General features: G+C 45.2%; 7 protein-coding genes, 1 non-coding gene and 1 pseudogene across 19 annotated transcripts; 6 read left to right on the top strand and 3 right to left on the bottom strand.

The window, feature by feature from the left end:
- The first annotated feature begins 6,601 nt into the window (after positions 1-6,601).
- Positions 6,602-8,949, top strand: LOC125540884 (uncharacterized). Its single transcript, XM_048704417.2, has 4 exons — positions 6,602-7,230; positions 7,346-7,456; positions 7,603-7,909; positions 8,691-8,949. The coding sequence occupies exons 1-4, from the start codon at positions 6,691-6,693 to the stop codon at positions 8,729-8,731; spliced, it is 999 nt and encodes a 332-aa protein (XP_048560374.2). The 5' UTR covers positions 6,602-6,690; the 3' UTR covers positions 8,732-8,949.
- A 41,933-nt stretch (positions 8,950-50,882) lies between these two features.
- On the top strand, positions 50,883-53,567 carry LOC125534881 (uncharacterized). 7 transcript variants are annotated; one of them, XM_087539548.1, is made up of 5 exons: positions 50,883-51,123; positions 51,202-51,615; positions 51,712-51,807; positions 51,892-52,192; positions 53,527-53,567. In XM_087539548.1, the coding sequence occupies exons 1-5, from the start codon at positions 50,950-50,952 to the stop codon at positions 53,565-53,567; spliced, it is 1,026 nt and encodes a 341-aa protein (XP_087395674.1). In that variant the 5' UTR covers positions 50,883-50,949. The 7 variants fall into 7 exon arrangements, with proteins under 7 accessions (XP_087395674.1, XP_087395678.1, XP_087395680.1 ...); XM_087539552.1 differs by lacking the exon at positions 51,712-51,807 and having other exon boundaries at positions 50,883-51,091; positions 51,209-51,588; XM_087539554.1 differs by lacking the exon at positions 51,712-51,807 and having other exon boundaries at positions 50,883-51,106; positions 51,245-51,588.
- Positions 53,568-61,683: 8,116 nt separating this feature from the next.
- Positions 61,684-63,565, top strand: LOC125534882 (uncharacterized). Of its 3 annotated transcripts, none has more exons than XM_087539547.1 (3): positions 61,684-62,273; positions 62,409-62,705; positions 63,525-63,565. In XM_087539547.1, the coding sequence occupies exons 1-3, from the start codon at positions 61,763-61,765 to the stop codon at positions 63,563-63,565; spliced, it is 849 nt and encodes a 282-aa protein (XP_087395673.1). In that variant the 5' UTR covers positions 61,684-61,762. The 3 variants fall into 3 exon arrangements, with proteins under 3 accessions (XP_087395673.1, XP_087395672.1, XP_048553894.2); XM_087539546.1 differs by having other exon boundaries at positions 61,763-62,277; positions 62,407-62,705; XM_048697937.2 differs by having other exon boundaries at positions 61,763-62,289; positions 62,410-62,705.
- A 3,889-nt stretch (positions 63,566-67,454) lies between these two features.
- LOC125541937 (small nucleolar RNA Z247) lies at positions 67,455-67,593 on the top strand (annotated as a pseudogene).
- Positions 67,594-75,856: 8,263 nt separating this feature from the next.
- Positions 75,857-78,963, top strand: GILP (GSH-induced LITAF domain protein). Its single transcript, XM_048698493.2, has 3 exons — positions 75,857-76,209; positions 78,389-78,515; positions 78,605-78,963. The coding sequence occupies exons 1-3, from the start codon at positions 75,974-75,976 to the stop codon at positions 78,686-78,688; spliced, it is 447 nt and encodes a 148-aa protein (XP_048554450.1). The 5' UTR covers positions 75,857-75,973; the 3' UTR covers positions 78,689-78,963.
- Positions 78,964-80,563: 1,600 nt separating this feature from the next.
- LOC125535448 (putative pectate lyase 4) lies at positions 80,564-82,549 on the top strand. Of its 2 annotated transcripts, none has more exons than XM_087543019.1 (5): positions 80,564-81,010; positions 81,084-81,435; positions 81,617-81,827; positions 81,929-81,981; positions 82,108-82,549. In XM_087543019.1, exons 1-5 carry the CDS (start codon positions 80,698-80,700, stop codon positions 82,421-82,423), a joined length of 1,245 nt encoding a protein of 414 aa, XP_087399145.1. In that variant the 5' UTR covers positions 80,564-80,697; the 3' UTR covers positions 82,424-82,549. The 2 variants fall into 2 exon arrangements, with proteins under 2 accessions (XP_087399145.1, XP_048554454.2); XM_048698497.2 differs by having other exon boundaries at positions 80,570-81,010; positions 81,929-81,997.
- Positions 82,550-83,515: 966 nt separating this feature from the next.
- TRNAR-UCG (transfer RNA arginine (anticodon UCG)) lies at positions 83,516-83,589 on the bottom strand. The gene has a single exon. It is a non-coding gene; the product is annotated as a tRNA-Arg (tRNA).
- A 148-nt stretch (positions 83,590-83,737) lies between these two features.
- LOC125535449 (uncharacterized) lies at positions 83,738-89,077 on the bottom strand. Of its 2 annotated transcripts, none has more exons than XM_048698498.2 (5): positions 88,831-89,077; positions 87,590-87,645; positions 85,140-87,170; positions 84,816-85,002; positions 83,738-84,730 (listed from the first exon to the last, which is right to left on the bottom strand). In XM_048698498.2, the coding sequence occupies exons 1-5, from the start codon at positions 88,931-88,933 to the stop codon at positions 84,069-84,071; spliced, it is 3,039 nt and encodes a 1,012-aa protein (XP_048554455.1). In that variant the 5' UTR covers positions 88,934-89,077; the 3' UTR covers positions 83,738-84,068. The 2 variants fall into 2 exon arrangements, with proteins under 2 accessions (XP_048554455.1, XP_087399144.1); XM_087543018.1 differs by lacking the exon at positions 88,831-89,077 and adding an exon at positions 87,770-87,855.
- A 3,184-nt stretch (positions 89,078-92,261) lies between these two features.
- Positions 92,262-95,118, bottom strand: LOC125540882 (uncharacterized). Of its 2 annotated transcripts, XM_087539545.1 has the most exons (5): positions 94,843-95,118; positions 93,889-93,979; positions 93,539-93,806; positions 92,925-93,084; positions 92,262-92,821 (listed from the first exon to the last, which is right to left on the bottom strand). In XM_087539545.1, the coding sequence occupies exons 2-5, from the start codon at positions 93,970-93,972 to the stop codon at positions 92,683-92,685; spliced, it is 651 nt and encodes a 216-aa protein (XP_087395671.1). In that variant the 5' UTR covers positions 93,973-93,979; positions 94,843-95,118; the 3' UTR covers positions 92,262-92,682. The 2 variants fall into 2 exon arrangements, with proteins under 2 accessions (XP_087395671.1, XP_048560373.1); XM_048704416.2 differs by lacking the exon at positions 92,925-93,084.
- Between the last annotated feature and the right edge of the window lie 47,975 nt (positions 95,119-143,093).

Here is a 143,093-nt window from a genome sequence, read left to right as displayed (position 1 = left end):
CTGATTACATCTTAGTCGCATTTGGAGTGCTTGATCTATATATTAACCACAAACCTCCTCATGTGTGAAATTTATGGTTTAAATTTTGAAGTTAATGTTAACCATTTAGAACGAATATTTGGACAAAAGACCACATTCATGAAGTCATGATCGTCACCAATGACCAATTACCCACACCCAGACCTTAAAATTTGAGCCCTAACAGGTCTATCAATCTTCAAATCAGTTAGGAATCTCATCTAATTATGAATGAAGGGGTAATTAAGTACTCGGATCTCAAACCGTTCATTTAATATCGGAAGTATTCGCTACGGCTCCACAGCCGCCAGGCATGCGCCCAGGCCAGCCTCCACTCGTCGTCAGTCTGTCTCCGTCCGTCGTCTAGAGCAGGAATAGCCGAATAGACAGGGTCATAGAGAGGTGTCCGAGCGACTATTCAGGCCCCCTGAACTAGTCTTTAAGCTTGGCTCCATCTTGGGCCATCTGATTTGCACGTCGTCTTCAATCGTCGGCTTGGAACTTGTTGATGGTGTCAATTTGTCATCAAGTCTGTACTCGATACATCATCATCAATACAAGCAAAGCAGGACGTATGGCTTTATCTCTTCGAAATGGCCTAAACCTGGGTAAATAATGTCCCATTCGTCTCCTGTTCCCGTCGATCTGAGATCCATAGCTCGGAGCCTCCTACCCGAGATATGCCGGTTTTAGTATGACATTGGTACTTTCATTAAGAGCCTCGTTGTGTGATCGAAAAAGATCAATGGAAGGATCGGTTAAAGAGAAAAACCTTCACGGCATGGCCTCCCCGCCTGAATCTCCCATCAACAGATCGCACATCCTCCATTAAGAGCGGAGGCGTGATAAGCTAGACTCGACTCCGAAGCCTTTCTCTTCTTCCCCCACTTCGACCAAAGACCCCTGTGTAGAAGAGGATCAAGTACCGAAGTACCAGTTAACGGACAACCGTAAAGTCAGCTTGTCAGAATGAGCTGAGAATTCGGATCTCAAAACCAATTTAGACGGCTCGTCATTGGCACAGGCCTCAAGGGGCCAACTAGTCGAGGCTTCAAGCCCACGAGCCGCTGTAATCGAATTTTTGATCCCACTCACCCCCCACATCGGATATTGCCCGAGTAATTCAGGCGCCCCCCATGTCTGGGATCTAATCTACATAAAACAGAAATCTAATGAAACAATGCGACAATTCTGGACCAGGTTTCTATTCGTCAAGAATAAGATACTAGATTGTAGCGATTCAGATATCTTAGCAACCTTTCAGCTTAATTGCAAAGACGAAGGTGTTTCAAATGCCCTCGCCCGACGTCGCGTTCAGACCTTCTCCGAGTTATCGGACCTGGTGTCAAAAGGACGTGGGTTTTTAGAACATCTGCACCCGGGCCCTGCTATATTAGCTGTCCAATATTGCTTTAAAATCTGTGCAACACAACTAACTTTTTATCTGAAATTTTCTCTTTTTTGTTTCTCTCGCATAAAACATATTTTAAAGTTCAAACCTTTGCAGCGTGGCAAAAATCATTTTTTGTATATTTATTTTTGACCAAAAAATCTGAAAGATTTATCCTAGAGATAGAAAGCTTTGCCACGCTGCAAAGGTTTGAACTTCAAAACATGTTTTATGCGTGAGAAACAAAAAAGAGAAATGTGTTTGCACGAATCGTGAGCGAAATGGATGGCTAGATAGGGAGGGCCTGGGTGCAGATGTTCTATTATATATTTTCGGGTGTCAAAATTTTGCGCCATTGAGGACGCGTGACGAGCTCAAAAAGAGCAAGCAGACTCGATCTGCACCAAAAGACTAAAGCGTGATAGGCAAACATGCCAGGGGAGAAACTTTGTCGCCCCGCGCTAGTTGAACCATCACGGAAAACAAAGAAGCCTGTCACGGGAACCAAAGCATCCATCAATGATCTGCTGGACAAGCCATGCCCAATCCTCGCTCTATCGTATTAAACACCAGCCCAAATCACAGCCTTAGAGACTGCTGGGTGCTGCAACAGGTGGCTAAGATAGTTGAATCCCTCCTTGGTCGGGAACATGTTGAGTCACAAGTATCCGACAACTTCTACGGATGAAGATGAGATCCTAATGATCTACGAAACTTACACGTCTACAGGCCATAGGAAGAGAGCCCTTCGGGAGCTAAGCCAAGTCTACTAAATCATGAGCTCGGATTCGTGGTTAGGCAAACCAATCACCTTCGAACAACGGGATAGGCCGAATTACGGCTTAAACCGATGTCTGGTCGCCCTGGTCCTCGACCCCATCGTAGGTGGGTGTCGACTCCGCAAGGTCCTAATAGACGGTGGCAGCAGTCTAAACCTCATTTATGAGGATACCTTGGACAAGATGCAAATCGATAAATCTCGCATCGAACAGAGTTATACTACATTTAAAGGAATAATCCCTGGAAAAGAGGCGCGATGCAACGGATAGATCACCCTCGATGTGGTTTTCGAAACTTTCGAGAACTAGCGATCCGAGGAGTTGACCTTCCACATTGTACCCTTCCAAAGTGGTTACCATGCCTTGCTGGGACGTGACGCCTTTTCAAAATTCCATGCTATCCCAAATTACGGGTACATGAAGCTTAAGGTGTCAGGCCCAAACGGGGTGATCACTATATCAAGTAATCCCGACACAGCACTACGAGCCAAAAATAAAACACCGTCGCTCACCCTCGAGTAGCTGGTCGAGACCTTCACGGCCGAGGAGTTGACAACACTTCAGGCCACGGTCGACAGGGACGAGGTCATGCTCGACAAAAGATCCAAATCAACTTCGTTCAAACCAGCCGATGAAATCATCAAATTTCACGTGCATCCAACGAACCCAAACAAGATGGCATCCATCGGTGCACAACTGGTACCTGAGGTTGACAAAGCCCTGCATAATTTCCTTAGGGAAAATTGGGTTTTTTCTCCTAGCTTGCCTTAGACATGGCAGGAATCCTGCGCAACCTAGACGAGCACAACCTGCATATAATTAAAGGCTCGAAACCTGTCAAACAAGCGCTCCGATGGTTCTCGGAGCCCAAGCGTCAAGCTATGGGCGAAGAGCTGGTCAAGCTACTTGAGGCCGAATTCATTAGAGAAATCAAACACCCCGACTGACTGGCCAACCTGGTTAAGGGTATCCAAAAAAGACAACTTCTGGCGCATGTGTGTTCATTTTAAAGACCTCAATAAAGCCTGCCCAAATGATCCTTTCCCTTTGCCACGTATCAAAATGAAGGATCGAGTCAGATCAAGTGGCCATGGCTTTCATCACACCCTACGAGCTTTCAACACAATGCCCTTCAGACTAAAACGCAGGGGCAATATACCCGCGCATGATTCAAACATGTCTGGAAAAGCAATTTGGGAGAACTATTGAGGCTTACGTAGATGATGTGGTTGTCAAAAGAAAAAACATCAACCAGCTAGTCGACGACCTCCGAGAAATGTTTTTGAATCTCAGAACTTACCATATAAAGCTCAATCCAGAGAATTGTGTTCATGGGATACCTGCCGACAAGCTTCTGGGATGGAATTGGATATATCTCTTCTAACCCAACTTAGAAAAGAATAATAATAAAAACTTAGAAAAGAATGTGGAGAATGGGTTGCGTAGTGAAGGTTAAAATTTTCTTCTGGTGTACTCTCCATGGCACCTTACCATCTTGGATCACTTTCGCTAATAGGCACTTAAAAGTTTTGGGACAATGCCCGATCTGTGAGCAAGAACCGGAGGACACCAAACATCCACTCCCCCGTTCCTAAATATAAGTCTTTGTAAAAATTACAATGCAGACTATATACAAAGCAAAATGAGTGGATCTATTCGTAGGGATTACAAAGGAAACATGATAGCTATGGGAAGTAGAACAGTCGAATATTGTCCGGACGTCCTCACTACTAAAGCTATTGCCCAAAAATTTGGTCTCTCGCTCGCAACAACAGCTGGTTGTAATCTCTCCCTAATAATAAAGCACGGATTGAGTCTCTGGATTCACCGTCACGAAGTTTTTATGAAAAAGTCCCTGAAATTTATAACGATCAACCCGCACTCCACCCCTGACGTTCGCTCGATTGTGCCACCCTCGTGTTCGATGATCGTGCCTTATGTCGCATGCTGATTGGGCCTATTGGCACCTGGGCCTTAGCCTATATTGTTTCTTCTTTAAGCTTTTGCCAATAGCTGGCGCAGGAACATTGTCTCAAAAAAAACTGGCACACGAATAGGAAACCCACTAGGGCACGAAAAGGAACTCCCACGAAACGATCTAGAATTCAAACCGTCGAGCCAAGCCGATCGCCATAGGAGTCTTCTTTCCCTACATACTATAATTTCCAAGTTGTTTTCCCTGTTTGTTCTCTCCCATCTCACGTGGACAGGATCTTGAATAGCGAGACCCCGACGGCCACGGCAGACAGATCTTGACGGAAACGAGGAGCACGCCGAATAATGCGGCGATGAACGCCAGCAAATCAGCTTGTCTACCTTCCACAGCTTGGCAGCACCACAGACGTCGATTAGCCTGGCCATGGCGGTGAAGTTGATGCCGGAGAGGATCACGTTGGGGCTGTTGTGTAAGAGTGGCTTAAGAAAAAGGAGCGTAACCAGCACCGTCGCCGCCACGTCGAGGAGAGACGCCAAGCTGCCATGGTGATGACGCGGCGACGCAGAGAAAGCTTTCGTCTCTTGATTGCTTTCGTCTCCTCAACTTGGCGAAGCCGAGTGCAATATTTTTCTTCTTATGCAGATACACGCGACAATCAGATGGGTTGGCGTACGTCCAATCTTCTCCATTCAATTCATCGTTCGTGAACTTTTGATGAGACTGTACGATTTGCCAACCGCAGGGACACCACCGGCTAGGAGTAGCGGCTGGCCCAATCCGGCTCATCCACTTTTCTCAGCTCGTCGAGCGAGACGCCAAGAAGGCTTAGAAGAACATGGCTGATGACATTGCACAACAGGCCTACCCTGGCGAGGCCTTCACAAGAGGCTGCAGGAGGCGCAAGATGAGGTGAGCCGTGCGAAGCACCAGCGAAGGATGCCGGCGGCAGCGGGTAGCCAGGTAGAGGTCGATGGGGTCGATGAGATAGCGGATGATGGGAACAGGAGCAGAAAGCCAAGACGTACATGCACACTTGGCTCAGATGGTTGATGCTTGAGGTGGTTCTTACATATGGTGTTGTTCTGATGAAGTGGACATGGAGGTAGGAAGGAACTAGCTAAAATTTTCAATGTGAGTACATATGGTGCAAACGTTGTTGTCCTTTAGCCATTGCGTTCAGGAAATCCAGAAGCCCTACCTCCCATTGCTCTACCACTTGCATTAGTCCACATGAAAACTGTGACGCGATATTCTTTCAAAATTTGGTGAAGCTGCATCTGAACATGGTATTCTTCTAGGAGTGTGTCCCATTTTTTTGTGTGTGAATGTACTATTGGTTGAGCAAAGCAAGACAGAAGATGATGGACTTCAAGATGTGCATAAAAGGAATTCCGGTATTTTTATTGCTATAGAAGTACAAAAAAGAGAGGGCTAGACTGTATATTTCTAGCATCAAGTAGGATGAGTATGATATTGTCGTGTAGTGCACGTCCGAGTAGCTAGGAGATGGCACACACGGCTATTGTCATGTAGTGCACGCCAATATACCTAAGGAGGCGACGCGATCCAGCAAAGTAGAGGTGTTCCAATGGCGTTCCGGCGTCGGCTCACCTTGATATGGGCTGGTAGATGGAGTGGCCGAGGAGCCCAGATGTCGGGACATCCAAGAACGACGATGCCAAGGACGACCATCTTGGTGTGCATTACTGTGCTATCATACCCATATCCAGTTGCATCACGTTGTCAACCAGGCGAAGCGATAGAAAACTCACGGAGTAATAACTATGACTAATCTCTATTTTTTTAATCCTTTGCAACACACGTATTATTTTGCTAATGGCTATTTTGCATGATTTGAGCATGGCACAAACACAAGCATTTCACATACACAACATGCATGCTCTTTCTATCTCAAATTTGTTCTTACGTCGCTGTCTCTCTTTGCCTCTCTCTGAGTAAACCCTGATGTCGACCGACATTCCCGACCGACGCCGTTTGTCCTTCACAAAGCTCTCCACTGGTGTAAATCCGTCATTTTATTATACGGAGAATCCTCTCGCCTTCGTTGTATGCGGCCTTGTGACTAACTCTATCCGCTCAGGTTTTCAGGAGTTGTGTTCCCCTAGATGCCGGCACGGTGTCTCCGGCTGGGCTACCTTGACGCCCTCTACGCGGTTTAGACCATGCTTATTGTGGTACGATGTATCTTTTTTTTTCTGTTACAACGCACGGGCATATTTGCTACTGGGCTACCTTGATGTATCTTTTTTTCCGTTGCAACGCACGGGCATATTTGCTAGTAGAATGACGATATCAACTATGATAAGGAAAGAGGCTGGTGCGGGCCTGTGCAGGAAGAGACGGTGTTCGGTAGTGTGGGCTGGGCAGAGAGGATACGGCCCGCAAGCCCGCACCTGCCGCGCCTTGAAATACATCGCCTTTGGCGCCCAACGCAACCGCCACAACCAACAGCTTTCCTCCCCGGAGTCCCAAGAAACCAAGAACCCCGGCCCTCCTCTCCCCACCGCGCAGCAGCCCACCGCATCCGCCCTCCGTCACCGGCGACGATGGACCACTTCCAGGACGGGCACCACGTGCGGCTGCGGAGCCGCGTGCAGCGCACCTACCTCCACGCCGCCGCCGACGGGGAGAGCGTCACCCTCAGCCAGCCCCGCGCCTCCATGAAAGCGGCGTGGGCGGTCCACATCTACGACGGCGGAGACGGCGATGGCGAAGGAGACGGCAATGGAGACCGCGACGGCGACGGCCCGTACCTGCTCCTCCACAGCGCCGCCTACGGCCGCTATCTTTCCGCCACGGCCACGCCGGCGAGGCGAGGTCACCACGGCCTGCGAGCGGAGCTGCGCGACTACGACCAGCCGGAGGTGGAGGCCATCAAGTGGCGGGCCGTCGGGTCGGGCTTCGCGGACGACGTCGTCATGCTCCGCCACGTCGGCGGCAGCTACCTCCGCGCCAACGGCAAGTACCTCCCCTGGAACTCCACCGGCGTCAGCGTGGACGACAAGGCCAGCTCCATGATGTACTGGATCGTCGAGCCCATCCCCTTGAGAGAGGCGGGCATACCTGCCATTCCTGGCCCGCTTCCGGTGAGCTCGCCGTGACCCGCTTCTTGAATTGCTTTCGGCGATTGCGAATTGTGTTACTTTCTTTCAGTTGCAGATCTCCCGAACATAACTATATATGGTTAATGGTTGACTGCAGACTCCCCTAATAGACCTCTCCGCCATATTCACGCGCCGGGGAGCGGAACGGGAGATCCGAGGCGTCGAGCCCATCCCGGGAGAGGCGGCCATGCCTGCCGATCATAGCCCGGTGAGTTCGCCATGACCCCCTTCTTGAATTGCTCCTATCGATTATTCGGCGTCGTTCATTTGAACTGCACTTCTGTTCTTGCCGAATTTTCGAGCAGTTCTTGATCTCCAGAACATAACCATGGTTCTCTTTCGATTCAACTGCAGAATCGCCCAATATTCTCCGCCATATTCAGTTCTCGCGGACGGCGCATCCGGTTCGTGCTGGCGCTCGAGGACGGGTACTACCCCGAGGAGGTCGACGCCGACGACTGGCGCCAGTTCTGGTTCAGGGGGAGGTCCGCGTTCAGCCTGAGAGGCAACCTGGAGGCCCACATCGACGAGGACGACCCGAACATCGCCATGTGCGTCCGAGCAGGCCACCACGGGAGGCTGACCCCGCTCGTCGTCAACCTGCCCGACGGTGGCTATGGCGGGACCCTCGAGATCGTCGTCTTCCTGGCCGGGACCCCTGGTGAGAGCCTCTCTCCATGCCCCAACTTCCTAAGCACATATCTCCTAGTGGTGAATCTTTGACTGAATTTGTTACACACGACATTCACACTTTGGTATATAGTTTACTGAAACTGTTGTGGTCTGAAGAACAGTTTACTGAATTTGTTCTAGTCTGAAAAACAGTTATCTGAATCTGTTCAAGTCTGAAACTGTTAGTGTGAGGCTGTGAGCTGTCTGCAACTGTTGTAATCTTGTACTCGGTTGATCACACTAACAGTTGATTCATCTCTTTTCAGCCTTAACAGAGAAGATGGTGATGATATCCGTTTGATTTAGCCCATTTTGCTTGTGTTTGAATAACCTCTGAACAAAATTCAGGTTTCAATAGTGGTAAATTATCTTAGTATTATGATACATTCTGTTATAACCTGGGAATTGTCTGAAACTGCTGTAGTCCTATAGAAAGTAAAAGTAGTTGGATGGAAATAGTGTATTTATCAAAGCTAGTTGGACATTTCTGTTCTTGATTAAGATAATTCAGTTCGTTCATTCCATATGTTTGCCGCTAGTAGAAATTATAGAAGCTAAAAGGCCAAATCAAGTTCAGTCATCTCATTTCACCTTTGCAGAGAAGATACTAATAATTTTCTAAACCGTGAATAAAATTCAGGTAGTAACTTACGATAGTGTATACAATCTTTAGTTCCTTGCACATTACATTGTTTCAGGTGTTTTCTTCTTGATCTTGTTATTGATTATCGGTCTGCTGCCTAACTCACTCATAATTTCTGCTAATTCAGGCTACGATGCGCTGCGATACCCAGATGTCGATGCACAGTAGAGGAAGATCAGAGCGGGAGTCCGACAGTTCACCTGTTCACAATTTTCACTGCCTCGGATATGATGTCGTCAACTTTTGCCTATAGATTGATAGATACAGATTCAGAAAACTCAGCAGCTCTAGAACTACAGAAAGCGTTGCGACCAATGGCTGAACAATTTTGTTGTGATGCTGGAATGTAGTAGCTCTTCTGACATGCATCTCTGTGATGTGATGGCCACGGCTTTGTAGACAATGAGTTGATGGTCCTGCAATTTTTTTGGACATGCATTTCACATACTGGAAAACACATTAGTTTTTGCAATGAGCTGATGTTCCTTCATTCCTTTTAGAAATGAAGAATGCAGAATGCAGAATGCAGTGGGTTGTTCCTTTGAGCTGTTGATTATGTTTTTCGTTCTGCTGTTTTAGAGTCCTTAACTTGGACTTAAAGAAACAAATGTTTTATGCTAGAATAGTCCGAAGCTTCAAAAAGAAATAGCACCTAGTGCCAGATTGGCCTGGCTCTTTCGCAAAGACAATTTTGGACCCGTAAACAAATGGGTAAACACTGTCGGATCATCTGAACCTAGATAATTAGGAGAAGGGAAATTCTTATCAAGTGCCACATCACCAAAGCACAGTTTGCTGGTTCACAACAGCTTACACCTTCTCTGCTAGGCAAAACCAAAATGGTCAAAAATATGCCATGAACTGCACATGGCCATAACTGACACATAATATATTTTTTCTCAACAGGTTTATCGTGCTCCGGTTTCCAAGTACTCCTTTTTATGCAAAACAATCATCACTCAAATCCCACTGCTACAAAAAATATCTTTTGTCCTAACACACGTGCAGGGTTCGTGAGTTCGTCGTCAACTGTTGTTGCTCATGCAGTTGAGATACCATTTTTTCTCCAAGTTCTCATGTTGTTGCTCATACACCTGCCCCACTAGCCTCTTCCTTCCCCTACCTCTTCTCCCACTTGATTGGGCAGTTTGTTGGCATATATTGTGTGTTTCAGTATTGAATCTAACCTGCATAATTGCCTAACCTCTGTTGTTGTTTCAGAATTGGTATCTTTAATGTCTTTGTTGCAGGATGTCATGCCCTCGGCCTCGGGTGACCAGGATGCTCACTTCTTCATTGGGGCCTAGACTTCTCCACAAAAATGCATACGAGGCCATCCTTCGTGAGCAAGACGAGGACATCAATGCCAAGATTATTTGGGAAACAAGGCTTCTTAACATGATCAAAGTCTTTGCCTGGCTAGCCTTTCGTGATCTACTCAACACCATGGCTAACCTAGCACACAAGCAACTACTTCGCCTTGCCCTAGATGCAACTTTACTGCCGACTGTGCCTCACACCTCTTCATCACATGTCCTTACTCTACTCGGGTGTGGCAGTATTTGGGGCTCATGCCAACCCCCACACCCACCAACGATCTTTGGGGAATGCTACTACAAGCTCAAATAGGTCACCGCATTTGGCCGTTTGTTCTAGTCTATATCCTGTGGCGAATCTCGGATGCAAGGAATGCCAGAGCTTTCAAAGATACTCACTCCATCACTACTATCAAGCTCATCATAGAAGACTTGGACTTATGGTCACATAGGATATCTAAGCCTAGTGACAAAGAAGATGTACTCTCATGGCGGCTGTTCCTCTCATGTGCTTATGTAATCTCCCTCCCCCTACCTTGTTTCCATTGAAAATAGCGTCAGTCCGGGTTAGTTTCATTGAAATCATGCAAATTAGAGTCCAAAACAAGAGCAAAAGTGTTTGGAAAAGTAGATACGTTTGAGACGTATCAGTTATATTGATTCAGCGAGAAAGATCCTCTCGAGGAGGTTACATGGGCGTTCGGTTCCAGGATTAACCGAGATAGAGATTACATGGGGTTGGGATAGAGATAGATGCAATCTTAAACAGAGAATAAAAACTATCCCTATCTCCTAGAAGTGGCGCCCAAGACAACCCTTGGCTGTCCCATGATATTGCAAGTTTAACAGAATAAACCGCATGGTTACAATTTAGGCTCCCCCGCAATAACATAAATGCAAGTATTTATTAAATGTGTACATGAGGACAATGACACGAAGACAAAGGTCTGACATCCAATGCAAAATATATCCATATGCAGTTCTCCTTACCATTCTCCATACACCAAAATAGTGTCATCCATGTGAGAGTCTGCAGATAGCAATAGTTGTTGTAACTGTTGGGCTCGTATGACAAGTGACATATGTAAAGAAATAATAGAAACTAATGAAGTTACCAATAGTTGCAATCGAACGGCGTCTTGGGCAACTTGATAGTTTGAACATCCTCCTCTCCATCCTAAATGGTTGAAAGTTAGCCATGATAATAACATAAGATGATAAAAAACAAGAAAAATATGAAAATCACACCACCACATTCAAGTTTTTGCGGGCACCCTTAATATAACTTCCAACACACACCAAGGCCTCCACCGTAGCTGGTTTTAGAGAACTCCTAAAGTCATCTAAAACACTTCCACCAGTGCTTAAACTTGATTCTTCGCCATCGACATCCCCGGTCACTCCTCCATCGTTAATTTCATGATCCACACGCATGTTTGAGTAATTTCTCTATAGGCTCATGGGTTGGATGGTAATTGGATGCGCTCTCTTATGTAATATTTGTCGGAATTGTTAAGGTTTAATGCCTAGTATCATATATATTATGAGATTGATTTTGCTATGACTTTGCTAAGGTTAATGCTTGACACTAGGCCTGAGTGTCATGATTTTAGGAACCATATGTATTATAAATATCTATGTGTTTGGATCATTCATGCCAGTTGTATGCACATGTTATTGTTCTGGATAGAAGACCCTGAAGTGACAATAATCAAGATATTAAAGGGGGTGAGGATTATGTGTATTCATTAAAAGTTAATGCTTTGATCCGGTACTTTATGAAAGGAGTATCTTAGATAGCCTTAATTTCCATTAGGATCCCTTACAAATGGGAGGGTGAGACAAAAGACGTTGTGTAAGTTCTTATTGCAAACACGTACTGAAGGAAATACGCCCTACAGGCAATAATAAAGTTGTTATTTATATTTCCTTATATCATAATAAATGTTTATTATTCATGCTAGAATTGTATTAACTGGAAACTTAGTACATATGTGAATACATAGACAAACAGAGTGTCACTAGTATGCCTCTACTTGACTAGCTCGTTATTCAAAGATGGTTAAGTTTCCTAGCCATGGACATGAGTTGTCATTTGATGAATGGGATCACAACATTAGAGAATGATGTGATTGACTTGACCCATCCGTTAGCTTAGCACTATGATCATTTAGGTTATTGCTATTGCTTTCTCCATAACTTATACATGGTCCTATGACTATGAGATTATGCAACTCCCGAATACCGGAGGAACACTTAAAGTGTGCTATCAAACGTCACAACGTAACTGGGTGATTATAAAGATGCTCTACAGGTGTCTCCGATGGTGTTTGTTGAATTGGCATAGATCGAGATTAGGATTTGTCACTCCGATTGTCGGAGAGGAATCTCTGGGCCCTCTCGGTACTGCACATCAATATAAGCCTTGAAAGCAATGTGACTAATGAGTTAGTTGCGGGATGATGCATTATGGAACGAGTAAAGAGACTTGCCGGTAACGAGATTGAACTAGGTATTGAGATATCGACGATCGAATCTTGGGAAAGTAACATACCGATGACAAAGGGAACAACGTATGTTGTTACGTGGTTTGACCGATAAAGATCTTCGTATAATATGTAGGAGCCAATATGAGCATCCAGGTTCTACTATAGGTTATTAACCGGAGAAGTGTCTCGGTCATGTCTACATAGTTCTCGAACCCGTAGGGTCCGCACACTTAACGTTCGATGACGATCGGTATTATGAGTTTATATGTTTTGATGTACCGAAGGTAGTTTGGAGTCTCAGATGTGATCACGGACATGACGAGGAGTCTCAAAATGGTCGAGACATAAAGATTGATATATTGGACGACTATATTCAGACACCGGAAATGTTTCAGAGAAGTTTCAGATAAAACCGGAGTGCCGGAGGGTTATCGGACCCCCCCCCCCCCGGGGGGGGACTAATGGGCCTCATGGGCCTTAGTGGAGAGAGAGAGGGCGGCTAGGGTAGGCCGCATATCTCCTCCCCCTTGGGTCCAAATTGGACTAGGGAAGGGGGGGTGGCGCCCCCCTTTCCTTCTCCCTCTCTCCCTCTCCTTCCTTCCCCCTCTCCTCCTTGTTGGAAACCTACTAGGAATAGGATTCCTATTCCTAGTAGGAATCCTACTTGGGGCGCGCCCCTATAGGGCCGGCCGGCCTCCCCCTTGCTCCTTTATATACGGGGGCAGGGGGCACCCTAGAACACACAAGTTGATAGTTGTCTTAGCCGTGTACGGTGCCCCCTCCACAAATTTCCACCTCAGTCATATCGTTGTAGTGCTTAGGCGAAGCCCTGCGTCGGTAACTTCATCATCACCGTCATCACGCCATCGTGTTGGTGAAACTCTCCCTCGGCCTCAGCTGGATCAAGAGTACGAGGGACGTCACCGAGCTGAACGTGTGTAGATCACGGAGGTGCCGTGCGTTCGGTATTTGGATCGGTTGGATCGCGAAGACGTTCGACTACATCAACCGCATTACTAAATGCTTCCGCTTTCGGTCTACGAGGGTACGTGTACACACTCTCCCCTCTCATTGCTATGCATCACATAGATGGATCTTGCATGTGCGTAGGCAATTTTTTTGAAATACTACGTTCCCCAACAGTGGCATCCAAGCCAGGTCTATGTGTATATGTTATATGCACGAGTAGAACACAAAGAAGTTGTGGGCGTGGGTATATACATATTGCTTTGCCATCACTAGTTGATTCTTGATTCAGCGGTATTGTTGGATGAAGCGGCTCAGACCGACATTACGCGTACGCTTACGCGAGACCGGTTCTACCGACGTGCTTCGCACACAAGTGGCTAGTGGGTGTCTGTTTCTCCAACTTTAGTTGAATCGGATTCAATGAACAGAGTTCTTTCTGAAGATCAAAAAGCAATCACTATACCGCGTTGTGGTTTTTGATGCGCAGGTAAGAACGGTTCTTGCTAAGCCCATAGTAGCCACGTAAAACTTGCAACAATAAAGTAGATGACGTCTAACTTGTTTTTGCAGGGCATGCTGTGATGTGATATGGTCAAGACGTGATTATATAAATTGTTGTATGAGATGATCATGTTTTGTAACACAGTTATCGGCAACTGGCAGGAGCCATATGGTTGTCGCTTTATTGTATGAAATGCAATCGCCATGTAATTGCTTTACTTTATCACTAAGCGGTAGCGATAGTCGTAGAAGCAATAGTTGGCGAGACGACAATGATGCTACGATGGAGATCAAGGTGTTAGGACGGTGACGATGGTGATCATGATGGTGCTTTGAAGATGGAGATCAAAGACACAAGATGATGATGGCCATATCATATCACTTATATTGATTGCATGTGATTTTTATCTTTTATGCATCTTATTTGGCTTAGTACGGCGGTTGCATTATAAGATGATCTCTCACTAAATTTCAAGGTATAAGTGTTCTCCCTGAGTATGCACTGTTGTTATAGTTCGTCGTGCCGAGACACCACATGATGATCGGGTGTGATAAGCTCTACGCTCACATACAACGGGTGCAAGCCAGTTTTGCACAAGCAAAATACTCGGGTTAAACTTGACGAGCCTAGCATATGCAGATATGGCCTCGAAACACTGAGACCGAAAGGTCGAGCGTGAATCATATAGTAGATATGATCAACATAGTGATGTTCACCATTGAAAACTACTCCATCTCACGTGATGATCGGACATGGTTTAGTTGATATGGATCACGTGATCACTTAGATGATTAGAGGGATGTCTATCTAAGTGGGAGTTCTTAAGTAATATGATTAATTGAACTTTAATTTATCATGAACTTAGTACCTGATAGTATTTTGCATGTCTATGTTGTTGTAGATAAATGGCCCGTGTTGTTGTTCTGTTGAATTTTAATGCGTTCCTAGAGAAAGCTAAGTTGAAAGATGATGGTAGCAACTACACGGACTGGGTCTGTAACTTGAGGATTATCCTCATTGCTGCACAGAAGAATTACGTCCTGGAAGCACCGCTAGGTGCCAAATCTGCTGCAGGAGCAACTCCAGATATTATGAACACGTGGCAGAGCAAAGCTGATGACTACTCAATAGTTCAGTGTGCCATGCTTTACGACTTAGAACCGGGACTTCAACGACGTTTTGAACGTCATGGAGCATATGAGATGTTCCAGAAGTTGAAGTTAATATTTCAAGCAAATGCCCGGATTAAGATATGAAGTCTCCAATAAGTTCTATAGCTGCAAAATGGAGGAGAACAGTTCTGTCAGTGAGCATATACTCAGAATGTCAGGGTACCACAATCACTTGACTCGGCTGGGAGTTAATCTTCTAGTTAATAGTGTCATTGACAGAGTTCTTAAATCACTGCCACCAAGCTACAAGAGCTTCATGATGAACTATAATATGCAAGGCATGGATAAGACTATTCCCAAGCTCTTCGCGGTGCTAAATGCTGCGGAGGTAGAAATCAAGAAGGAGCATAAGTGTTGATGGTCAACAAGACCACCAGTTTCAAGAAAAAGGGTAAAGAGAAGAAGGGGAACTTCAAGAAGAACAGGAAGCAAGTTGCTGCTCAAGTGAAGAAGCCCAAGTCTGGACCTAAGCCTGACACTGAGTGCTTCTACTGCAAAGGGACTGGTCACTGGAAGCGGAACTGCCCCAAGTATTTGGCGGAGAAGAAGGATGGCAAAGTGAAAGGTATATTTGATATACATGTTATTGATGTGTACCTTACTAATTCTCGTAGTAGCGCCTGGGTATTTGATACTGGTTCAGTTGCTAATATTTGCAACTCAAAACAGGGGCTACGGATTAAGCGAAGATTGGCTAAGGACGAGGTGACGATGCGCGTGGGAAATGGTTCCAAAGTTGATGTGATTGTCGTCGGCACACTACCTCTACATCTACCTTCGGGATTAGTTTTAGACATGAATAATTGTTATTTGGTGCTAGCGTTAAGCATGAACATTATATTTGGATCTTGTTTGATGTGAGACAGTTATTCATTTAAATCAGAGAATAATGGTTGTTCTATTTATATGAATAATATCATTTATGGTCATGCACCCTTGATGAGTGGTCTATTTTTATTAAATCTTGATAGTTGTGATACACATGTTCATAGTATTGAAGCCAAAAGATATAAGTTTAATAATGATAGTGCAACTTATTTTTCGCACTGCCGTTTAGATCATATTGGTGTAAAGCGCATGAAGAAACTCCATGCTGATGGTCTTTTGGAATCACTTGATTATGAATCACTTGATGCTTGCGAACCATGCTTCATGGGCAGGATTACTAAGACTCCGTTCTTCGGAACAATGGAGCGAGCAACAGACTTGTTGAAAATAATACATACTGATGTATGCGATCCGATGAGTGTTGATGCTCGTGGCGGGTATCGTTATTTTCTTACCTTCACGGATGATTTGACCAGATATGGTTATATCTACTAGATGAAACATAAGTCTGAAACATTTGAAAAGTTAAAAAAATCTGAGTGAAGTGGAAAATCATCGTAACAAGAAAAATAAGTTTCTACGATCTAATCGTGGAGGAGAATATTTGAGTTACGAGTTTGGTGAGTGGGAGGAAAGTAGAACTTGATGAGGTAACTGTACCTACTTCCTTATTGGAAAGTAGTTCATCACAGAAATCAGTTCCAGTCATTCCTACACCGGTAAGTGAGGAAGCTGATGATGATGATCATGAACTTCTGATCAAGTTACTACCGAATCTCGTAGGTCAACCAGAGTAAGATCCGCACCAGAGTGGTACGGTAATCCTGTTCTGGAAGTCATGTTACTTGACCATGACGAACCTACGAACTATGAAGAAGCGATGATGAGCCCAGATTCCACAAAATGGCTTGAGGCCATGAAATCTGAGATGGGATCCATGTATGAGAACAAAGTGTGGACTTTGGTTGACTTGCCCCATGATCGGCAAACCATAGAGAATAAATGGATCTTCAAGAAGAAGACTGACGCTGACGGTAATGTTACTGTCTACAAAGCTCGACTTGTTGCAAAAGGTTTTCGACAAGTTCAAGGAGTTGACTATGATGAGACCTTCTCACCCATAGCGATGCTTAAGTCCGTCGAATCATGTTAGCAATTGCCACATTTTATGATTATGGAATTTGGCAAATGGATGTCAAAACTACATTCCTTAATAGAAATCTTAAAGAAGAGTTGTATATGATGCAACCAGAAGGTTTTGTCGATCCAAAAGGTGCTAACAAAGTGTGCAAGCTCCAGCGATCCATTTATGGACTAGGGAAAGCCTCTCGGAATTGGAATATACGCTTTGATAGTGTAATCAAAGCATATGGTTTTATACAGACTTTTGGAGAAGCATGTATTTACAAGAAAGTGAGTGGGAGCTCTGTAGCATTTCTGATATTATATGTAGATGACATATTGTTGATTGGAAATGATACTGAATTTCTGAATAGCATAAAAGGATACTTGAATAAGAATTTTTCAATGAAAGACCTCGGTGAAGCTTCTTATATATTGGGCATCAAGATCTATAGAGATAGATCAAGACGCTTAATTGGACTTTCACCAAGCACATACCTTGGTAAAGTTTTGAAGAATTTCAAAATGGATCAAGCAAAGAAAGGGTTCTTGCCTGTGTTACAAGGTGTGAAGTTGAGTTAGACTCAATGCCCAACCACTGCAGAAGATAGAGAGAAAATGAAAGTCATTCCCTATGCTTCAGCCATAGGTTCTATCATGTATGTAATGATGTGTACAAGACCTGATGTGTGTCTTGCTATTAGGTTAGCGGGGAGGTACCAAAGTAATCCAAGAGTGGATCACTGGACAGTGGTCGAGAAATCTTGAAATAACTGAACAGGACTAAGGATATGTTTCTCGTTTATGGAGGTGACAAAGAGCTCATCGTAAATGGTTACGTCGATGCAAGCTTTGACACTGATCCGGATGACTCTAACTCACAAACCGGATACGTATTTTTATTGAATGGTGGAGCTGTCAGTTGGTGCAGTTCTAAGCAAAGCATGGTGGTGGGATCTATTTGTGAAGCGGAATACATAGCTGCTTCGGAAGCAGCAAATAAAGGAGTCTAGATGAAGGAGTTCATATCCGATCTAGGTGTCATACCTAGTGCATTGGGTCCAATGAAAAATCTTTTGTGACAATACTGGTGCAATTGCCTTGGCAAAGGAATCCAGATTTCACAAGAGAACCAAGCACATCAAGAGAAGCTTCAATTCCATCCGCGATCAAGTCAAGGAGGGAGACATAGAGATTTGCAAGATACATACGGATCTGAATGTTGCAGACCCATTGACTAAGCCTCTCTCACGAGCAAAACATGATCAGCACCAAGGCTCCATGGGTGTTAGAATCATTACAATGTAATCTAGATTATTGACTCTAGTGCAAGTGGGAGACTGAAGGAAATATGCCCTAGAGGCAATAATAAAGTTGTTATTTATATTTCCTTATATCATGATAAATGTTTATTATTCATGCTAGAATTGTATTAACGGGAAACTTACTACATGTGTGAATACATAGACAAACAGAGTATCACTAGTATGCCTCTACTTGACTAGCTCGTTAATCAAAGATGGTTAAGTTTCCTAGCCATAGACATGAGTTGTCATTTAATGAATGGGATCACATCATTAGAGAATGATGTGATTGACTTGACCCATTCGTTAGATTAGCACTATATGATCGTTTAGTTTATTGCTATTGCTTTCTCCATAACTTATATATGTTCCTATGACTATGAGATTATGCAACTCCCGAATACCGGAGGAACACTTAGTGTGCTATCAAACGTCACAACATAACTGGGTGATTATAAAGATGCTCTACAGGTGTCACTCCGATTAGGATTTGTCACTCCGATTGTCGGAGAGGTATCTTTGGGCCCTCTCGGTAATGCACATCACTATAAGCCTTGCAAGCAATGTGACTAATGAGTTTGTTGCGGGATGGTGCATTACGGAATGAGTAAAGAGACTTGCCGGTAACGAGATTGAACTAGGTACTGAGATGCCGACGATCGAATCTCGGGAAAGTAACATACCGATGACAAAGGGAACAACGTATGTTGTTACGTGGTTTGACCGATAAAGATCTTCGTAGAATATGTAGGAGCCAATATGAGCATCCAGGTTCCACTATAGGTTATTGACCGGAGAAGTGTCTCGGTCATGTCTACATAGTTCTTGAACCCGTAGGGTCCGCACGCTTAACGTTCGATGACGATCAGTATTATGAGTTTATGTGTTTTGATGTACCGAAGGTAGTTCGGAGTCCTGGGTGTGATCACGGACATGACGAGGAGTCTCGAATGGTCGAGACATAAAGATTGATCTATTAGACGACTATATTCGGACATCGGAAATGTTCCGAAGTGTATCAGGTATTTTTCGGAACCCTTCCGGTGTCCGAATATAACCTTCCAATATATCAATCTTTAAGTCTCGACCATTTCGAGACTCCTCGTCATGTTCGTGATCTCATCCGGGACTCTGAACTACCTTCGGTACTTCAAAACTTATAAACTCGTAATACCGATCATCATCGAACGTTAAGCGTGCGGACCCTACGGGTTCGAGAACTATGTAGACATGACTGAGACACTTCTCCAGTCAATAACCAATAGCGGAACCTAGAGGCTCATATTGGCTCCTACATATTCTACGAAGATCTTTATCGGTCAAACCGCATAACAACATACGTTGTTCCCTTTGTCATCGGTATGTTACTTGCCCGAGATTCGATCATCGGTATCTCAATACCTAGTTCAATCTCGTTACCGGCAAGTCTCTCTACTAGTTCCGTAATGCATCATCCCGTAACTAACTCATTAGTCACATTTCTTCCAAGGCTTATAGCGATGTGCATTACCGAGAGGGCCCAGAGATACCTCCCCGACAATCGGAGTGACAAATCCTAATCTCGATCTATGCCAACTCAACAAAAACCATTGGAGACACATGTAGAGCATCTTTATAATCACCCAGTTAGGTTGTGATGTTTGATAGCACACTAAGTGTTCCTCCGGTATTCGGGAGTTGCATAATCTCATAGTCACAGGAACATGTATAAGTTATGAAGAAAGCATTAGCAATAAACTAAACGATCATAGCGCTAAGCTAACAGATGGGTCAAGTCAATCACGTCATTCTCTAATGATGTGATCCCATTCATCAAATGACAACTCTTGTCCATGGCTACTTGGCTAGGAAACTTAACCATCTTTGATTAACAAGTTAGTCAAGTAGAGGCATACTAGTGACACTCTGTTTGTCTATGTATTCACACATGTACTAAGTTTCCGGTTAATACAATTCTAGCATGAATAATAAACATTTATCATGATATAAGGAAATATAAATAACAACTTTATTATTGCCTCTAGGGCGTATTTCCTTCAAGTGAAGGACCCATCATACTCTTCCCTGGACATGTCTTCTTTTTACTGAGTGTTGTGTAAATTCTGCACTAGTATATGAAAGTGATAACATGAGAGACTCCCTATTATGAAATCATGGTGCTACTTTGAAGCACAAGTGTGGTAAAAGGATAGTAGCATTGCCCCTTTTTATTTATTTTCTCTTTTTTGGGGCCTTCTTTTTTTTCTTTGGCCTTTCTCCCTTTTGGGGGGGGGGGCAATGCTCTATTAAATGATGATCATCACACTTTTATTTATTTACAACTCGATTCTAAAACAAAGTATGACTCTATATGGATGCCTCCGGCGGTGTACCGGGAAATGCAATGAATCAAGAGTGACAAGTATGAAGAAATTATGAACGGTGGCTTTGCCACAAATACTATGTCAACTACATGATCATGCTAAGCAATATGACAATGATGAATGTGTCATGATGAACTAGATGGTGGAAAGTTGCATGGCAATATATCTCAGAATGGCTATGGAAATGCCATAATAGGTAGGTATGGTGGCTGTTTTGAGGAAGGTGTATGGTAGGTGTATGATACCGGCGAAAGGTGCGCGGTATTAGAGAGGCTAGCAAAGGTGGAAGGGTGAGAGTGCGTATGATCCATGGACTCAACATTAGTCATAAAGAACTCGTATACTTATTGCAAAAATCTAGAAGGTATCAAAGCAAAGTATTGCGCACATGCTCCTAGGGGGATAGATTGGTAGGAAAAGACCATCGCTCGTCCCCGACCGCCACTCATAAGGAAGACAATCAATAAATAAATCATGCTCCGACTTCATCACATAATGGTTCACCATATGTGCATGCTACGGGAATCACAAACTTTAACACAAGTATTCTTTAAATTCACAACTACTCAACTAGCATGACTTTAATATTATCACCTCCATATCTCAAAACAATTATCATGCTTCAACCTTTTCTTAGTATTCAACACACTCAAAAGAAAGTTTCACAAATCTTGAATACCAAGCATATTATTATTAAGCAAATTACCATGCTATTAAGAGACTCTCAAAATAATTTAAGTGAAGCATGAGAGATCAATAGTTTCTTTAAAACAAATCCATCACCATGCTCTAAAAGATCTAAGTGAAGCACATAGAGCAAAATTATAACGCTCAAAAGATATAAGTGAAGCACATAGAGCAAAATTACGTAGCTCAAAAGGTATAAGTGAAGCACATAGAGTATTCTATCATATTTTAATTCATGTATGGCTCTCTCAAAAGGTGTGTACAGCAAGGATGATTGTGGCATACTAATACACAAATACATAAATAATACAAGACGCTCCAAGCAAAACACATATCATGTTGGTCAATAAAAATATAGCTCCAAGTAAATTACCGATGGAAGTGGACGAAAGAGGGGATGCCTTCCGGGGCATCCCCAAGCTTTGACTTTTTGGTGTCCTTGGATTATCTTGGGGGTGCCATGGGCATCCCCAAGCTTAGGCTCTTGCCACTCCTTGTTCCATGATCCATCAAAAGAATTCACCCAAAACTTGAAAACTTCACAACACAAAACTCAAAATAGAAAACTCGTGAGCTCCGTTAGCGAAAGAAAACAAAATACCACTTCAAGGTACTGCAATAAACTCATTCTTTATTTATATTGGTGTTAAACCTACTGTATTCCAACTTCTCTATGGATTATAAACTATTTTACTAGCCATAGATTCATCAAAATAAGCAAACAACACACGAAAAACAGAATCTGTCAAAAACAGAACAGTCTATAGTAATCTGTAGATAGCGCAAGATCTGGAACCCCAAAAATTCTAAAATAAATTGCTGGACGTGAGGAATTTATCTATTAATCATCTGCAAAACTAATTAACTAAATATCACTCTTCAAATAAAAATGACAGCAGTTCTCGTGAGCGCTAAAGTTTCTGTTTTTTACAGCAAGTTCAACAAGACTCTCCCCAAGTCTTCCCAACGGTTCTACTTGGCACAAACACTAATTAAACACAAAAAACACAACCAAAACAGAGGCTAAATAATTTATTTATTACTAAACAGGAGCAAAAGGCAAGGAATAAAAATAAAATTGGGTTGCCTCCCAACAAGTGCTATCGTTTAACGCCCCTAGCTAGGCATAAAAGAAAGGATAGATCTAGGTGTTGCCATCTTTGGTAGGCAATCCATAAGTGGCTCTCATGATTGTTTCATATGGTAATTTTATTTTCTTTCTTGGAAAGTGTTCCATGCCCTTTTTTTACTGGAAATTTAAATCTAATATTCCCTTCCTTCATATCAATAACCGCACCAACCGTTCTAAGGAAAGGTCTACCAAGAATAATAGGGCAAGAAGGATTGCAATCTATATCAAGAACAATGAAATCTACGGGCACATAATTCCTATTTGCAACAATAAGAACATCATTAATCCTTCCCATAGGTTTCTTAATGGTGGAATCCGCAAGATGCAAGTTTAGAGAGCAATCATCAAAATTACGGAAATCTAGCAAATCACACAAAGTCTTGGGAATAGTAGAGACACTAGCACCCAAATCACACAAAGCATAAAACTCATGATCTTTAATTTTAATTTTAATAGTTGGTTCCCACTCATCATAGAGTTTTCTAGGGATAGAAACTTTCAACTCAAGTTTTTCTTCATAAGATTGCATCAAGGCATCAACAATATGTTCGGTGAAGGCTTTATTTTGACTATAAGCATGTGGAGAATTTAGCACGGATTGCAACAAGGAAATATAATCAATTAAAGAGCAACTTTCATAATTAAATTCCTTGAAATCCAATATAGTGGGTTTAGCAACATCTAGATTTTTATTTCCTTCAATCCCACTTTCATCAATTTCATCATTAAGATCTAAATACTCCGAATTTTTAGAACGCCTTCTAGGTAAAGGAAGATCATATTCAGTTTCACCAAGATTCATATTGCAAATCAAAGATTTAATAGGGGACACATCAATAACTTTTAGATCTTCATCTTGATTTTCATAGGTATTGGAAGAACACGCTTTAATAAAGGCATCTTTGGAAGCACGCATCCTAGCGCTTCTTTCCTTGCACTCATCAATGGAAATTCTCATGGCTTTGAGAGACTCATTGATATAATGCTTAGGAGGAATAGATCTAAGCTTTAAAGAATCAATCTCAAGAGAAATTCTATCAACATTCCTAGCCAAATCATCAACTTTAAGCAATTTCTCTTCAAGCAAAGCATTAAAATTCTTTTGTGAATTCATAAACTCTTTAACACTATTCTCAAATTCAGAGGGCATCTTATTATAATTTCCATAAGAGTTGTTGTAGGAATTCCCATAATTATTAGAAGAATTACTATAATATTATCTAGGAGTTTAGTAGCATCTCCTAAAGTGATTTCCATAAAAGTGCCTCCCGCGGCCGAATCTAAAAGATTTCTAGAAGCAAAATTCAATCCGGCATAAAAAAATTGTATGATCATCCACAAATTCAAACCATGAGTAGGGCAATTACGTATCATTAATTTCATTCTCTCCCAAGCTTGTGCAACATGTTCATGATCAAGTTGCTTAAAATTCATAATATCGTTTCTAAGAGAGATGATCTTAGCGGGAGGGAAATACTTAGAGATAAAAGCATCTTTGCACTTGTTCCAAGAATCAATACTATTTTTAGGCAAAGACGAAAACCAAGCTTTAGCACGATCTCTAAGCGAAAAAGGAAATAGCTTAAATTTAACGACATCATTATCGACATCTTTTTTATTTTGCATATCACATAAATCAACGAAGCTATTCAGATGAGTAGCGGCATCTTCGCTAGGAAGGCCGGCGAATTGATCTTTCATAACAAGATTCAACAAAGCAGTACTAATTTCACAAGATTCAGTATCGGTAAGAGGAGCAATCGGAGTGCTAAGGAAATCATTATTATTGGTATTGGTGAAGTCACACAATTTAGTATTATCTTGAGCCATCGCGACAGCAAGCAAACTAGCACACAAACAAACAAAAGCAAACGGGCAAAAGAGGCAAATAGAGAGGGAGGATAGAGAGAGAGGGCGAATAAAACGGCAAGGGTGAAGTCGGGGAGAGGAAAACGAGAGGCAAATGGCAAATAACGTAATGCGAGAGATAGGGATTGTGATGGGTACTTGGTATGTTGACTTTTTTGCGTAGATTCCCCGGCAACGGCGCCAGAAATCCTTCTTGCTACGTCTTGAGCTTGCGTTGGTTTTCCCTGAAGAGGAAGGGATGATGCAGCAGAGTAGCGTAAGTATTTCCCTTAGTTTTTGAGAACCAAGGAATCAATCCAGTAGGAGGTCACGCTCAAGTCCCTCGTACCTGCAAAAAACGATAGCTACTCGTAACCAACGTGATTAGGGGTTGTCAATCCCTTCACGGTCACTTACGAGAGTGAGATCTGATAGATATAATATTTTTGGTATTTTTGGTATAAAGATGCAAAGTAAAAAGTAAAGGCAAAGTAAAAAAGCAAAACAAGATTAAAGTGATGGAGATTGATATGATGAGAATAGACCCGGGGGCCATAGGTTTCACTAGTGGCTTCTCTCAAGAGCATAAGTATTCTACGGTGGGTGAACAAATTACTGTTGAGCAATTGACAGAATTGAGCATAGTTATGAGAATATCTAGGCATGATCATGTATATATGCATCACGTCCGTGACAAGTAGACCGAAATGATTCTGCATCTACTACTATTACTCCACTCATCGACCGCTATCCAGCATGCATCTAGAGTATTTAAGTTAAAAACAGAGTAACACCTTAAGCAAGATGACATGATGTAGAGAGATAAATTCATGCAATATGAAATAAACCCCATCTTGTTATCCTCGATGGCAACGATGCAATACATGCCTTGCTGCCCCTTCTGTCACTGGGAAAGGACACCGCAAGATCGAACCCAAAGCTAAGCACTTCTCCCATGGCAAGAACTACCAATCTAGTTGGCCAAACCAAATGGATAATTCGAAGAGACTTGCAAAGATAACCAATCATACATAACAGAATTCAGAGAAGATTCAAATATTATTCATAGATAGACTTGATCATAAACCAACAATTCATCGGTCTCAACAAACACATCGCAAAAAGAAGATTACATCGAATAGATCTCCACAAGAGAGGGGGAGAACTTTGTATTGAGATCCAAAAAGAGAGAAGAAGCCATCTAGCTACTAACTATGGACCCGAAGGTCTGAGGTAAACTACTCACACTTCATCGGAGAGGCTATGATGATGTAGAAGCCCTCCGTGATGACGGCCCTCTTCCGGCGGAGCTCAGGAACAGGCCCCAAGATGGGATCTCGTGGATACAGAAAGTTGCGGCGGTGGAATTAGGTTTTTGGCTCTTGTTCTGATCGTTTGGGGGTACTCAGGTATATATAGGAGGAAGGAGTACGTCAGTGGAGCTCCAAGGGGCCCACGAGGCAGGGGGGCGCCCCCACCCTCGTGACCTCCTCTTTCACTCCTTGGAGTAGGGTCCAAGTCTCCTGGATCACGTTCGGTGAGAAAATCACGTTCCTGAAGGTTTTATTCTGTTTGGACTCCGTTTGATATTCTGTTTCTCCAAAACACTGAAATGGGCAAAAAAACAGCAATTCTGGGCTAGGCCTCTGGTTAATAGGTTAGTCCCAAAAATAATATAGAAGTGGAAAATAAAGCCCAATATAGTCCAAAACAGTAGATAATATAGCATGGAGCAATCAAAAAATTATAGATACGTTGGAGACGTATCAGGCATCCCCAAGCTTAATTCATGCTCGTCCTCGAGTAGGTAAATGATAAAAAGAGAATTTTTGATGCAGAGTGCTACTTGTCATAATTTCAATGCAAATCTTCTTAATTGTGATATGAATATTCAGATTCGAAAGATTCAAGACAAAAGTTTATATTGACATAAAAATAATAATACTTCAAGCATACTAACAAAGCAATTATGTCTTCTCAAAATAACATGGCCAAAGAAAGTTATCCCTACAAAATCATATAGTCTGGCTATGCTCTATCTTCACCACACAAAATATTTAAATCATGCACAACCCCAATGACAAGCCAAGCAATTGTTTCATACTCTAACTTTTTCAAAACTTCTTCAATCTTCACGCAATACATGAGCGTGAGCCATGGATATAGCACTATAGGTGGAATAGAATGGTGGTTGTGGAGAAGACAAAAAGGAGAAGATAGTCTCACATCAACTAGGCGTATCAACGGGCTATGGAGATGCCCATCAATAGATATCAATGTGAGTGAGTAGGGATTGCCATGCAACGGATGCACTAGAGCTATAAATGTATGAAAGCTCAACAAAAGAAACTAGTGGGTGTGCATCCAACTCGCTTGCTCATGAAGATCTAGGGCAATTTGAGGAAGCCCATCATTGGAATATATAAGCCAAGTTCTATAATGTAAAATTCCCACTAGTATATGAAAGTGATAACATGAGAGACTCTCTATTATGAAAATCATGGTGCTACTTTGAAGCACAAGTGTGGTAAAATGATAGTAGCATTGCCCCTTTTTATTTATTTTCTCTTTTTTGGGCCTTCTTTTTTTTTCTTTGGCCTTTCTCCCTTTTGGGGGGGGGGGGCAATGCTCTATTAAATGATGATCATGACACTTTTATTTATTTACAACTCGATTCTAAAACAAAGTATGACTCTATATGGATGCCTCCGGCGGTGTACCGGGATATGCAATGAATCAAGAGTGACAAGTATGAAGAAATTATGAACGGTGGCATTGCCACAAATACTATGTCAACTACATGATCATGCTAAGCAATATGACAATGATGAATGTGTCATGGTGAACTAGATGGTGGAAAGTTGCATGGCAATATATCTCGGAATGGCTATGGAAATGCCATAATAGGTAGGTATGGTGGCTGTTTTGAGGAAGGTGTATGGTACGTGTATGATACCGGCGAAAGGTGCGCGGTATTAGAGAGGCTAGCAAAGGTGGAAGGGTGAGAGTGCGTATGATCCATGGATTCAACATTAGTCATAAAGAACTCGTATACTTATTGCAAAAATCTAGAATGTATCAAAGCAAAGTATTGCGCGCATGCTCCTAGGGGGATAGATTGGTAGGAAAAGACCATCGCTCGTCCCCGACCGCCACTCATAAGGAAGACAATCAATAAATAAATCATGCTCCGACTTCATCACATAACAGTTCACCATACGTGCATGCTACGGGAATCACAAACTTTAACATAAGTATTCTTTAAATTCACAACTACTCAACTAGCATGACTTTAATATTATCACCTCCATATCTCAAAACAATTATCATGCTTCAATCTTTTCTTAGTATTCAACACACTCAAAAGAAAGTTTCACAAATCTTGAATACCAAGCATATTATTATTAAGCAAATTACCATGATATTAAGAGACTCTCAAAATGTTTTAAGTGAAGCATGAGAGATCAATAGTTTCTTAAAACAAATCCACCACCATGCTCTAAAAGATCTAAGTGAAGCACATAGAGGAAAATTATAACGCTCAAATGATATAAGTGAAGCACATAGAGCAAAATTACCATGTTATATGCACGAGTAGAACACAAAGAAGTTGTGGGCGTGGGTATATACATATTGCTTGCCGTCACTAGTTGATTCTTGATTCAGCGGTATTGTTGGATGAAGCGGCTCAGACCGACATTACGCGTACGCTTACGCGAGACTGGTTCTACCGACGTGCTTCGCACACAAGTGGCTAGTGGGTGTCTGTTTCTCCAACTTTAGTTGAAACGGATTCAATGAACAGAGTTCTTTCTGAAGATCAAAAAGCAATCACTATACCGCGTTGTGGTTTTTGATGCGCAGGTAAGAACGGTTCTTGCTAAGCCCATAGCAGCCACGTAAAACTTGCAACAATAAAGTAGATGACGTCTAACTTGTTTTTGCAGGGCATATTGTGATGTGATATGGTCAAGACGTGATTATATAAATTGTTGTATGAGATGATCATGTTTTGTAACACAGTTATCGGCAACTGGCAGGAGCCATATGGTTGTCACTTTATTGTATGAAATGCAATCGCCATGTAATTGCTTTACTTTATCACTAAGCGGTAGCGATAGTCGTAGAAGCAATAGTTGGCGAGACGACAATGATGCTACGATGGAGATCAAGGTGTTAGGACAGTAACGATGGTGATCATGACGGTGCTTTGAAGATGGAGATCAAAGACACAAGATGATGATGGCCATATCATATCACTTATATTGATTGCATGTGATTTTTATCTTTTATGCATCTTATTTGGCTTAGTACGGCGGTTGCATTATAAGATGATCTCCCACTAAATTTCAAGGTATAAGTGTTCTCCCTGAGTATGCACTGTTGTTACAGTTCGTCGTGCCGAGACACCACATGATGATCGGGTGTGATAAGCTCTACGCTCACATACAACGGGTGCAAGCCAGTTTTGCACAAGCAAAATACTCGGGTTAAACTTGACGAGCCTAGCATATGCAGATATGGCCTCGAAACACTGAGACCGAAAGGTCGAGCGTGAATCATATAGTAGATATGATCAACATAGTGATGTTCACCATTGAAAACTACTCCATCTCACGTGATGATCGAACATGGTTTAGTTGATATGGATCACGTGATCACTTAGATTATTAGAGGGATGTCTATCTAAGTGAGAGTTCTTAAGTAATATGATTAATTGAACTTTAATTTATCATGAACTTAGTACCTGATAGTATTTTGCATGTCTATGTTGTTGTAGATAAATGGCCCGTGCTGTTGTTCTGTTGAATTTTAATGCGTTCCTAGAGAAAGCTAAGTTGAAAGATTATGGTAGCAACTACACGGACTGGGTCCGTAACTTGAGGATTATCCTCATTGCTGCATAGAAGAATTACGTCCTGGAAGGACCGCTAGGTGCCAAATCTGCTGCAGGAGCAACTCCAGATATTATGAACACGTGGCAGAGCAAAGCTGATGACTACTCAATAGTTCAGTGTGCCATGCTTTACGACTTAGAACCGGGACTTCAATGACGTTTTGAACGTCATGGAGCATATGAGATGTTCCAGGAGTTGAAGTTAATATTTCAAGCAAATGCCCGAATTGAGATATGAAGTCTCCAATAAGTTCTATAGCTGCAAAATGGAGGAGAACAGTTCTGTCAGTGAGCATATACTCAGAATGTCAGGGTACCACAATCACTTGACTCGGCTGGGAGTTAATCTTCCAGTTAATAGTGTCATTGACAGAGTTCTTAAATCACTGCCACCAAGCTACAAGAGCTTCGTGATGAACTATAATATGCAAGGGATGGATAAGACTATTCCCGAGCTATTCGAAGCGCTAAATGCTGCGGAGGTAGAAATCAAGAAGGAGCATAAGTGTTGATGGTCAACAAGACCACCAGTTTCAAGAAAAAGGGTAAAGGGAAGAAGGGGAACTTCAAGAAGAACAGGAAGCAAGTTGCTGCTCAAGTGAAGAAGCCCAAGTCTGGACCTAAGCCTGACACTAAGTGGTTCTACTGCAAAGGGACTGGTCACTGGAAGCGGAACTGCCCCAAGTATTTGGCGGAGAAGAAGGATGGCAAAGTGAAAGGTATATTTGATATACATGTTATTGATGTGTACCTTACTAATTCTCGTAGTAGCGCCTGGGTATTTGATACTGGTTCAGTTGCTAATATTTGCAACTCAAAACAGGGGCTACGGATTAAGCGAAGATTGGCTAAGGACGAGGTGACGATGCGCGTGGGAAATGGTTCCAAAGTCGATGTGATCGTCGTCGGCACACTACCTCTACATCTACCTTCGGGATTAGTTTTAGACATGAATAATTGTTATTTGGTGCTAGCGTTAAGCATGAACATTATATTTGGATCTTGTTTGATGTGAGACGGTTATTCATTTAAATCAGAGAATAATGGTTGTTCTATTTATATGAATAATATCTTTTATGGTCATGCACCCTTGATGAGTGGTCGATTTTTGTTAAATCTTGATAGTAGTGATACACATGTTCATAGTATTGAAGCCAAAAGATATAAGTTTAATAATGATAGTGCAACTTATTTTTCGCACTGCCGTTTAGATCATATTGGTGTAAAGCGCATGAAGAAACTCCATGCTGATGGTCTTTTGGAATCACTTGATTATGAATCACTTGATGCTTGCGAACCATGCTTCATGGGCAAGATGACTAAGACTCCGTTCTTCGGAACAATGGAGCGAGCAACAGACTTGTTGAAAATAATACATACTGATGTATGCGATCCGATGAGTGTTGATGCTCGTGGCGGGTATCGTTATTTTCTTACCTTCATGGATGATTTGACCAGATATGGTTATATCTACTTGATGAAACATAAGTCTGAAACATTTGAAAAGTTAAAAAATCTGAGTGAAGTGGAAAATCATCGTAACAAGAAAAATAAGTTTCTACGATCTGATCGTGGAGGAGAATATTTGAGTTACGAGTTTGGTGAGTGGGAGGAAAGTAGAACTTGATGAGGTAACTGTACCTACTTCCTTATTGGAAAGTAGTTCATCACAGAAATCAGTTCCAGTGATTCCTACACCAGTAAGTGAGGAAGCTAATGATGATGATCATGAACTTTTGATTAAATTACTACCGAACCTCGTAGGTCAACCAGAGTAAGATCCGCACCAGAGTGGTACGGTAATCCTGTTCTGGAGGTCATGTTACTTGAGCATGACGAACCTACGAACTATGAAGAAGCGATGATGAGCCCAGATTCCACAAAATGGCTTGAGGCCATGAAATCTGAGATGGGATCCATGTATGAGAACAAAGTGTGGACTTTGGTTGACTTGCCCCATGAACGGCAAGCCATAGAGAATAAATGGATCTTCAAGAAGAAGACTGACGCTGACGGTAATGTTACTGTCTACGAAGCTCGACTTGTTGCAAAAGGTTTTCGACAAGTTCAAGGAGTTGACTATGATGAGACCTTCTCACCCGTAGCGATGCTTAAGTCCGTCGAATCATGTTAGCAATTGCCGCATTTTATGATTATGGAATTTGGCAAATGGATGTCAAAACTGCATTCCTTAATAGAAATCTTAAAGAAGAGTTGTATATGATGCAACCAGAAGGTTTTGTCGATCCAAAAGGTGCTAACAAAGTGTGCAAGCTCCAGCGATCCATTTATGGACTAGGAAAAGCCTCTTGGAGTTGGAATATACGCTTTGATAGTGTAATCAAAGCATATGGTTTTATACAGACTTTTGGAGAAGCATGTATTTACAAGAAAGTGAGTGGGAGCTCTCTAGCATTTCTGATATTATATGTAGATGACATATTGTTGATTGGAAATGATACTGAATTTTTGAATAGCATTAAAGGATACTTGAATAAGAATTTTTCAATGAAAGACCTCGGTGAAGCTTCTTATATATTGGGCATCAAGATCTATAGAGATAGATCAAGACTCTTAATTGGACTTTCACAAAGCACATACCTTGGTAAAGTTTTGAAGAATTTCAAAATGGATCAAGCAAAGAAAGGGTTCTTGCCTGTGTTACAAGGTGTGAAGTTGAGTTAGACTCAATGCCCGACCACTGCAGAAGATAGAGAGAAAATGAAATCTAGATTATTGACTCTAGTGCAAGTGGGAGACTGAAGGAAATATGCCCTAGAGGCAATAATAAAGTTGTTATTTATATTTCCTTATATCATGATAAATGTTTATTATTCATGCTAGAATTGTATTAACTGGAAACTTAGTACATGTGTGAATACATAGACAAACAGAGTATCACTAGTATGCCTCTACTTGACTAGCTCGTTAATCAAAGATGGTTAAGTTTCCTAGCCATAGACATGAGTTGTCATTTGATGAACGGGATCACATCATTAGAGAATGATATGCTTAACTTGACCCATCCGTTAGATTAGCACTATATGATCGTTTAGTTTATTGCTATTGCTTTCTCCATAACTTATACATGTTCCTATGACTATGAGATTATGCAACTCCCGAATACCAGAGGAACACTTAGTGTGCTATCAAACGTCACAACGTAACTGGGTGATTATAAAGATGCTCTACAGGTGTCTCCGATGGTGTTTGTTGAGTTGGCATAGATCGAGATTAGGATTTGTCACTCTGATTGTCGGAGAGGTATCTTTGGGCCCTCTCGGTAATGCACATCACTATAAGCCTTGCAAGCAATGTGACTAATGAGTTTGTTGCGGGATGATGCATTACGGAACGAGTAAAGAGACTTGCCGGTAACGAGATTGAACTAGGTATTGAGATGCCGACGATCGAATCTTGGGAAAGTAACATACCGATGACAAAGGGAATAACGTATGTTGTTACGTGGTTTGATCGATAAAGATCTTCGTAGAATATGTAGGAGCCAATATGAGCATCTAGGTTCCGCTATAGGTTATTGACCGGAGAAGTGTCTCGGTCATGTCTACATAGTTCTTGAATCCATAGGGTCCGCACGCTTAACGTTCGATGACGATCGGTATTATGAGTTTATGTGTTTTGATGTACCGAAGGTAGTTCGGAGTCCCGGATGTGATCACGGACATGACGAGGAGTCTCGAAATGGTCGAGACATAAAGATTGATCTATTGGATGACTATATTCGGACATCGGAAATGTTCCGAAGTGTATCAGGTATTTTTCGGAACCCTTCCGGTGTCCGAATATAACCTTCCAATATATCAATCTTTATGTCTCGACCATTTCGAGACTCCTCGTCATGTCCGTGATCTCATCTGGGACTCTGAACTACCTTCGGTACGTCAAAACACATAAACTCGTAATACCGATCGTCATCGAACGTTAAGCGTGCGGACCCTACGGGTTCGAGAACTATGTAGACATGACTGAGAAACTTCTCCGGTCAATAACCAATAGTGGAACCTAGAGGCTCATATTGGCTCCTACATATTCTACGAAGATCTTTATCGGTCAAACCGCATAACAACATACGTTGTTCCCTTTGTCATCGGTATGTTACTTGCCCGAGATTCGATCGTCGGTATCTCAATACCTAGTTCAATCTCTTTACCGGAAAGTCTCTCTACTAGTTCTGTAATGCATCATCCCATAACTAACTCATTAGTCACATTGCTTGCAAGGCTTATAGTGATGTGCATTACCGAGAGGGCCCAGAGATACCTCTCCGACAATCGGAGTGACAAATCCTAATCTCGATCTATGCCAACTCAACAAACACCATTGGAGACACCTGTAGAGCATCTTTATAATCACCCAGTTAGGGTGTGATGTTTGATAGCACACTAAGTGTTCCTCCGGTATTCAGGAGTTGCATAATCTCATAGTCACAGGAACATGTATAAGTTATGAAGAAAGCATTAGCAATAAACTAAACGATCATAGCGCTAAGCTAACAGATGGGTCAAGTCAATCACGTCATTCTCTAATGATGTGATCCCATTCATCAAATGACAACTCTTGTCCATGGCTACTTGGCTAGGAAACTTAACCATCTTTGATTAACAAGCTAGTCAAGTAGAGGCATACTAGTGACACTCTGTTTGTCTATGTATTCACACATGTACTAAGTTTCCGGTTAATACAATTCTAGCATGAATAATAAACATTTATCATGATATAAGGAAATATAAATAACAACTTTATTATTGCCTCTAGGGCGTATTTCCTTCAAGTGAAGGACCCATCGTACTCTTCCCTGGACATGTCTTCTTTTTACTGAGTGTTGTGTAAATTCTGCAACAAGGAAAAATGAAGTGCACCACTAGGGTGAAGGTAGCGCTGCTCAAAGTACTTCCATATCTCTTTAGATGAAGTGTGATGCTCAAGACTCATTGCTACGTCTTGAGCTTGCGTTGGTTTTCCCCGAAGAGGAAGGGATGATGCAGCAGAGAAGCGTAAGTATTTCCCTCAGTTTTTGAGAACCAAGGTATCAATCCAGTAGGAGGTCACGCTCAAGTCCCTCGTACCTGCACAAAACGATAGCTACTCGCAACCAACGCGATTAGGGGTTGTCAATCCCTTCACGGTCACTTACGAGAGTGAGATCTGATAGATATAATATTTTTGGTATTTTTTGGTATAAAGATGCAAAGTAAAAAGTAAAGGCAAAGTAAAAAAGCAAAACAAGATTAAAGTGATGGAGATTGATATGATGAGAATAGACCCGGGGGGCATAGGTTTCACTAGTGGCTTCTCTCAAGAGCATAAGTATTCTACGGTGGGTGAACAAATTACTGTTGAGCAATTGACAGAATTGAGCATAGTTATGAGAATATCTAGGCATGATCATGTATATAGGCATCACGTCCGTGACAAGTAGACCGAAACGATTCTGCATCTACTACTATTACTCCACTCATCGACCGCTATCCAGCATGCATCTAGAGTATTTAAGTTAAAAACAGAGTAACGACTTAAGCAAGATGACGTGATGTAGAGAGATAAATAATGCAATATGAAATAAACCCCATCTTGTTATCCTTGATGGCAATGATGCAATACGTGCCTTGCTGCCCCTTCTGTCGCTGGGAAAGGACACCGCAAGATCGAACCCAAAGCTAAGCACTTCTCCCATGGCAAGAACTACCAATCTAGTTGGCCAAACCAAACGGATAATTCGAAGAGACTTGCAAAGATAACCAATCATACATAACAGAATTCAGAGAAGATTCAAATAATATTCATAGATAGACTTGATCATAAACCCACAATTCATCGGTCTCAACAAACACACTGCAAAAAGAAGATTACATCGAATAGATCTCCACAAGAGAGGGGGAGAACTTTGTATTGAGATCCAAAAAGAGAGAAGAAGCCATCTAGCTACTAACTATGGACCCGAAGGTCTGAGGTAAACTACTCACACTTCATCGGAGAGGCTATGATGATGTAGAAGCCCTCTGTGATGACGGCCCTCTTCCGGTGGACCTCCGGAACAGGCCCCAAGATGGGATCTCGTGGATACAGAAAGTTGCGGCGGTGGAATTATGTTTTTGGCTCCTGTTCTGATCGTTTGGGGGTACTCAGGTATATATAGGAGGAAGGAGTACGTCGGTGGAGCTCCAAGGGGCCCAGGAGGCAGGGGCGCGACCTAGGGGGGCACCCCCACCCTCATGACCTCCTCTTTGACTCCTTGGAGTAGGTTCCAAGTCTCTTGGATCACGTTCGGTGAGAAAATCACGTTCTTGAAGGTTTTATTCCGTTTGATATTCTGTTTCTCCGAAACACTAAAATAAGCAAAAAAATAGCAATTCTGGGTTGGGCCTCCGGTTAATAGGTTAGTCCCAAAATAATATAGAAGTGGAAAATAAAGCCCAATATAGTCCAAAACAGTAGATAATATAGCATGGAGCAATCAAAAATTATAGATACGTTGGAGACGTATCAGGCATCCCCAAGCTTAATTCCTGCTCGTCCTCGAGTAGGTAAATGATAAAAAGAGAATTTTTGATGCAGAGTGCTACTTGTCATAATTTCAATGCAAATCTTCTTAATTGTGATATGAATATTCAGATTCGAAAGATTCAAGACAAAAGTTTATATTGACATAAAAATAATAATACTTCAAGCATACTAACAAAGCAATTATGTCTTCTCAAAATAACATGGCCAAAGAAAGTTATCCCTACAAAATCATATAGTCTGCCTATGCTCTATCTTCACCACACAAAATATTTAAATCATGCACAACCCCGATGACAAGCCAAGCAATTGTTTCATACTCTAACTTTTTCAAAACTTTTTCAATCTTCACGCAATACATGAGCGTGAGCCATGGATATAGCACTATAGGTGGAATAGAATGGTGGTTGTGGAGAAGACAAAAAGGAGAAGATAGTCTCACATCAACTAGGCGTATCAACGGGCTATGGAGATGCCCATCAATAGATATCAATGTGAGTGAGTAGGGATTGCCATGCAACGGATGCACTAGAGCTATAAATGTATGAAAGCTCAACAAAAGAAACTAGTGGGTGTGCATCCAACTCGCTTGCTCATGAAGACCTAGGGCAATTTGAGGAAGCCCATCATTGGAATATATAAGCCAAGTTCTATAATGTAAAATTCCCACTAGTATATGAAAGTGATAACATGAGAGACTCTCCATTATGAAAATCATGGTACTACTTTGAAGCACAAGTGTGGTAAAAGGATAGTAGCATTGCCCCTTTTTATTTATTTTCTCTTTTTTGGGCCTTTTTTTTTCTTTGGCCTTTCTCCCTTTTGGGGGGGGGCAATGCTCTATTAAATGATGATCATCACACTTTTATTTATTTACAACTCGATTCTAAAACAAAGTATGACTCTATATGGATGCCTCTGGCGGTGTACCGGGATATGCAATGAATCAAGAGTGACAAGTATGAAGAAATTATGAACGGTGGCTTTGCCACAAATACTATGTCAACTACATGATCATGCTAAGCAATATGACAATGATGAATGTGTCATGATGTACTAGATGGTGGAAAGTTGCATGGCAATATATCTCGGAATGGCTATGGAAATGCCATAATAGGTAGGTATGGTGGCTGTTTTGAGGAAGGTGTATGGTAGGTGTATGATACCGGCGAAAGGTGCGCGGTATTAGAGAGGCTAGCAAAGGTGGAAGAGTGATAGTGCGTATGATCCATGGACTCAACATTAGTCATAAAGAACTCGTATACTTATTGCAAAAATCTAGAAGTTATCAAAGCAAAGTATTACGCGCATGCTCCTAGGGGGATAGATTGGTAGGAAAAGACCATCGCTCGTCCCCGACCGCCACTCATAAGGAAGACAATCAATAAATAAATCATGCTTCGACTTCATCACATAACGGTTCACCATACGTGCATGCTACGGGAATCACAAACTTTAACACAAGTATTCTTTAAATTCACAACTACTCAACTAGCATGACTTTAATATTATCACCTCCATATCTCAAAACAATTATCATGCTTCAATCTTTTCTTAGTATTCAACACACTCAAAAGAAAGTTTCACAAATCTTGAATACCAAGCATATTATTATTAAGCAAATTACCATGCTATTAAGAGACTCTCAAAATGTTTTAAGTGAAGCATGAGAGATCAATAGTTTCTTTAAAACAAATCCACCATCGTGCTCTAAAAGATCTAAGTGGAGCACATAGAGCAAAATTATAACGCTCAAAAGATATAAGTGAAGCACATAGAGCAAAATTACCATGTTATATGCACGAGTAGAACACAAAGAAGTTGTGGGCGTGGGTATATACATATTGCTTGCCGTCACTAGTTGATTCTTGATTCAGCGGTATTGTTGGATGAAGCGGCTCAGACCGACATTACGTGTACGCTTACGTGAGACTGGTTCTACCGACGTGCTTCGCACACAAGTGGCTAGTGGGTGTCTGTTTCTCCAACTTTAGTTGAATCAGATTCAATGAACAGAGTTCTTTCTGAAGATCAAAAAGCAATCACTATACCGCGTTGTGGTTTTTGATGCGTACGTAAGAACGGTTCTTGCTAAGCCCATAGCAGCCACGTAAAACTTGCAACAATAAAGTAGATGACGTCTAACTTGTTTTTGCAGGGCATGTTGTGATGTGATATGGTCAAGACGTGATTATATAAATTGTTGTATGAGATGATCATGTTTTGTAACACAGTTATCGGCAACTGGCAGGAGCCATATGGTTGTCGCTTTATTGTATGAAATGCAATCGCCATGTAATTGCTTTACTTTATCACTAAGCGGTAGCGATAGTCGTAGAAGCAATAGTTGGTGAGACGACAACGATGCTACGATGGAGATCAAGGTGTTAGGACGGTGACGATGGTGATCATGACGGTGCTTTGAAGATGGAGATCAAAGACACAAGATGATGATGGCCATATCATATCACTTATATGGATTGCATGTGATTTTTATCTTTTATGCATCTTATTTGGCTTAGTACGGCGGTTGCATTATAAGATGATCTCTCACTAAATTTCAAGGTATAAGTGTTCTCCCTGAGTATGCGCTGTTGTTACAGTTCGTCGTGCCGAGACACCACATGATGATCGGGTGTGATAAGCTCTACGCTCACATACAACGGGTGCAAGCCAGATTTGCACAAGCAAAATACTCGGGTTAAACTTGACGAGCCTAGCATATGCAGATATGGCCTCGAAACACTGAGACCGAAAGGTCGAGCGTGAATCATATAGTAGAGATGATCAACATAGTGATGTTCACCATTGAAAACTACTCCATCTCACGTGATGATCGGACATGGTTTAGTTGATATGGATCACGTGATCACTTAGATGATTAGAGGGATGTCTATCTAAGTGGGAGTTCTTAAGTAATATGATTAGTTGAACTTTAATTTATCATGAACTTAGTACCTGATAGTATTTTGCATATCTATGTTGTTGTAGATAAATGGCCCGTGTTGTTGTTCTGTTGAATTTTAATGCGTTCCTAGAGAAAGCTAAGTTGAAAGATGATGGTAGGAACTACACGGACTGGGTCCGTAACTTGAGGATTATCCTCATTGCTGCATAGAAGAATTACGTCCTGGAAGCACCGCTAGGTGCCAAATCTGCTGCAGGAGCAACTCCAGATATTATGAACACGTGGCAGAGCAAAGCTGATGACTACTCAATAGTTCAGTGTGCCATGCTTTACGACTTAGAACCGGGACTTCAATGACGTTTTGAACGTCATGGAGCATATGAGATGTTCCAGGAGTTGAAGTTAATATTTCAAGCAAATGCCCGAATTGAGATATGAAGTCTCCAATAAGTTCTATAGCTGCAAAATGGAGGAGAACAGTTCTGTCAGTGAGCATATACTCAGAATGTCAGGGTACCACAATCACTTGACTCGGCTGGGAGTTAATCTTCCAGTTAATAGTGTCATTGACAGAGTTCTTAAATCACTGCCACCAAGCTACAAGAGCTTTGTGATGAACTATAATATGCAAGGGATGGATAAGACTATTCCCGAGCTATTCGAAGTGCTAAATGCTGCGGAGGTAGAAATCAAGAAGGAGCATAAGTGTTGATGGTCAACAAGACCACCAGTTTCAAGAAAAAGGGTAAAGGGAAGAAGGGGAACTTCAAGAAGAACAGGAAGCAAGTTGCTGCTCAAGTGAAGAAGCCCAAGTCTGGACCTAAGCCTGACACTGAGTGCTTCTACTGCAAAGGGACTGGTCACTGGAAGCGGAACTGCCCCAAGTATTTGGCGGAGAAGAAGGATGGCAAAGTGAAAGGTATATTTGATATACATGTTATTGATGTGTACCTTACTAATTCTCGTAGTAGCGCTTGGGTATTTGATACTGGTTCAGTTGCTAATATTTGCAACTCAAAACAGGGGCTACGGATTAAGCGAAGATTGGCTAAGGACGAGGTGACGATGCATGTGGGAAATGGTTCCAAAGTCGATGTGATCGTCGTCGGCACACTACCTCTACATCTACCTTCGAGATTAGTTTTAGACATGAATAATTGTTATTTGGTGCTAGCGTTAAGCATGAACATTATATTTCGATCTTGTTTGATGTGAGACGGTTATTCATTTAAATCAGAGAATAATGGTTGTTCTATTTATATGAATAATATCTTTTATGGTCATGCACCCTTGATGAGTGGTCTATTTTTATTAAATCTTGATAGTAGTGATACACATGTTCATAGTATTGAAGCCAAAAGATATAAGTTTAATAATGATAGTGCAACTTATTTGTCGCACTGCCGTTTAGATCATATTGGTGTAAAGCGCATGAAGAAACTCCATGCTGATGGTCTTTTGGAATCACTTGATTATGAATCACTTGATGCTTGCGAACCATGCTTCATGGGCAAGATGACTAAGACTCCGTTCTTCGGAACAATGGAGCGAGCAGCAGACTTGTTGAAAATAATACATACTGATGTATGCGATCCGATGAGTGTTGATGCTCGTGGCGGGTATCGTTATTTTCTTACCTTCACGGATGATTTGACCAGATATGGTTATATCTACTTGATGAAACATAAGTCTGAAACATATGAAAAGTTAAAAAAAATCTGAGTGAAGTGGAAAATCATCGTAACAAGAAAAATAAGTTTCTACGATCTGATCATGGAGGAGAATATTTGAGTTACGAGTTTGGTGAGTGGGAGGAAAGTAGAACTTGATGAGGTAACTGTACCTACTTCCTTATTGGAAAGTAGTTCATCACAGCAATCAGTTCCAGTGATTCCTACACCAGTAAGTGAGGAAGCTAATGATGATGATCATGAACTTCTGATCAAGTTACTACCGAACCTCGTAGGTCAACCAGAGTAAGATCCGCACCAGAGTGGTACGATAATCCTGTTCTGGAGGTCATGTTACTTGACCATGATGAACCTACGAACTATGAAGAAGCGATGATGAGCCCAGATTCCACAAAATGGCTTGAGGCCATGAAATCTGAGATGGGATCCATGTATGAGAACAAAGTGTGGACTTTGGTTGACTTGCCCGATGATCAGCAAGCCATAGAGAATAAATGGATCTTTAAGAAGAAGACTGACGCTGACGGTAATGTTACTGTCTACAAAGCTCGACTTGTTGCAAAAGGTTTTCGACAAGTTCAAGGAGTTGACTATGATGAGACCTTCTCACCCATAGCGATGCTTAAGTCCGTCGAATCATGTTAGCAATTGCCGCATTTTATGATTATGGAATTTGGCAAATGGATGTCAAAACTGCATTCCTTAATAGAAATCTTAAAGAAGAGTTGTATATGATGCAACCAGAAGGTTTTGTCGATCCAAAAGGTGCTAACAAAGTGTGCAAGCTCCAGCGATCCATTTATGGACTAGGGAAAGCCTCTCGGAGTTGGAATATATGCTTTGATAGTGTAATCAAAGCATATGGTTTTATACAGACTTTTGGAGAAGCATGTATTTACAAGAAAGTGAGTGGGAGCTCTGTAGCATTTCTGATATTATATGTAGATGACATATTGTTGATTGGAAATGATACTGAATTTCTGAATAGCATAAAAGGATACTTGAATAAGAATTTTTCAATGGAAGACCTCGGTGAAGCTTCTTATATATTGGGCATCAAGATCTATAGAGATAGATCAATACGCTTAATTGGACTTTCACAAGACACATACCTTGGTAAACTTTTGAAGAATTTCAAAATGGATCAAGCAAAGAAAGGGTTCTTGCCTGTGTTATAGGGTGTGAAGTTGAGTTAGACTCAATGCCCGACCACTACAGAAGATAGAGAGAAAATGAAAGTCATTCCCTATGCTTCAGCCATAGGTTCTATCATGTATGCAATGATGTGTACAAGACCTGATGTGTGTCTTGCTATTGGGTTAGCGGGGAGGTACCAAAGTAATCCAGGAGTGGATCACTGGACAGTGGTCGAGAAATCCTGAAATACCTGAACAGGAGTAAAGATATGTTTCTCATTTATGGAGGTGACAAAGAGCTCATCGTAAATGGTTACGTCGATGCAAGCTTTGACACTGATCCGGATGACTCTAACTCACAAACCGGATACGTATTTTTATTGAATGGTGGAGCTGTCAGTTGGTGCAGTTCTAAGCAAAGCATCGTGGCGGGATCTATGTGTGAAACGGAATACATAGCTGCTTCGGAAGCAGCAAATAAAGGAGTCCAGATGAAGGAGTTCATATCCGATCTAGGTGTCATACATAGTGTATTGGGTCCAATGAAAAATCTTTTGTGACAATACTGGTGCAATTGCCTTGGCAAAGGAATCCAGATTTCACAAGAGAACCAAGCACATCAAAAGAAGCTTCAATTCCATCCCCGATCAAGTCAAGGAGGGAGACATAGAGATTTGCAACATACATACGGATCTGAATGTTGCAGACCCATTGACTAAGCCTCTCTCACAAGCAAAACATGATCAGCACCAAGACTCCATGGGTGTTAGAATCATTACAATGTAATCGAGATTATTGACTCTAGTGCAAGTGGGAGACTGAAGGAAATATGCCCTAGAGGCAATAATAAAGTTGTTATTTATATTTCCTTATATCATGATAAATGTTTATTATTCATGCTAGAATTGTATTAACGGGAAACTTAGTACATGTGTGAATACATAGACAAACAGAGTATCACTAGTATGCCTCTACTTGACTAGCTCGTTAATCAAAGATGGTTAAGTTTCCTAGCCATAGACATGAGTTGTCATTTGATGAATGGGATCACATCATTAGAGAATGATGTGATTGAATTGACCGATCCGTTAGATTAGCACTATATGATCATTTAGCTTATTGTTATTGCTTTCTCGAATACCAGAGGAACACTTAGTGTGCTATCAAACATCACAACCTAACTGGGTGATTATAAAGATGCTCTACAGGTGTCTCCAATGGTTTTTGTTGAGTTGGCATGGATCGAGATTAGGATTTGTCACTCCGATTGTCGGAGAGGTATCTTTGGGCCCTCTCGGTAATGCACATCACTATAAGCCTTGCAAGCAATGTGACTAATGAGTTTGTTGCGGGATGATGCATTACGGAACGAGTAAAGAGACTTGCCGGTAACGAGATTGAACTAGGTATTGAGATGCCGACGATCGAATCTTGGGAAAGTAACATACCGATGACAAAGGGAATAACGTATGTTGTTACGTGGTTTGATCTATAAAGATCTTCATAGAATATGTAGGAGCCAATATGAGCATCTAGGTTCCGCTATAGGTTATTGACCGGAGAAGTGTCTCGGTCATGTCTACATAGTTCTTGAACCCGTAGGGTCCGCACGCTTAACGTTCGATGACGATCGGTATTATGAGTTTATGTGTTTTGATGTACCGAAGGTAGTTCGGAGTCCCGGATGTGCTCACGGACATGACGAGGAGTCTCGAAATGGTCGAGACATAAAGATTGATCTATTGGACGACTATATTCGGACATGGGAAATGTTCCGAAGTGTATCAAGTATTTTTCAGAACCCTTCCGGTGTCCGAATATAACCTTCCAATATATCAATCTTTATGTCTCGACCATTTCGAGACTCCTCGTCATGTCCGTGATCTCATTCGGGACTCTGAACTACCTTCGGTACGTCAAAACACATAAACTCGTAATACTGATCGTCATCGAACGTTAAGCGTGCGGACCCTACGGGTTCGAGTACTATGTAGACATGACTGAGAAACTTCTCCGGTCAATAACCAATAGCGGAACCTAGAGGCTCATATTGGCTCCTACATATTCTACAAAGATCTTTATCGGTCAAACCGCATAACAACATACGTTGTTCCCTTTGTCATCGGTATGTTACTTGCCCGAGATTCGATCGTCGGTATCTCAATACCTAGTTCAATCTCGTTACCGGCAAGTCTCTCTACTAGTTCCGTAATGCATCATCCCGTAACTAACTCATTAGTCACATTGCTTGCAAGGCTTATAGTGATGTGCATTACAGAGAGGGCCCAGAGATACCTCTCTGACAATCGGAGTGACAAATCCTAATCTCGATCTATGACAACTCAACAAACACCATTGGAGACACCTGTAGAGCATCTTTATAATCACCCAGTTAGGTTGTGATGTTTGATAGCACACTAAGTGTTCCTCTGGTATTCGAGAATTGCATAATCTCATAGTCATAGGAACATGTATAAGTTATGAAGAAAGCATTAGCAACAAACTAAACGATCATAGCGCTAAGCTAACGGATGGGTCAAGTCAATCACGTCATTCTCTAATGATGTGATCCCATTCATCAAATGACAACTCTTGTCCATGGCTACTTGGCTAGGAAACTTAACCATCTTTGATTAACAAGCTAGTCAAGTAGAGGCATACTAGTGACACTCTGTTTGTCTATGTATTCACACATGTATTAAGTTTTCAGTTAATACAATTCTAGCATGAATAATAAACATTTATCATGATATAAGGAAATATAAATAACAACTTTAATATTGCCTCTAGGGCGTATTTCCTTCAAGTGAAGGACCCATCGTACTCTTCCCTGGACATGTCTTCTTTTTACTGAGTGTTGTGTAAATTCTGCAACAAGGAAAAATGAAGTGCACCACCAGGGTGAAGGTAGCGCTGCTCAAAGTACTTCCATATCTCATTAGATGAAGTGTGATGCTCAAGACTCATTGCTACGTCTTGAGCTTGCGTTGGTTTTCCCCGAAGAGGAAGGGATGATGCAGCAGAGTAGCATAAGTATTTCCCTCAGTTTTTGAGAACCAAGGTATCAATCCAGTAGGAGGTCACGCTCAAGTCCCTCGTACCTGCACAAAACGATAGCTACTCGCAACCAACACGATTAGGGGTTGTCAATCCCTTCACGGTCACTTACGAGAGTGAGATCTGATAGATATAATATTTTTGGTATTTTTGGTATAAAGATGCAAAGTAAATAGTAAAGGCAAAGTAAAAAAGCAAAACAAGATTAAAGTGGTGGAGATTGATATGATGAGAATAGACCCGGGGGCCATAGGTTTCACTAGTGGCTTCTCTCAAGAGCATAAGTATTCTACGGTGGGTGAACAAATTACTGTTGAGCAATTGACAGAATTGAGCATAGTTATGAGAATATCTAGGCATGATCATGTATATAGGCATCACGTCCGTGACAAGTAGACCGAAACGATTCTGCATCTACTACTATTACTCCACTCATCGACCGCTATCCAGCATGCATCTAGAGTATTTAAGTTAAAAACAGAGTAATGCCTTAAGCAAGATGACATGATGTAGAGAGATAAATTCATGCAATATGAAATAAACCCCATCTTGTTATCCTCGATGGCAACGATGCAATATGTGCCTTGCTGCCCCTTCTGTCACTGGGAAAGGACACCGCAAGATCGAACCCAAAGCTAAGCACTTCTCCCATGGCAAGAACTACCAATCTAGTTGGCCAAACCAAACGGATAATTCGAAGAGACTTGCAAAGATAACCAATCATACATAAAAGAATTCAGAGAAGATTCAAATATTATTCATAGATAGACTTGATCATAAACCCACAATTCATCGGTCTCAACAAACACACCGCAAAAAGAAGATTACATCGAATAGATCTCCACAAGAGAGGGGGAGAACTTTGTATTGAGATCCAAAAAGAGAGAACAAGCCATCTAGCTACTAACTATGGACCCAAAGGTCTGAGGTAAACTACTCACACTTCATCGGAGAGGCTATGATGATGTAGAAGCCCTCCGTGATGACGGCCCTCTTCCGGCGGAGCTCCGGAACAGGCCCCAAGATGGGATCTCGTGGATACAGAAAGTTGCGGCGGTGGAATTAGGTTTTTGGCTCCTGTTCTGATCGTTTGGGGGTACGTAGGTATATATAAGAGGAAGGAGTACGTCGGTGGAGCTCCAAGGGGCCCACGAGGCAGGGGGCGCGCCCTAGGGGGGGCACCCCCCACCCTCATGACCTCCTCTTTGACTCCTTGGAGTAGGGTCCAAGTCTCCTGGATCACGTTCGGTGAGATAATCACGTTCCCGAATGTTTTATTCCGTTTGGACTCCGTTTGATATTCTGTTTCTCCGAAACACTGAAATAGGCAAAAAAACAGCAATTCTGGGCTGGGCCTCCGGTTAATAGGTTAGTCCCAAAAATAATATAGAAGTGGAAAATAAAGCCCAATATAGTTCAAAACAGTAGATAATATAGCATGGAGCAATCAAAAATTATAGATACGTTCGAGACGTATCACTCATTTGGGGGCACGGATCAACACCCGGAACTAAAACTCCCATCACTTAATCGTCGATCTTTTGCCAGGACTTCCTAGTTGCATCATCATTTGAATTAAGCGTGTCATCTGTCAAGTGAGAGGCGAAACCAGACAACCTCAAGATAATCAGGCTAAAATGCACATTCCTTGTTATTTGAACCATCAAGCTTAATTTAAATGGTCATACTACCAAAAATGTTCCTTGCCGTGGTTGCTAGGACAAAGCAACATGTATTTCCTTCACTGGGAAGAAAAAAATCTGTCCAGCAGATATGAACAAATAAACTAGCATCATGGATTGACTTACTGAGAAGACAAGTTGGAAAGCACCCAATCGGATAGCAGTTGTAAACAACAACAGACAAGAACAACATCACAATACTAGGCTCACAGCTCGAAAACATAGAAGCAACACAAGTTAGTTAGCTGCTAGAAAGCAGATGAGAGGATCTTAATGTTGGAGATCAAATAAAGCGCCAAGAACGTTTTGGAGAGTAGGGGAGGTTCTCGAGAGCAAGTGAGAGTGCCTAGACCTTGTTGGGGAGCAGGGAGAGCGCATTAGATGCAGACGCCAAGGACACACCAATGAGTTTGCTGGAGAGAAACTCCTACATGTTGATGGCTAAAATGGGATGGGATGGCGACGTGGATGTCGCTTGACTAGAAGGTTTCATCTGAATCACCTCTCCCACGGCTAGTAGAATAGGAACTAGAGTTGGCTCCACTACCATTTTTCGTAATGTGTAAGAAAGAAAGGATCCAAACCATTTCTATATTGAGAGTAAGATAGATACACAGGATTACATGGGCCTAGGCCTTACTCAACTATGACTACGGTCTTGTATAAGAGGCACACACATATACACTTAACGTAGCTATACCAATTGGTATAGACTACGATGATGAACCTGCTTGTCATGCTGATACAAAAGGTTTATTTTCAATAAAAACATCATACCATGTCTATGTGGAGGAAGGAAAGAGGAGAAGCCAAAGAGGGATATGTACTTGGATCGTCAAGGAAGAATGCAGAACATGAAGTAAATTGAAGAAAGATATGGATAGCATGATGCCCAAATCATTTAAAGTACTTCTTCATATAGAGATTAGGCCATGATTCCTTGGCATTGATCAATTATTTGATAAATAGAGGAGCTGAAGTAGAGAAGGGTTAACTGTACTGTTGATAACCCACAAGTATAGGGGATCGCAACAGTTTTCAAGGATAGAGTATTCAACCCAAATTTATTCATTCGACACAAAGGGAGCCAAAGAATATTCTCAAGTATTAATAGTTGAGTTGTCAGTTCAACCTCACCTGAAAGACTTAATATCTGCAACAAAGTATTTAGTAGCAAAGTAATATGGAAGTAACGGTAACTGTGGCAAAGGTAATAGTATTAGTTTTGTAGTGATTGTAACAGTGGCAACGGAAAAGTAACTAAGCAGAAATCAATATGTGAAAAGCTCGTAGGCAATGGATCTGTGATGGATAATTATGTCGGACGTGTTTCCTCATGTAACAGTTATAACATAGGGTGACATAGAACTAGCTCCAATTCATCAATGTAATGTAGGCATGTACTCCGAATATAGTCATACGTGCTTATGGAAAAGAACTTGCATGACATCTTTTGTCCTACCCTCCCGTGGCAGCGGGGTCCTATTGGAAACTAAGGGATATTAAGGCCTCCTTTTAATAGAGTACCGGAACAAAGCATTAACACTTAGTGAATACATGAAATCCTCAAACTATAGTCATCACCGATAATTGTCCTGATTATTGTCACTTCGGGGTTAACGGATCATAACACATAGTAGGTGACTATTGACTTGCAAAATAGGATCAAGAACTCACATATATTCATGGAAACATACTAGGTTCATATCTGAAATCATGGCACTCGGGCCCTAGTGACAAGCATTAAGCATAGCAAAGTCATAGCAACATCAATCTTAGAACATAATGGATACTAGGGATCAAACCCTAACAAAACTAACTCAATTACATGATAAATCTCATCCAACCCATCACCGTCCAGCAAGCCTACGATGGAATTACTCACGCACGGCGGTGAGCATCATGAAATTGGTGATGGAGGAAGGTTGATGATAACGATGGCGACGGATTCCCCTCTCCGAAGCCCCGAACGGACTCCAGATCAGCCCTCCCGAGAGAGATTAGGGCTTGGCGGTGGCTCCGTATCGTAAAACACGATGAATCCTTTTTCTGATTTTTTTCACCCCGAACGTGAATATATAGAGTTGGAGTTGAGGTCGGTGGAGCATCAGGGGGCCCACGAGACAGGGGGCGTGCCCCCCACCCTAGTGGACAAGGTGTGGGCCCCCTGATGTTGATTCTTTTGCCATTATTTTTTATAAATTCCAAAAATATTCTCCGTGAAGTTTCAAGTCATTCCGAGAACTTTTATTTCTGCACAAAAATAACACCATGGCAATTCTGCTGAAAACAGCGTCAGTCCGGGTTAGTTCCATTCAAATCATGCAAGTTAGAGTCCAAAACAAGGTCAAAAGTGTTTGAAAAAGTAGATACGATGGAGACGTATCAACTGTAAGCAAACCTTTAAAGATAGCGGCCACTTCTTTCTCAAATGTAAAAGAGTGGCTCAAATATGGGAAATGCTACGAATGGGAAGCATGGGAAGGAATCTGGTAACGAAACAATGTGTTGTAGAATTTATAAATAAAGTTCCAAAGCTAGAAAAAGAAGAAAACAATAAGGTTATAGTACTCTTGTGGTAGTGGTGGAATGAGAGGAATAAAATCAGAGAGGATGGTAAAGTAATGATGTTATATATTACACTATTATTAAACAGACTAATGAATATTATCATGCTTTCTTGAAGGAAAAGGGGCTCAAGAAAACATGTCAAGAATAGTGGAAACCACCTCGACACAGAGCGCTGGAGATGAACATTGAGGGGCCTTTCATGTTCAAACGAATAGTGGTGGCTATGATGATGTAATCCATGATCATAAGGGATCAATTTAGGCATGTCAAGGTTGGAGAATCTAATAAAACCTCTTCACCCTAAAATAGTGGCTTCTACTCGTGGTGCCTAGCTGCCATGTCGAGAGAAATCATTGGTATCTACTTTTGAAAGTGACTCCATGTTATTAAAACATGGGGTAGAGCAAAAGGAACAAGATCGATCAGGTGTCTACATGGCGCTAGAGGAGCTGAAAGAGTTCCTGAACCAAAACTTTGATCGGATTCAGGGTGACTACGCCTGCATCACTAGTAAAAAAAGACCCATTTGTCCCGGGACTAAAGGGTCGGTACTAAAGCCCCCCCCCCCTCCCTAGTCCTGGTTCTGTTACGAACCGGGACCAAAGGCCCTTCACGTGGCCGTTGTCTGGAGCTCCATCTTTAGTCCAACACCAACCGGGACTAAAGAAAATTTTACGAAAAAAAATTGAATTTTTCCCGATTTTCAAATTTCTGAATTATTTTACAATTTAATCTCTAATCACCTCTTCCTCATCACTTCTCAATTTAACCTCTAATCTCTAATCACCCTTCATCATTCCAAATCATCTAACTTCCCGGCCGATCACCCATCCTCTCACTACTCCAGCCTGAGCACGCTTAACTTTCGGGTTCTATTCCCCTCGTTTCCAAGTCTCCACTTGTTGTTTTCCTGATAATAGTAAGATGTCAATCCTATTAACCCTCAGGAGTTTAGCTTCAACATGAAGTCACACGTTTCACTGTTTGAGTTTGAAACTATTATTCTAAAAAACAATAATTATTTAGTAACACTAATATTTCTTGAATAAGTAGTTTGACCAGATTTGACCAAAATTCAAAAAACTAGAATAATTATTTACTAACACTAATATTCTTGAATAATTATTTATTATCACTAATACTTCTTGAATAAGTAGTTTGACCATAGTTTGACCAGATTTAACTAGAATTCAAAAAAACTAAAATTTGAGCATAACTTTTGTTCTTTTAGAATTTGAGGATTCTAAAAATTTGCAAAACAGCCTATGGCGGTCAAAATCAGATACGGATTTTCGTGCTAAACATTTTGATATATTATACGTTTTTCCCGACATCGTATGCAAAAAATTATAGCCGTTTTACTTTTTCATAACACGTTTTTGCAAAACATGTCCAATTGAAGTTTTTTAATTTTCCTAACTAGTAGATGTAGTAATATAACTACATCTCGAAGGATTTTATTTTTTGGAGTTTTTATGATTTTCTTTTGTTTGGCGATACAGGGGGTAGAGTTTGAGACATGAAGCCCTTTAGCCCCGGTTTAAGACACGAACCGGGACTAAAGGCGCCCTTTAATTAGTCCCGGTTCATGTCTCAAACCGGGACTAAAGGGCATCGCACCCTTTAGTCCCGGTTCGTGTCTCAAATTGGGACTAAAGGTCTTATTTGAACCGGGACTAATGCCTTTAGCCGCTCGAATCGGGACTAATGCTTACATTAGTCCCGGTTTGTAATGCAACCGGGACTAATGTGTATATTGAGCTGTGACCAAATCTCTGGTTTCTACTAATGCATGGCGTTAGGCTAGGACAGGATAACTCCATCTCACATCACACAATTATGGAACAATTGAATAACTACACATCACAGTTAGCTACACAAGGCATGCTCAAATATACTAAAAGGTTGAGTAAATGAAATCAGACTAACACAATGTGGATAGCAAAGCAGGACGGCAGAACACCACACCGGGAGACAAAGGAAGCGGCTCGCGCGCGGGCCTGTGCAGGCAGAGGACACGGCCCGCAAGCCCGCACCTGCCGCGCCTTCAAATACATCGCCTTTGGCGCCCAACGCAACCACCTCAACCAACAGCCTTCCTCGCCGGAGTCCCAAGAAACCAAGAACCCCGGCCCTCCTCTCCCCACCGCGCAGCAGCCCACCGCATCCGCCCTCCGGCGCCGACGACCGATGGACCTATTCCAGGACGGGCACCACGTGCGGCTGCGGAGCCGCGTGCAGGACACCTACCTCCACGCCGCCGACGACGGGGAGAGCGTCACCCTCAGCCAGCTCCGCGCCTCCATGAACGCGGCGTGGGCGGTGCACATCTACAACGGAGAAGACGGCGATGGCTCCGGCGAAATCTCCGGCTTCGTCTCCCGCGCCGGCTCCCGCGCCAGCTCCGGCGTCGTCTCCGTCTCCGGCTCCGGAGACGGCGACGGCGACGGCGACGGCGGAGACGGCGATGGCTCCGACGACGGAGGCGGCCCGTACCTGCTCCTCCACAGCGCCGCCTACGGCCGCTACCTCGCCGCCACGGACAGGCCGGCGCGGCCAGGGCACAACGGCCTCTGCACGGAGCTGCGCGACTACGATCAGCCGGAGGTGGAGGCCATCAAGTGGCGGGCTGTCGGGTCGGGCTTCGCGGACGACGTCGTCCTGCTCCGCCACGGCGACGGCCACTACCTCCGCGGCAACGGCAAGTACCTCCCCTGGAACTCCACCGGCGTCACCGTCGACGACAAGGCCAGCTCCATGATGTACTGGGTCGTCGAGCCCATCCCCTTGAGAGAGGCGGGCATGCCTGCCATTCCTGGCCCGCTTCCGGTGATCTCGCCTGACCCGTTTCTTTCAGTTGCAGTTCTCTAGCTTCTTGCCAAATTTGTGCTTCCTGAGTGAGAGCAGTTCTTGATCTCCCGAACATAACCATGGCTAATGGTTCAACTGCAGACTCGCCCAAGATTCACGCCACGGGTGGCGGAACGGCAGATCAGAGGCGTCGAGCCCATCCCAGAAGAGGCGGGCATGCCTGCCAATCATGGCCCGGTGAGTTCGCCATGACCCGCTTCTTGAATTGCTCCTATCGATTGAGCGAATTGCAGTTGCTGATCGACATGGACTGAACTGCAGGCTCACCCAAGATTCTCCGGCATATTCACTTCTCCCGGACGGCGCATCCGGTTCGTGCGGGCGCTCGAGGACGGGTACTACCCCGAGGAGGTCAACAGCTGGCGCCAGTTCTGGTTCAGGGGGAGGTCCGCGTTCAGCCTGAGAGGCAACCTGGCGGACCTCGTCGTCGTGGACGGCCCGAACATCGCCATGTGCGTCCGAGCGGGCCGCTACGGGAGGCTCACCCCGCTCGTCGTCGACCTGCCCGACGGTGGCTATGGCGGGACCCTCGAGATCGTCGTCTTCCTGGCCGGGACCCTTGGTGAGTGAGAGCATTTGTTATCCACGACGTTCACACTTTGGTATAGTGTTTACTGAAACTGCTGTGGTCTGAAGAACAGTTTACTGAATTTGTTCTAGTCTGAAAAACAGTTATCTGAATCTGTTCAAGTCTGAAACTGTTAGTGTGAGGTGTCTGCAACTGTTGCAATCTTGTAGATAAGTAAAAGATGATCTGAAATTGAAACCCCAAATCAGATGATTCACAATTAGATGATCTGAATCTATTAAACAGTTTCAGATAACTGTTGTAATCTTGTAGATAAGTATTTGATATCACAGAAGATGGTGATATCAGTTTGATTTAGCCCATTTTAGTTGCGTTGAATAACCTGTCAACAAAATTCAGGCTCCAACAGTGGGAACTAAAATCTTGTTTCTGCACATGATTTGTATTCAGGTTTCAGTTTGTCTAATTCACATCTAGATGTTTTTTAAGGATGTCACATCTAACCTCCCACAAGTATATAATGCATCAACAAGAAACAAAAAAAACTAGGACAAAAAAATAGACCACAAACAGAGTGAAAATCACATCTAGATGTGTCCTAGACAGACCCTTCAGGTTTTGTACATGACCTGTAATATTGTGATACATTCTGTTACAACCTAGGAGTTGTCTGAAACTGGTGTAATCCAGTAGAAAAGTAAAAGTAGTTGGTTGAAAACTGTAGGTGTCATGTGGATTTATCAAAGCTAGTTGGACATTTCTGTTCTTGATTCAGATAATTCAGTTCGTCCATTCCATATGTTTGCCGCTAGTAGAAATTATAGAAGCTAAAAGGCCAAATCAATTTCAGTCATCTCATTTCACTTACTTTAGTGAACAGATGTTGGTGTACATACTATTTTTCTGCATTAACATGATATTTGGAGTCTTACTTTCTGTTTGTCGTGCATGGAAAAAGGATATTATGATATGTTTTGTTCAGACTTGGGAGTTGTCTGAAACTGTTGTAGTCTGGTAGAAAAGTAAAAGTAATTGGATGGAAACAGTAGGTGCCATGTGGATTTATCAAGCTACTTGCACATTTATGTCCTTGATACATATATAATTTAATTTTTCCATTTTGTAACATCTGACGCCAGTAGAAATTATGGAAGCTAAAAAGCCAAATCAAGTCAGTCATCTCATTACACCTTTGCAGAGAAGATACTAATTTTCTAACCTGTGAATAAAATTCAGGTGGTACCTTACAATAGTGTATAAAATCTGTAGTTCCTTGCACATTACATTGCTTCAGTTTGTTTTCTTCTTGATCTTGTTATTGATTATTGGTCTGCCGCCTAACTCGCTCATAATTTCTGCTAATTCAGGCTACGATGCGCTGCGATACCCGGATATCGATGCACAGTAGAGGAACATCAGAGCGGGAGTCCCGACAGTTCACCTGTTCACAAGTTTCGCTGCCTCGGATATGATGGCTTCAACTTTTGCCTATAGATGGATAGATACAGATTCAGAAAACTCAGCAGCTCTAGAACTACTGAAAGTGTTGCGACCAATGGCTGAACAGTTTTGTAGTGATGCTGGAACGTAGTAGCCCTATATAGCCCTATAGATGGATAGATACAGATTCAGAAAACTCAGCAGCTCTAGAACTACTGAAAGTGTTGCGACCAATGGCTGAACAGTTTTGTAGTGATGCTGGAATGTAGTAGCCCTTCTGACATTCATCGTGTGATGTGATTGCCACGGCTTCGTAGACAAAGCGTTTCAATGTAGGGTACTTGCAATGAGTTGATGGTCCTGCAATTTTTTTGGATCATGCATTTCGCGTAACTAGAAAATGCAGTAGCTTTTGCAATTAGCTGATCATGTTTTTTCGTTCCTTTTAGAAATGAAGAATGCAGAATGCAGTAGGTTGTTCCTTTGAGCTGTTGATCATGTTTATCGTTCTACTGTTTTGTGTCTTTTTACCGAAAAAGGGGTTCCCCCCCCCCCTTTGTATTCGAAAGCAACCAACACCGATACAGGATCGCTGGGGCGAACAGCACAACAAGCTCAAAAGAAAAAAGAAGAAGAAGCAAATGCCAACAACGACAGCTCGACAGAGCGCGGATGACCCGCCACCGCTACGCCCACCAGCGACAACCCACTACAACCCGAGGCTCCGGACCACCACGTACAAAACAGCGCCTCCAAGAAGGAAAGCGACGCCGACAACGCTGCTGCCCGGACATGTCCTAGGGTTTTCCCGGCACGCGGAGGGAGGTGGGGGATGGATATCACCGACACTCTCCAGGAAGGAATGGTGGCACCCGCAGGTGTCACCGCATCGGGGCCAAAGACCAGCAAGGATTTCTCCCATACTCCAATTCCCATCGCCCAATGGACCGGAGCCGGCCAGCCAGACCGCCGCCCACCACCATGCGCCATCACGGTTGCGCCGTCACCCATGCCACCTCACTGCGAACACCACCGCGAGGCCAAGAGGACCGGAGAGAAGCGTCCCGCGGAGGGAGAAGCAGCACCGAAGCCGAACGAGAGGAAACCACCTCCACTGCCGTCGTGCGGGAGGCCAGAGCCTCTGGCACCGTCGTGGTAGCCGTTCGGACGCGGCAGCAGGGCATGCCAGGCCACCCCTGGCCCGGCCAGGCCCGAAACGGGCCCGCTAAGCCCCGCCGCCACGCTGCAGCAAGCCGGCGATGGCGCCGCCAGCACCCTGCCGCTCATCGCCTCTCCCCCGCCTCCCGGAAGCCATGAAGCAGACCCACCCCGCTGCCGCCCCGCCCAGGCCCAGATGGGGCCCGAAGGGCCCAGATCTGGGCCGAGCGGGCGCCGCTAGACCGCACCGCCACGTCTCCCTGCCGCCAACGGCGACGCCACCATCCAGAAGTCCGCCCCCGCTCGCGCCAGGAGCCCCCGTCGCCGTGCTGGACCGCCGCCGCCTAGAAGCACCACCCGGGGTCGCCCCGTCCCGCGCCGGCGGACACCCGAGAGGGGAAAAGCCAGGGGGCCGCCGCCACCAGCGTCGCTCGGGCCAGGCCCGCAGCGGGCGCCGGCGACGGCGGCAGAGAGGAAGGGGACGGGAGAGGCGTGCGGAGGAGAAGGCTGGGCGCGGCCGGCCACCCGCGGGGGCGGCGCGGTCGCGGGAGAGGAGAGGGGTTGGGTTATCGCGCATGTTGCTTTTAGCGTCTTTGCGTCTTTTTAGAGTCCTTAACTTGGACTTAAAGCAACAAATGTTTTATGCTAGAATAGTCTGAAGCTTCAACAAGAAATAGCCCCTAGTGCCAGATTGGCCTGGCTCTTTCTCAAAGACAATTTTGGACCCGTAAACAAATGGGTAAACACTGTCGGATCATCTGAACCTAGATCATTAGGAGAAGGAAAATTTGTATCAAGTGCCACATCACCAAAGCACAGTCTGGGGATTTCTTCAGTTTGCTGGTTCACAACAACTTACACCTTCTCTGCTAGGCAAAACCAAAAGGTCAAAAATATGCCATGAACTGCTTATATATAGCCATAACTGACACATAATATAATTTTTTTCTCAACAAGTTTATGTGCTCCTGTTTCCAAGTGCTCCTTTTTATGCAAAACAATCAACACTCAAATCCCACTGCAACAAAAAATAGCTTTTGTCCTAACACGTGCAGGCAACTACTTACAACCCTACTACCACCGGCCTCCTCGCATCTCCCCTCCCCCTCACGTCGCCTCCCCTCGGGCGGCGCCAGGGGCCCCAGATCCCACGCCGCCAGCCCCTCCCCGCTCCTCCATCCCCAGCCGCCGCTGCCGTCGGGGCCTTGCACTGCAGATCCAGGGCGGGTGGTCGCCGCGGCAGATCCTGTGAGGCAGAGGCAGCGTCTCATGTGGGGAGGTCGAGGCGCAGTCAGGGCAGCGCCCCTGTTGCGCGGCGGCGATGGGAACCTACATGGCTGGCGGTGTGGCGGTCGCAGGCGCATGAGTGGCTCCGATGGTTGCGGATCTGGCGCCCTGTCCAGTTCCGTCTCGGTACGGCCTTGGCCGGCCGGTGAGGGGTGACTGGAGGCTCCCTGCCGGCGTGCCGACAACGGCCCTCGTCTCCATGGCGAGGCTCCGTTCGGTTCCAGCCAGCTACGAGGTTGGGGGATGTGACTTCCGGTGAAAATCGCGCTGAGACTTCGGTCATGGAGAACGATGGCGGCGTCTATGATGTCGTTCCCTTCTCGAGGCATCGTTGTTGCAGGTCGTGGCACCCCACTCGTGATGCTCCGGGGGAAATCCTAGATTTGGATCTACTGGATCGGACGATGATGGTACCTTTGATGTCGTTCCCTCCTGAGGGCATTGTTTTGGAGCAAGTGTTAGTTGGACGGGACAAGCGGAAGAGTGGTGTCTCATCCACCGCAAGGCCGACGGTGGATCCCGGTGGCATGGTGTGTCGGAGGTTCGGCGACGGGCGCGTGTGGACGGATACGTGCAGGATGGTGGAGTTGTCTGGCGTCGTGGTGGTGTCGATGGCAGGCCAGGCAAGGTCGATGGGTCAGTTTCTGCTCTAGAGATGGACCGGTGGAAGATGGCGGCGGCAGCCTCTGAGAGTGCGTCGGTCCAGTATGGGACCCAGTCCCGGTGTGTGGCTGGGTTGGGGCATCCGGCTTTAGATGTTAGGGTTTGGTGCAATGTCCGTATGGTATTAGGCCCGGTTATTTGGCACACTTTCATCAATGCGATAGGAGTAGCAACAGGTGTTGCCTAGATGATGGCTCCAGGCTGACTGATGTATTATTTTGTATGGGCTTTGTGAATAATTAATAAGATGACTGCATGCATCGTCCAGATGCAGAGGCCGGGGGTCTATCCTCCTTTAAAAAAACGTGCAGGGTTCATGAGTTCGTCGTCAACTGTTGTTGCGCATGCATTTGAGATATCATTTTTTTTTCCAAGTTCTCATGTTGTTGCTCATACATCTGCTCCACTAACCTCTTCCTTCCCCTGCCTCTTCTCCCACTCGATTGGGCAGTTTGTTGGCAGATGTTGTGCGTTTCAATATTGAATCTAACCTGCATAATCGCCTAACCTCTGTTGTTGTTTCAGAATTGGTATCTTTAGTGTCTTTATTGCTGGATGTCATGCCTTCGGCTACAGGTGACTAGGATGCTCGCTTTTTCATCGGGGCCTAGACTTCTCCACAACAGAGTAGCCCATGTATTAGCAAGTATGGACATTCCATGACTATGTATGAGGTGTTAAGCGTAGAACATGTAACCCTTGATGTACAAGTGTTAGTGGCGAGTGAGTCAGCTTCGTCCACAGAGTAATGCAAACGGGTGGATTCGTTTAAAAAAAAGCTAGTTCTCAAGGTTTAATAGGCCAGGGAAGTTTGGTGCACTCACCACATGAAGCATTTGGATACACAACAACTCGACCAGTGGCGGAGCCAGAATTTTTGTGGAGCCTGGACAAGTTGAGACTATGTGTATAATCTTGAAATAAAAAATCAGGTATTTCGATACACAACATATAATATTACCACCAAACTTTCAAATCACAAATCTTCATTAATAATGAAGTGAAAACATAGCCATAATTGTCATACAAAATTAAATTTTAAAGTGAGCTAATATATCAATATCCACTTCATAGACCAAATAAAGTTGAGACATGACAACAAAAGATACATAACCAACCTTGCATAGAGGCAAACTCACCATGTTGCCAACAAATTAAAGCTATCCATACCATATGTCACCAAATGTGATTGTGCAATTTCTTCCACCGCGATCAAAAGCATCTCTCACTTGTTCATTTTTGCCAAAAGAAAAACATAAAATGAATCTTGCATAGAGGCAAACTCGCCATGTTGCCAAATTCCTAGAAGGCACTAAAATATAAAAAAAGATTCGCAATTAAAATAAATTAAGTTGTGAGATGTGAATATACTCAAAATCGAAAGCTTGCAAGAATAGAGATGGTCGGAAGGAACAGTACCAACAGTGCACTAAAGAAAATCACGAGGCAAATGCCCCTTCTGAGAGCTCATTGCGGTAAACTTCCAAATTCAGTATGAGGAAATTTAGACAAATCTGGTTGCATTGGGCCCTTCAATACATATGCTCTTCTTAGTTGGTCTTGAATATTAGGTGGATACTCAAAAAATTGTTTCTTCTTTCATGAATCACCCTCAATCTCATTTGGATTAAAGTCATTGGCAATGTTACGAGGTGGTTGTGCCTCCACTTCTATTTCATGTTGCACACCATTCACATTTCACATTTTCAATGTTTGCTCGACCTCCTCATATATGAAATTTAATGGTAAAGTTTGAAGTTAGTTGTTAAACAAGTAAATAATAAATGAGCTACAAGAAGTAACAAGTTCACAGTACTAAACTACTTGCATCAAAGAAATATTGCATTCCGAGTAAGCAACTAGAAAGTAATAAATACTGCATGAATACAAGTTGCCCTCTTCTTATATACTTCGATTTTCTAGTTTCCAGCAGCGAACAAAGAAAATTTATCTCTAGTCACGAATTCATGATCGTTCCCAATGAAAAATTCCCTAAATTTAAGATAGGGTTAAACGAACATGACAAACAAATTTCTCCAATACAAATCAGATGTACAAAACATTTGCTAGTTATTTAGTTCTACTACAGATTAATTGCCTGAAATAAATACTTATACATGAGAAAAATTATATGAGGATCAAAACTTTCGGAGGCCCTGACCTGAAAATAAGCACAGAGTAATCTGTAATCTGTTTTCTTTTCTCTACTTAGAGAAATGCAATGAGATGTGAGCTGGCGCACGAAGCTCTCCTTCCAATTAATTTTGCAAGAACAAATTATTCAGAGACGAGGGATCCCTAGCCGGCTAACCCTAATTCTGATGGAGGATTATCTGTTTCTTACCGAACGAAGCCGAATGAGAGGAAGGAGGGGGTTGAGGGACGACCGGACGAGTAGACTTCCTGGTGCGCCTTGCGTCCGTTTGCCGCCGGCCGTGGGTCTAGCCGTCTAGGGCTTTAGCGCCAGCCGCCAGTCCCTACGCTCGCCGCTTGTGTGGAAACGAAGAGACAATGAGTTTTAGCGATCGAGCGTACATCCCACGTATTCCCTCGCGTGTCTTCTATATCCGCATGGGCTGCAGACTGCTGTTGGGCCGTGAAAATATGAGAATCGAAGGCCCAATTGATTTTTGCCCGGGTAAACAAGCTACTGAACATGTTTAGCGCTTCATTAATTTGGATCGATCGCTGCTGTCGAGGCCTAGCGAGCCCGGGCAAGTGCCCAGGGTCGCTGGGCGGTGGCTCCGCCACTGAACTCGACAATCACTTATATTCATGCATTTGCTAGTTTCCATGCTCATGCATCCCATGTATATATTATTTGTGTTTGCAGTAAAATAATATGAGCTCACATAAATCCGAGGCATGGTCTCTCTACCTGAACTTTTCACACATCGACATTCCGACAATGCTTCGGGAGAAGAAGAACCATACACATGTGTTGAATTTAGCTAAACTATTTTGAAGAGCCTAAGTGAGTCACCCACCAGAGTGCTCCCATATGGCGTGTGACGCGCTGGCGAACATGCCAGCGCGCACCCCTCCGCTCCCGTGCGTCCCTAGTGGGCCAGCCCATGAGCGGGGCTGAACGCCCCAGTTTTTTTAGTTTGTTTTTATTATTATTTTTGCTTCTCGTTTTTCTTCAAAATAATTCGTAATTTAGAAAAGTTGAAAATTTCAAAAAGTGAATTTTGAAAACAATGTTCGTAATTTCAAAATAATGAACATTTTTTAAATTTTAATGATTTTTTTATTTTGACGAACAAATTTATATGAACATTTTTTAATAATGGTGTACATTTTTAAAATTTCATGAACAAAATTTGAATATGACGAACATTTTTTAACTTGATGAACAAATTTTGTATTCAAGAATATTTTTCTGAAAAAATGGATGAACAACTTTTGAATTTTATAAACAAATTTTGAAATCGACGAACAATTTTTGAATTTGATAAACAAATTTTGAATTTGATGAACAATTTTGAAATCAATGAACAAATTTCGAATTTGATAAGTATTTTTTGAATATGATGAGCAAATTTTGAATATTGATGAACATTTTTTCAATTTGATGAACAAAAAAGGAATTTTATGAACACTTTTTGAATCGTTGAGCATTGTTACACATTGACGAACATTTTCTGAATTTGATAAAAAAATGTTCACAAATTTGGAAAGAAAATAAAAAAATAAAAAAGGAAAGAGAAAATAAAAAAAGAAAAGAGAAAGAAAAGGAAAAAGAAAAAGAAAAAGAGAACTAACAAAAAACGAAAAGAAAATAAATAGGATATGGGCCGGCACATACGAACGTCCAGCGTGCCAGGGGTGCGTGCCAGGTCGCTCGGCGGCGCCCTATGCGCCATATAGGAACCCGAGAAATCACTAATTAAGGAGTACTCGTTATAAAGATCACTCCCCCACCTTCCAAGTTGCGACAAGTGGCACGTTGTATGTACGTCATTTGTCGTAACTTGGGTGTTTTCCTTTTTCTCGTAGATCCATTTATTCAAAACAACTTATCTTTTAAACTGTGCGTCTAAATCTTGAACCGTTTTCATCGTTGGATTCCTCGCGTCGAGATTTTCAAAACTAAATCCCATGTTGATAGTTTTTCACGAACTTTTTTTCTCAAAAAAAATCGAACAAAAAACCGACCCGGGAGCACGGGTTTTTTCCCTTTCCGAAAGAGGCACGCACATGCCTGTCGTGAAAGCACAACCGTACCTCTCGCGGAAAGAAAAAACAGAAAATACGTTTTTTTTCATTTCCGAGAGGCACGACAGTGATTCTCGCGAAAGTATAATCGTGCCTCTCATGAAAGCAAAACCGTGTCTCTCACGGAAGGAAAAAAAGCATTTTTTTTCCTGTTTCCGAGAGACACGGGCGTAACTCCCGCGAAAGCACAACCGTACATCTCGTGAAAGTAAAATCGTGCCTCTCGCGAAAGAAAAAAACAGAAAACGTGTTTCCTTTTCCTTTTTTGAAAGGCACATGATATTGCAAGTTTAATAGAATAAACCGCATCTATAATACATAAATAGTTGATCCCCACTAAGTCTAATTCTCTCAACATGCAGCCCTTCACATCACCAAATGTGCCACGTTATCATCCACTAAAACTATTTTGTAGCACATGCATACCCCAATTTAATTGTTCCATCTCCAATAGTCCAACATACATGCATACTCTTTGTTCACATGTAGTTACTTTTGAAAATAATAGCTTTTGATTTAGATCATTTTATTCGTATAGAACATATTTCAAATTAATCTTAAAAATCCCGCAGCAACGCGCGGCGGGGAAAATCATTTAGTGGTTACAATTTAGGCTCCCCACAATAACACAAATGCAAGTATTTATTAAATGGGGCAGAGGACACGGCCCGCAAGCCCGCACCTGCTGCGCCTTGAAATACATCGCCTTTGGCGCCCAACGCAACCGCCTCAACCAACAGCTTTCCTCGCCGGCCGGAGTCCCAAGAAACCAAGAACCCCTCGCCCTCTCTCCACCGCGCAGCGCCCACCGCCTCAGCTCTCCGGCGCCGGCGACCGATGGACCTGTTCCACGACGGGCACCACGTGCGGCTGCGGAACCTCGTGCAGCGCACCTACCTCCACGCCGCCGACGACGGGGTGGGCGTCACGCTCCATGAGCGCCGCGCGTCCATGAACGCGGCGTGGGCGGTGCACATCTACCACGGCGGAGACGGCGATGGCGACGGTGACGGCCAGCGCCTGCTCCTCCACAGCGCCGCCTACGGCCGCTACCTCGCCGCCGCGGCCAGGCCGGCACGGCTCGGCCACAGAGGCCTCCGCGCGGAGCTGAGAGACTACGACCTTCCGGAGGTGGAGGCCATCATGTGGCGGGCCGTCGGGTCGGGCTTCGAGGACGACGTCGTCCTGCTCCGCCACGTCGGCGGCCGCTACCTCCGCGCCAACGGCAAGTACCTCCCCTGGAACTCCTCCGGCGTCAGCGTCGACGACGACGCCAGCCCCATGATGTACTGGGTCGTCGAGCCCATCCCCGTCAGAGAGGCGGGCATGCCTGACATTCCTGGTCCGCTTCCGGTGAGCTCGCCATGACCCGCTTCTTGAATTTCTTTCGGTGATTGCGATTGTGTTATGAGTAGTTTCTCTCAGCTTCTTGCCAAATTTGTGCTTGCTGAGTGAGTGAGATGGTTAATGGTTCAACTGCGGACTCGCCCAAGATGCCTCTCCGCCATATTCGGTTCTCCCAGACGGCATATCCTGTTCGTGCGGGCGCTCGAGGAGGTCGACGGCTGGCGCCTGTTTTTGTTCAAGGGGAGGTCCGTGTTCCGCCTGAGGGACGACCTGGCGTTCCGCGTCGCTGCCGGCGTGGACGACCCGAACATCGCCATGTGCGTCCGAGCGGGCCGCTACGGGAGGCTGACCCCGCTCGTCGTCGACCTGCCCCATGGCGGCTACGGCGACGGCGAGATCCTCGAGATTGTCGTCTTCCTGGCCGGGACCCCTGGTGAGAGCCTCTCTCCATGCCCCTACATATTTCCTAATGGTGGCAACAAGTGAAAACCGGTATTCTTTTGGGGTTTATTTTAGCTTACTAAAGCAGTTACAATCTGACAAACAGGTTACTGAAACTGTTGTGGTCTGAAAAACAGTTATTGAAATTGTCTGTTTTTTAGATTCATTTACTGAAACTGTTTTAGTCTGAAAAACAGTTAACTGAAACTGTTAGGTGTCTGCAACTGCTGCAATCTTGTACTAGTAGATAAGTAAAAGATGGTCTGAAATTGAAACCGCAAATCAGTTGATTCATCTCTTTTCAGCCTTAGCAGAGAAGATGGTGATGATATCCGTTTGATTTAGCCCCTTTTTACTTGTCTTGAATAGCCTGTGAACAAAATTCAGGTTCCAACAGTGGTAAATCAAATCTTGTTTCTGCACATGGCCTGTAATATTGTGATACATTCTGTTAGAACCTGGGTGTAGTCATGTAGAAAAGTTAAAGTAGTTGGATGGAAATTGTAGGTGCCATGTGGATTCATCAAAGCTAGTTGGACATTTCTCTTCTTGATTCAGATAACTCCGTTCGTCCATTCCATATGTTTGGCGCTAGTAGAAATTATGGAAGCTAAAAGGCCAACTCAATTTCGGTCATCTCATTTCACCTTTTGCAGAGAAGATACTAATTTCTAACCTGTGAATAAAATTCAGGTAGTACCTTACAACCTTTAGTTCCTTGCACATTACATTGTTTCAGGTTGTTTCTTCTTGATCTTGTTATTGATTATTGGTCAGCCGCCTAACTCGCTCATAATTTCTGCTAATTCAGGCTACGATGCGCTGCGATACCCGGATGTCAATGCACAGTAGAGGAAGATCAGAGTGGGAGTCCCGACAGTTCACCTGTTCACAAGTTTCGCTGCCTCGGATATGATGGCGTCAACTTTTGCCTATAGATGGATAAATACAGATTCAGAAAACTCAGCAGGTCTCGATTCAGAACTACTGAAAGTGTTGCGACCAATGGCTGAACAATTTTATAGTGATGCTGGAATGTAGTACCTCCTCTAACATTCATGATAGGATTGCCATGGCTTCATAGACAAAGCGTTTCACCGTAGGGTACTTGCAATAAGTTGATGGTCCTGCAATATTTTTGGATCGTGCATTTCACATAACTGGAAAATGCAGTAGCTTTTGCAATGAGCTGATGGTCCTTCATTCCTTTTAGAAATGAAGAATGCAGAATGCAGTGGGTTCTTCCTGTGAGCTATTGATCATGTTTTTCGTTTTGCTGTTTTCTGTGTTTTTAGAGTCCTTAACTCCTGGCCTTAAAGCAGAAAAGGCCTTATGATAGAATAGTACAAAGCTTTAAAAAATAAATACGGAAATGTTAACGCCCACACGTGTGGGCGTTGACCATCTCGACCGCACGCATCCATCACCGTCCAGTACTATATGCACGAATCTTGACACAATCTGGCTAATTTTCTGTGCCACGTAGGACAAGGCGTGTGTGTGGTGTGTGACATAGTTCGCCCACACATCCGTTTTACCACACGAAGAGGCCGGTGTGTGGACGTTTAGCAGTTCACCCACACATCAGTTTTCAGTCACGCACAAGGGCTGGTGTGTGGGCATTTGCCATCTCGCTCACACGCCCGTCTCCTCTCCCACACGTAAGCTGCTAGTTGCCATGTGTTTTTGCAGCGCACATGGCAACTGTCTCTAGTGTGCTTTATAAGTAGGTGGCAACTCTCTTTTTTTACCCGAGTTGCCATGTGTTTTTGCAGGGTACACGGCAACTGCCTAGTGTGCACGTAAGCAGATGGCAACTGTCTTTTACCGAGTTGCCATGTGTTTTTGCATGGTACATGGCAACTGCCCCAACGTGCACGTACATGGCAACTGCCCTAACGTGCACGTGAGCAGATGGCAACTCTTCCTTTTTACATGACAACTGCCCTAGTATGCTTGTGATCACATGGCAACTCTCTCAACTGCCCAGTGTTAGTATGTGGCAACTCCTAAATTTATGAAATCATGGCAACTACATTAGATCAGACCATACATGGCAATTGCAGTTGAGCAACCATGGCAACTGCAGTTGTCCGACATGGCAACCGTAGTTCAGCGACATGGCAACTGCAGATAAACAAACATGGACGAGGGTCTGGACCATGGCAACTGCGGGCGCGCGATGGGCGTCACGCGTTGCGTGCGGGACCAGAAGGGTACGGGGCCTGACATACGGGCGTATGGACGTTATCAACTTCGCCCACACGCACGCGTATGAAAGGGTTCAGGAGGGAAAAAAAGATGTGTGTGGGCATTAATTGTTTTGCCCACACATAGGTGTGTGGGCTGGTTGCTGTCCATACCACACGAGGCGTGTGGCACAACTATCCGATACACCACACGTGTGGCAGTTATGGGGACTCAATAAATAACCTGAATCCTTGCAAAATCTGTCAAACACCTAGTGCCAGATTGGCCTTGCTATTTCAAAAGACAATTTTAGACCCGTAAACAAATGGGTAAACATTGTCGGGTCATCTGAACCTAGATAATTAGGAGAAGCGAATTTTGTATCGAGCGACACATCACCAAAGCACAGTTCGGGGATTTCACTATTTGCAGGCTCATAACTTCAGTTTGCTGCTCCAACAGCATACATCTTCTCTGCTAGGCAAAATGAAAAGGAAAAAAATGCCATCAACTGCTTATATATGGTCATAACTGACACATAGTATTTTTTTCACCAGGTTAATCGTACTCATGAGTGTTAAACACATATTCATGTCACGTTGGAGTCCAGACTTGGCGCGCAAGGAGATGTCCAGGAGATAGCAGGGCCGGTCCTGAGATTTCGGGGGCCCGGGGCGAAACTAAAATCCGAGGCCCTTTTATTAGCATACTAGATAATTTTTTTTGCACTACAACGAAGACACTTATTAGCTTACCAAACAGTAAGTCAATAAAACATGGGTTAGTTGAGGCGGTTTTGAGAAAAAAAAATTGTGGAAAAAACCAAATATGAAAGAAAAAAATCAAAATAAGGAGGAGGCATAGGGAGGTTGGACTAAGGACAAACTTAAGACGGAACATTGCGTTCTTTATAAACAGTAGAGATGGTAATAAGTTAATAAAACATTGGGACAGTTGAGGATCAAAGATGGGAGAGAGATAAACAAAAACAGGCGCGAGGACGTAGAAAGGTTAAACGAAGGACAAACGTAATACATAACCTCATTCTTTTAGATAGTATATATAGAGATAGATGAAATAATAAGTATATCAAATATTTTCTTCATACATGAAATGTTACCAAGAACATTTATAGATTACCTTAGATTTTTCTTCAAACATTCCATGATGTCAACATTGACTTCTATATGGTCATCGTCTCTTAATTAGCATTAGTTTTCTCATCCACAACGATCTCTGTGATACTATCAACTCATCAAATAATTTTCTCATCTCTTTTTTCTCACCATCGGACATAGTAGATCTGAAATTTAGAAGAGACAAGTACTAATTAAAAACTTAACACAAGGTCTTATGGAAAAATTCTAGGGCAGAAGATAAGACCAAATCACTAAGACATAAGCTACCTTATTTGAAATCAACGATGGTGTGTATGGCAAGGACCGAGGTAGCCTATGCGCGGTGGGCATTCTGCTGCGTCCACTGGCGGGCGGCAGGCGGCGGCCAGCGCTCAACGCTCGGTGGCTCAGGCGACTTTACAAATCGCGATTAGTGGAGATAGAGACGAGGGCCGGCAATCCATACGCAAACCTAGATCCATCGGATGGATCGATAGTACGTGTGTAATGTACGGTTAGGCTGCCAAAGCACATACTTGCACGGTTCCACGAAGCCCAGTTTGCATTTTTCTTCCCCTCACCCAGCAAGGCCCAGATCACTAACGTACGTATGTATGCAGGCCAGGTAGGAGGGGGCCCCAAGATATTGGGGGCCCGGGGCAGCCGCCCCCCTGCCCCCCCCCCCCCCCCCATCAGGGCCGGCCCTGGGAGATAGACTAGGTTGTTAGACAAGTAGTTCAATATCTTGTAAACCTCTTATCTCTTTATCTTTTCCTCTCCAAGTTGTAATCTTCTCCAACAAACTTGTATGCGCTATTTGCCAGGGAGGTGCACCCCTGCAGCCTATAACATGCAACGCGCCCCCCTCACATCGAGGGTAAGACGCTTTCGCCTATTCGCACATGGTAATCAGAGCCTCCTCTTCCAAAACCCTAGCTGCCATCTAGTGCCAAGCCATGTCTTCCTCTAGCGCCGCTCAATCCAACCTCAGCGGCCAAGTCACGGAGAAGCTCTCCCGGACGAACTACGTCCTGTGGCGAACGCAAGTTACGCCGCAACTGAGGGGAGCCGGGCTCTTCGGCTATGTCGATGGGACCATGCCGGAACCCGCCCGCCTCCTCGTCACCAAGGACAAGGAAGGCAAGGAGACGACCGAGCCCAACCCTCTCCATCCCATCTGGGTGAAGGAGGATCAACAAGTGCTCGGCTACCTCCTCAACAACCTCTCCAAAGAAGTGCAGATCACGGTGACCGCGATCACCACCGCGCACGCTCTCTGGGCGGCGCTCGCAGGCATGTTTTCCTCTCAATCTCTGAGTCGTGTTAACAACATTCGCACTGCTTTGATCAATGCACAGAAGGGCAACCAATCTGTTGCCGCGTACTATGCCTCTATGCGCGGCCTGGCCGATGAACTCGCCGCGGCCGGCAAGCCCATCCAGGATGATGAACTGATCTCCTACCTACTGCACGGGCTGGACATGGACTACCAGCCCCTCGTCTCTGCCCTCGACGCCCGCGTCACGCCGGTCTCTCTCGATGAGCTGTACGCCATGTTGAGCAACTTTGATCAGCGTGTTGCGCAGTTCCATAGCACCGGTGGCGGCTTCAAGTCTTCGGCAAACGCGGCCACCCGCGGGCGCGGCGGGTACTCATCCCGTCACCGTGGTCCTCCTCGACACAAGGGCAAGCAAGGTGGTGGCGGCTCCAGTAACTCCGGCTCCCGCGGCGGGCGCCCTAACTTTAACAACAACAAGGGCCGCCGTGGCGGGGGCGGGAGCGGCAGTGGTGGCTCGGGATGGTCGCGACCCGATGCTGTACGCTGTCAAATCTGCGGCAAGCCTGGCCACTCGGCCAGGGATTGCTGGTATCACTTTGATGAAGATGAAGCTTCCTCGGATGAAGAAGACAAGGTTGCTGCCGCCGCCGACGGATCCTATGGTGTGGATACCAACTGGTATCTCGACAACGGTGCCACAAACCATCTCACGGGCGAGCTCGAGAAGGTGACCCTCCGTGAGAAATATCATGGGAAGGACCAGATCCACACGCCAAGTGGTGCAGGTATGAGGATAAGTCATATAGGTCATTCTGTTATACGTACCCCTTCCCGCAAAATTCACCTTAGAAAAATTCTACATGTTCCTAGGGCCAACAAAAATCTTCTCTCCGTTCATCGTATCACTATTGATAATTATGTGTTCATTGAATTCCACCCTTTCTTCTTTTTGATCAAGGATAAGGCCGCGAGGAAGGTACTCTACCGCGGTAGATGTGTTCGAGGGCTTTACCCGTTGATTCCGGAGTTTAGAAGATCAAATAAACAAGCTTGTGGTGCTACCAAGCTTTCCTCCACACGATGGCACGATCGTTTAGGACATGCATCTTTTTCTTTAGTTGAACGCTTGCTTAAGAAAAATAAGCTCCCGTTTGTTGGTGAGCGACATAGTGAAACTATCTGTGATTCTTGCCAAAGAGCAAAATGTCATCAATTACATTATCCTATATCTACCAGTGTTTCTACTCAACCTCTGCAATTAATTTTCTCTGATGTTTGGGGGCCTGCCCCTACCTCGGTGGGTAGACACACATATTATGTTAGCTTCATTGATGACTACAGCAAATTTTTGGATTTATCTCCTCAAGAAAAGATATGACGTTTTTCAAGTGTTCAAAAAATTTCAAGCACTTGTAGAACATAAGTTTGATAGCAAAATTATTGCTGTCCAATCCGACTGGGGGGGGGGGATATGAGAAGCTCAGTTCCTTCTTTCAAACACTTGGCATATATCACCATGTGTCATGCCCCCACGCTCACCAACAAAATGGATCTGCCAAACGCAAGCATAGGCACATAGTAGAGGTCGGTTTGGCCCTCCTTGCCGGTGCTTCCATGCCCCTAAAATTTTGGGACGAAGCCTTCCTCACGGCCGTTCACATCATCAACATGCTTCCTAGTCGAGTGATCAATAATGAAACACCCACCGAACGGCTTCTTCATATCAAACCAAACTATACATCACTTCGTGTGTTTGGATGCGCCTGTTGGCCCAACCTCCGACCATACAACTCTCGCAAATTAATGTCTCGATCAAAACAATGTGTTTTTCTTGGATATAGCACTCAACACAAGGGGGTCAAGTGTCTAGATGTTTCTACCGGTCGAGTATACATGTCTCATGATGTTGTGTTCGATGAAACTAAATTCCCCTTTGCTGATCTACATCCAAATGCCGGTGCTTTACTTCGGAAAGAAATTCTACTTCTTCCTCCTACCCTAACCGGCCTTGATCTAGGAGAGTATAGCTCTAATGATCCTACTATGACTAACCCTCTCACCACTTTGCCTGAGTTGTATGATGATGCAGGAAGCCATGCTGAAAAAAACGGAGCTGAAAACGATGAAGAAATCTACCCAACAGGGCCATATTTCATGTGCCAGGATTGGGGGAGCAAATCTTCCTTGGGATTAGTTCCCGCAGACCTGGCGGCAGAATCTACCTCGGGATCGCCGCCTGGAGATCCGTCAGGCTGATCCTCCCCGGTCACCGCGCCTTCTGCTGCTCCCACTGCGGCCGACCGCGCGCCAGCGGGTGGACCCGCCTACGCCACGCGACCCATCGCAGCTGGAGGAGACGCCACCTCCGCGCCGCGCTCACCTGGGCCCACGGGCGGGCGTTTCCCCATCCAACCCGTCTGCTACAAGCGGAGGGATCTGCGCCGTCCGACCAACGCGGGCCCCACGTCTGGCGCCAGGGGGAACCGGCGCAATCATTGGCGCATGATGAGCCGGGCCAGGCAGGATCTTCTGTGCCGCATGCGGCTTCTTCACGTGCTCCTGGTGTGTCGCGACGCACAGAGGATCCGGCGCCTGCTCCCAACGCGGCTGTTGCGCCTGATCTTGAATCCGCCTCGGGATCAGCCCCTGCAGTTCAGCCGGGATCTTCTGCGCCACAGCCAACCTCGCCGCGTCGCACTCGTCGCGACGTCTTCAACAAGCGGTAATACAACCTCAAAATTATAAACATATGACAAAGTATGGGATGGTATGTTCCACAGGTGAACCAAGCGAGCCACATACACTTGAAGAAGCACTTAGTGATGGAAACTGGAAGAAAGCAATGAGAGAAGAGTACTCAGCCTTGAAACGAAACAACACATGGCACCTGGTTCCTCCACGGCAAGGTAAAAACCTTATTGATTGCAAGTGGGTATTTAGGATAAAGAGGAAATCCGATGGAACCATTGATCGTTACAAGGCGAGACTTGTAGCAAAAGGATTCAAACAACGGTATGGCATTGATTATGAGGATACCTTTAGTCTAGTTGTAAAAGCTGCCACTATCCGTCTTGTTTTGTCAATTGTTGTCTCTAGGGGCTGGAGTCTCAGGCAGCTAGACGTTCAGAACGCGTTTTTGCATGGTGTTCTGGAAGAGGAAGTGTACATGAAGCAACCTCCTGGGTTCGAAAACAAAAATGCACCTCATAATGTGTGCAAACTTGACAAAGCATTATATGAACTGAAACAGGCTCCTAGAGCATGGTACTCATGTCTGAGTCATAAAATGCAAGCACTTGGCTTTATTCCTTCAAAGTCTGACACCTCCTTGTTCATTTACAACAAATGCAACACTCACATATTTGTTCTCATATATGTTGATGATATTATTGTCACCAGCTCATCTAATGAGTCTATCACAGGACTTTTGAAGGATCTTAGTGCAGAATTTGCTCTTAAGGATCTTGGAGAGTTGCATTATTTTCTAGGGATTGAAGTAAAGAAGCATGAGGATGGACTTCATCTCTCCCAAGAAAAATATGCAACAGATTTGGTAAAAAAAGGCTGGTTTGCAAGGGTGTAAACCTTCACCTACTCCACTGTCCAGTTCAGAGAAGTTGTCTCTTACAGAAGGACAGACCTTGAGTCAGAATGACAGCACAAGGTACAGGAGTTTGGTAGGTGCACTTCAATATCTAACGCTTACAAGGCTTGATATCCCATTTGCTGTCAATAAGGTATGCCAGTTTCTTCATGCACCTACCACAGTTCACTGGACTACTGCAAAGCGTATAGTTAGATATGTCAAAAACACTCTGAGTATTGGTCTGAATTTCAGCAAGTCATCATCCACACTTTTGAGTGCCTTTTCAGATTCTGACTGGGCAGGTTGCTTGGATGACAGACGGTCCACTGGTGGCTTTGCAGTATTTTTTGGTCCTAGTCTAATTTCGTGGTGTGCTAGAAAACAGGCTACTGTCTCTCGCTCTAGTACAAAGGCAGAATACAAAGTATTGGCAAATGCTACAGCTGAGATTATATGGGTGTAATCACTGCTGAAAGAGCTTGGTGTAAAAAGTGCTAAAACTTCATGTTTATGGTGTGATAACCTGGGTGCCACATATTTGTCTGCTAATCCAGTGTTTCATGCTAGGACCAAGCACATTGAAATTGATTTTCACTTTGTCAGAGAACGAGTGGCTCAGAAGAAGCTTGACATACGTTTTGTGCATTCCAAGGATCAGATAGCAGATGGATTCACGAAACCTTTACCCACAAGAAGTTTTGAAGACTTCAAACATAATCTCAACTTGATGAAGTTGTGATTAAGGGAGGGTGTTAAACACATATTCATGTCACGTTGGAGTCCAGACTTGGCGCGCAAGGAGATGTCCAGGAGATAGACTAGGTTGTTAGATAAGTAGTTCAATATCTTGTAAACCTCTTATCTCTTTATCTCTTCCTCTCCAAGTTGTAATCTTCTCCAACAAACTTGTATGCGCTATTTGCTAGGGAGGTGCGCCCCTGCAGCCTATAACATGCAACGCGCCCCCTCACATCGAGGGTAAGACGCTTTCGCCTATTCGCACAATGAGCAGCAAAAATTTGGCGACAAACGTGTTGCCCAGATTCTACTTAGTTAGTACTAAGGTTCATGAACACTGCACCCCCAAACTTGAGAACTTGGGGGAGAAATGCTATCTCAACGAAATGAAGTGTGTGTCACCATAACATCCAGAAAGTATGTTTTTCTAGTACAACTTGATATGTCCAGTAGTACAGCTCCAGCCAATATACAAGATCCCGCAACCAAAATACAAAGACTACCTCTCGGCAGTATATGTCCAGGAGCAAAAACGAGCAAAGAAGACATTTGCAGGTAGTCTTGCTAGCACAAGCATTGTAAATAAACTTATAAGTAAAAACAGAAAAAGTTCACGGATTATGAGAACAAAAAATTGCGGATTTAAAAAAGTTAATTGATTTTGAAAAAAAATACGTATTTGAAATAAGCTTGAAACGAACTTTGTACGTTTGAAAAAAGTTCATTGATTTTTAAATAAAAAACATGAATTAGGAAAAAGTTCATTGATTTGAAAAGAAGTTCACGAATTCAGAGAAAAAGTGGGATTTTGAAAAATTAATCATAGATTGAAAGAACAATTATGGATTTTGAAAAAATAAAGATCACTAATTTGCAAAAAGTTGATCGATTTTGGAAAAAACACGAAATTAAAATATATGGATTTGAAAAAAGACACATCATACGAATTTTCTAATTTAAAAAATATCCATGCATTTTGATAAAAAATAGTAAAAATAAAACGAACAGGAAAAAGGAAAAAGAAAGAAAAAACCGAACAAAAACAGGCCCAGAAAAACCTAAAAAAACTGGGAACAGATCTCTCCCGATGCAAACCTTAGACGGGGCGGCCAATGCAGAACGCCTTCAGGCTTCAGTTAACAAAATACGCATGAACTGCTCCAGATGACGCCGAATAGTAATTGGGAGGATTTGAGCTCCTTCAAGAGCCCCCAAAGGGTCACTTGGGGGGGGGGGGGGGGGGGGGGGGGGGGCCTAGCAGCACGCCACTTAGAGTGCTCTCAACCGCCGTCATGTGTCGCCTATGGACGCTTCCTCCGATTTTTATTTATTTATTATTTTTTCCGTGTGTGTTTTCGGCTTTTTAGATTTTTTTTCAAAACAATTTGGCTTTTCGGTTTTTCATCAGTCTTTCTTAGCTTTTGGAAAAACACATTCATACAAATAAAAAATTGCATAAAAAATGTGATTTTTTCTTCCGCAAGAGGCACGGATTTGCTTCCACGAGAGGCACAGTCGTACATCTTTTCGAAAGGGATAAAAGTGCTTCCGGTTCGGGTTTTTTGTTTGGTTCTTTCATGAATTTTTTTATCAAAACCTGTCAACATGGATCTAGTTTTGAAGATCTCGACGCAAGAAATCCAACAGTGCAAATGATTCGAGATTTGGATGCATGGTTTAAAAGATAAAATGTTTTGAATAAACAAATCTATGAAAAAAGAAAAAAAATCAGGTTGCAACAAGTGATGCAGATGCAGTGCGTAACTTGTCACAGCCTGGGAGTGCGAGTGATCTTTGCAAAGAGTACTCGTTAATTAGTGATTTCGGATTTGAGACGATGCTGCTACCGCTCGTGGCACCCGTGCGACATGGGCCTCGCCCAGCGACCGCAACTAGAGACAGTGACAACACATGTCTACTTTTCAGTACTTCTATTTATTTTTTGTTAGTTTATTTTATTTCAAAAAATAAACGAATAAAAAAGGTTATGAATACAAATATGTTCACACAAATTCAAAATTAGTGAATTTTAAAAATATTCGTGAATTCAGAAAATATTTGTGAATTCAAAAATATAATAGCGGATTCAAGAAATGGACGTAAAAATTCAAAAAATTACCACTGGATTTCAATAAATGCTCACAAAATTCAAAAAATTTCAGGGATTACAATTGTTTTAAATTCAAAAAATTGAGGTTTTTAAGAAAGCTCATGGATTTGAGAAAAAAACGTGATTTTCTAATGTTCACAAATTCAAAAATTCAAAACTTCGTGAGTTTAAAGTGTTCATAAATTTTAAAAAATCAAGAATTTTAAAATAAAAAATAGAAACCACGACATAACAAAAATATTTTAGGAAAACCAATAGGAAAAAAATTTGGCTTAGAAGTTTCGCGATCCTTTCTAAAATCGCTCGTAGGGAACGCTCGGTGTCAAATGATGGGTCAGCCTGCACGCGTAGGCAATGGCTCGCAGAGGCAAAAATCACAAGCTGAGGAGTACTCCTTTCAAAGATTACTTTCACCTTCGAGGTTGTGACAAGTAACGCGCTCCATGCGCATCATTTGTTGCAACCTGAGAGTTTCCCCTTTCTTCATAAATTTGTTTATTTAAAATGTTTTATCTTTTAAACCGTGCGTCAAATCTCAAACCGTTTTCACCGTTGGATTCCTCACATCAAGATCTTTAAAACTAAATCCCATATTAATAGGTTTTGACAAAAAAATTACGAAAAAAACAAACAGGAAGCATGTTTTTTCCTTTTTGGAAGTCATTTCTGAGAGGCACGGTCGTGCCTCTCACGGAAGCAAAAACGTGCCTCTTAGTGAAGCAAAAAAAATTCACGCAAAAAAAGTTTTGATTTTTTTGTCAAAAAGCTAAGAAAGACTGATGGAAAACCAAAAAATTGAAAAAGACGTAAAAAAACCATCTAAAAAGTTGAAAACGCGTGTGAAAAAACAAAATCCAGATGAAGTGCCCAGGGTGCGACATGTGTCGATGGCTGAGAGCACGCCACGCCCAGCGCAAGTGATCATTACGAGGCTCCCGAAGGAGCGCTCATCAACCAATTGCTATCTCGCAAAGGACAACACATAGCATTTGTGGCACATAGGCAATTTGTGCGCCATATTAACTTCATATAATCGTTCGTATGGTAATCATGTCTAAAAGGTCGCTCTAGGAGAATCGTCATATACCCCTAAACATGTATAATGTATAGAAGAGGCTCCATATCAAGCCCACGAGCCTTCGTATTTTGAGGTTGTGGCACTAATATGTAGCCGCCTTCATATGTAAATCGTTTACATGGGAAGGAAAGTTTTTGTCTGACGTCTTCCCTGCGAGCAGCCTCCGCTTTTCCACCAGGGAAGAACGCCCAGCATTACACACCTGTATCCCCTTGTGCGTGTGTAATCTTGATCTGGATTTTGTTTACCGTCGGAGCGCGCCCATTCACAGATGAAGGAGCATTACCGTCGGAGCGCGCCCATTCACAGGTATATAAACCTTGATTACTCTCCTTCCCCGACACACCCAGGCCCCCTATCTTCACTCATCTTCGTCGCTGCCAGCATGCCACACTTACCCCCATCGCCCCACTTCATCCGTGACCCCGCCCCAATCTCCCCCTTCCCGGTCGCCGTCACACTCACCCTTATCAACCATGATGGGGCTACGCCCTTTGTCGCAGACCTTTCACTGATGAGACCAAAGAGGACCGCTTCAAGAGAGAATTATGTGGAGAGGGAGTGGGAATACTCCTAGTGGGTCAAGGAGGACGGTCGTCGTAATGTTGAATCAACCATATGCAGCGTGCGCCTCCCCGCGGCCCTCGACTAGTTTGACCCATGTCGACGACCGCCTGGACAGAAGTGAACGCCACGCTCTGCCTTAAAAAAATGTGGCATTATCCCGCATCGCATAGGCCTTCGTCGATCGCGTGGCCGCGGAAGTCGCAGCAGCCAAGCCTCCCCCGCACGCGAGGTCACTTCCAAAACAGCGGAAGAACATATGGTTCAAAATTTAGCACAGAACATAGTTTAAACGGTTGTTCGAATCCTATTTGAAATCCTTGTTGAAATCTACTCCTAGTTCGAAAAGGTTACATTGTTGAGGTGGGGAAGGAAGGTGGGAGGCTCCTTCATGGAAGGTGGCCGAACCGATCGCATGTACCTTTTCAACACGGAGAAGAAACGACTTTCATCCTAACGTGGTATAAATCATCCCGGCCGTCCGTTCCAAGCCTCGACGCGTCTGTCTGTCATCGCACGGCACAGAAGGCAGAACCCCCCAACCACGACCGGCGACCGCGCACCGCCCGGCCAGATCCCCGCCCGCCGGCAGCGACCATGGCGGCGACCAAGGCCGCCGGCGAGGAGCCGGCCCTCGGCATCCCGTACAACCCGGCGCAGGCCCAGGGCAGCTACTACTACCCGCCGGACCCCTACGCGGCGGGGCGGGTGCCGCCGAACGCGATCTACGCCGGCGCGCCCAAGGGGGTGCCGCTGCAGCACACCATGTTCCGCGACACGCCCGCCCCCTTCCACTGCCAGTCCTGCGGCGACGCCGCCGTCACCTCCGTCCGGTCAGCAACCCCTCCTTCCCCTTCCCCCCTTTTTTGTTTCCCCTCCCTTGTCATCTCGCGCCGTTATCTGGGGCAATACACGACCTCTATGGGGTTTAGGCGCGATTTGAGGATGAGATCCTTGTGATTTGTGGATTGATCGGACCGAATTTAGTTTTAACCGCGGGCATATTCCTTGGTGCGTCCCGAGGGCTAGCTTGATTCCAGTGAAAGAGTGGAGAATGGTGTTGCTCTAATGATAGATAAATAGGGGTGATAGTTAGAGATGATGGTTCTTTCGAAGTCTAGTGCGGCGTAGAGGTAGTTTCTATGATCTCTGGGCTCTCAAATGTGAGGAGCTTGATCCTTGAGGTGTTTTTCATGCTGTTATATTTATAAATCAGGCTCCTTGTTCATCTTGACGCGCGGGGCAGCCTTGGTTGGAAAGAGGAATTGTTCTTGGGTTGATTGTTCTGTCAAACTCTTCAAAGTTTATTAGTGGGAGACTCATCAGGATTGACGCTTATTGTGAAGTTGAGTTAGAGACTATCTTATTAATGTGGAGTTTCATTCTGGCTGCATTCTTTGTACTCTTATGATTTTGACTTCCATTTGGGTAATATTTAGCTTAGATGGATCCAAGTTTAATTTGGTGAACAAAATTTTGTGTGAAGATCTTACTTCCTTATTCTGTTTTTCTGATGATAGGTAACATTAGGCAGCTCTGCAACTTATTTGCCCCAGCATCTTAGAGCCCCAGTTTTTTTTTTATATTCTGCATTGATGTCCTGGTTGATGGTGCAATATGATATAAAATATTGCCTTTTTTATTTTTCACGTCCCTACCAATCCGAGATACCAAAGGAGACAAATAAAATCAGTAAAGGAAGATAACGAAAACAATATGTTTTGTTGTACATTGTCAAACATCATGCACGCACATTACCCTCGCCATACACGTGCAAAAACTAGAAAACTTAATTAAGCAATTTCTCTAGCTTCGATTTGAAGTGATTTTCGTTCTATGGATCAAATGGAATGGCACATGGTGGTTCACTCGAGTCCACACTCTAGTGTATCCTCCTATAGAGTACCCACTGATGTCCCGCTAACCTTAAAAGGTCCACAAGGGCACTCAAGATGGATCTTCCCTCTACTAAAGATATCCTGATGACCATCAAAGAAAACCCTGACAAGGGTGCTCCGCAATCATCAACCTTCTATGCCATCCTGTGCTCCTCTTATCACTAGAATGTATGAATGATTTCTGAATGCTAAAAGTCAAAAGACCTGACTCCAAACATAGAAACATTGTAGTTATCTCCAGTTTTAGTGGGTAATGGGACAAGAGATGGTGGCTAGTAAAATTGTGAGGGATACATGAAATTGTGGTTGCATCAGTGTGCAGTTTGACCGCGGGGGGGGGGGGGGGGGGGGGGGGGGCAGGGTTGTATCGTACAGTGTTGGTATTTTTTAGGAATGCTAGTAGGAGCAGAAATGTTGGAAAGACGTGATTCAGAGGATTTTTTTTATTAATTAGCAACCCAAACCTGAATCTAGCATTTCTCCTCTGTTATGCAAAGACCTACCAAGTACTCCCTCCGTTCCGAATTACTTGTCTTGGATTTGTCTAGATACGGATGTATCTAGACTCATTTTAGTACTAGATACCTCCATATCTAGACAAATCTAAGACAAGTAATTCGGAACGGAGGGAGTAGTACATTACCTGTAGCCTGATAGCATTTGATTATTCTATTCGCATTTCCAAGTGTCAATGCTGCAACACCTTTTGGGGATGCCATTAGTGTGTTCTCTAGGGATTTTGGTGACCGGCAAACTTAAATGAGCATTATCCTGTGTTGAGAAGTCCGGCTTAGTACCATTTTCTGTTTGTATCTTGTATCTGTCCACACATTGCTTGATGTCAGCCACTGCTACCTCAACTCCAGTATATAGCCATGAAAAGAGCTTCTTTCATTATCTTTGTGGAAAAACAATATTTTGTTATCGTTCAGTTTGGCCTGTCTGTCCTACTTGTATATTTGATAGCTAATAAGCAGTCTTGTAGTTTCGCGTGCGGAAGTGTGAATTGATAGGCGAGGGGACGTGAACGCAGTATTCCTTGCAGTACTTGCCATGATAGTGAAATGTAATTGAAATCATTGATGCTAAGCCTTTTTTGTTGCACACTGAACAGGTCGAAGCCGAGCGTCGCATCAGTTGTGGCTTGCATGATGCCATTCTTTCTGGGCGTGTGCTTCCTGTGCCCCTCCATGGACTGCCTCTGGCACAAACAGCACTACTGCCCCAGCTGTGGAGAAATGGTTTGGCATCATATCCCTGTCAAGCATGTTGTTTTCTTGAGCTTCTGCTTCTATGTGTAATCCTCCTCTTCCTCTGATGAACTCTGCAGGTGGCTGAGTTCAAGAAGGACGATCCATGCATCGTCATCGACCCAACCAGCTGGACCGAGCCGAGCTTTGCCGTGCCTGCTTAGAGCGCTCACATGAACTGCCTGATATGAATATATGATATAGTTTCCAACTGTGTGTTGTTCTTGTGTGACCTGTACATAAATAAAATGTCTACTTTGTCATTGTATCATGTAGCATGTTGTTTCTTAGTTTGTGTCCACTGTCTGCTAGGTAATGCTTGACTTTGTTCTGTTTGGATTGCCACCGATGTGTATCCCTCCACCTAGTGGGATTCTTTCTCTTGTGTCTTTCTCTTAGATATTTTCCTTAATAGTTATTATCACTGACTTGTTGATCATGACTGGCCTACATTGACAATTTACTGCGGAAATACCACGAGTGTGACCAGGCCGGATTAGCTATCCTCGCAACTGGACATTTGTTGACATTTTGGGGATTGATTAGCTTGGTCTCACATATGTTTTGCGCTCACATATATTGGAATAAAAAGTTCTCATTCATGCATTTGGGGGAACACTATGGGCATGTTTGGTTCATAGCTATATGTACTTTTTTTCCTAAGTTGTGGCAAGACAAAAAGAAAGTGTGGTGAGCATTATGATCATCGCAACTGTGGCAAGATTTGGCAAAAATATGTACATATATATAATAAAACTGGGATTGAATTTATTTGCTTCAGAGCTAAGGAAGTGACAAGAATTTAGCAATGTGTGGATACGAACCAAACATGCCTGAATTTTGCAATGTGTCGAGCAACGAACCAAACACGCCCGAATACAGGATCCCTCTATCATTCATCCTTCCACAAGTTCAGAGCATCTTGAACACGTTATTTCAACCTTTTTGAAGCACTAATTTTGTATCTTTATTTACAGCACCATGAGTGTCATTTTTTAATGGAATTTCTGCATGCAGTTAGAACATTCAAACATTTTGCGTGGAAACCATCATTTTTTGCTATTCTGAAACATTACTGTTTGCCATGGCGCATGTGAGATCGAAAACATAATTGAATATCCCGGGGTCTGCTTTTATTTTCCTCTAAAAAGAATCATCAAACATTAAATGGCAGTGGGTCAGCTTGAAGAAGCAGTTGGATCATCAAACACTGGTCCTGTAGGAATGAAAGCTACGATGAATAATAGAGGGGTCCCCTGTGACATGTCTTTATTTCCAAAGACAATGGATTTAGGTCCCCGAGCACATATGTAGGAAATAGTATAATAAAATCCAAAAAAGTAAAAGAATTCATAATATCTGATGTTTTTTTAGAACAAACATGGTTCAATGTGTGCTCATGTGCAAATTTTCCTGATGAAAAAACAATTGTCATGCTCTGAATAAAAACAAAACCAATAATCCAAAAAAGGTTTTTTTTCAAAAGCATTTTGTAGCGCTTATTTTGTTTTATTTATATCCAGGCCAACACGAGTGCACTTCATTCATCATTGATGGAAATTTACACGTAGGTAAACTCTCAGTAATGCCTGTTGGAATTATTACTTTCTAGATTTTACTGTTTATGGCAAGTCCATGTGAGATCAGGAACAGAGTAACACTTTCGACAAACCAATACTTTTTTTGAATACCAATGGAAGTGAAGGAGACCGACATTGAAGAGAACAGATAGAAGGGCAAAGGAACAACTACTTGTCCGCAAAGAGAAAACCAAAAAAGCAAGGCAAAGAAAGATGCATCCCATTGCCTTTCAAAAGAGGGAGAAAAATGTGAACTAAGCATAACTTAAACGGTTAGATTCATTGTGGTGAAACCAACCTGTTGGATGGATTCTCTGTTCTAGGCAGGAGACATGGTTGCTCACATGTTTTCTGGATTTATTTTAGATTCTTTGATGTTGTTGTTTCAATGACTCAGTCTCTCGAGGCGCTTATATGGGTACGGGGTGTATGCGTGTCTTTAGGGTCCGGGATTTCATATAGGAGATGAATAAGACTTTTCTTGTTTCTAGAAGTGGGGAATAGAAAAGGAAGACTTTGGGTTTGAGACGTTGAGTGCCGAGCGAGCGAGTGTTGGATTCGCCTCCACAGTCCGACCGACACGGCCGAATTTCATGGGCGCCCGTGCCTCCTGTTTCTCCCGCCTCTACTGCTGCTGGATCTCCTTCCCCTCCCCCGACCACCGTCCCCCGCGTCCTCCTCCGACTCCAGCCGCCGCCGGCGCAGCCTACCTCCCCTGCCCCGGCATGGACGCCGAGACGGGGCCGGGGGCGGTGACGACGGCGGCCCACCGCCCCCCGCAGCCGCGGACGCCCTACGCCGACGCGGACCGCACCCTCCGCGCGCTCGCCGCCGCCGCCGAGGGCTTCGGCCGCCGCGCCATCGGGGGCCTCCACGGCGCCCTCTACCACGTCACCTCCCTCCAAGGTCCCCCCTTTTTTACCCGCCTTCAATCTCGCTCCGGAACTCTGTCAACAGGAACCGACCGATTGATCCGCAGACGACGGGCACGGGACGCTGCGGGAGGCGTGCCGGGCCAAGGAGCCGCTGTGGGTCGTCTTCGAGGTCTCCGGCGACATCCACCTCCACACCTACCTGCGGGTCTCCTCCCACAAGACCATCGACGGGCGCGGGCAGCGGGTCCGGCTCACCGGCAAGGGGCTCCAGCTCAAGGACTGCCACCACGTCATCGTCTGCAACCTCCAGTTCGAGGCCGGCCGGGGCCACGACGTCGACGGCATCCAGATCAAGCCCGGCTCCACCAACATCTGGATCGACCGCTGCTCCCTCGCCGACTACGACGACGGGCTCATCGACATCACGCGCCAGAGCACCGACATCACCGTCTCCAGGTACTAGCAGTTCCTTTTTTTTACTGCCCCTCCTCACCAACTAAATTTCTGTGTACAAACATGACGCAATCCAACTAAATTTTTGTGTGCAGCATCACGCATCTTCAGTTCTTCACTCATTTCGTTTGATAATTGTAGTGCTGATGAACATGTGCCTGTATGTGACTGCATTTTTGCACAGATGCCACTTTGCAAGGCATGACAAGACGATGCTCATCGGCGCGGACCCAAAGCACGTCGACGACAGGTGCATCAGGGTGACCATCCACCACTGCTTCTTCGACGGCACGCGGCAGAGGCACCCGCGCCTGCGCTTCGGCAAGGTCCACCTGTACAACAACTACACCAGGGACTGGGGCATCTACGCCGTCTGCGCCGGCGTCGAAGCTCAGGTGACTCATTTCATCCGGCATCCGCTATTCCAAATGCTTGCAACTGGCAACACTTACTTGGAGATCATCAAATCTAAATGGAATGATGTCTCCGTTTGCAGATTGTGTCTCAGTGCAACATATACGAAGGAGGACATAAGAAGACGGTCTTCAAGTACATGCCAGAGAAGGTACCTGCATTCAGAGTTTCAGTCTTTCAGACAAGATGAGACTCAGCATTTGCATACATCCTAGTCACAGAGATGAGATGAGCTGACTACATAGCTGAATGCTGCTGCAGGCTGCTGACAGAGAAGAAACGGCGGCCGGGTGGATCAGGTCGGAGGGCGACGCGTTCCTGCACGGGGCGTTGCCGTGCCTGGTCGACGGCCCGGGCGCCGAGTGCGTCTTCAGGCCGGAGGAGTACTACGACAGGTGGACGATGGAGGCGGCGTCGCCGGCGCTCAAGGAGGTCATTCAGCTCTGCGCTGGGTGGCAGCCTGTGCCCAGGCCTCCGGACTGCTAGCGCTGTAAATCATGGAAGTTCAGGTTCAGGGTTCAGACCCGAGAACTGCAAGCCTGATCGACCATTGGTTCGTTCAAGTAAAATTGTTTGAGCTTCGGTTCAGTAGTCCCCTGCTAGAATTGTAATAAACTCTTAGCGTGTGATACGATTGATCTTCAACGATTAGAGAGCATGGAACAGTTGTCGCGTAGAGGAGAGAATTCAGTGGATAGAGGAAGTGACTGCTGGTTCTGATGCAAATTATTAATAGAAATGGAGAAAATTAGAGCACGAAAAAGTTATTCTGCAGAAAAGAGAATTCATGGTTGTGAGAGGAAGCAAGCAGTCATTTCTAATGCAGATTATTAACAAGAATTAATAGAATTCACAGTAGAGGAATTAGGTGGTGGTCTCTGATACAAATCAACAACAAAAGAACAGAGTGAAAATAAAACGAGAGAATTTGCAGTAGAGAGATTAAGAGGTGATTTCTAGTGGAAATTTTAGTATTCAGTACCAACAATAATCGTGACCACAACAGAGGAAGTAAGTGGTGATTTCTAATGCAAATCAATAAGAGAAAAAACAGGGCGTGAAAATAAAAAAGAGAGAATTTGCAGTAGAGGGACTAAGAGGTGATTTCTGTTGGAAAATTAAGTATGGGTACAAAAATTAGAGCATGAAAAAGTTAATCTGCAGAAAAGAGAATTCACAGTGGTGAGTGGAAGCAAGTGGTCATTTGCAATGCAAACTATAGTAACAAAAAAGACTATTTGACAAAAATGTAATAATGTAGCACAGGCTAGATCAGATAGGGCATCATCATGTGCGTACGGCAGTTTGGCTACGGTCTGGACCAAATGAGATTGAGTTGGTACATCGGTATGATTGTAGTCCCCGTGGTTGAGCAATAAAAATCTCATTTATTCCCAAAAAAAGACTAGTAACAAATAATAATTAGGATTCACAGCAGAGGAATTAAGTGGTGATATCTAATGCAAATCAATAACAAAATAACAGAGCGCGAAGAGAAAAAGATTTTGCGGTGGAGGAGTTGAGTGGAAATTTCTAATGGAGGAGTTTAGTATTCAGTACAAAAAATTTGCGACCACAGTGGGAGTCGCGAAGAGAAAAAGATTTTGCGGTGGAGGAGTTGAGTGGAAATTTCTAATGGAGGAGTTTAGTATTCAGTACAAAAAATTTGCGACCACAGTGGGAGTCGAACCCACGACCTTCTGATCCGAAGTCAGACGCGCTAATCCACTGCGCTATGCGGTCACTCGGTGCATCATACATCCCTCCTTGCTACATATACGCGAAAACTGACGACAGCAACGGCTCACCAAGGCAACCTTGCTTATGACACCAACATACCACCAGCTGATTACTGAATCCATACTCGAAAATGCACATCACCCAGAAGAAAAAAAAAATGGCTGCTGCCATATATATAAATAATTACATTCATCACCGTCGATTATCGTCACTATATATATGTAGAATATAGATACACGGAACTGGAATATTACATCTGCATCAGCCACCAGTCTACCTGGGCTGGCATAAACAAGCTACAGAGTTTTGCTTCCACTAACAATTTCTTAAACCGAGCAAAACCCAAGACACTAGCACCACTTTCACAAATCCCAAATTTTCCCGGTTGCGAAATCGACGAAATGAACCTCCTTCCTATTTTTTCCATAAAGGGTGCTTTTATTATTTATCTCAAAAAATGCAGCATGAAAGCTCCTCCTCCCTTAACCAAAAAGGTCCAGCAGATACAGGTCAGCTATGGCCTCCTCCAGGAGATCCTCACCCAGCATGCTCCCAATGTCCTCCACCATCTCATCAGTGACGTCCTCGCAGTCCAGCCACGCCACCCCCATCAGCTTCTCCTCCTGGAAGCCCTCCGTCTCGCGCCGCTGCCGGCGCACCCTCTCCCACACCTCCTCCACGACCCTCTCCATGTCCCACTCCATGCCCAGCCGACACCTCCCCGCCAGCCCCTGCTGGCCGCCGCACTGCGTCCAGCAGGCGACCACCTCGACGAGCACGTCGTTCGCCAGGTCGAAGAGGAGCCGCCTCTCGGGCCGCGCCCACAGGACGAGCTCGCCGTACTTCCTCTCGAGCTCGTCGTACGCGTCGCCGCGCGCCGGAGACCCCGGTGACAGATAGCGCGCGCCGAGCAGGAGGTCGTGCTCGGAGCTCCGGCTGGCTAGAAACGTGAGCATGTCAGCCACATAGGAGAAGTCCCTCTCGTCTTCGTCCCGGAAAGCACGGGACGTTGTCGGCGCGCTTTCGTTGACCAGCTCGCAGCTCGCGGCGGTTTCGTCGTCGTCACTGAACAAGGCGAGGTCGGTGTCGTCATCTGCGTCGCCCGTCGCCTCCATCTTGAGCAGCCGAAGTTGCATCCTGAGCCCTGTAGCAGACAGAAGTCAAGTGAGTGATATGGAAAGTGTGACAGGGAAGTGGTTTGGCAGCAGTGTGCGTGTTTCTGCACTTGCCTTGAAGGTCTGCGCTTATCTTCTCAAAACCTCCTGAACAACAGTCCTCGGCGTCCACGGACGATCCGAGGACGGACACCGGACTAGGTTGTTCGTCTTCGTTGGAGCTCACGACGGATACTAGTTCTGTCAGATGATCGGATGGAGCTTCGTTATCATCACATCGGTCGTGCCCATTCCCCTCAATCTGAGTGCAGAAGAACTATAAATTAGTAATTCATAGACCAAACAAAAACCTTCAGTTTACTCATAAACCCATATAGTATATGCAAAGAATGCTTAGCCATACTTCCAAGAAACTTGACTCGCATAAAATGAACATACCTGAGACGCTGAATATCTAGGACTAGGGACAATAAAATGGTCATCTGCTGCGAATGCGTGCTCTTGGTCCAGCATCATGTTCTGTGCAGAAGACTGCGCCTCCCCCTGCCATTCTGGAACTGCACGGCTGCTATCTAAATGGCCAGAATTTCCACCGTGCACAAGTCTTCCTCCAGTTTCAGATAGCTCTGGCACTGCACCGGTGTAAGTTGGTTCTTCAAAATTCACATGGATCTCGCGCTCGGTCACCACACTTTGCACCTCATCCAGAGACTGCACATCGCTTTCATCAGAGCGATATGTCGAACTTCTGAATAACGATCTCCTTGGTCTGTCCTGATGCAGATCCTCAGAATCATAAGGCCCTGATCCGATGATGTTCTCTGCCATAGAATATTCACCGTGTGTGCAACTTGCTTTTCTGCTGCTCGATTTCGGACTCCCTCGGTTGATGGATGAAGTAGAAACAGACTCCAGCCTTGTTAAGCCACATATGCTGTCATCTTTCCAGCCATCATTGCTGCTGATACCAAGAGGATAACCACATGATCCTGGCATCACATCCCTATGTGACTCGCCCTCTGGCCATTGCCGGCTAGCTGCTGCCCCTGAAGTAAACTTTGAGGTCTCTTTGTCAGACAGAGCAAGCATGTCCCCAAGTGTGCTGAATGTAGCATTACCATCTTGTGATGGATGTTGATGTTGCTGAGTCGTCTTCCATCTGTCTGCTAGGCGTCTCCTTGCTTCCTTCCTGATGGATCTCTTAGCTGAATGTGTCGGTGAAGTCCCTGCGCAAGAACCATCCGGGGCATCATGTGGACCAGAAGGTCTTTGCAATGCTGCCGAACTTTTTAGCTTAGCCATGGATGTCAACAAAGACACCTGCTCATCCCGGTTCGACGTCCCAATATCTGGACTGAGTTTCTGTTTTCCATTTGTACCTCCCCTGACAGCAGCTGTCTTCATCTGTGCTGAAACCTCCCGAGCAATTTCTCTGGACCCCTTTGCTCTTTGGCGTCGTGCATCGGAGTGTGCTGTGGAGATCTGAGGCATGGATTCTTCTGCATTCTGCCTTTGAATGCCATCATCTAGGCATGCTTGGGTCCTTCTGTAACTGGAGCAGAACATGTCATTGGTTATTGGAAATGCTCCTTCCATGTTCAGATTTTTATCGAGCCATGGTTTCAAGACAACAATCCGAGTGGGAGAAATGCGCTTATCGATGTTCTCCCTGTAGCTTGACCTAGACAATTTTTGTCTCAAAGAGCCAGTTTCTTCTTTGGGAGCTTCACTAGAAAAGTTACTATGAGGCTTCCTTGGAGAATGCTTTGCTTCTTTTGGTGAGTGGAAGCACCGTTCAGTGTCATCTTCTGGTGGATACACAATATCTGCATCAATAAACTTACTTCTTCTGGATGGTTTCAACAGCGTGATCCGGTTTACGCCAGAGGATGGAGGACAACCGAGACCGGACAGATCACTCGCGGCAACATTATTGGATTCTTGAAGAATTTCCATGAGAGCATCTTTATTTGACACCAATGCCTCTAGCGCACCATTGAACTCTTTCGATCTCTGAAAAGATTCATCAGTGGAAAGGCGTTTTGCATCCATAAACTTCTGCCTTACAAAATTAAGGTCAGCACAGTTAACCCTGTCATGTCCAGGACAAGTGTTACGGTTTCGGTTCTTGGTTCTGGTGGTCTCCATTACCTCAAAAACATCTTTGAATTCTGGAATCTCATCAGTGCTTGCCCTACGCGGAACATCTCCCGAGAAAGCATATTTGTCACTACAATGCCCTGATATATCACTGTAACTCCCTGGCGACCTGCCCTGTGAACGGTCCCCATTACATGTATCTTTGCTATGAACTCCAAGTGAAGGCATTATGTCAAGGCCCATAAGCCTTCCCACAACACCAGGCGATGTGTGCCTAGCAGTGACATCTCTATAGACGTCGTCGTCTATTAGCATTTTCATTGGGGTGCGACCGGCTCTTTTGGGTGTACAAAGCCTGCTCCCATCAAACTGAGAAAAGGAAAAAAAACATTAGATCGGAGATTGTTGGTTTGCTCTTGAAATGATATCACACACTGAACTGCGTAGTAAGAAATGAAGATATAGCTTTAGTAGCAAAAGAGAACAGAGAATTGAACCGTGAAAAACTTGGCTATTTGGTTCTCTGATAAAATGTCGTGCAGACAGAAGCTTGAAAACAATAGATCATTTGACATGCTTAACCCTTTTTTACATGCTCAAACTAATTACTACAGAACAAAGTACTACTAACTAATTCCGCTTTTACTTTAAGCTGTGCAAGAGGTTGCCTCAGTTAAGTCAACTGCTAACTTGCTATATGGTTTTCATAGGCTTAGCTTATATTTTTTGCTTTACCTACATCATGGTAAAAACTAGAAACTTTTAAAAGATAAAACCACACCACTCACCAAGGAATTGGAATGCATCCCAGGTTCGCCTCCTTGTTTGCTCGAGGATCCAACTCCTGAATCAAAGATAAAGACAGCGATGAATAAACTCCACAGGGACAGTTCAGGGTGGCAAAAGTAACAAGGCACATCGCGATCAGAGGTAACGCAGACGGATAGGGAGAACCGATATGTTATTACCAATATGTGTAGTTGCCAAGCTAGGATTGTGGTAAGAATGGCAGATGTCTCTGAAGCCACTCTGTGCCAGTATACTTCCAGAGCTGATGAATGGTGGGTGGGCGCAGGACAGTGATAGATCCGGAATCAGCAACGATGCAAGATATACATAAATACTCCTACAAGCTAAGCTATGTACGACCAACCATCCAACGGATAGTGCGTAGGTACATATACCGTATACGAGCAGTACTGTTAACTTGGATCCGACACAATGGCCAGACAGAGCTTATTTTTAGTACAGATTTACTACTCCCAACACTGCTTAGCCCCCCCAGCTAGTGAGTACAGTAAAATGTACCTGTCAGATGTTAAACAACCCAAGTTTGTTTAAGCCGACATATTTGTTTGTTTATTGCTGATTAGAGTATGGAATCCCTATTGTCAACGAAGCTTCATGGTGCTCCGTGAACATGTGGGCGCATCACTAGGATAGTATACATTTCTTGGCACAGTTTCTGACCTTGAGAATGGCGCCATGTTCCGGGAAATACGGCCTGTTTCGCGTGATCTGGCGGGACTGGGAATAATTTACTAACTGGCGAGCGGCGACCAGGAAAAGAATCCAAAGCACATCGCCATGAATTCGCGCGAAGATGTCGTGGGCAGGACAATTTGACTACAGGAGAAGTGATTCGATGGTGCCTCCGAAAAGACAAGGGCACGAATCTGTCTGTCTTTCTTTCTCTTGTCCCCTCACGGATGGATGAAGGCCCTGGAACCAGAACTCTCTGTGCTCATGGGGAACGCATTGCTTGGAAGAGAGGATGGGGTAAGGAGCAAAACGGGAAGAGGAAAAGCGAAACTTGTTAGGCCAGGAGCTAATGCCGATGGCCGGTCACAAGAACCCCAAGCTGCCGCTCCAAAAGCGGGCAAGGCAAAGGAAAGGAAAAATGAAATCTCTGGAAGGGACCGGCTCGGCATTGGAGCGCCCATGAGCGAATCCAAGATAGGGATTCGGAGATAAAATGAGGCGAAAATGAGCAGAGGAGGGAGAAGAAGGGTGCAGGGGGGAGGCGTACCGGCGGCGAGATGGGGCGGGGCATTGTGGCTGGGGCTGTGGTGGCGGCGGCGGCGGTGGGAGTGGAGGCCGTCCGTGCCTCCGCCGCGGCGGAGTCCCCCCATCTCGGCGGGCGGGGCAGGGTAGGGGGGATGGGCCGGGGATCTTTTGGACAAGACGGGGGAGGTGAGCAGTGAGTGAGCACGGGCAGGAGGCTGAGCGAGGAAACTCTGCTCCTCGTCTCTCTCACTCTCTTTCTCTGTTGAGCCCGTGGCCCTGGCCTGTAGGGAAGAGGTAGGGGGGGGACTGCGCTTTTGTCAGTCAAGCCCTCGTGCTTTGTCTTCCATCGCCAGTTGGTCCTCCAGGAGCCTTGTAAATAAATGGGAGTAAACTGCACATGGCACCAGAGGGGTAGAACGTGTAGGGTCAGCCTCAATTTGCGGTTGATGAACTATGTTCTCATGTGTTTATTTCTATATATATAATATGCTGTTCAAAAATTAGGCACAAAAGTAGGCAAAAATAGGTGGGGCAAGCAAGATCATGGTTTCATTACTCCCAAGTCCTCAGGACTCCCCAAGTGGCTAAATTTCGTGTTTTGACCCTTTTTTGATACCTATTCAAGATCTGACCCTAGTTTGAATTTTTTTTCGAGATCTGACCCTTTTGCTACCGTCAGGGTCCATGGTGGTAGGGTATAACTGCCTACCGCCAAGGTCCCTGGCGGTAGGGTTGCATGCCTATCGCAATTGCTAAGTATTGAACACAGTGTGTGCTCGTGCCTACCGCCGAGCACCTTGGAGGTAGGGTTGTACATGCTACCGCCATTCTATTTGGCGGTAGGGATGTTTCCTACCGCCAAGGTCCCTGGCAGTAGGCTGTTACACCCTACCGCCATGGACCCTGGCGGTAGCAAAAGGGTCAGATCTCGATTTTTTTTCAAACTAGGGTCAGATCTCGAATAGATATCAGAAAATGGTCAAAACACGAAATTTAGCCTCCCCAAGTCCTCACTTACTCTCCGACCTCTCTCGCGAGTTTTCCTCGCTCTCTGGCAACTAGTATAGGGTTTGGCTTTTGGTGAGAGATCAATGAGGTCTTTCTGAAAAAAAAGGCAAAATATTTGCGGACATCCACACACCATCCATGTATGATGTGCAACCCCAACAAGTTTCGGCTCCTAATTCAGTCTACACTTAGAGAACCAAAGAAGACAGAATCGCATATGAATAGTGTCAAATACTATTCACCCAAAGACGACATTGTTCTCCGTCGAATTTGTCTCTTTTGAATCTCTAAAATGTAGGTCGAGTTTTAGCTGATTTCTTTTGGAACCATAGACATACACCCTAGGTATATTGTCAAATTATTTCAGAATTTTTTGGATTGTGCAAATAAGAATCTTTGGTAGTTTAGTTTGATCCTTCGATTTCACCTAAAAGGCAAATTCTATTTTAGTCTCCCCCAAACCCAGTGACGGATCTAGCATGACAATGAAGGATAGGCCCAAAACATCAAGTTTCTAAGCCTAATTAGCATGTACTCCCTCAGATAGTGTCAAAAAACGTGTTATATTTTGATACGGAGGGAGTACATTGTAATTGTGGCATGTAAAGCACCTCAATATAATTGTCAAGTGGTATATTTAGCTGAAATGGGATTTTTAGAGGGCAGCCTATAGAAGCCCCCCTAGTAGAATCCCCACTCCTATGGGTTGTAGAAAACATAGGAATGGAAAAAAAAACATAGGATTAAGATGTCATGTACTATGAGTTCCTATAATATATCAAAACCCAGAAAATTCTAAAGGAACAAAAAGTGTTAAGAGATTTCATAAGATTCCATAAGAATTCATCGTAGTGTTAAGAGATTCCAGGAGAAAACATGGGAATTTCAGAGGATTGATGTGGGAGAGTAGAGAGAGAGAGAGAGTGACGGAGTGCAGGTGCATTGGACTTCTTAAGGAGGAAAAAGATAGTGTCAAGAGATTTCATAAGATTCCTATTGAATTAGGGGAAAATGAACGTATTCCATAGTAATCTTATCACCCAAGTCCTATGATCCAAAGGGCTCCCATAATTGAAATCCTTGAATCAAAAGAGAGGCGCCACACGCTGCTCTACCCGGCAATGGCGGAGCTACACACAAACAAAACAATGCCATGGACTGCCTAGCTCTAGACCAATATACAAAGGAGTGAAGGTAAATTTGAACTAAAATTCGGGATCCCCTATAGCCTAATCCGTTTGGCCCGCCCAACATTTTTAACCGTAGCTCCGCCAGTGCTACCCAGTGTTCTTTGCAATGCTCTCTTCCAAAATGACCCATATTCCGCTTTGTTCCCCCATCATCGCCACCCATAACCGGCAATGATCCACCCACTTGTATACTCCACGTAGAAAGAAGAGGCAAAAGAGCCACGGCAGCATCATGAGACGAGCCGCGAAAGGCCGTACAGCATATTCATTGCTGCAAACGTGGCCCCATGAAAAAGTTCAAAGAAAGATCCAATGTTTGTTTGCATCCAGATTCATTGATTGCTTTGGTTTTTGGTTTTTGGTTTTGGTTTTTGTTTCCGCGGCGTGCACGTACGTTAATGCTCGGCTGCGCTGCACGGACGATCTGGACCGTTGGGGTTTGGTACAGCTAACTAACATCAGCGGGCGAGCAAGCGAACGGAGACGTCAACGTATGGGATCACATGCGCCCTCGGCTCTCTCTCTCTGTCGTCATGTGATGCATGGCGGCCATCGCCGTCCCTTTCTCATGCTTAGCCTTAAGGACTTAATTAAGGAAATGCATTTGCGTTAAGTCAGAGAGGTGGGTTGGATCTGATCAGCTAATCCGCCGCACCGACACCGGCGAGGCCCACCCGCCAGATGCAGACGTCTGCCTCGTAATTCCCATCCTCCCAGAAAAACAAAAGAAGACGACGACTTGGCATCAGTCGCATTTAACGACAAAGAAAAGATGCTACTCACAGTATGCACCAGATGCATGATGCAGACAGAAGAAGAAGAAGAATGGCACAGGCTCTCAAGAAGCTACAGCCAGGCATCATCATCATCATCATCATCGCAAACTTCATCAGTTAGTTACTTACAGAAAACAGCGGATCATGGCTTGGCTACCAGAGATACAGCAAAAAGTGCTGTGCTGGGCTCCTCCCCCTCACCCTCACACCAAAAGGCCAAGATATCTCATGCCCTTCGCACCATTGAAGGTTGCCAACCTCATTGCCGCTCTATATACAGTGCATGCATATGCCTCCTACAGGTGCAAAGGGCAATATCTGCCAACCGCATGGCTCTCCATGTCCAGGCACATTCATCCTTAGTGCCTCCCCATCTTTCTCAACTTGTCCTTCATATCTATACCTACCTGCGCATGGAAACCGTCGTTTGAATTTCAGATTCACCACAGCCCACAGATAAACATGTCATCGAAGAGAAAAAAAGACCTTTCCCGCCCACCGTATAAGCATGTCCTCACTTAAGAAGGGTACACAATTTTAGAGAAAAAAAAAACCTTTCCCGGCATACATACTGTTACAACTTCATGTGGATGAAGATAACAGGGTGCAGGAACAGGTTCAGGCTCAGGACTCAGGTTTGCCAACACACCACACCTAGTGATGATAGATAACAAGGGTTAAATGCCGATCGACTACACTTCTCTCATTCGTAGCAGCAACCAAATCTCACAGCAAGGCAAAACCAAACCGGGACACGGGTAAAAAAGCATTGGGACTGTTAATAAACACGGTTGGTGAACCCGGCGGGAGCTTCATCTCAGGAGACATTCGAGTTGTCTAGGACTGGGAACGGCAGACATGATTCATTCACCTCTTGCGCCATGCGCCTACTACTTAGGTTTATCTGCAAGGCTGACGAGGGATCTCACGATGCCCGGGCTGATCTTGTCCGCGAGGGCGCCTTTCTCGGAGATCGCAGACGATTTCTCCTTGACAAAGCTTTGCAGCTTCTTGGTCTCGTAGTCTAGATGCTCTTGATCTGCATTGTTTGGATATCACAATCATCAGCACAATCTCAACAAGCTAGACAAGCATATATATAGTTGTGATTCCACAATTTTGGTGTTGCTAAATGTGCATACCGCACATGGCTCCGCCACGCCACGAGCTTGAACCAGCTCGTGCGTCGTCGGGTGTGCTTCCATTCGGGCACACAAGCATATATATAGTTGATGGAGGGTTCAAACAGAAAGAGATCCAATTTTGAACGTTGAAGTGGAAACGGTCCTACAACAAGATATTCTTGAAAACAAAAATCCCCAAAAGTTTAGCAAAAACAGTGACAATCAAGACCATGAACATCAGAGACATAATTTTTGAAGATAATTCACGCATTTGGCTAAATAAGCTTTTGCAAAATACCATGTTAACAGTTTGCGTTCAGAAGAGGTTGCAGATAAAATGCAAGCTTAGAACAGAGCAGACAGCGACTCCAATCACTACTTCACGTGCCGATGGTATCGAAAGCCCACATCCTTGAGCTCAACAATGACTTTTGGTGAATACAACAAAATACAATAGCTAATTTAAACCTCATAGTGGATTAACAACACATGGGAATAAATTTTGAAAGCATGATCCACCTGAATATTGAAATCGATGGCAGAGTTGTTGGTGCAAACCTATATCAAATCTACTTCAGTAGTAAATTGAAATAAATCAGATTGCATGGATCAAGATCCAAGAAGGTAAATACCTTTATCCAGAACAGTGTGCGCTACATGAAATGGAACACGAGCCAAAATATCTGAGCCTGGAAACATTAGCCAGGTATGTTCTTTGGGGTCGTGATTCCCGCAAGTTGAGCATATCTCCTTCACTAGCTGTTTGGCGGAAGTTCCTTCCATCTCTTTCATTACGATCTCAAATGGAGATGGGACACTGGTTTTAGTTGTCTTGGCTTTTTTCCGGAGGGCCGTTAGGGCCTCCCTGTTAGCATTCCTCATCCTATCGTTCTCCACTAGCTGATCATACACAGAGCAGATCAAAACAAATCAATACTGAGACTTCTAGCATGAATAGCAAAAGCCAGTAGCACCGGCAGACCTGATGCCTTGCCAGAAGAAGTTGCTCCGCGTCTGTTTCTATGTCAATCAGAGTCCCTTGAAGCTGCTTCATGTTGGGATCCATGTTAAAACTGCAAAACAATGTCAATTGTTTTTCATTATTATACACAAATACTTATAAAAATACTTATAAAAATACATGTACCATACAATAACAAGATACCCACAAAATCTTCGAGGGTTTTGATTTCAAGGGTGATCCAAGTTATTTGACAGAAGCAACAAAATGCAAACACTAAACACACAAAAATAGGAGACTATGTCTCTCATAAATAGCTCTAATTACCCAGACTGCAGTTCATATTCTCCTATTTAAACGTTTAGTGTCAGTTCATACTATCAATCCACTGACTGCAGGGTGAATTAGTATATCTTACCAAGGAAATCTTGCAAAGCTGGTTGATAAATGAAATCATTAAATATCTAAGAGAATTAGATACAATTATAAAAAAAAGGGAATACAATTATCAATGTTAACAATGGATCATAAAGAAGTTGAAGCAATCATCAATGTTGCAATGAGCCATAACGAAGTTTAGGCATATATGTGGCTCAGAATAGAGTAGAGCAAAAGGCATTTACATAAGAAAGAAAAGTGAACTAGTCTCTACAGCATACTAGCAAAATGGCACTAGAAAATTGGATAATCATGTACATACAACAACACGGGTACAAGCACAACATACTAAAAAATATATCTTTGTTACTGAACAATACTAGTCAGGTCAAAGAAAAAATAGGACAGCCTTCTCATCTCTCACTATATGCACAAAGGGTCGGGCTGGATCTATGTTCATCAGGATACGTGCCAATATAACCAAATTAACAAATTATACATGCGGACTATGTGTGGGGCATGATGCAACTTTGACAACGAATTGAACTGTAACACGTAGAGGATGGAGAGGAACACAGCGCTCGGCTCAACGTCAACCTGGAACCAGTTGGCGTTGGCGACCGCGTCCACCTGACGGCGCAGGGGACTGGGGCGTCGGGGCGTGGGGGACGGTCGAATGCGGCGTCAGGGGGTAGGGAGGAGCAGGCGGCGGAGCAGAGCGGGGGCAGGCGCAGGCGGAGCAGCTGGCGGGGGAAGGGAAGGCGGCTAGCCGGTGCTTCCCATGGAGGGAGGAGGGGGGCGGAGGAACTGCCCGCGGCGGCGGCGACGGCGGGAGTGGGTCGAGACAATCCTAGCGCGGCGAGTCGGGTGGAAGCGTTCTGTTTTTTCATTCGACTTTGCCTCGTTTCGTTAATAAAGAAGAGAAGAATTGCCCGGTTAATTGTAGAAAATCGAAAAAAAAAACCCACTACATCCCACGACAACACAGGCTTAACCTGGCTATCCACACAAGACCCACACATGCCGCCGTGAGAGAAGCACCGTCGGGGCAGACTACAGGCGTCAACGTCATCACTCCTCCGACTTCACCGCAAATCCCCATCAGCGAGGCACAAATGCAACAACCTGCACAAAGTCCGCATCAACCTATGCCAAACAGTTGGCCATCAGGACATCAACGAGACAACTCCGACTTCGAGGACGACCAATTGCAGAAGAAATATACAGGGCTCGCGCCGACGAAGACATCCTCGGAAACCACCGAGCATCCGTCATCGTTGCCGCCTAGGCTCTTCTGAGGTAGCTCCGACTCCGCCACGCCACAACGAGACCAAGAGGAACTAGTCGGACACGCCGGGAAGAGTCGACTATCGAAGCCCTACCGCGACTCTACAATGCGCACCACCAATATCGTAGTCAAACAGGTCATCACCCTGACCCTCCACATCGTGAATGAACCGCCGCCAATCATGATATTGTGTATGTCCTGCCCTAGGAAAGCACGCTAGGAATCACCATCTTCAAGATGACACCCACAGGAGGGGAAGCGGCGTGATCGACGCTGTCGTCCAACCCTGCACAGCAGGGCCAAGGTCTTCACCTGAAGATGAGATCCAAGATTGAGGAGAGAGGAGAGCTCCACGACGACCTCCAAGGGGGTAAGCAATGTCCACAAATGCAACGTCATCAGGCTTTCGCCCGGAGCAACCCAAACTCCGCACCCCTCGAAATCCGATAATAGCGTCTTCGACTTGCAAACCCGCTGGCTCAAACACCTGCAACGTGATGGTGACGCCACCGCCATGTCAGAGCCACACCTTCCTCTCCAACAATAGAAGCCAGCGGGCCAGATCTGGCACCCAAGCACCAGCACGCCGATGCCAAGCCGCGGCCACCCAGGCTCCAGGCCACACCACACACACCACTAGGAGCAGGATGGGGGGCTGTCACCCCATCCTGATGCTCTGAGCAAGGGAGACTCACCAGTGCCGCCGCGCCGAGCTGACGGCCGAAAAAACGTCAGTCAAGGAGGCGCAACACGGACTAGCGGCAAAGGAGCGTGAGACGGAGCAGAGGACCATCGGGGAGCGCCGCGATGGAGGCAACGCCGAAGGCTGAGCCTCCCCCACCTGGAGCCCGTGGCCCAGCTGTATGCCGCGCGGGCTTCTGATACGTCTATTTTGCGTCATGTTTTCCTACTGTTATTTTGTTGGGGATCGTTGCAGAAATTAAAAAAATTCTACGCATCACCAAGATCAACCTATGGAGAGACTAGCAACGAGAGAGAAGGGAGTGTATCTTCATACCCTTGAAGATCGCAAAACGGAAGCGTTACAAGAACGCGGATGAAGGAGTCGTACTCGCAGTGATTCAGATCGCGGTTGATTCCGATCTAAGCGCCGAACAATGGCGCCTCCGCGTTCAACACACGTACAGCCCAGGGACGTCTCCTCCTTCTTGATCCAGCAAGAGGGAAGCATAAGTTGGGGAAGAACTCCGGCAGCACGACGGCGTGGTGGTCGAGCTCGCAGTTCTCCGGCAGGGCTTCACCAAGCTCAACGGAGGAGGAGGAGGAGGTGTTGGGAGAGGGAGGGCTGCGCCTTGGATGTGGTGCTGCTGCCCTCCCTCCACCCCTCTATTTATAGGGCGAAGGGGAAGGGGGCCGGCCCCTCTAGATGAGATCTAGAGGGGGGCGGCGGCCAAGGGGAGGGGGCTTGCCCCCCAAGCCAAGGGGGGCGCCCCCTTTAGGGTCCTCCCCAACCCTAGGCGCATGGGCCCTAGGGGGGAATGGCGCATAGCCCACTTAGGGGCTGGTTTCCTTCCACATACAACCCATAGGGCCCTCCTGGGCAGGTGGACCCTCCCAGTGGACCCCCGGAACCCCTTCGGTGGTCCCGGTACAATACCGATAAACCCCCGAACACTTCCGGTGACTGTATGATGACTTCCCATATATAAATCTTCACCTCCGGACCATTCCGTAACTTCTCGTGACGTCCGGGATCTCATCCAGGACTACGAACAACATTTGGTAACTGCATACTATTTCCCATAACAACTCTAGCGTCACCGAACCTTAAGTGTGTAGACCCTACGGGTTCGGGAATCATGCAGACATGACCGAGACATCTCTCCGGCCAATAACCAACAGCGGGATCTGGATACCCATGTTGGTTCCCACATGTTCCATGATGATCTCATCGGATGAACCACGATGTCGGGGATTCAATCAATCCCGTACACAATTCCCTTTGTCTACCGGTATGACACTTGCCCGAGATTCGATCGTCGGTATCCCTATACCTTGTTCAATATCGTTACTGGCAAGTCTCTTTACTCGTTCCGTAACACATCATCCCGTGATCAACTCCTTGGTCACATTGAGCTCATTATGATGATGTCTTACCGAGTGGGCCCAGAGATACCTCTCCGTCACACGGAGTGACAAATCCTAGTCTCGATTCGTGCCAACTCAACAGACACTTTCGGAGATACCCGTAATGTGGCTTTATAGCCACCCAGTTACGTTTTGACGTTTGGCACACCCAAAGCATTCCTACGGTATCTGGGAGTTGCACAATCTCATGGTCTAAGGAAATGATACTTGACATTAGAAAAGCTTCAGCAAACGAACTATACGATCTTGTGCTATGCTTAGCATTGGGTCTTGTCCATCACATCATTCTCCTAATGATGTGATCCCGTTATCAACGACATCCAATGTCCATGGTCAAAAAACCATAACCATCTATTGATCAACGAGCTAGTCAACTAGAGGCTCACTAGGGACATGTTGTGGTCTATGTATTCACACATGTATTACGATTTCCGGATAACACAATTATAGCATGAACAATAGACAATTATCATGAACAAGGAAATATAATAATAACCATTTTATTATTGCCTTCAGGGCATATTTCCAATAGTATCCCACTTGCACTAGAGTCAATAATCTAGTTACATTGTGATGAATCGAACACCCATAGAGTACTGGTGTTGATCATGTTTTGCTCGTGGAAGAGGTTTAGTCAACGGATCTGTGACATTCAGGTCCGTATGCACTTTACAAATATCTATGTCTCCATTTTGAACATTTTCACGAATGGAGTTGAAGCGACGCTTGATATGCCTAGTCTTCTTGTGAAACCTGGGTTCCTTGGCAAGGGCAATAGCTCCAGTGTTGTCACAGAAGAGAGTCATCGGGCCCGACGCATTGGGAATAACTCCTAGGTCGGTAATGAACTCCTTCATCCAGATTGCTTCATGTGATGCCTTCGAGGCTTCCATTTATTCCGCTTCACATGTAGATCCCGCCACGATGCTTTGCTTGCAACTGCACCAGTTGACTGCCCCACCATTCAAAATATACACATATCCGGTTTGTGACTTGGAGTCATCCAGATCTGTGTCGAAGCTAGCATTGACGTAACCCTTTACGACGAGCTCTTCGTCACCTCCATAAACGAGAAACATGTCCTTCGTCCTTTTCAGGTACTTCAGGATATTCTTGACCGCTGTCCAGTGTTCCATGTCGGGATTACTTTGGTACCTTCCTACCAAACTTACGGCAAGGTTAACATCAGGTCTGGTACACAACATGGCATACATAATAGACCCTTGCTACGTCTTGAGCTTGCGTTGGTTTTCCCCGAAGAGGAAGGGATGATGCAACAGAGTAGCGTAAGTATTTCCCTCAGTTTTTGAGAACCAAGGTATCAATCCAGTAGGAGGCCACGCTCAAGTCCCTCGTACCTGCACAAAACGATAGCTACTCGCAACCAACACGATTAGGGGTTGTCAATCCCTTCACGGTCACTTACGAGAGTGAGATCTGATAGATATAATATTTTTGGTATAGAGATGCAAAGTAAAAAAGTAAAGGCAAAGTAAAAAAGCAAAACAAGATTAAAGTGATAGAGATTGATATGATGAGAATAGACTCGGGGGCCATAGGTTTCACTAGTGGCTTCTCTCAAAAGCATAAGTATTCTACGGTGGGTGAACAAATTATAGTTGAGCAATTGACAGAATTGAGCATAGTTATGAGAATATCTAGGCATGATCATGTATATAGGCATCACGTCCATGACAAGTAGACCGAAACGATTCTGCATCTACTACTATTACTCCACTCATCGACCGCTATCCAGCATGCATCTAGAGTATTAAGTTAAAAATAGAGTAACGCCTTAAGCAAGATGACATGATGTAGAGAGATAAATTCATGCAATATGAAATAAACCCCATCTTGTTATCCTCGATGGCAACGGTGCAATACGTGCCTTGCTGCCCCTTCTGTCATTGGGAAAGGACACCGCAAGATCGAACCCAAAGCTAAGCACTTCTCCCATGGCAAGAACTACCAATATAGTTGGCCAAACCAAACGGATAATTCGAAGAGACTTGCAAAGATAACCAATCATACATAAAAGAATTCAGAGAAGATTCAAATATTATTCATAGATAGACTTGATCATAAACCCACAATTCATCGGTCTCAACAAACACACCGCAAAAAGAAGATTACATCGAATAGATCTCCACAAGAGAGGGGGAGAATTTTGTATTGAGATCCAAAAAGAGAGAAGAAGCCATCTAGCTACTAACTATGGACCCGAAGGTCTGAGGTAAACTACTCACACTTCATCGGAGAGGCTATGGTGATGTAGAAGCCCTCCGTGATGACGGCCCTCTCCGGCGGAGCTCCGGAACAGGCCCCAAGATGGGATCTCGTGGATACAGAAAGTTGCGGCGGTGGAATTAGGTTTTTGGCTCCTGTTTTGATCGTTTGGGGGTACGTAGGTATATATAGGAGGAAGGAGTACGTCGGTGGAGCTCCGAGGGGCCCACGAGGTAGGGGGTGTGCCCTAGGGGGGCGCGCCCCCCACCCTCGTGACCGCCTCTCTGATGCCTTGGCGTAGGGTCCAAGTCTCCTGGATCACGTTCGGTGAGAAAATCACGTTCCCGAAGGTTTTATTCCGTTTGGACTCCGTTTAATATTTTGTTTCTCCAAAATACTGAAATAGGCAAAAAAACAGCAATTCTGGGCTGGGCCTCCGGTTAATAGGTTAGTCCCAAAAATAATATAAAAGTGGAAAGTAAAGCCCAATATAGTCCAAAACAGTAGATAATATAGCATGGAGCAATCAAAAATTATAGATACGTTGGAGACGTATCAGGCATCCCCAAGCTTAATTCCTGCTCGTCCTCGAGTAGGTAAATGATAAAAAGAGAATTTTTGATGCGGAGTGCTACTTGGTATAATTTTAATTCAAATCTTCTTAATTATGATATGAATATTCAGATTCGAAAGATTCAAGACAAAATTTTATATTGTCATAAAAATAATAATACTTCAAGCATACTAACAAAGCAATTATGTCTTCTCAAAATAACATGGCCAAAGAAAGTTATCCCTACAAAATCATATAGTCTGGCTATGCTCTATCTTCACCACACAAAGTATTTAAATCATGCACAACCCCGATGACAAGCCAAGCAATTGTTTCATACTCTAACTTTTTCAAAACTTTTTCAATCTTCACGCAATACATGAGCGTGAGCCATGGATATAGCACTATAGGTGGAATAGAATGGTGGTTGTGGAGAAGACAAAAAGGAGAAGATAGTCTCACATCAACTAGGCGTATCAACGGGCTATGGAGATGCCCATCAATAGATATCAATGTGAGTGAGTAGGGATTGCCATGCAACGGATGCACTAGAGCTATAAGTATATGAAAGCTCAAAAAGAAACTAAGTGGGTGTGCATCCAACTTGCTTGCTCATGAAGACCTAGGGCAATTTGAGGAAGCCCATCATTGGAATATACAAGCCAAGTTCTATAATGAAAGATTCCCACTAGTATATGAAAGTGATAACATGAGAGACTCTCTACTATGAAGATCATGGTGCTACTTTGAAGCACAAGTGTGGTAAGAGGATAGTAACATTGTCCCTTCTCTCTTTTTCTCTCATTTTTTATTTTTATTTTTATTTTTATTTGGGCCTTTTCTCTTTTTATATATATATGGCCTCTTTTTATTTGGGCTTCTTTGGCCTCTTTTTTATTTATTTTTCGTCCGGAGTCTCATCCTGACTTATGGGGGAATCATAGTCTCCATCATCCTTTCCTCACTAGGACAATGCTTTAATAATGATGATCATCACACTTTTATTTTTCTTACAACTCAACAATTACAACTCGATACTTAGAACAAAATATGACTCTATATGAATGCCTCCAGCAGTGTACCGGGATATGCAATATGACAATGATGAATGTGTCATGATAAACGGAATGGTGGAAAGTTGTATGGCAATATATCTTGGAATGGCTATGGAAATGCCATGATAGGTATATGGTAGGTGTATGATACCGGCGAAAGGTGCGCGGTATTAGAGAGACTAGCAAAGGTGGAAGGGTGAGAGTGCGTATAATCCATGGACTCAACATTAGTCATAAAGAACTCATATACTTATTGCAAAAATCTAGAAGTTATCAAAGCAAAGTATTACGCGCATGCTCCTAGGGGGATAGATTGGTAGGAAAAGACCATCGCTCGTCCCCGACCGCCACTCATAAGGAAGACAATCAATAAATAAATCATGCTCCAACTTCATCACATAACGGTTCACCATACGTGCATGCTACGGGAATCTCAAACTTTAACACAAGTATTCTTTAAATTCACAACTACTCAACTAGCATGACTTTAATATTATCACCTCCATATCTCAAAACAATTATCATGCTTCAATCTTTTCTTAGTATTCGACACACTCAAAAGAAAGTTTCACAAATCTTGAATACCAAGCATATTATTATTAAGCAAATTACCATGCTATTAAGAGACTCTCAAAATAATTTAAGTGAAGCATGAGAGATCAATAGTTTCTTTAAAACAAATCCACCACCGTGCTAATCTAAGTGAAGCACATAGAGCAAAATTATAACGCTCAAAAGATATAAGTGAAGCACATAGAGCAAAACTACTTAGCTCAAAAAGATATAAGTGAAGCACATAGAGCAAAACTACATAGCTCGAAAGATATAAGTGAAGCACGTAGAGTATTCTATCAAATTTTAATTCATGTATGGCTCTCTCAAAAGGTGTGTACAACAAGGATGATTGTGACATACTAAAACACAAAGACACAAATAATACAAGACGCTCCAAGCAAAACACATATCATGTTGGTGAATAAAAATATAGCTCCAAGCAAATTACCGATGGAAGTGGACGAAAGAGGGGATGCCTTCCGGGGCATCCCCAAGCTTTGACTTTTTGGTGTCCTTGGATTATCTTGGGGGTGCCATGGGCACCCCCAAGCTTAGGCTCTTGCCACTCCTTGTTCCATAATCCATCAAAAGAATTCACCCAAAACTTGAAAACTTCACAACACAAAACTTAAAGTAGAAAACTCGCGAGCTCCGTTAGCGAAAGAAAACAAAAGACCACTTAAAGGTACTGTAATGAACACATTATTTATTTATATGGGTGTTAAACCTAATGTATTACAACTTCTCTATTGATTATAAACTATTTTACTGACCATAGATTCATCAAAATAAGCAAACAACACACGAAAAACAGAATCTGTCAAAAACAGAACAGTCTGTAGTAATCTGTAGCTAGCGCAAGATCTGGAACCTCGAAAATTCTAAAATAAATTGCTGGACGTGAGGAATTTATCTATTAATCATCTGCAAAAAGAATTAACTAAATAGACCTCTTCAAATAAAAATGACAGCAGTTCTCGTGAGCGCTAAAGTTTCTGTTTTTTTACAGCAAGTTCAACAAGACTTTCCCCAAGTCTTCCCAACGGTTCTACTTGGCACAAACACTAATTAAACACAAAAAAAAACCAAAACAGAGGCTAAATAATTTATTTATTACTAAGCAGGAGCAAAAAGCAAGGAATAAAAATAAAATTGGGTTGCCTCCCAACAAGTGCTATCGTTTAACGCCCCTAGCTAGGCATAAAAGCGAGGATAGATCTAGGTATTGCCATCTTTGGTAGGCAATCCATAAGTGGCTCTCATGATAGTTTCATATGGCAATTTTATTTTCTTTCTTGGAAAGTGTTCCATGCCCTTTTTTAATGTAAATTGAAATCTAATATTCCCTTCCTTCATATCAATAATCGCACCAACCGTTCTAAGGAAAGGTCTACCAAGAATAATAGGGCAAGAAGGATTGCAATCTATGTCAAGAACAATGAAATCTACGGGCACATAATTCCTATTTGCAACAATAAGAACATCATTAATCCTTCCCATAGGTTTCTTAATAGTAGAATCCGCAAGATGCAAGTTTAGAGAGCAATCATCAAAATTACGGAAATCTAGCAAATCACACAAAGTTTTGGGGATAGTGGAGACACTAGCACCCAAATCACACAAAGCATAAAACTCATTATCTTTAATTTTAATTTTAATAGTTGGTTCCCACTCATCATAGAGTTTTCTAGGGATAGAAACTTTCAACTCAAGTTTTTCTTCATAAGATTGCATCAAGGCATCAACAATATGTTCGGTGAAGGCTTTATGTTGACTATAAGCATGTGGAGAATTTAGCACGGATTGCAACAAGGAAATACAATCAATTAAAGAGCAACTTTCATAATTAAATTCCTTGAAATCCAATATAGTGGGTTTAGCAACATCTAGATTTTTATTTCTTTCAATCCCACTTTCATCAATTTCATCATTAAGATCTAAATACTTCGAATTTTTAGAACGCCTTCTAGGTAAAGGAAGATCATATTCAGTTTCATCAAGATTCATATTGCAAAACAAAGATTTAATAGGAGACACATCAATAACTTTTAGATCTTCATCTTGATTTTCATAGGAATTGGAAGAACACGCTTTAATAAAGGCATCTTTGGAAGCACGCATCCTAGCAGTTCTTTCCTTGCACTCATCAATGGAAATTCTCATGGCTTTGAGAGACTCATTGATATCATGCTTAGGAGGAATAGATCTAATCTTTAAAGAATCAATCTCAAGATAAATTCTATCAACGTTCCTAGCCAAATCATCAACTTTAAGCAATTTCTCTTCAAGCAAAGCATTAAAATTCTTTTGTGAATTCATAAACTCTTTAACACTATTCTCAAATTCAGAGGGCATCTTATTATAATTTCCATAAGAGTTGTTGTAGGAATTCCCATAATTATTAGAAGGATTACTAGGATATGGCATAGGATTAAAATTCCCTCTATAAGCGTTGTTACCAAAATTATTCCTACCAACAAAATTCACATCCATAGATCCATTGTTATTCTCAATCAAAGTAGACAAAGGCATATCATTAGGATCAGAAGAAACACTCTTAGTAGCAAATAATTTCATAAGTTCATCCATCTTTCCACTCAAAACATTGATTTCTTCTATGGCATGCACTTTTTTATTAGAAGATCTTTCAGTATGCCATTGAGAATAATTAACCATAATATTATCTAGGAGTTTAGTAGCATCTCCTAAAGTGATTTCCATAAAAGTGTCTCCCGCGACCGAATCTAAAAGATTTCTAGAAGCAAAATTCAATCCGGCATAAAAAATTTGTATAATCATCCACAAATTCAAACCATGAGTAGGGCAATTACGTATCATTAATTTCAAGCTTGTGCAACATGTTCATGATCAAGTTGTTTAAAGTTCATAATATCGTTTCTAAGAGTGATGATCTTAGCGGGAGGGAAATACTTAGAGATAAAAGCATCTTTGCACTTGTTCCAAGAATCAATACTATTCTTAGGCAAAGACGAAAACCAAGCTTTAGCACGATCTCTAAGCGAAAAAGGAAATAGCTTCAATTTAATGACATCATTATCGACATCTTTTTTCTTTTGCATATCACATAAATCAACGAAGTTATTCAGATGAGTAGCGGCATCTTCACTAGGAAGGCCGGCGAATTGATCTTTCATAACAAGATTCAACAAAGCAGTATTGATTTCACAAGATTCAGTATTGGCAAGAGGAGCAATCGGAGTGCTAAGGAAATCATCATTATTGGTATTGGTGAAATCACACAATTTGGTAGTATCTTGAGCCATCGCGACAAACAAGCAATCCAACACACAGGCAAACAAAAAGGCAAGCGGAAAAGAGAGGGAGGATAGAGAGAGAGGGGGCGAATAAAACGGCAAGGGTGAAGTGGGGGAGAGGAAAACGAGAGGCAAATGGCAAATAATGTAATGCGAGAGATAGGGATTGTGATGGGTACTTGGTATGTTGACTTTTTGCATAGACTCCCCGGCAACGGTGCCAGAAATCCTTCTTGCTACGTCTTGAGCTTGCGTTGGTTTTCCCCGAAGAGGAAGGGATGATGCAGCAGAGTAGCGTAAGTATTTCCCTCAGTTTTTGAGAACCAAGGTATCAATCCAGTAGGAGGTCACACTCAAGTCCCTCGTACCTGCACAAAACGATAGCTACTCGCAACCAACGCGATTAGGGGTTGTCAATCCCTTCACGGTCACTCACGAGAGTGAGATCTGATAGATATAATATTTTTTGTATTTTTGGTATAAAGATGCAAAGTAAAAAGTAAAGGCAAAGTAAAAATCAAAACAAGATTAAAGTGATGGAGATTGATATGATGAGAATAGACCCGGGGGCCATAGGTTTCACTAGTGGCTTCTCTCAAGAGCATAAGTATTCTACAGTGGGTGAACAAATTACTATTGAGCAATTGACAGAATTGAGCATAGTTATGAGAATATCTAGGCATGATCATGTATATAGGCATCACGTCCATGACAAGTAGACCGAAACGATTCTGGATCTACTACTATTACTCCACTCATCGACCGCTATCCAGCATGCATCTAGAGTATTAAGTTAAAAACAGAGTAACGCCTTAAGCAAGATGACATGATGTAGAGAGATAAATTCATGCAATATGAAATAAACCCCATCTTGTTATCCTCGATGGCAACGATGCAATACGTGCCTTGCTGCCCCTTCTGTCACTGGGAAAGGACACCGCAAGATCGAACCCAAAGCTAAGCACTTCTCCCATGGCAAGAACTACCAATCTAGTTGGCCAAACCAAACGGATAATTCGAAGAGACTTGCAAAGATAACCAATCATAAATAAAAGAATCCAGAGAAGATTCAAATATTATTCATAGATAGACTTGATCATAAACCCACAATTCATCGGTCTCAACAAACACACCGCAAAAAGAAGATTACATCGAATAGATCTCCACAAAAGAGGGGGAGAACTTTGTATTGAGATCCAAAAATAGAGAAGAAGCCATCTAGCTACTAACTATGGACCCGAAGGTCTGAGGTAAACTACTCACACTTCATCGGAGAGGCTATGGTGATGTAGAAGCCCTCCGTGATGACGGCCCTCTCCGGCGGAGCTCCGGAACAGGCCCCAAGATGGGATCTCGTGGATACAGAAAGTTGCGGCGGTGGAATTAGGTTTTTGGCTCCTGTTTTGATCGTTTGGGGGTACGTAGGTATATATAGGAGGAAGGAGTACGTCGGTGGAGCTCCGAGGGGCCCACAAGGTAGGGGGCGTGCCCTAGGGGGCGCGCCCCCCATCCTCGTGACTGCCTCTCTGATGCCTTGGCGTAGGGTCCAAGTCTCCTGGATCACGTTCGGTGAGAAAATCACGTTCCCGAAGGTTTCATTTCGTTTGGACTCCGTTTGATATTCCGTTTCTTCGAAACACTGAAATAGGCAAAAAACAGCAATTCTGGGCTGGGCCTCCGGTTAATAGGTTAGTCCCAAAAATAATATAAAAGTGGAAAATAAAGCCCAATATAGTCCAAAACAGTAGATAATATAGCATGGAGCAATCAAAAATTATAGATACGTTGGAGATGTATCAACCCTATGGCCGAGGCATAGGGCATGACACTCATCTTTTCTCTATCTTCTGCTGTGGTCGGGCATTGAGCCGTGCTCAATCTCAAAGCTTGCAATACAGGAAAGAACCCCTTCTTGGACTAATCCATATTGAACTTCTTCAATATCTTGTCAAGGTACGTGCTTTGTGAAAGACTAATGAGGCGTCTCGATCTATCTCTATAGATCTTGATGCCTAATATATAAGCAGCTTCTCCAAGGTCCTTCGTTGAAAAACACTTATTCAAGTAGGCCTTTATGCTTTCCAAGATTTCTATATCATTTCCCATCAATAGTATGTCATCCACATATAATATGAGAAATGCCACAGAGCTCCCACTCACTTTCTTGTAAACACAGGCTTCTCCATAAATCTGTGTAAACCCAAACGCTTTGATCATCTCGTGAAAGCGAATGTTCCAACTCTGAGATGCTTGCACCAGCCCATAGATTGAGCACTGGAGCTTGCATACCTTGTCAGCATTCTTAGGATCGACAAAACCTTCCGGCTGCATCATATACAATTCTTCCTTAAGGAAACCATTAAGGAATGCCGTTTTGACGCCCATTTGCCATATCTCATAATCATAGAATGCGGCAATTGCTAACATGATTCGGACGGACTTCAGCTTCGCTACGGGTGAGAAGGTCTCATCATAGTCAACCCCTTGAACTTGTCGATAACCCTTAGCGACAAGCCAAGCTTTATAGATGGTCACATTGCCATCCGTGTATGTCTTCTTCTTAAAGATCCATTTATTTTCTATGGCTCGCCGGTCATCGGGCAAGTCAGTCAAAGTACATACTTCATTTTCATACATGGATTCTATCTCGGATTTCATGGCTTCAAGCCATTTGTTGGAATTCGGGCCCGCCATCGCTTCTTCATAGTTCGAAGGTTCTTCGTTGTCTAACAACATGATTTCTAGGACAGGGTTGCCGTACCACTCTGGTGCAGAACGTGTCCTTGTGAACCTACGAAGTTCAGTAGCAACTTGATCCGAAGTTTCATGATCATCATCATTAACTTCCTCTCTAGTCGGTGCAGTCACCACAGAAACATTTTCTTGAGCTGCGCCACTTTCTGGTTCAAGAGGCAGTACCTCATCAAGTTCTACTTTCCTCCCACTTACTTCTTTCGAGAGAAACTCTTTCTCTAGAAAGGATCCATTCTTGGCAACAAAGATCTTGCCTTCGGATCTGAGGTAGAAGGTATACCCAATTGTTTCCTTAGGGTATCCTATGAAGACGCATTTTTCCGAGTTGGGTTCGAGCTTTTCAGGTTGAAGTTTCTTGACATAAGCATCGCATCCCCAAACTTTCAGAAACGACAGCTTAGGTTTCTTCCCAAACCATAATTCATACGGTGTCATCTCAACGGATTTCGACTGGGCCCTATTTAAAGTGAATGCGGAAGTCTCTAAAGCATAACCCCAAAATGATAGTGGTAGATCGGTAAGAGACATCATAGATCGCACCATATCTAATAGAGTGCGATTACGACGTTCGGACACACCATTACGCTGAGGTGTTCCAGGCGGCGTGAGTTGTGAAACAATTTCACATTTCCTTAAGTGCGTGCCAAATTCGTGACTCAAATATTCTCCCCCACGATCTGATCATAAGAGCTTTATTTTCCTGTCAGGTTGATTCTCAACCTCATTCTGAAATTCCTTGAACTTTTCAAAGGTCTCAGACTTGTGTTTCATTAAGTAGACATACCCATATCTACTCAAGTCATCAGTGACGGTGAGAACATAACGATAGCCGCCGCGAGCCTCAACGCTCATTGGACCGCACACATCAATATGTATGATTTCCAATAAGTTGGTTGCTCGCTCCATTGTTCCAGAGAACTGGGTCTTGGTCATTTTTCCCATGAGACATGGTTCACACGTGTCAAATGATTCATAATCAAGAGACTCCAAAAGTCCATCTGCATGGAGTTTCTTCATGTGTTTGACACCAATGTGACCAAGGCGGCAGTGCCACAAGTATGTGGGACTATCATTATCAACCTTACACTTCTTGGTATTCACACTATGAACATGTGTAACATCACGTTCGAGATTAAACAAGAATAAACCATTGACCAGCGGGGCATGACCATAAAACATATCTCTCATATAAATGGAACAACCATTATTCTCGGATTTAAATGAGTAGCCATCTCGCATTAAACGAGATCCAGATACAATGTTCATGCTCAAAGCTGGTACTAAATAACAATTATTACGGTTTAAAACTAATCTCGTAGGTAAATGTAGAGGCAGCGTGCCGACGGCGATCACATCGACCTTGGAACCATTCCCGACGCGCATCGTCACCTCGTCCTTCGCCAGTCTCCGCTTATTCCGCGGCTCCTATTTTGAGTTACAAATATGAGCAACCGCACCGGTATCAAATACCCAGGAGCTACTACGAGCGCTGGTTAGGTACACATCAATAACATGTATATCACATATACCTTTGGTATTGTCGGCCTTCTTATCCGCTAAGTACTTGGGGCAGTTCCGCTTCCAGTGACCGTTTCCCTTGCAATAAAAGCACTCAGTCTCAGGCTTGGGTCCATTCTTTGGCTTCTTCCTGGCAGCTTGCTTACCGGGTGCGGCAACTCCCTTGCCGTCCTTCTTGAAATTCTTTTTACCCTTGCCTTTCTTGAACTTAGTGGCTTTATTCACCATCAACACTTGATGTTCCTTTTTGATCTCCACCTCCGCTGATTTCAGCATTGAATATACCTCAGGAATGGTCTTTTCCATCCCCTGCATATTGAAGTTCATCACAAACCTCTTGTAGCTAGGTGGAAGCGACTGAAGGATTCTGTCAATGACCGCATCATCCGGGAGATTGACTCCCAGCTGAGACAAGCGGTTATGCAACCCAAACATCTTGAGTATGTGCTCGCTGACAGAACTATTCTCCTCCATCTTACAGCTGTAGAACTTGTCAGAGACTTCATATCTCTCGACTCAGGCATGAGCTTGGAAAACCATTTTCAGCTCTTGGAACATCTCATATGCTCTGTGCTGCTCAAAACGCTTTTGGTGCCCTGGTTCTAAGTTGTAAAGCATGCCACACTGAACCAGGGAGTAATCATCACTAGGCGACTGCCAGGCGTTCATAACGTCTTGAGTTGCTGGGAAAACAGGTGCGTCACCTAGCGGTGCTTCAAGGACATATGCTTTCTTTGCAACTATGAGGATAATCCTCAGGTTACGGACCCAGTCCGTGTATTTGCTACCATCGTCTTTCAGCTTGGTTTTCTCTAGGAACGCGTTGAAGTTGAGGGCAACATTAGCGTGGGCCATTTGATCTACAAGACATATTGCAAAGATTTTTAGACTATGTTCATGATAATTAAGTTCATCTAATCAAATTATTTAATGAACTCCCACTCAGACCGACATCCCTATAGTCATCTAAGTGATACATGATCTGAATCGACTAGGCCGTGTCCGATCATCACGTGAGACGGACTAGTCATCACCGGTGAACATCTTCATGTTGATCGTATCTTCTATACGACTCATGTTCGACCTTTCGGTCTTCCGTGTTCCGAGGCCATGTCTGTACATGCTAGGCTCGTCAAGTCAACCTAAGTGTATTGCATGTGTAAATCTGGCTTACACCCGTTGAATGTGAGCGTTAGAACCTATCACACCAGATCATCACGTGGTGCTTCAGAACAACGGACCTTAGCAACGGTGCACAGTTAGGGGGAACACTTTCTTGAAATTATTGCGAGGGATCATCTTATTTAAGCTACCGCCGTTCTAAGCAAATAAGATGTAAAAACATGATAAACATCACATGCAATCAAATAGTGACATGATATGGCCAACATCATTTTGCTCCTTTTGATCTCCATCTTCGGGGCGCCATGATCATCATCGTCACCGGCATGACACCATGATCTCCATCATCGTGTCTTCATGAAGTTGTCTCGCCAACTATTACTTCTACTACTATGGCTAATGGTTAGCAATAAAGTAAAGTAATTACATGGCATTTTCAGTGACACGCAGGTCATACAATAAATTAAGACAACTCCTATGACTCCTGCCGGTTGTCATACTCATCGACATGCAAGTCATGATTCCTATTACAAGAACATGATCAATCTCATACATCACATATATCATTCATCACATCCTTTTGGCCATATCACATCACACGGCATATGCTGCAAGAACAACTTAGACGTCCTCTAATTGTTGTTGCAAGTTTTTACGTGGCTGCTATAGGTTTCTAGCAAGAACGTTTCTTACCTACGCCAAAACCACAACATGATATGCCAATTTCTATTTACCCTTCATAAGGACCATTTTCATCGAATCCGATCCGACAAAAGTGGGAGAGACAGACTCCCGCTAGCCACCTTATGCAACTAGTGCATGTCAGTCGGTGGAACCAGTCTCACGTAAGAGTACGTGTAAGGTCGGTCCGGGCCGCTTCATCCCACGATGCCGCCGAATCAAGATAAGACTAGTAACGGCAACTAAATTGACAAAATCGATGCCCACAACAACTTGTGTTCTACTCGTGCATAGAAACTATGCATAGACCTGGCTCATGATGCCACTGTTGTGGATCGTTGCAGAAATTAAAAAATTTCTACGCATCACCAAGATCAATCTATGGAGAGACTAGCAACGAGAGAGAGGGGAGTGTATCTTCATACCCTTGAAGATCGCGAAACGGAAGCGTTACAAGAACGCGGATGAAGGAGTCGTACTCGTAGCGATTCAGATCGCGGTTGATTCCGATCTAAGCACCGAACAACGACGCCTCCGCGTTCAACACACGTACAAACCGGGGACGTCTCCTCCTTTTTAATCTAGCAAGGGGGAAAGAGAAGTTGGGGAAGAACTCCGGCAGCACGACGGCGTGGTGGTGGAGCTCGCAGTTCTCCGGCAGGGCTTCGCCAAGCTCAACGGAGGAGGAGGAGGTGTTGGGAGAAGGAGGGCTGCGCCTTGGATGTGGTGCTGCTGCCCTCCCTCCACCCCTCTATTTATAGGGCGAAGGGGGAAGGGGGCCGGCCCCTCTAGATGAGATCTACAGGGGGCGGCGGCCAAGGGGAGGGGGCTTGCCCCTCAAGCCAAGGGGGGCACCCCCTTTAGGGTTCCCCCAACCCTAGGGGGGAATGGCGCACAACCCACTTAAGGGCTGGTTCCCTTCCACATACAGCCCATAGGGCCCTCCAGGGCAGGTGGACCCTCCCGGTGGACCCCCGGAACCCCTTCGGTGGTCCCGGTACAATACCGATAAACCCTCGAACACTTCCGGTGACCGTATGATGACTTCCCATACATAAATCTTCACCTCTGGACCATTCCGGAACTCCTCATGACGTCCGGCATCTCATCCGGAACTCCGAACAACATTCGGTAACTGCATACTATTTCCCATAACAACTCTAGCGTCACTGAACCTTAAGTGTGTAGACCCTACGGGTTTGGGAATCATGCAGACATGACCGAGACATCTCTCCGGCCAATAACCAACAGCGGGATCTGGATACCCATGTCGGTTCCCACATGTTTGATACGTCTCCAACGTATCTATATTTTTTGATTATTCCATGCTATTATATTATCAACCTTGGATGTTTTATATGCATTTATATGCTATTTTATATGATTTTTGGGACTAACCTATTAACCTAGAGCCCAGTGCCAGTTTCTGTTTTTTTCCTTGTTTTAGAGTATCGTAGAAAAGGAAAATCAAACAGAGTCCAATTGACCTGAAACTTCACGGAACTTATTTTTGGAACAGAAGCAATCGATAAGACTTGGGGTGTACGTAAGGGAAGCAACGAGGAAGGCACAATGCAGGGGGGCGCGCCCACCCCCTGGGCGCGCCCTCCACCCTCGTGGGCCCCTCGTGGCCCCCCTGACGTATTCCTTCCTCCTATATATATCCATATACCTTCAAACTTCGGGGAGCACAATAGATCGGGAGTTCCGCCGCCAGAAGCCTCTGTAGCCACCAAAAACCAATCTAGACCCGTTCCGACACCCTGCCGGAGGGGGAATCCCTCTCCGGTGGCCATCTTCATCATCCCGGTGCTCTCCATGACGAGGAGGGAGTAGTTCTCCCTCGGGGCTGAGGGTATGTACCAGTAGCTATGTGTTTGATCTCTCTCTCTCTCTCTCTCGTGTTCTTGAGGTGGTACGATCTTGATGTATCGCGAGCTTTGCTATTATAGTTGGATTTTATGATGTTTCTCCCCCTCTACTCTCTTGTAATGGATTGAGTTTTCCCTTTGAAGTTATCTTATCGGATTGAGTCTTTAAGGATTTGAGAACACTTGATGTATGTCTTGCCATGCTTATCCGTGGTGACAATGGGATATCACGTGATCCACTTAATGTATGTTTTGGTGATCAACTTGCGGGTTCCGCCCATGAACCATGCATAGGGGTTGGCACACGTTTTCGTCTTGACTCTCCGGTAGAATCTTTGGGGCACTCTTTGAAGTATTTTGTGTTGGTTGAATAGATGAATCTGAGATTGTGTGATGCATATCGTATAATCATACCCATGGATACTTGAGGTGACATTGGAGTATCTAGGTGACATTAGGGTTTTGGTTGATTTGTGTCTGAAGGTGTTATTCTAGTACGAACTCTAGGATAGATTGAACGGAAAGAATAGCTTCATGTTATTTTACTACGGACTCTTGAATAGATCGATCAGAAAGAATAACTTTGAGGTGGTTTCGTACCCTACCATAGTCTCTTCGTTTGTTCTCCGCTATTAGTGACTTTGGAGTGACTCTTTGTTGCATGTTGAGGGATAGTTATATGATCCAATTATGTTATTATTGTTGAGAGGACTTGCACTAGTGAAAGTATAAACCCTAGGCCTTGTTTCCTAGCATTGCAATACCGTTTACGCTCACTTTTATCATTAGTTACCTTGCTGTTTTTATATTTTCAGATTACAGAAACCATTATCTACTATCCATATTGCACTTGTATCACCATCTCTTCGCCGAACTAGTGCACCTATACAATTTACCATTGTATTGGGTGTGTTGGGGACACAAGAGACTCTTTGTTATTTGGTTGCAGGGTTGTTTGAGAGAGACCATCTTCATCCTACGCCTCCTACGGATTGATAAACCTTAGGTCATCCACTTGAGGGAAATTTGCTACTGTCCTACAAACCTCTGCACTTGGAGGCCCAACAACGTCTACAGGAAGAATCTTGTATAGTAGACATCAATGTTCCACGATGATCTCATCGGATGAACCACGATGTCGGGGATTCAATCAATCCCGTACACAGTTCCCTTTGTCTACCGCTATGACACTTGCCCGAGATTCGATCATCGGTATCCCTATACCTTGTTCAATCTCGTTACTGGCAAGTCTCTTTACTCATTCCGTAACACATCATCACGTGATCAACTCCTTGGTCACATTGAGCTCATTATGATGATGTCTTACCGAGTGGGCCCAGAGATACCTCTCCGTCACACGGAGTGACAAATCCCAGTCTCGATTCGTGCCAACTCAACAAACACTTTTGGAGATACCCGTAGTGTGCCTTTATAGCCACCCAGTTACGTTGTGACGTTTGGCACACACAAAGCATTCCTACGGTATCCGGGAGTTGCACAATCTCATGGTCTAAGGAAATGATACTTGACATTAGAAAAGCTTCAGCAGATGAACTATACGATCTTGTGCTATGCTTAGGATTGGGTCTTGTCCATCACATCATTCTCCTAATGATGTGATCCCGTTATCAACGACATCCAATGTCCATGGTCAGGAAACCGTAACCATCTATTGATCAACGAGCTAGTCAACTAGAGGCTCACTAGGGACATGTTGTGGTCTATGTATTCACACATGTATTACGATTTCAGGATAACACAATTATAGCATGAACAATAGACAATTATCATGAACAAGGAAATATAATAATAACCATTTTATTATTGCCTCTAGGGCATATTTCTAACATATTTATATTGGTTTGGAGCTATATTTCACTTTTAGTGCAATTCTAATACTTTTTCTCTCTTAATTTGGAAGTTTCATCACAAGAGGGAGATTGCCGGCAGCTGGAATTCTAACTTGAAAAGACCTACAACAGAGATAGCCATTCTTCGAAGCTCTAATGACCTGAAATTTTACGAAGATTATATTGGAATATATAAAAAAAATACTTGAAGAAGAATCACTAGTGAGCCACAAGCTCAGGCGCCTCCCCCCATGATACGTCTCCAACGTATCTATAATTTTTGATTGTTCCATGGTATTATATTATCAACTTTGGATGTTTTATATGCATTTATATGCTATTTTATATGATTTTTGGGACTAACCTATTAACCTAGAGCCCAGTGCCAGTTTCTGTTTTTTCCTTGTTTTAGAGTATCGCAGAAAAGGAAAATCAAACGGAGTCCAATTGACCTGAAACTTCACGGAACTTATTTTTGGACCAGAAGAAGCCCACGGAGTATCGGAGATGGACCAGAAGAGTCCCGGGCTGCCCATGAGGGTGGGGGGCGCGCCCACCCCCCCTGGGCATGCCCCCCTGCCTCGTGGATAGCCTGGAGATCCACCGACGTAGTTTTTCCTCCTATATATACCCATATACCCTAAAAACTTCGGGGAGCACAATAGATCGGGAGTTCCGCCGCCAGAAGCCTCCGTAGCCACCGAAAACCAATCTAGACCCGTTCCGGCACCCTCCGGGGGGGGAACCCTCACCGGTGACCATCTTCATCATCCCGGTGGTCTCCATGACGAGGAGGGAGTAGTTCTCCCTCGGGGTTGAGGGTATGTACCAGTAGCTATGTGTTTGATCTCTCTCTCTCTCGTGTCCTTGAGGTGGTACGATCTTGTTGTATCGCGAGCTTTGCTATTATAGTTGGATCTTATGATGTTTCTCCCCCTCTACTCTCTTGTAATGGATAGAGTTTTCCCTTTGAAGTTATCTTATTGGATTGAGTCTTTAAGGATTTGAGAACACTTGATGTATGTCTTGCCGTGCTTATCCGTGGTGACAATGAGATATCACGTGATCCACTTAATGTATGTTTTGGTGATCAACTTGTGGGTTCCGCCCATGAACCTATTCATAGGGGTTGGCACACGTTTTCTTCTTGACTCTCCGGTAGAAACTTTGGGCACTCTTTGAAGTTCTTTGTGTTGGTTGAATAGATGAATCTGAGATTGTGTGATGCATATCATATAATCATATCCATAGATACTTGAGGTGACATTGGAGTATCTAGGTGACATTAGGGTTTTGGTTGATTTGTGTCTTAAGGTGTTATTCTAGTACGAACTGTATGATAGATTGAACGGAAAGAATAGCTTCATGTTATTTTACTACGGACTCTTGAATAGATCGATCAGAAAGGATAACTTTGAGGTGGTTTCGTACCCTACCATAATCTCTTCGTTTGTTCTCCGCTATTAGTGAATTTGGAGTGACTCTTTGTTGCATGTTGAGGGATAGTTATATGATCCAATTATGTTATTATTGTTGAGAGGACTTGCACTAGTAAAAGTATGACCCCTAGGCCTTGTTCAACGCATTGCAATACCGTTTGTGCTCACTTTTATCATTAGTTACCATGCTGTTTTTATATTTTCAGATTACAAAAACCTTTATCTACCATCCATATACCACTTGTATCACCATCTCTTCGCCGAACTAGTGCACCTATACAATTTGCCATTGTATTGGGTGTGTTGGGGACACAAGAGACTCTTTGTTATTTGGTTGCAGGGTTGCTTGAGAGAGACCATCTTCATCCTACGCCTCCTACAGATTGATAAACCTTAGGTCATCTACTTGAGGGAAATTTGCTACTGTCCTACAAACCTCTGCACTTGGAGGCCCAACAACATCTACAAGAAGAAGGTTGTGTAGTAGACATCAAGCTCTTTTCTGGCGCCGTTGCCGGGGAGGTTAGCGCTTGAAGGTATATCTTTAGATCTTGCAATTGAATCTTTTAGTTTCTTGTTTTATCACTAGTTTCGTCTATAAAATAAAATTACAAAAAAAATGGAATTAAGGGTACCTCATATGCTTCATCTTTTTAATATCTATCATGAAAATAAGGATTCCGATAATTGCGCTCAAGTGCTAGAAGAAGAATGCATTAGAATGTTTTGCACTAAATATTTGAATGATGAGCATGATTGCAATGTTGTTAGTATGAATTCCTTGAATATCCATGATGCTAATGATATGCAAAGCCACAAGCTTGGGGAAGCTATGTTTGATGAAGATGATATTTTTTGTCCCCCAAGTTTTGATGAGCAAATTTATTATGATGAAAGCATGCCTCCTATTTATGATGATTATATTGATGAAAGTGGATTTGGAGAGGTCATTGATGAAGCTATGTACCTAGGGTAGGGTCATGGACATGTCCCAACTGCCCTACCCAAGGACATCTCTAGAAGAAATCACCTTTCAATCGACTTGGAGGTGTTCCACTCGACAGACTCGAAGACACTCGACCAAGAAGCAGTCACTCGACCAAGACCCAACCACTCGACGGCCAGGAGACCTAAAGGCACTCCGCACGCTAACGGTCGGTTATTAAGTAGCTTTTATGGTCATCATAGCACTTTATTAGGGGCGTTACCAGTAACGCCCGACCTTAATGTATTTAAAACCCTGCACAACTGAGGGCCAGAGGGGTCCGGCGAACTCTATATAAGCCACCCCCCTCCTAAATGTAAAGGGTTCGCACCCTTGTAATTCATACACGCATAATCCAGTCGACCGCCTCCGGGCTTCGAGACGTAGGGCTATTACTTCCTCCGAGAAGTGCCTGAACTCGTAAACCTCGTGTGCTTACAACTACTCCATAGCTAAGATCTTGCCTCTCCATACCTAGCCCCCTACATTACTGTCAGACTTAGAACCATGACAGTTGGCGCCCACCGTGGGGCCGGTGTTTTAGCGATTTGTTGGAGGAGTTGCGATCTTTTCCGATCCAAATCATCATGGTTTCTGGCGGAGTTTTGGTGGAGGGCCGCAAGATCCGTCTCGGCGCGCTCACGTTCATCGCTGACGACTCCGCTTGGCTTCAGGAGGCTCCACTCGACGTGGACGCACTCCCTGTCCATGGGGCAACGCACTTTCACGCGTGCGTCCGCGGTGTCCTCTTGCGGCAACCGTCGACCCATTATCGGTCGGTTCCTGTGTTGTCCTCCCTCCCTGTTTCCCGCCGGCGCAAGCGCTCCGGTCGGTCAAGACTTCAGCGGTGGGTGAGACACGCGGTGGCATGCCAGTCGGCCACCCCTCAAGTCGCGGCGATCGAGCCCGACGAATCCCTCTACGGCCTATTCGACCTGTCGACTAGCTCCGCAGAGACCGCATCAGAGTGCGACAGCAGTGATCCGGCGGCGGAGGTTCTGATGGTCGATGGACCGCCCAGTCCTCCCGGTTTTCCCTACACCGACGGAGGTGCAGGTGGAGGCGACCTGTCGCGTCCCCATGAGGAATATCTCCCCGAGCCTCTCACGTCGCTGCAAAGAGAAGAACTTCGTCGCCGGAACATCGATGCACTGCACACTCCTATCGTTGGAGAAACCCCTGAGGCTCGTGCCTTGGAGGACGCGCGCCTGGCAAACTTGGCCGAGCGCACTCGACTGGAGAACCTCCAGCGAGCACTCGACGAGCGTGCGCGACAACGGGTTCCAGAATCCAGTCGACGTCAGCTCTTTCCGCCCCCGCAGGTATATCGAACTCCGATTCAGAATTTAGCAGCTGCAGCCCATATAGCAGAGTCGATTCAGCCTTCCCAGTGGAGGCTGGCAGAGGCTTGCTGCAGATCAGAGTGTTAGTCCGGGTAGCAGGAGACCAGAATTCCGCTGTTTCTCAGTCGCGGAACAGGATTCATAGCAGATCCGTTGCTGCAGACACAGTCCAGTCGGCTCATAGCCCAAGATCGCTCCCGAGGCGTGAGGGACGTGGGGACCGGCGTAATCAGTACGGGAACCGTGAGCAGTATGATACCGATTCGATCATGACGATCGACGTCGAGTGCCCACCCCTCCCCCGAGGAGCGGGTCGTATGTGCCTCGACAGCAGGATGACAGGCGCCCTCATAGTGTTGGGCGAAGGATTCCAGTCGACCCCAGGGAACCAGGCTTTGATGCGAGATCCATTCTCGTTCAAGGTTTGGTCGACAGGAATAGAGCTCACCGAGAAGGTCACGACAGAGATGCACCTACCTGCAGCATAGTACATGTTTCGGGGCCAGAGTGCTTTAGTAGAGCCATCAGGGCCGCTGTGATTCCTCCCAACTTCAGGTTGGCGACTGGAGTCAGTAAGTTCACTGGCGAGTCCAAGCCCGATACTTGGCTTGAAGACTACCGAGTGGCCGTCCAAATTGGCGGTGGCAATGATGAAGTGGCCATGAAGCACCTGCCTCTCATGTTGGAGGGCTCGGCCAGAGCGTGGCTGAATCAGTTAGCACCCAGCAGCATTTACACTTGGGAAGATCTTGCCCGAGTGTTTGTCACCACATTTGAAGGAACATGCAAGCGACCGGCAGGGCTGACGGAACTGCGGTCTTGCATGCAGAAGCCGAATGAAACTTTGAGGGATTACATCCAGAGATGGATCACGTTACATCACACGGTAGAGAATGTGCCTGACCACCAAGCAGTCTGTGCCTTCAAAGAAGGCGTCAAGTACAGAGAACTGAATCTGAAATTCGGTCGAACCGGAGATATGTCTCTGAATCAGATGATGGAGATTGCCACCAAGTACGCTAATGGTGAAGATGAGGATCGACTCAGGAGTGGCAAGCTCAAGTCAGTCGCTCAAGAAACCGGAGGAAATTCCAATCGGAAACAGAAGCGGAAAGCCGAGCCAGCTGCTCCTGGGGAAGCCTTGGCTGTAACTCAAGGATAGTTTAAGGGGAAACCCAAAGGACCTTGGAACCCCAAGAAAGTTAAAGACCAAGACGGAAATGACGTGTTGGATTTGCCATGTCACATCCACACCAAGAAAGATGAAGAGGGTAAGTTCATTTACCCGAAACATACCACTCGACAGTGTCGGCTCTTGATCCAGCAGTTCCAGGGCAAGCAGCCCAAAGATAAGGAAAAGGAGTCGGACAAAATTGAGGACAAGGAAGACAGTGATGATGGATACCCCCAGGTCAATTCCACCCTGATGATTTTTGCTGATGTTGAAAGCAAAAGTCGACTGAAAGTTATCAACCGTGAGGTGAATATGGTTGCTCCGGCAACACCCCGTTATCTGAAGTGGTCTCAGACTGCCATCACATTCGACCAGTCCGATCACCAACGCACATTGCCACCCCTAGGAGGCAAGCTTTGGTGGTCGACCCAGTTGTCGAAGGCACTCGACTGACCAAAGTCTTGATGGATGGCGGCAGTGGTTTGAACATACTGTATGCTGAGACGCTGAAAGGGATGGGCATTCCGATGTCCAGACTCAGTACCAGCAACATGAGTTTCCATGGAGTCATTCCTGGGAAGAAGGCTGAGTCACTCGGCCAAATTGCTCTTGATGTGTTTTTCGGTGATTCCAAGAATTACCGCAAAGAAAAGTTGACGTTCGAAGTTGTAGATTTCCAGAGTGCTTATCACGCTATTTTGGGCAGGCCGGCTTATGCATGCTTCATGGCTCGACCATGTTATGTGTATCTCAAATTGAAGATGCCTGGTCCCAAAGGTGTGATCACTGTTACGGGAAATCGGAAGAAAGCAGAAGAGTGTTTTCAGAAAGGTTCAAAGATCACTGATGCTCAGATGGCAGTGGTGGAGCTGCAGGAATACCAGAAGACTGCAGACCCGAGTGATTTGTTGCAAGCCAAGAAGCCCGCTACAGAATCGACTTTTCAACCGTCTAGCGAAACGAAGCCGGCTCACATTCACCCGACCGATCCCAGTGCTGCTCCGACTCATATCTCAACAACACTCGACTCCAAATAGGAAGAAGCGCTCATCCAGTTCCTCCGTGAGAACTAGGACATTTTCGCATGGAAGCCTTCTGACATGCCGGGTGTTCCCAGGGGGCTGGCTGAGCACTGCCTATGAGTCGACTCAAAAGTAAAACCTGTCAAAGAACATCTCCGACGGTCCGCCGTCCAGAAGAGAAAAGCTATTGGTGAGGAGGTGGCTCGGCTCTTAGCAGCGGAGTTCATCCGAGAGATCTACCACTCCGAGTGGCTCGCCAATGTTGTCATGGTCCCAAAGAAGGACAAGTCACTTTGCATGTGCATTGACTTTAAACATATCAATCGGGCCTGCCCGAAAGATCATTTTCCTCTCCCCCGCATCGACCAGATAGTCGACTCGACTGTGGGATGTGAGCGAATGTCTTTTTTAGACGCCTATTCCGAGTACCATCAAATCCGTTTGTATGGACCTGACGAGATCAAAACAGCTTTCATCACTCCATTCGGGTGCTTCTGTTATGTTAGCATGCCGTTCGGCCTCAAGAATGCCGGAGCCACATTCATGAGGATGATTCAGAAGTGTCTGCTCACTCAAATCAGTCGGAATATGGAAGCATACATGGATGATATTGTGGTCAAGTCACGGAAGGGTTCTGACCTGCTGACTGACCTTGCTGAAACCTTTGCCAACCTCAGGAGGTATGATATCAAGCTTAATCCATCAAAGTGCACATTCGGAGTTCCTGGCGGAAAGCTACTCGGTTTTCTCGTTTCCGAACGGGGAATCGACGCCAATCCAGAAAAAGTCGGTACTATACTCCGAATGAAAAGTCCTGTGCGAGTGCACGACGTCCAGAAGCTTACTGGTTGCTTGGCCACTTTAAGTCGATTCATCTCTCGTCTTGGTGAAAAGGCATTGCCTCTTTACCGATTGATGAAGAAGTCCGACAAGTTCGAGTGGACTCCTGAAGCTGATGCAGTGTTTGCAGAGCTCAAAGCTCTGCTCTCCACCCAGCCGGTGCTTTCTGCCCCAATCAGCAAAGAGCCTTTGCTGCTTTACATCGCAGCCACGGGACAAGTCGTCAGTACGGTACTTACGGTCGAGCAGGAAGAAGAAGGAAAAGCCTTCAAAGTTCAGCGCCCAGTATATTATATTTCTGAAGTTTTGACCCCGTCGAAACAATGATATCCTCATTATCAGAAGCTTGTATATGGGATTTATATGACCACAAAGAAGGTTGCTCACTACTTCTCTAATCATTCCATTACAGTCGTCAGCGACGCTCCATTGTCAGAGATCCTGCATAACAGAGATGCAACTGGTCGAGTGGCAAAATGGGCGATTGAACTCCTTCCTCTAGATATCAAGTTTGAGGCAAAGAAAGCCATCAAGTCCCAGGCAATAGCAGATTTCGTCGCCGAGTGGATTGAACAGCAACTGCCGACTCAGGTTCACTTGGAGCATTGGACCATGTTCTTCGACGGTTCCAAAATGCTGAATGGTTCCGGTGTCGGGGTGGTATTGGTCTCCCCCGAGGAGATAAGCTCAGATATGTTCTTCAAATCCACTTTGATTCCTCCAATAACGAGGCGGAATATGAAGCACTTTTATATGGGTTGCGCATGGCCATTTCACTCGGCGTCCGTCGCCTCATGGTCTATGGCGACTCAGATTTGGTGGTTAATCAGGTGATGAAGGAGTGGGACGTCAGAAGTCCAGCCATGACTGGTTATTGCAATGCAGTGAGAAAGCTGGAGAAGAAATTCGAGGGGTTAGAACTTCATCACATACCCCGACTGAAAAATCAAGCAGCTGATGATTTGGCGAAAATAGGTTCCAAAAGCGAAGCCATTCCCAGCAATGTGTTTTTGGAACACATCCACACACCATCAGTTCAGGAGGATCCCTTCATTGAAGAAGCCCCGCAGCCAAAAAGTGCCACGGATCCGACTGAAGTTGAAGTTCCGGCTGTGGTCGACCTGATCATGGAAGTCTTGGTCATCACTCCCGACTGGACAATACCGTACATCACATACATCCTAAGGAAAGAACTCCCAGAGGACGAAGAAGAGGCTCGACAGATCGTCCATCGATCCAAGGCCTTTACAGTCATAAAGGGACACTTTTATAGAGAAAGCGCGACGGGAGTCAGTCAGAAGTGTATAACACCAGAAGAAGGTCAGATGATCCTTGATGATATCCACTCGGGGACCTGTGGTCATCATGCGTCCTCTCGGACCATTGTGGCTAAAGCATACCGAGCGGGATTCTACTGGCCAAGAGCGAATGAAATGGCGAAGGAGATAGTCGACAAGTGTGAAGGATGTTAGTTTTACTCCAATATGTCGCACAAGCCCGCGTCAGCCCTGAAAACCATTCCACTCGTCTGGCCCTTCGCCGTTTGGGGACTGGACATGGTTGGACCACTGAGAACGGGCAGTAGCGGCTTCACTCATGTGCTAGTAGCAGTCGACAAGTTTACCAAGTGGATTGAAGCTAAGCCTATCAAGAATCTTGATGCTTGCACGGCTATCAGTTTCATCAGAGAGTTGATATTCAGATATGGAGTTCCGCACAGCATCATCACTGACAATGGGTCAAACTTTGATTCCGACAAATTCAGAGCCTTTTGCGCCTCTCAGGGCACACGAGTCGACTACGCTTCGGTTGCTCACCCCCAGTCGAATGGACAAGCGGAGAGAGCAAACGACTTAATTCTCAAAGGACTGAAACCCCGATTGATGCGCGATCTCAAGCACGCAGCAGGTGCATGGGTCGACGAGATTCCATCAGTTCTTTGGGGATTGAGGACAACCCCGAACCGATCGACCGGAAGAACCCCATTCTGTCTGGTCTACGGAGCCGAAGAAGTTTTGCCGAGTGACCTACTTCACAACGCCCCCCGAGTCGAGCTCTACTCTGAAGATGAAGCAGAACAAGCCCGGCAGGACGCAGTCGACCTCCTGGAAGAAGAAAGAGAAATGGCCATGATCCGATCGACCATCTATCAGCAAGACTTGCGTCGATTCCATGCCAGAAATGTGAAGAGTTGAGCCTTCCAAGAAGGAGACTTGGTCCTCCGAGTGGATCAGCAGAAACCACACAAACTCGCTCCTACTTGGGAAGGCCCCTTCATAGTCACAAGAGTCCTCCACAATGGAGCGTACCACCTATATAATGTCGATCGCCAGATTGATGAGCCACGAGCCTGGAATGCGGAGCTGCTCCGCCCTTTTATACTTGAATTCTCACTCGGACGAGATGTAATAAGAAAAACTCCTGTAGTTTATTTGTCAAAGACAAGAGCGTTATAATTTTCCCAATGATTGTTATTGTTTTTGTTTGCGTGAGAAATCCCCCAGTGGGTGGCTTAGCTGCGAATCCGTTTCGCCGAAGTTTGTAAAAATAATTTCCTACCGAGTGGTGAGCCAGCCTCTCACTCGGAGGCTTAGCTGCGAACCCGTTTCGCCTAAGAGTTTGAAAATTCTACCGAGTGGTGAGCCAGCCTCCCACTCGGAGGCTTAGCTGCAGTCCAGTACTCGCCTAAGTATTTGAAAATCCTACCGAGTGGTGACCCAGCCTCCCACTCGGGGGCTTAGCTGCAGTCCAGTACTCGCCTAAGTATTTGAAAATCCTACCGAGTGGTGAGCCAGCCTCCCACTCGGAGGCTTAGCTGCAGTCCAGTACTCGCCTAAGTTTGAAAATCCTACCGAGTGGTGAGCGACCCTCCCACTCGGAGGCTTAGCTGCAGTCCAGTACTCGCCTAAGTTTGAAAATCCTACCGAGTGGTGAGCAACCCTCCCACTCGGAGGCTTAGCTGCAGTCCAGTACTCGCCTAAGTTTGAAAAATCCTACCGAGTGGAGAGCGACCCTCCCACTCGGAGGCTTAGCGGCAGTCCAATACTCGCCTAAGTTTGAAAAATCCTACCGAGTGGAGAGCGACCCTCCCACTCGGGGGCTTAGCTGCAGTCCAGTACTCGCCTAAGTATTTTAAAATCCTACCGAGTGGTGAGCCAGCCTCCCACTCGGAGGCTTAGCTGCAGTCCAGTACTCGCCTAAGTTTGAAAATCCTACTAAGTGGTGAGCGACCCTCCCACTCGGAGGCTTAGCTGCAGTCCAGTACTCGCCTAAGTTTGAAAAATCCTATCGAGTGGGGAGCGACCCTCCCACTTGGGGGCTTAGCTGCAGTCCAGTACTCGCCTAAGTATTTGAAAATCCTACCGAGTGGTGAGCAACCCTCCCACTCTGGGGCTTAGCTGCAGTCCAGTACTCGCCTAAGTATTTGAAAAATCCTACCGAGTGGAGAGCGACCCTCCCACTCGGGGGCTTAGCTGCAGTCTAGTACTCTCCTAAGTATTTGAAAATCCTACCGAGTGGTGAGCAACCCTCCCACTCGGGGGCTTAGCTGCAGTCCAGTACTCGCCTAAGTATTTGAAAATCCTACCGAGTGGGGAGCCAGCCTCCCACTCGGGGGCTTAGCTGCAGTCCAGTACTCGCCTAAGTACGAAACACATCTCAATCCACAAGGACGACGAGGTGCAGGTCGACTACTACCTTCTCCTTGGGAGCTTCGCCACAAATACAACGTGCGCTCCATCCCACTCCGCAAGGATGACGAGGTGCAGGTTGACTGCCACCTTATCCTTGGGAGCTTCGCCACAAATACAACGTGCGCTCCATCCGACTCCGCAAGGACGACGAGGTGCAGGTCGACTGCCACCTTCTCCTTGGGAGCTTCGCCACAAATACAACGTGCGCTCCATCCCACTCCGCAAGGACAACGAGGTGCAGGTCGACTGCCACCTTCTCCTTGGGAGCTTCACCACAAATACAACATGCGCTCCATCCCACTCCGCAAGGACGACGAGGTGCAGGTCTACTGCCACCTTCTCCTTGGGAGCTTCGCCACAAATACAATGTGCGCTCCATCACCGACCCGCAAGGACGACGAGGTGCAGGTCGACTGCTACCTTCTCCTTCGGAGCTGCGCCACAAATACAAAAGTTGTCTCGAGTGAAGAACGAGTTCCACTCGACGGAGGATTCATGAAGATATTCAACGATAAACCAAGTTCAGATAAATCCTAAAGGTTCTGGACCACAGATCAAAGTGCTCGGGCATTCAACCCGAAAGAGTTTAACGGTTACAAAAACCACTCGGCATTCCGAGGCAAATTTAAGGTGGGGCATAAAAGTTTGTTCACTCCGCAGGAGGAGGACTGGCAGGCTTGACGAACTCGTCCAGGTCGACGCCGTCGGCGATCCGAGTGGCTGCAGCGATGAAAGTCTCCATAAAAGTTCGGAAGTCATGCTTCTGGGTGTTGGCGACCTTGATTGCTGCCAGCTTATCTTGTCGCACCTCCTTGTAGTGGACACGAACGAAAGATAGAGCCACATCAGCACCACACCGGGCAGAAGATTTCTTGCACTCCTGCACTCGATCAGGGATCTCGTTAAGTCGAGTCATCAGGGACTCAAGATCATTCTGGAGCGTGGCCTCTGGCCAAAGTGCCGTGTCGATCCGTGACATGGCAACCTTCAGTCGAGCCAAGTAGTCCACAACACCGTCGATGCGGGATTCCAGTCGGAGCAGATTCATGGCCGTTTCATCTTTCACGGGAGAATTGATTGGGTCCAAACCTGGCTCAATCCGCCCAGTCTCCTCCTCGAAGTTCTGGCAAAACTCTGCATTCACGATCCAAGGATAGGTCAATTTTTGTACGCTGAGTCGACAAAAAACATCAGTCAGAACAAAATGTGTACCTTCAAGCTTGATGAACAACTTCTTGGCAAGGCTCCTCAGATAGCTCTCCAGATCGTCCCTCCTACGAGCGATGCCTTCCATCTTCTCGTACAGGTTGAGATTGTCCTTCTTCAAGCGCGTGCACTCCTTGTTGGCTTCGTTTAGAGCAGATTTCATCTTGGTGTTCTCTTCTTCCAACTGGCCGACCGAAGCCAGTTCCTGTTCAGCCAGAGCGGTTCTGTTGTCAGCTTCCTTTTGAGCAGCAGCCAAATCCTGATGCTTCTTCGCCAGAGCTTCTCTCAGTTTTTCTGCAAAGAAACGGTGCTTGATTCAGAAAGAGCAGAAGGGTACTCAAGCCTAAGACAAACCAGTCGACAAGCTCGTCTTACCATTGGCGTCGTCCTTGGCCTTTTGCAGCTCTATCTTGGCCAATTCCAAGTCAAGGTTCAGTTGGATCTGCTGTTTCTCCAAGTCAGCAAAGCGAGCTCCAAGATCACAAGATTTCTGCAATCAGGGAGGAGAAGTTATTTTACAGTGAAAAACGACAAAGACAATAAATACTAAGACTACGGTCGACTGTCCGCAGTCCACCATAGTCTCGAGGACTACACCCAGTGGGTGCACTTTGCGTGCCCCCACCGGTTATGATCCCACTCGACCGGCCCGCCGGGGTCGAGTGCAGGGAGTAAAAAAGGAGAGAAAGAAGAACTCAGACCATAGAACTTAGACCACAGTCGACTGCCAGCAGTCGACCGCGGTCTCGGGGACTACACACAGTGGGTGCACTTGGCGTGCCCCCACCGGTTCTGATCCCACTCGCCCAGACCGAGTAGAAGAGACAAACTACCAGTTCGGTTTACACTCGACGCGGCCAGACCACATCGAGTGAAAGAATCAAAATACAAAGACTACAGTCGACTGCTAGCAGTCCACCGTAGTCTCGGGGACTACACCCAGTGGGTGCACTCAGCGTGCCCCCACTAGTTTAAAAATTCAATCGACGCACCCAGTGGGTGTACAGATGCAAAGATTTTTAGAAAGAGAGTCTTCAGATAGCATATCCTAACAAAACAAGCGGTGACCAACTAACCTGAACGTTGCTTTGGAGAGCCGAGCTGGCGTCGTAGGCGGCCTGACTAGCGTCCCGCACCGTCTTCATCTTCTCCATCATAATGCCCGCCTGGCGTATGGCTTCCTTGGCAGCATTCACTTCGTCCTCTGGGACATGATGGGTCGCAAAAACCGAAGGTGGGTCGATAGGGGCCTGAGCAGTCGACAAAGAAGGCAAGGCACTCGACAATGGCACGGCGAAGGTAACAGAACCCCGATTGGCATCACCAGCGTCCTGAACGACTGGTTCCGCCCTCGGCGTCGACTGTGGCACCTTGCTTGCAGGAGCTTGCCTATTTTTTCTCGTCAAAGGCCTCTCGGGCTCTTCATCGTCATCATCGGGGAGGTCAATAATGTTAGGAGCTGTTCAAAGTTCAATCGCCAAAATCACATCACCCAATGGTACACATTGCAGTTGAGTCGACCAAATAAAGTCAGAATGGCAGAAATCATACCCAGATTGGAAGTGACCGCATCCTCCATTACCTCATCATCGTCCCTGTAAGCTGAGGTCCCGGAAGTAGCAGCGCTGCCAGTTCCAAAGTTCGTCCGGTTAAAACAAGAAAAACAAACAACACGGGGCGTCGAGTGAATACCAAGGGAGACACTCACGCAGAAGCGACGGGGATGTCAATCTTAATCTTCGGCAACGCCTTCTGAAGCTTCGGCTCTGCAACTTTGGGATGCTTTAACGCTTTTTCAGTTGGAGTTGGCGAAGAGGTCCGAGGACGCTTTGTAGACTGACCAGCCTGAGCAATCGCCTTTTCACGGGCGCTCGGTCGTTCTTGGTCAAGCTTGGACCACCTCTCCCTGCGAGGAGGCGACTCGACTTCTTCTTCGTCACTTGGGTCGTCGCTTTCTTTGTCCCCTTCACCGTCAGAGTCCCATTCGCCACTATTGCCGCCGCTCGCCTCTCCTTTCGGGTCCTGCTCTTGCTCTCCATTGGGCATTGAATACATTTCGATAAGGGCCTGAAAGAAAGCAGGGAGAACAAAGTCAGTCGACGCAGTATAGGCAGCTGCGCGAGTGAATTCATATTACAATCAAAAGCTCAGAATCAGACCTTCTCTGGTACATGGGACTGGTCGAATGGAGGAACTCTCCTGGCTCCCCTGGGGTTGTCCTTGTTTCCGGTCATGCCCGACAGCCACTTCTCCAGTGTGTCGTCATCGACCCCCTCCGGGTGAATCCGAGTGGAGTCGTCAAGACCTGAATACATCCACATCGGATGGTCTCGGGCTTGAAGAGGCTGGATGCGCCGCTGAAGGAAAACCTCCAAGAGATCCATACCGGTGACCCCGTCACAGATAAGCTGGACCACTCGTTCGACCAGCACCCTAACCTGCGCCTTCTCCTCCGGGACCACCTTCAAAGAGGAGGTTTTCCTCACTCGGTCCATGGTAAAAGGAGGGAGGCCAGTCGACTGGACTGGCGTCGACTGGTCTTTGTAGTAAAACCAGGTCGACTGCCATCCGCAAACCGAGTCGGGAAGAATCATGGCTGGAAAGGAACTTTTCCCTCTCATCTGAACACCAAGACCCCCACACATCTGAATCACTTGTGTTCTCTCGTCACTCGGATTGGCCTTTTTCACCGTCTGAGAACGACAGGTGAAAATGTGCTTGAAAAGACCCCAGTGAGGCCGACAACCCAAGAAATTCTCGCACAAAGACACGAAAGCAGCGAGATACACGATTGTGTTGGGAGTGAAGTGGTGGAGTTGTGCCCCAAAGAAATTCAGAAACCCCCGAAAGAAAGGGTGAGGAGGCAAGGAAAATCCACGGTCGACGTGGGTGGCAAGGAGAACGCGCTCACCCTCCCGAGGTTGTAGCTCGGACTCCTTCCCCGGAAACCGCGCCGATCCATGGGGCATCAGCCCTCCTTCGGCTAGGTCGTCGAGGTCTTCTTAGCGGATCGCCGAGCGGATCCAGTCGCCCTGGATCCAGCCCTTTGACAGGCCAGCTCGCGAGGAAGATCCACCCCGAATGGTTGCCTTCCCCTTCACCTTTGCCGTCGCCTTCTTCGCCCGCTCCAGAGCCGCCGTCTTCTCCTTCCCCATCGTTGCTGGCGAGACGCGTACGGAGCGGCGGCGCTGGGGCGAGAGCGAGCGCGACGAAGAAGCTTGAAGAGGAGAAGAGGGAATGGGAACGCACTGTTCAAGAAACCCTCGTCCGACGCCTTATATGAGGTCGCTTCCGAGTGGCTGACTGGTAGGCCCGGGCGGTCCTGTCAAATCCCGTAACAATCGCGCGCGTGATACATGGCGAAAAAGTGGCGCCGAGATCGAGGCGGCTCCGCCCTATCCCATCCGATTACTGCGGCCTCCCCCGTCCCGCGCGCTTCCCAAAATCCGAATCCTGCGAAATCTACGGGCAGCAGAACAACTTGTCAGATTGAAGATCGCCTCCATGCCGTCACTCGGAGCCTTTCAAGTAAAGAAACTCACTTGACAAAAAATTAAGAATGGATCAAGGCGACTGAAAAGGAAGTTGTTGTCATCACTCAGGTTCATTGATCCGAAACAAGATATGTTCATGGCATGAAAAATGAGTCGGAGAAATTCTCAACTCCTTCCCCACTCAAACCTCGGTCCATTCGGGGGCTAATGATTAAGCTATGTACCTAGGGTAGGGTCCTGGACCTGTCCCAACTGCCCTACCCAAGGACATCTCTAGAAGAAATCACCTTTCAATCGACTTGGAGGTGTTCCACTCGACAGACTCGAAGACACTCGACCAAGAAGCAGTCACTCGACCAAGACCCAACCACTCGACGGCCAGGAGACCTAAAGGCACTCCGCACGCTAACGGTCGGTTATTAAGTAGCTTTTATGGTCATCATAGCACTTTATTAGGGGCATTACCAGTAACGCCCGACCTTAATGTATTTAAAACCCTGCACAACTGAGGGCTGGAGGGGTCCGGCGAACTCTATATAAGCCACCCCCCTCCTCAGTGTAAAGGGTTCGCACCCCTGTAATTTATACACGCATAATCCAGTCAACCGCCTCCGGGCTTCGAGACGTAGGGCTATTACTTCCTCCGAGAAGGGCCTGAACTCGTAAACCTCGTGTGCTTACAACTACTTCATAGCTAAGATCTTGCCTCTCCATACCTACCCCCCTACATTACTATCAGACTTAGAACCACGACAGTCATGACTTTATTTTGTGATGAACCCACTATTCTGGAAGAGGTTCCAATTGATTATGAGAACAAGGTTGCTATCTATGACGATTATTGTGATGACTTGTGTCGGTGTCAAAACCGGCGGATCTCGGGTAGGGAGTCCCGAACTGTGCGTCTAGGCCGGATGGTAACAGGAGACAGGGAACACGATGTTTTACCCAGGTTCGGGCCCTCTCGATGGAGGTAAAACCCTATGTCCTGCTTGATTAATATTGATGATATGGGTAGTACAAGAGTAGATCTACCATGAGATCAAGGAGGCTAAACCCTAGAAGCTAGCCTATGGTATGATTGTTGTATATGGAGTTGATGAAGTTGTCCTACGGACTAAAACCCTCCGGTTTATATAGACACCGGATAGGGTTAGGGTTACATAGAGCCGATTACAATGGTAGGAGATCTTGAATATCCGCATCGCCAAGCTTGCCCTCCACGCCAAGGAAAGTCCCATCCGGACACGGGACGTAGTCTTCAATCTTGTATCTTCATAGTCCAGGAGTCCGGCTGAAGGTATAGTCCGGCTATCCGAACACTCCCTAATCCAGGACTCCCTCAGTAGCCCCTGAACCAGGCTTCAATGACGACGAGTCCGGCGCACAAATTGTCTTCGGCATTGCAAGGCGGGTTCCTCCTCCAAGTCCTTCATAGAAGATTGTAAACACCAAGAGTAGTGTCCGGCTCTGCAAAATAAGCTTCCACATATTGCCATAGAGAGAATAATATTAACACAAATCAAATCTGCTGACGTATTCCACAGTGCGCCATCACACTACGGCCAAGTCCTTTACTCAAATCGTTTTTACTTTCCCACCTCAGCGTGTTTTCCAAGGCGGTTTCCTTGGCATGTCTTGTCAAAGCAGAGATCGTGTACCCCCCTTTTACGGGATTCTCATCAATATGGACGTGGGTAACCCAACCGCGCCACTTATCACGGCGCTTGGGAGGCAAGCGAGTTTTACTAGGCAGGCGGGGACACACAACCGCATCCGCCCATATAAGGGGATAAGGATCCACCTTTTTTACCTACGCCTTCTTCCTCCTTTGCCTATCCATCTCCTGCGCACTCGAGCTCCAGCGCCCAAGCCCGCACTTCCCACCTCAACCTTCTCCAGCCATGTCCAGAGCGGGAGGCAAGTGGATGGTCTCCTCCATCACAGAGGGCCAAGTCAAAAAGCTAAGGAAGGCCGGATACTTGTCCAAGGACATCGCGCACCGGCTTCCCGAGGAGGGGCAGCTTCTCCCCACCCCAAGGCCCCATGAGAGGGTAGCATTCCTTCCCCACTTCCTCCGCGGACTGGGTTTTCCACTCCACCCATTTGTCCGGGGGCTCATGTTCTACTACGGCCTGGACTTCCACGATCTGGCCCCGAACTTCGTCCTCAACATCTCGGCGTTTATCATCGTGTGCGAGGCTTTTCTCCGCGTCTGCTCCCATTTCGGCCTCTGGCTCAAGACCTTCAACGTCAAGCCCAAGGTGGTGCGCGGCAGCCAGGCGGAGTGCGGAGGCGCCATGGCGGGCAAGATGGCCAACGTCCTATGGTTCGAGGGCTCTTTCGTGGAGACCCTAAAGGGGTGGCAATCCGGGTGGTTTTACATCACCGAGCCGCGCGATCCGAAATGGACCGCAGCCCCCGAGTTCCGATCCAGACCCCCCACGCGGCTTGTGTCCTGGAAAGAGACGGGCCTGTCGTGGGGTGACGAAAAAGAGGTGACCGGATTGCAAACATGCATCCAGTCCCTGGTGAACAAGCCAATTCGGCTTGTTAATGTAATCCAGGTTATGCTCGTCCGCCGGATCCTCCCGTGCCAACAACGGGATTTTAATTTGTGGGAGTTCGACCCGGCGCAGCATCAAACCCTCAGCAGGCTCTTCGACACAACGTACGAAGATGCCTGAAAGATGCTATTCAAGGGCGCCGAGGCTCCCGCATCCGCTTCCGAGGACCGCGGATACAGCTCGCAGCGTCACGCTAGCGAGGTAAGACATCTACACCTTTTACATGATGTTAAGCTTTTTTTTCATAGTTTGACTCTATGCGGGATCTAAACTCCCTTACCTTTGACAGGCTTGGCGGGCGATGTCCGGACCGATTAACTGTCCGGCTCCGCTGCCCGAAGACCCAGCCCCAGCTCTACTAGTGAAGCTGCTGGTTCCGGCACCTTATGTGGTGCCGGAGAAGAAGGCCAAGAAGAAGAAGACCACGGGGACTCGAAAGAGTGCCCGCAACGTGGTGGTGTCGGACTCGTCATCTGACGAGTCCAAGACGCCCTCCTCCCATGAAAACGAGGAGGAGGAAGAAGAAAACTCTCCCCCCCCAGCGGGGGAAGGAAAGAAAAGGAAGGCCGCCCCAACGGGGGAGGCCGGAGGGTCCAGGAAGAGGAAGACCCCTCCGCCGGACTACTCCCTCGGCGCCGAAGAGGACGAAGAGGAGTGGCCAGACAGGGCCAAGCGTCCGGCGAAATCGTAAGTTCAGATATCAGAGTAACTCATGACGTTCCTTTGTTGCACAGCTTTCCCTAATGTCGAATGTAATTATGCAGCCCGCCCCGGGCCGGACTCGACGAGTCATCGAGCGGCTCCCTGAATTCATCGGACATGAACTCCGTTCCGCCCGCTGTCTCCCCCCGCACTACGGACAACGCTGAAGTGGCGTCGCGACAAGCTCTGGGGTAGGAAGAGGTGGTCCCGGAGGAGCCGCAAGGCAACCTCCCGGACTCCAGGAGTGAAGGGGACAAGACCCCCCAGGGCTCCAAGTTCGGCTTTGAGCCGGACACCGCACCGGAATCTACAACAGTTCCGGACTGCGGTAGGTGAACTCCTTCCAAGAGGAGTAAGCCTTCTGAGCCGGCAGCCTCCGTCCAACCGGAGGTGCCGTACAATCTGCTGGAGGTGCCGGACAATCTGCTGGAGGTGCTTGACGGCGCCTCCATCGACGAGGAGCATCGTACTATTATGAGTATGGTGATCCAGAAGGTTCAGTCCGCCAAGAGCGGACTGACTGAAGCTTGTGCTAGCCTTCTAACAGGCTTCGAGGTAAGTAAAAATATGTAAAAATATTACCGCATAGACAGTAGCCCCTGATGCTCTGTTTGGCGTTCGGAAAGAAAAGCCGAATAGAGGATCTATTAAATTTCGCAGGAGTCTAACAACAAAGAGTCAATATGCGTATGCAGGCTTCGCTGCTAGCCACCGCCGCACTGACTGCGGAGGTGGGTGCCCTGAAGCAGGGCCTCGAGCAGACCGAGCAAGAGCTCGGCCTTGCCAAACGGCAGCTCGAGGAGAAAGAAGTTAAGAAATACCTTACAGAAAAAGTGCCTATAGAAAGGCTTGATTGCAAAAAGAATAACAGGATTGTACTGCTTATTGTAGGGGCCACGACTGAGGTGGCGACCCTTAAGCAGGCGCTGTCTGAGGCCGAAAAGAAAACGGCCGCGGAGCGCACCGAGCGAGAGAAACTTGAGGCCCAGGTCGGCGAGGTGCAGCAGGAGCTTCAGGTTCTCATGAAAAAATATGAGAGTTTGGAGCTTGAGTCCAAGACGCAAGCGTCCGAGCTCGCGGCGGCCCTTGAGACTGCCAAGTCCGCCAAGGCCGAAGCCCAAAAGGCCCTCCAAGAGTTGGAGGAGATGAAAAAGATAGCGGCGGGTAAGGCATTCTTTATGCAAATTAGAAGTATAAAAGTAAAGTACTTGTTACTTACCCGAATCCGGAGCTCTCCAGGGGCATTCGCAGATCTTCCCCGCAGCGTATCTGACGCCGCCACATTCTACCGAGCCGAAGAGGGCAGCTCGACGGAGAAGGTGTTCTGGTCTCAGTATGCTGAGGCCGGACACCCTGTGCCCTTGAGCGACCGGCTGAAACAGCTGGTTGAGCTCCACAAGGCGGCCGAACAGGCCATGAAGGGCTTCATAGTTCGGCTGTGGCCCGGAGAGGCCCTGCCTGGGAGCTACTTCGGGCTGGTGCGGCGACTGGTGGAGGCCTGTCCAAGGCTCGAGGTCATCAAGCGCTCCATCTGCATCGAAGGTGCCCGTAGGGCCCTTGCCCGTGCAAAGGTGCACTGGGGTAAGCTAGACGGTGAGCAGCTTGTGAGGGACGGGCCGCCGCCGGGGAAGGAGCATCGCAAGCCCGAGAACTACTATAAGGATGTTCTTGCGGGTGCTCGCCTTGTGGCGGATGAATGTACCAAGGATGTAATTTTTGAATGAACTCGCTCGTGTTTATCCTGTGCGCTGAAAACTTGTTCATATGCGCTAAGCAATGCTTGTTGAATTTAAAATATTACTTTCTGTGCGGCCGTTTATCAAAAAATTGAGACATGGCCAGTCGTCGGCTTCTGCCCCCATGCCACTAGTGCCGGGGTGTTCAGGATAAACCAGAGGGCTCTTTTTCCCATAGTTGGGTCCTTCGAGGGAGGCGCTCAGCACAACGAACCAGGCAATCGGACTATAATGCTTGAACACTCTCACTTAGCCATAGAACTCTATAATTTTAAATTTCGGCGAAGCCCCTAGTTCGGAAGACCGAGTTCGGGGCGCTATCCACGCCTTGGCCGGACAAAGCCGGCTCCTCGCTCGAAGCGGCATAAGTCTTTAGGGACTCGAAAAACCTCTCGAACAGCGACCGGTCTCACGCCTCATCATGACAGTCAGTTTTAGCTTTCTCCACTGAGGTGCTTAACCCAGCTCAACCGGGGCACAATCGCAGTGGTTCTCCTAGTGCTACCTTAGTCGATATAGCGGAACGTAAGGCACCAAAACATAGGAGCCGGGCAAACCCAACTATTGACCCAAATCATGCTTCAGAGCCGATGCATATAGTGCTATAAGTTCGGGGTGCCGCACTTGTGAAAGTGTACGGACTTCTCACGCCATATTTGTGGGTACTAAAGCCCCCGGCGTATTTTGCCGTACCACAGTGTACGGGTGCAACATGTCATTTAATAAACATATATGTAAAAAGAAGATAATGCAAAAAATAGACAGAAAGCTATGCATTGTTTATAGAGAGGCTATTTATCAAAGCCGAACGATACAAATAGTGCGGTAAGCAAAAGATATTGGACTATTTAGTATGTCCTGACCAGGGGCAGGCCGCGGAATTGTATTTAAAACAGGTATACCGCTCGTAACAGAGACCACCTGGGAGTTCCATAATGCGGCATGGCTTGTCTGCCTCCCTGGATCTTGCATCGTTTGTGCGGCAGTCGACTTGCCGAACAGGTCGTCCGAAGTATGGAGTCCTGAAAGTAAGAAAAAGTTAAAAAAGAATCCGGCAGCCCCTAGTACGTTTTAAGCCGTATTTTGGGCGTGCCGTTATTGTGCCCCTTCCCCTATGCCCATGGTATTTCAAGGGCGTAGTTATGTACGCGAAATACTGGTTTCGCCATGTCGCGAGAGCTGGGGTTGGGGCCGCATTGCTACGCTTGCTCAGAGTGTGCCAGGCGGTTCTGCTTTGGGTTACTCCGGGCGCGCTTGGCAGTGTCTGGCTTTTTAACGGCCGGACTGGAGAATTGCCTAAGAAGGCTACTTTGTACTTCCGCTGCGAGAGCCGCCGTGTGCTCCTCCGTACGGAGGGAGCGTTCGGTGTTTCTGTTGACCGTGATTACTCCTCGAGGGCCTGGCATCTTGAGCTTGAGATATGCATAGTGCGGCACCGCATTGAACTTTGCGAATGCGGTTCGTACGAGCAGGGCGTGATAGCCACTGCGAAACAGGACTATATCGAAGATTAACTCTTCGCTTCGGAAATTGTCTGGGGATCCGAAGACCACGTCAAGTGTTACTGAGCCTATACAGTTGGCTTCTACACCTGGTATAACGCCTTTAAAGGTCGTTTTTGTGGGCTTAATCCTTGAGGGATCTATGCCCATTTTCCGCACTGTATCCTGATAAAGCAAGTTCAGGCTGCTGCCGCCGTCCATGAGGACTCTTGTGAGATGAAATCCGTCGATGATTGGGTCGAGAACCAATGTGGCGAAGCCGCCATGACGGATGCTAGTGGGATGGTCCCTTCGATCAAAAGTGATCGGGCAGGAGGACCATGGGTTGAACTTCGGGGCGACTGGCTCCATCGCGTATACGTCCCGTAGCGCATGCTTCCGCTCCCTCTTGGGAATGTGGGTTGCATATATCATGTTCACCGTCCGCACTTGTGGGGGAAAGCCCTTCTGTCCATTGTTGTTTGGCAGCTTGGGCTCCTCCCCGTCGTCGTTGTGCAGCCCCTTGTCTTTGTTTTCGGCTCTTAACTTGCCTGCCTTCTTGAACACCCAACAATCTCTGTTAGTGTGATTGGCTAGCCTTTCGGGGGTGCCATGTATCTGGTACAAGCGGTCGAGTATTCGGTCCAAACTAGACGGGCCCTGAGTATTCTTTTTGAATGGCTTTTTCCGCTGACCGGATTTATAGCCTTTGAATCCGGCATTGACTGCCGTGTCTTCATTGCTGTCGCTGCTAACGCGGCGTTTTTGCTTATTCCGACGTGTCCTGCCACTTTTGTCCTTGGTATCCGAATTACCAGGGTTCTTTGATAAGTTGTTACTGCGAGCTAGCCAGCTGTCTTCTCCCGCACAAAAGCGGGTCATGAGTGTCGTGAGGACTGCCATAGATTTCGGATTTTCCTGTCCCAGGTGCCGGGCAAGCCATTCGTCGCGGATGTTATGCTTGAAGGCTGCTAGGGCCTCTGCATCCGGACAGTCGACTATCTGGTTTTTCTTTGTTAGGAACCGTGTCCAGAATTGTCTGGCCGATTCCTATGGCTGCTGAATTATGTGGCTTAAGTCGTCGGCATCCGGTGGTCGCACGTAAGTGCCCTGGAAGTTGTCAAGGAATGCGGCTTCCAGGTCCTCCCAAGAACCGATTGAGTCTGCTGGCAAGCTGTTAAGCCAATGCCGGGCTGGTCCTTTAAGTTTGAGCGGGAGGTATTTGATGGCGTGTAGATCATCGCCGCGTGCCATGTGGATGTGAAGGAGATAATCCTCGATCCATACCGCCGGGTCTGTTGTGCCATCGTATGATTCGATGTTTACGGGTTTGAAACCCTCTGGGATTTTATGTTCCATTACTTCATTCGTGAAGCATAGCGGGTGTGCGGCGCCTCTGTACTGGGCTATATCATGACGCAGCTCGGAAGAGCTATGTCTGTTGTGTTCGGCCCGGCCGGATTTGTTGTAACCGGAGTGAAGGTCATCGTCACATGTCGTAGGGCGCCTGTGCGATCCGTAGATCGATCTTGTTTGTCTTGCCTTGTCCTCCAGTACGTCTCGCAGGTCTGGCGCATTTTCCCGTGCCTTAGTTGAGCGGCGTCGGGGCATGGCTTGGGTGGAGGGCCGAGAGATCTCTCTGTCACGGCCGCGAGGTGGCCGGTCTGCCATCTCATGCGCTGGTGATGTAGGTGCTTCCTCCTATGATCGGGGTAGCGGCCTGCGCTTTGGGTAACTCTTGGAGGGGCGTTCGAGTTCATACTCTTCGGCCGCAAGGACTTCAGTCCATCTGTCAGCTAGCAAATCTTGGGCAGCTCTAAGCTGCTGCTGCTTTTTCTTGAGGCTGCTTGCCGTGGCTAAAAGCCTGCGTCTAAAACGCTCTTGTTCGGCAGGGTCTGATGGTATGATGAATTCGTCGTCATCGAGGCTTGCCTCGTCTTTGGAGGGAGGCATATAGTTATCATCCTCGACCTCTCGGTCTGCCGCTCTCTCATGAGGGCTGGCTTCTCCATCTTCCTGTGCCGAATCTTGCTGAGGTGGGTGTTCTTCGGCGCTATCCAGGGTAGTATTATCTCCCGTGCCGGAATCACCATTTTTTCTTTGGCGGGATTTAGAGCGGCGCCACTGACGCCGGCGCTTTGGCTGTTTCTTGGGGGTGTCATCCCCCACTGTTCCATCGCCGTCTCCATCTTTTGGAGTATCCACCATATATATGTCATATGATGAGGTGGCCTTCCAGCGCCCTACAGGTGCTGGTTCCTGTTCGTCTCCTACATCGTCGTCCATACCGTCGATGTCTTCGGAGCCGAAGTCAAGCATGTCGGTTAAATCGTCGACAGTGGCTACAAAGTGGGTGGTGGGTTGGCTTTGAATTTCTTCGTCGTCCGTATCCCATCCTCGCTGACCGTAATCCGGCCAGGGCTCTCCTGATAAAGAGAGAGACTTAAGAGAATTCAGGATGATGCCCAAAGGCGAGTGCTGAAAGATGTCTGCGGCGGTGAACTCCATTATCGGTGCCCAATCGGATTCGATTGGCAGGGGCGCGGGGGGTTCGGAGTCCGGGGAGGAGTCCGGATCCTCGGAGTCACGGGTCATGCAGAGTGCGGGGCTAGCATTCGGCTCGATCACCTTTGAGATGGCAGCCCCCGAGGTGACGTCCAACCGCTCGTCCTCGATTGGCGCAATGGGCTCCGCGTTAGGGGTCGGAACCGATGCGTGTGCGGCCTCCAGGGCATTGTCCGGAGGCAGAGCTAGATCATGCCCCTCGAGATAGTGCGGCGCGCTTGGCCGTGGCTCGAACCCGTCGAAGATCAAGTCTCCGCGGATGTCAGCCGTGTAGTTTAAGCTTCCAAACCTGACTTGATGGCCAGGGCGTAGCTTTCGATCTGCTCCAGGTGGCCGAGCGAATTGGCCCGCAGAGCGAAGCCGCCGAAGACGAAGATCTGTCCGGGGAGAAAAGTCTCACCCTGGACCGCATCGTTGTTGATGATCGAAGGAGCCATCAGGCCTAAAGGCGACGACACAGAGGAACTCTCAATCAAAGCACCAATGTCGGTGTCAAAACCGGCGGATCTCGGGTAGGGGGTCCCGAACTGTGCTTCTAGGCCGGATGGTAACAGGAGACAGGGAACACGATGTTTTACCCAGGTTCGGGCCCTCTCGATGGAGGTAAAACCCCACGTCCTGCTTGATTAATATTGATGATATGGGTAGTACAAGAGTAGATCTACCACGAGATCAAGGAGGCTAAACCCTAGAAGCTAGCCTATGGTATGATTGTTGTATATGGAGTTGATGAAGTTGTCCTATGGACTAAAACCCTCCGGTTTATATAGACACTGGATAGGGTTAGGGTTACATAGATTCGGTTACAATGGTAGGAGATCTTGAATATCCGCATCGCCAAGCTTGCCCTCCACGCCAAGGAAAGTCCCATCCGGACACGGGACGTAGTCTTCAATCTTGTATCTTCATAGTCCAGGAGTCCGGCTGAAGGTATAGTCCGGCTATCCGAACACCCCCTAATCCAGGACTCCCTCAACTTGTATGCTATAAATAATAATGATATCCATGAAACTTTTCATCATGATTTTAGTTTTCAATTGGATTATGCCTCACATGATAGTTATTTTTTTGAGTTTTCTCCCACTATTATGAATGAGAAGAATTTTGCTTATGTGGAGAGTAGTAAATTTTCTATGCTTGTAGATCATGAAAAGAATGCTTTATGTGATAGTTATATTGTTGAATTCATTCATGATGCTACCGAAAATTATTATGAGGGAGGAACATATGCTTTTAGGAATTGCTATAATATCAAGTTTCCCCTCTATGTGCTTAAAGTTTTGAAGTTATACTTGTTTTGCCTTCCTATGCAAGTTGATTCTTGTTCCCACAAGTTGTTTGCTCACAAAATCCCTATGCATAGGAAGTTGGTTAGACTTAAATGTGCTAGTCATATTCTTCATGATGCTCTCTTTATGTTTCAATCCTTATCTTTTATGTGAGCATCATTGAAATCATCATGCCTAGCTAGGGGCGTTAAACGATAACGATTGTTGGGAGGCAACCCAATTTTATTTTAGTTACTTGCCTTTTGTTCCTGTTTAGTAATAAATAATTAATATAGCCTATGTTTATGTGTGGTTTTATGCTTTTAATTAGTGTTTGTGCCAAGTAGAACCTTTGGGAAGACTTGGGAAAAGTCTTTGAGATCTTGCTGTAAAAAACAGAAACTTTAGCGCTCACGAGATTAGCTGCCATTTTTTATTGGAGAGTGATATTTAGTTAATTATTTTTTAGAATGATTAATAGATAAATTCCTCACGTCCTGAAATTTATTTTAGAATTTGTGGGGTTCCAGAAGTATACGTTTGATCCAGATTACTACAGACTGTTCTGTTTTTGACAGATTCTGTTTTCTATGTGTTGTTTGCTTATTTTGATGAATCTATGAGTAGTATCGGAGGGTACGAACCATAGAGAAGTTGGAATACAGTAAATATTACACTAATATGAATTTAGAATGAGTTAACAACAGTACCTAAGTGGTGATTTATTTTCTTATACTAACGAAGCTTACGAGTTCTCTGTTAAGTTTTGTGTTGTGAAGTTTTCAAGTTTTGGGTAAAGATTTGATGGATTATGGAACAAGGAGTGGCAAGAGACTAATCTTGGGGATGCCCAAGGCACCCCAAGGTAATATTTAAGGACAACCAAAAGCCTAAGCTTGGGGATGCCCCGGAAGGCATCCCCTCTTTCGTCTTCGTTCATCGGTAACTTTACTTGGAGCTATATTTTTATTTACCACATGATATGTGTTTTGCTTGGAGTGTCATTTTTATTTTATTTAGTTTTGATTGCTGTTTGAATAAAATACCAAGATCTGAAATTCTTAAATGTTAGAGAGTCTTCACATAGTTGCATAATTATTCAACTACTCATTGATCTTCACTTATATCTTTTGGAGTAGTTTGTCTTTTGCTCTAGTGCTTCACTTATATCTTTTTAGAGCACGGCGATGGTTTTATTTTGAAGAAATATATGAACTCTCATGCTTCACTTATATCATTTTGAGAGTCTTTAAACAGCATGGTAGTTTGCTTTGGTTATGAATTTAGTCCTAATATGATGGGCATCCAAGAGGGATATAATAAAAACTTTCATATAAAGTGCATTGAATACTATGAGAAGTTTGATACTTGATGATTGTTTTGAGATATGAAGATGGTGATATTAAAGTCATGCTAGTTGAGTAGTTGTGAATTTTAGAAATACTTGTGTTGAAGTTTGTGATTCCCGTAGCATGCACGTATGGTGAACCGTTATGTGACAAAGTCAGAGCATGATTTGTTTATTGATTGTCCTCCTTATGACTGGCAGTCGGGGAAGAGCGATGGTCTTTTCCTACCAATCTATCGCCCTAGGAGCATGCACGTAGTACTTTGTTTCAATAACTAATAGATTTTTGCAATAAGTATGTGACTTATTTATGACTAATGTTGAGTCCATGGATTATACGCACTCTCACCCTTCCACCATTGCTATCCTCTCTAGTACCGCGCAACTTTCACCGGTACCATAAACCCACCATATATCTTCCTCAAAACAGCCACCATACCTACCTATTATGGCATTTCCATAGCCATTCCGAGATATATTGCCATGCAACTTACCACCGTTCCATTTATTATGACATGTTTCATCATTGTCATATTGCTTTGCATGATCATGTAGTTGACATTGTATTTGTGGCAAAGCCACCGTTCATAATTCTTTCATACATGTCACTCATGAGTCATTGCACATCCCGGTACACCGCCGGAGGCATTCATATAGAGTCATACTTTGTTCTAGTATCGAGTTGTAATCATTGAGTTGTAAATAAATAGAAGTGTGATGATCATCATTAATAGTGAGACTATCATTGATGTGAGACTATCTTCTCCCTCTTTGTCTTCTCCACAACACCATTCTATTCCACATATAGTGCTATGTCCATGGCTCACGCTCATGTATTGCATGAAGATTGAAAAAGTTTGAGAACACCAAAAGTATGAAACAATTGCTTGGCTTGTCACCGGGGTTGTGCATGATTTAAATACTTTGTGTGGTGAAGATGGAGCATAGCCAGACTATACGATTTTGTAGGGATAACTTTCTTTGGCCATGTTATTTTGAGAAGACATGATTGCTTAGTTAGTATGCTTGAAGTATTATTATTTTTATGTCAATATTAAACTTTTGTCTTGAATCTTATGGATCTGAATATTCTTGCCACAATAAAGAGAACTACATGGATAAATATGTT

This window comes from Triticum urartu, chromosome 2A (assembly GCF_056163025.1).
Source record: "Triticum urartu cultivar PI428250 chromosome 2A, HENAU_Tu73, whole genome shotgun sequence".
In the NCBI taxonomy this organism is placed as follows: Eukaryota; Viridiplantae; Streptophyta; class Magnoliopsida; order Poales; family Poaceae; genus Triticum; species Triticum urartu.
Note: the sequence above shows the minus strand (reverse complement) of the source record. Positions and strands in the feature narration are given on the sequence as shown.

Excerpts from the sequence above, each read along its gene's own strand:
- LOC125540884 (XM_048704417.2), top strand. The coding sequence starts at position 6,691 with ATGGACCACTTCCAGGACGGGCACCACGTGCGGCTGCGGAGCCGCGTG. Across the intron at positions 7,231-7,345 it reads CCATTCCTGGCCCGCTTCCG|ACTCCCCTAATAGACCTCTC; the intron begins GTGAGCTCGCCG and ends GGTTGACTGCAG. Across the intron at positions 7,457-7,602 it reads TGCCTGCCGATCATAGCCCG|AATCGCCCAATATTCTCCGC; the intron begins GTGAGTTCGCCA and ends ATTCAACTGCAG.
- LOC125534881 (XM_048697936.2), top strand. The coding sequence starts at position 50,950 with ATGGACCTATTCCAGGACGGGCACCACGTGCGGCTGCGGAGCCGCGTG. Across the intron at positions 51,808-51,891 it reads TGCCTGCCAATCATGGCCCG|GCTCACCCAAGATTCTCCGG; the intron begins GTGAGTTCGCCA and ends ACTGAACTGCAG. Across the intron at positions 52,193-53,526 it reads CTTCCTGGCCGGGACCCTTG|GCTACGATGCGCTGCGATAC; the intron begins GTGAGTGAGAGC and ends CTGCTAATTCAG.
- LOC125534882 (XM_048697937.2), top strand. The coding sequence starts at position 61,763 with ATGGACCTGTTCCACGACGGGCACCACGTGCGGCTGCGGAACCTCGTG. Across the intron at positions 62,290-62,409 it reads CCGCTTCCGGTGAGCTCGCC|TCGCCCAAGATGCCTCTCCG; the intron begins ATGACCCGCTTC and ends TCAACTGCGGAC. Across the intron at positions 62,706-63,524 it reads CTTCCTGGCCGGGACCCCTG|GCTACGATGCGCTGCGATAC; the intron begins GTGAGAGCCTCT and ends CTGCTAATTCAG.
- GILP (XM_048698493.2), top strand. The coding sequence starts at position 75,974 with ATGGCGGCGACCAAGGCCGCCGGCGAGGAGCCGGCCCTCGGCATCCCG. Across the intron at positions 76,210-78,388 it reads GCCGCCGTCACCTCCGTCCG|GTCGAAGCCGAGCGTCGCAT; the intron begins GTCAGCAACCCC and ends CACACTGAACAG. Across the intron at positions 78,516-78,604 it reads GCCCCAGCTGTGGAGAAATG|GTGGCTGAGTTCAAGAAGGA; the intron begins GTTTGGCATCAT and ends TGAACTCTGCAG.
- LOC125535448 (XM_087543019.1), top strand. The coding sequence starts at position 80,698 with ATGGGCGCCCGTGCCTCCTGTTTCTCCCGCCTCTACTGCTGCTGGATC. Across the intron at positions 81,011-81,083 it reads CCACGTCACCTCCCTCCAAG|ACGACGGGCACGGGACGCTG; the intron begins GTCCCCCCTTTT and ends ATTGATCCGCAG. Across the intron at positions 81,982-82,107 it reads CATAAGAAGACGGTCTTCAA|GCTGCTGACAGAGAAGAAAC; the intron begins GTACATGCCAGA and ends ATGCTGCTGCAG.
- LOC125535449 (XM_048698498.2), bottom strand. The coding sequence starts at position 88,933 with ATGGGGGGACTCCGCCGCGGCGGAGGCACGGACGGCCTCCACTCCCAC. Across the intron at positions 87,646-88,830 it reads CCCGCCCCATCTCGCCGCCG|GAGTTGGATCCTCGAGCAAA; the intron begins GTACGCCTCCCC and ends TCTTTGATTCAG. Across the intron at positions 85,003-85,139 it reads CTAGATATTCAGCGTCTCAG|ATTGAGGGGAATGGGCACGA; the intron begins GTATGTTCATTT and ends TTCTGCACTCAG.
- LOC125540882 (XM_087539545.1), bottom strand. The coding sequence starts at position 93,972 with ATGGATCCCAACATGAAGCAGCTTCAAGGGACTCTGATTGACATAGAA. Across the intron at positions 93,807-93,888 it reads TTCTTCTGGCAAGGCATCAG|CTAGTGGAGAACGATAGGAT; the intron begins GTCTGCCGGTGC and ends GTGTATGATCAG. Across the intron at positions 93,085-93,538 it reads GCACACTGTTCTGGATAAAG|AATATCTTGTTGTAGGACCG; the intron begins GTATTTACCTTC and ends TTTGTTTTCAAG.